Source organism: Macrotis lagotis, chromosome X (assembly GCF_037893015.1).
Source record: "Macrotis lagotis isolate mMagLag1 chromosome X, bilby.v1.9.chrom.fasta, whole genome shotgun sequence".
NCBI classification, from domain to species: Eukaryota; Metazoa; Chordata; class Mammalia; order Peramelemorphia; family Peramelidae; genus Macrotis; species Macrotis lagotis.
Window position 1 is genome coordinate 45,448,697 of NC_133666.1, and position 114,430 is coordinate 45,563,126.

Genomic DNA, 114,430 nt, shown 5'->3' on the forward strand with positions numbered 1-114,430 from the left:
GCTCTATCCACTGAGCCACCTAGCTGCCCCACACATTTCTGCTTACAGCCAAATGAATAATTCAGGCATTTGTGAGAGTTGCTGAGATCCCATGGAAATAAAACTATGTAGAGTAGCTTGAATGATTAAATCAAGAAATCTCAGGACTTTCAAAAGTATCATTAGCTGACAAAAATGGGCATTTCTCTTTTGGCATCTCCTGCTGCCTTTCTCACCTTGTGGTATTTGACTACTTCCTACTCCCCCCATTGGACCAGACCAAGTGAGCACTTCAAGCTCTTTCCAAACAAATCCCAATGGTAACCTAATAAATTAAAAAAGAGTTATCAGTAGATTTGAGCCACTTTTTGAGAATATTTGCTTTGCTTCTTTAAAAAGCCTTTAAATTTCCTTTATAGGACAACAGAAATTGAGATCAGCTTTCACAAAATAGTACTGTATTGCTTGCCAACTTTGATGGCTGCCCCAGTTAGAAATGAGTTCAGAAGCTGGATTAAAAAGTCATGTTGAGGAGGGCGGTGGTGGCCTAGGTCAGGGGAAGCCTTGTAAATTGTGTCATTTATATTGATCTTGCTTCCCCAATTACAGGGTAAACCTGAGTAGGGCAGAGAGATTATATCTTGAAAGTCTTTGGAGATAGTTCATTTGGAAAAGGGCTGAGGATTTAAGCGACCTGCAAACTGAACATAAATCAACAGTGTAATGTGACAGTCACCAAAGAGCCTTAAGATTCTTAGAGGCCTAGAGTTCATGGCTAGAGAGGCATTGGGCCCATAGTACTCGTCCCTAGGCTGACAGCATTGTGTTACATTCTGGACATCATATTAGACAGGAGATTGATAAGTGAGACTATTTTGTGTGTCTGTGTGTGTCTGTGTGTGTGTGTGTGTGTGAGAGAGAGAGAGAGAGAGAGAGAGAGAGAGAGAGAGAGAGAGAGAGAGAGAGAGAGAGAGGATAAGATGATACAGGGCTTTAAAATCATGTCCCATATACCCATCAATAGGGAAATAACTGAACATATGGTATATGAATGTTATGGAATACTATTGTTAAACCATAAATGGTCAAACTCTAGAGAAACATGGAATGAATTACAGGAACTCAGGCTGAGCAAAGGGAGTAGAACCAAGAAAACATTGTCCACATTAAGAAGAACATTGGGAGTTGATCAACCCTGATGGACTCAACTCCTCTCAGCAATTCAGAGAGCTAGGAAACCTCTAGGAGACCAGCTATGGACAATGCTATATCCCCATCCAGAGGAAGAAAAACAAAACAAAATAAAACCCTACAGAATCTGAATGAACACTACTTTCAGTTTTTAAAAATTTAGCTTATGTATTTCTTTCTTACCTCATATTTTTCTTTCTTTTCCCTTAATCCTAATTCCTCATACTGAAAATAACTAATCTCTTAAACACAAATGTGTATGTACAATATTTACCAGACTGTTCGCCACTGAGGGGAGGGGAGTGAGAAGGGAGGGTGGAAAGAGATTAAGTTAAACAATGTGCATATGCATATGGGTGAATGTTGAAAACTTTCATGACATGTAACTGGAAAATAAGATAAAATAAAATATCCATTAAAAATCAAATCAAATCATGAGAACTAATTAAAGTAAGTGAGGAAGAGAAGATGTAGGATAGAAGTGATCATTGTCTTCAAGTAATTTAAGGGTTTTCATGTATAAGAAGAATCCAATTGGTTCTTTCAACAAATAGCAAAGAGTAGATGCTGAATAAAGGTGAATGTCATTAGGTTTGATGGCAAGAAAAATATCTTAACAATTAGAACCAGCAAAAGGTGGAATAGGCTCCCTTGGGAGGTGATGGGTTGGTTACCCCTTACTAGAAGAAACTGCAAGCAGATGCCAGATGACAAGTTGGTAGGGGTCACAGATGTTGTGGGAGGAAATTCTTCTTCAGACAGGGCTTGACTGAACAAGAAAAAATCATTGTTTACATCATGCCTTATAGTTTACAAATTGTTTCTGAGGGTCCCTTCAAACATCCATGTTTTGTGATTCTGTATATTAACAATAATGGCCAACGTTTATATAGCCCCTGCTAGGTGCCAGACAGCATGAAATAAATGGTGTACTTGCAACAACCCTGAGAGGTAGTTGCTACTATTATCCCCATTTTATAGATGAGGAAAGTGAGGCAGATAAAGATTAATTACTTGCTAATAAGTAACCGAGGTTAGATTTGAACTCGGATCTTCCTGATGCTAGTCCCAGGGAATCTAAACATTGTACTACCTAGTTTCTTTTCCCTCCTAGTTCTTTGCATCTGGCTGAACATACAGCAGGTTTTCAGTAAATGTTTGTTGAATGAATGGAAGTATAAGAAATGAAAATCTATATGCCAGATAATAACCAAGGAAGAGCTGACGTCACGATGACGTTAGCATTTTCTGGTTTTCAACTGAAACATCGATCAATGGAAGGCAGATTAGCAACTCATTTTATAGAGAGCATGTCATGGGTATTAGATAGTCATAGTCTAGGCTAATTTGCATTCCTAATAGGGGGATGAAATTTTCCCTAGGATACTAAAATGGATGAGAAATGAAGGAAGCATAATCTTAGGAGAACTATGGTTTCTTGAATAAAGTTTTGATTAAAAATAAATTGGAAATTATATGAGTTGGTTGATATATTTAAGCTATACACATTTAACATCATTACTGTCTATGTGGGTATTATAAATTTTTCAGTCTCTCACTGATTAAAAGCCTTTAATAAACTTTATATGAGTAAAGGAAGATAAGAAATCACTTTATTCAAATTGATGAAGCACAACATTAATGGATTACTCTCCTCACAAACTTTCTAAAATACACGGCAATCATATTTAGACTGCAAAGACCAATTTCCTTTATTTGAGCAACTGTTTATGAAAAATTGCATTAAAAAGGAAAATTATTTTTTAAAAAAACTTGGTCTCTGATGACAACTTACAGCATTTTTTTCAGAACTGCTAATGTGCTATATAATTACAGTATGGTAAGAGTTAGATCTTGAAGGGCTCTTGGAGGTCAGGAAATGAAGACTCAAAGAGGACAAGTATGATTTCTGAACTTATTTAGAAGTTCTGTCATTGTAAAAGAATCATCACAAGGATGAAAGTAAAAGAGCCCACAAGCTACTAGGAGAATAAACCAATTTAGAAAATAAAATTTATTTGCCACATGTCACAGAGGAGAATGATTGAGGAAAGAGTGATGGACAGGAAAAAGAATCTGAAGAAAAGTTGATCTGAAATCCAACTAAGTCAGATTGTTCCAAGATCATTTATGTTGAACCTAGGAGCAGAACCAAGAGATAAAAATGCAATAAAGCCATCACTATTTTTGTAACTAACTCTTTCAAATCACTAGCAGTGTAGCCACCACATTTGGATTTCTAAGATCTCCATATGTGATATGCTTTCTGAAGAAATGAATCCAGGGCAGCTAGGTGGCGCAGTGGATAGAGCACTGGCACTGAAGTCAGGAGTACCTGAGTTCAAAAATGACCTCAGCCACTTAATACTGATCTAGCTGTGTGGCCCTGGGCAAGCCACTTAACCCCACTGCCTTGCAAAAACCTAAAAAAAAGAAATCAATCCAAAGATGAGCAGCTAAGCCAGACCAGGCTCACCCAGAAGTAATCAGTGCTGGTGGTGACATAATTTTAAAATATCTTTATTAAAAAGTATTTTATTAATGTACTTAGTTTTTGTTACCTTAACTTCCAAATATATACTTACTGTGCATGAGACATTCTAGCCATGTGGCTGTGGTAAGCTGCAGAGATTGGCTGGAGAGCAGAGCAAGGATTCCAACATGGCCTTCACTTATATTTCCAGACCCCAGTGGACACAAATATAGCCAAGCCTTCCCCCTGTTGAAGGTGAGAGTTTTTTTTTTTAGGGATTTGAGACTTCAGCTACTCCTGGGGAAACAGAATGAGCCTGTACTCACCAGAAAGTGAGCTCTAATGATTTTTGATTGGTTTATATTTAATGTCTGTTCTGCATCAATGGTTTATATTTCTTAACTTAATGGGAGCATTGGTTTGCTAGGAAGTATGGAATGTAATGCCTTAAATGTAAATCAAGTGTAGCAGTCAACTGATGTCTCTAGGTTGGGGCAAAAATGAGATATAGAAGTGATTTGATATTGAGAATCCTCATGATTTGAAAATAGCCTGTTGTGGCACAGAAATTGTGGCAGTGGTTGTTGTTTCAGTAGCATGTGACTCTTCATGATCCCATTTGGGGGTTTCTTGCCAAAGATTCTTGAAGTGGTGTGCCATTTCCTTCCCCCGCTCATTTTTCAGTTGAGGAAACTGAGGCAAGCAGAGTGAAGTGACTTGGCCAGGGTCCCGAAAGTGGTGTCTGAGGTGGGATTTAAACTCAGGAAAATACACCTTCCTGATTCTAGATTGCACCACCTAGCTGCCCCCATGTTAGAGAAGTACTTGTAGCAAATTTGCTTATGTCCTGGGAGCCTGCCTGGTGTGTTTTAAAGAGATGTTGTTCTAAAGTGTAGGCTCTATTGATGTTGTAGAGGTCTAAGATGAGATGTCTTCACCAGAGGTGCACTACTGATCTCATACATAGGCATTCAGGAAAATACTAGGGCAGGTGGGAGCCTGGCAATATGATTTCCAGATCTAACCTGTACTCCATAATTGAAAGCCTTGGATTCACACCCACCTAAGTGAAGATTTAGGGACTTCTAAGTAATTATTGTATTTGTATTGTATTGTATTGTATTGTATTGTATTGTATTGTATTGTATTGTGTTGTGTTGTGTTGTGTTGTGTTGTGTTGTATTGTGTTGTGTTGTGTTGTGTTTTGTTGTTTTGTTGCATTGCATTGCATTGTATTGTATTGTATTGTATTGTATTGTGTTGTGTTGTGTTTTGTTGTGTTTTGTTGCATTGCATTGCATTGCATTGTATTGTATTGTATTGTATTGTATTGTATTGTATTGTATTGTATTGTATTGTATTGTATTGTATTGTATTAGAATTTCATTCATTTCTAACTCTCATGTAGATGTCCATAGGGCAGGTAAGTGGGACAGTGAATACAGTGCCAGGCCTGGAGTTCAAGTTTAGCCTAGACACTTCCTAGCTACGTGACTCTGGGCAAGTCATTTCACCCAGTTTGCCTCAGTTTCTCCTCTGTAAAATGAGCTGGAGAAGGAAATGGCAAACCACTCTAGTATCTCTGCCAAGAAAATCCCAAATGGGGTCATGAGGAGTCAGATATGACTGAACAGCACTAGGTGTGCACATTTTACTTATAAGCACCAAGCTGACAAGGCATAGGACACTGGACAAATTTAGTACACACAAACAGAGAATTCAGAAGGAGATTCATATAGAAATTCATGGATACTCATAAAAACTTTCCCTTCCACCAGGGCCCTTTTCAGTCCTTACAGATTTGTAATATAATCTTGGCCTTTAATTCTAGGTTCTCACAAATGAGGCATGAATCTGGTTACTTAAAGAATCAGCAAGGGGCAGCTAGGTGGCACAGTGGATAGAGCACTGGCCCTGGAGTCAGGAGGACCTGAGTTCAAATCTGACCTCAGACACTTAATAATAATCTAGCTGTGTGACTTTGGGCAAGCTGCTTAACCACACTGCCTTGCAAAAAACAACAAAAAAATGAAGAATGAATGAGTGAATGAATAAATTAATGAATAAAAAGAATCAACTTCCTTTCCCTAGACCAGGAATTCTTAACCTGGGGTCTGTGAATCCTTTTCCTTAATATTTTGTCAACTATTTCCAGTATGATTTATTTCCTTTGTAACTCTATACATTTTATTCATTTAAAAATTCTGATTTTGATTCTGAGAAGGGTTCCTAGGCTTCATCAGACTGCCTAAAGGGTAGAGGGGGGGGTCTATAATGCAAAAAAAGGTAAGACTTCTGGCTTCTGAACTTCCAGGTTCACTAGAATCATAGATTTAGAGTTGGAAGGGATCTCAGAGGCATTCAAGGTGAGATCTTTTGGGGGGCGGTTGCAAAGCAGTGGGGTTAAGTGACTTGCCAAAAGCCACACAGCTAGGTCATTATTAAGTATCTGAGGGCCCATTTGAACTCAGGTTCTCCTGTCAAGTTTAGGTCTTGACAGAGAAAGTCATTTGCCTAAGGTCACAGTCCATGGTCAGCCCTTTGGCTCAGTGTTTTTTCTGCTGGATACAGTAGAGCCACCCCTCATCATCTCCTGCTCTCTTTTCATGACTTTGTAATTGACTTCATTGTTTCTCAGTCCTGCCTGCAGCTGCTTCAGATTTAAAATTGATCATCTTGTTCCTTAAACAGTCCACCATTGGCCTTTCCTTTGCTTATTTTTGTTTCATTTTAAAAAATGTTTACCTTGCACCTACTGTCCCTAACTACACTATATTATAGCTCAGTCTGTTTGTTTCCCTCCTTCCAGAAAGTTCCTTAGCTCTGCCAATGAGATAGCCAGATTTGCCCTACCTTTAGCTAGATGATTTGATTTTAGCTCTTTTGCCAGTCACCCAACTGGATTGCCCTAGCAGGGGTCCTTTGGGTGACTGTGAAGAGCTCTCAATGAAGGATAATTAACTTTTCTGTACTTCTTCCCTCCCCCAGGATACAAAAAGTACCCTTTTTGCCCTTGCCATTGGTTTTTGTAATTCATCTCAAGACAGACCTTAAGAGATGCTCTCACATTTTGGTGACCTCTCCCATTAGGGGAATGCTTTTTCCTAGCCACTTTAACTTGCCCATTTTGTCCTAAAACTTATTTCTTTCTCTTTTTTACTCTATTTTATTTTAAGACAAATTTTTGAGCAGAATGTAGCAAGCTGTACATGGGAGCCAATATTCCCAGGGTTACTCACAACTTTGTTATATCTTGCCTCAACCTCCCACCCAGCTAGTGTCCAATGAAGCAGTGCACTAGCTGTCCCCAACCTTTATGTGACAACAAAGAAATCTTCCCGATCACACAGAGTGTGCCAAATTTTAACTGAAACATTTTTATGGATTAATTTGTTGAAGGAAACCAGTTTCAGCTTTAAGGCCCTTCTGGCCCTGCTAAATGTTTATCCTGCTATTGAAAATCCAAGACCTCTCAGACGTTTCACTGGACTTTAATATTATAGCAGATACTAAATTTCATTTGTGACTGCATTCCCTTACAGAACTAAGGCTAAGATTATTGAATCTTTATTTTTTTTAAGCTTTAATCTGGTTGAGTCTTTCCAAAACTATCTCCTTTATTTTAGGCAAAGTCAAGTTTCCTGGCCTGCTTGACCGAGGTAGAAATTAAGATCCACTCTCTCTTCCAAAAACTCTTCATCTGAGGGAGTTGGGCACCTTTTGCCCCGTTTGAAAGGGTCTTATATAATGCCCCCCTTTTGGATGTTCTATCTTTTCCTGGCTTTTTCAACCAGAGTCTCTTCTTGTTATCTTTCTACTTGGTTGCTCACTCCCTCATTTCTTTTTCTTATCCTCCTCCTCCTCCTCCTCCTCCTCCTCCTTCTTCTCCTTCTTCTCCTTCACCTCCTCCTCCTCCTCTCCCTCCCCCTCCTCCTCCTCCTTCTTCTCGTTCTCCTTCTTTTTTGCTTTTTGAAAGGCAATTGAGTTAAGAGTGACTTGCCCAAGGCCACACAGCTAGGTTATTATCAAGTGTCTGAGGCTGAATTTGAACTCAGGTCCTCACCACTCCAGGACTCTATCCACTGCACCACATAGCTGCCCCTGCCTATGCTTCGTCTTGCTCTATTCTCTCTTCCTTGCTGGATTCATCTATTACCATGGATTCAGTTGTATTTCTTCACATTTGATTCCAGATCTATATAACTACTCCAAGCCCTGAGTTCAGGAACCATTTCTTCAACTTCCTACTTGGGCAGCTCTACCTGGAAACCCTTCCACCACTCTGTTAAGTGAATGCCCCTTGTCCCTTGGACCTTCCCTTCTTCAATCCTTCCCTTATGTCATCCTCCCAGTTACTTGGGTGTGAATGATCTTTCTGGGTAAGGGGATAGGAAAGGCAAAGAAATGAGAGTTATAATGGTGTTGTGAGGGGGTGGCTAGGTGGTGCAGTGGATAGAGCACCAGCCCTAGAATCAGGAGTTCCTGAGTTCAAATCCAGCCTCAGACACTTCATAATTACCTAGCTGTGTGGCCTTGGGCAAATCACTTAACCCCATTTGCCTTGCAAAAACGTAAAAATAGTGTTGTGATTGCTGGATTGTAGAGCAATAGAGGGAAGTCAAGTCCAGGAGATTAGGAAAGTAAAAAGGAATCAGGTTATATAGACCTTTTGTTTTGGGTTTTTGGCAAGGCAAGTGAAGTGACTTGTACAAGTTATAAAGAATTTTTAATGCAAATCACGAATTTCTTTTTTATCTTGAAGGTAATAAGGAACCATTGGAGCTGAGTGGAAGAGGGAAGGGAAGAAGAGAGTGAGCCTGAATTTGGGGTGGCAGCTGTGTGAGAAGGGAGCTATAGATGTGAAATATTGTGAAAGTACCAATGAAGAGATTTAATGAGAGTAGAGACAGGAGCTAAGGGCTGCTTGGCAGGTTGCTAATCGAGACAGAAGAATATATTTCTTGTGTTGATACATGGTAAAAACTGTGTGCTAAGCAGATATAGGAAGAAAGATAAAAATATAATCCCAGGCTTTAAGGAGTTCACATTCTATTGGGGAAGACAAGGTAAAACAAATTGTGTTTGGCTAATTATGTGATTCTATACATTTTTCTGATTTATTGAATAAAAAGCATTAAGGCAGCCCAAATCTCTTGTACATTCTCCTTCTAAATGAATGCTGAGTCATTTTGAGTCCAACTCCCTAGAAGAATTGCAAGATGATTTGCAAAACACACACTTTGCTAAATTGGGTAAATTACATTGATACATATTGTTTAAGCACCAATATCGCAACTTTTTGAAGTAAGGGTCTCTGGAAGACGCCCAGGCTCACAGGAGGCTTTTAAATAGACCTCTTTTGCAACCTAGATAAGTCTTCAGCCGCAGCACTCAGAGGGAGAGCTCAGTTGGATTTCTTTTTTGGGGAGGTGGGTTTCAAATCTTTAAGGCGATGACACCAGCCAAAAGAAGCAGAGGCCAAATAACAGGACTTGACACCATGGATGACTCCCAAAAGCATAAGAAGAAAAAATCAAAGGTAGGGTGGGAGATTGGACTTGTTTTGTAATTGGGACAACTTGGTTGGGGTGGAGTTTGTTCAACATTTCCATTATTTCCCCCATTTTGCCCAAAGTAGAGCATGAGGGAAATTTCCTTGAGTTTTAATCTGATTTCCCTTTCTTTTGGATCAGCCCCCCCCTTCCCTCCTGTCTGTATGTAGCTTTGGAGGAACAGAGGCGCTAACGTTGTGCAAGCCCCATGGCTAGTCCTCTATTAATTGCTTGAATATTTGATTTTGAATGCTATTGGTGTTAATCAATTGAATGTCCATTAAGAATCATTTTTTAATTATGTAAGTTTGTATAAGTGTATAAACTCCTGGGATAAGAAAATGTCTCAATATTCCTACAGATTAAAGGCCAAACTAATTAGAGAATTTTGAGAATTTGGGTAATTTTTGAGACCATTTCAAAGTATATGGACTAGACTGCTTTTTGAGATCCTCAATTAAATAATTTTGCCGGGACTCCTGGGTAAGCGCAGTAGCCTGTAATTTGTAAATTTTCGCTTTTTGTCTTTCCGCCCCGCAACTCCCGCCACCTGCTCCCTGACCCAGTCGTCACCATGTACCCCTTCCGACCAACACTCCCTTCCCCAACCCCCACTCCCTATGCTGTCCCCCGCCTAACCCCCATTCCCTGCCCTCCCCACCCAACCCCCAGTCCTGGACCTCTTTCCCCCCAATGCTTACACCCTCTCCTACCAACCCCCACTCTCTGTGCTGTCCTCCGCCTAACCTCCATTCACTGCCCTCCCCAACCAACCCCCAGTCTTTGACCTCTTTCCCCCCAATGCTTACACCCTCTCCGACCAACCCCCACTCCCTGTGCTGTGCCCCGCCTAACCCCCATTCCCTGCCCTCCCCACCTAACCCCCAGTCCTGGATCTCTTCCTCCCCAATGCCTACACCCTCTTCGACCAACCACTCCGTGCTGTCCCCTGCCTAACCTCCATTCACTGCCCTCCCCAACCAACCCCCAGTCTTTGACCTCTTCCCCACCAATGCTTATACCCTCTCCGACCAACCCCCACTCCCTGTGCTGTCCCCCGCCTAACCTCCATTCACTGCCCTCCCTACCCAACCCCCAGTCCTGGACCTCTTCCCCCCCAATGCCTACACCCTCTTCCACCAACCCCACCACTCCCTGCTCTCCCCTGCCCAATCCTCACTCCCCACCCAACCCCTACTCCCTGCCCATCCCGCTCCATTGTTTTTAGATTTTTGCTAGGCAATGGGGTTAAGTGGCTTGCCCAAGGCCACACAGCTAGGTAATTATTAAGTGTCTGAGTTCGGATTTGAACTCAGGTACTCCTGACTCCAGGGCCGGTGCTTTATCCACTGCGCCACCTAGCCCCACCCCCCTCCATTTTTTAAGCCATTTTCTGATCCTGTCAAGCTCTCCACCCGTTTTGTGGCTGGGCCGGTGTTGGTATCTAGTGTCCCTCCCTCGAATAGCCGAGGATGTGGAGCCTCAGAGCCGGTTCCAACCTCATCTGAAACAGCCTGTGGCTCCCTCCTTGTATTAGTCATGGGCCTCCTAGCCACAATGTTCATTCCATCCTTTCCAGTCCAAAGGCCATTGACAAAGAAAACCCAAACAAAATCAAATCTGAAGAGTTGGATCATCTCCCCATCTTCTTTTCATGTAATCCCAAGTAGCCTGAGCAATGATCCCATCACTTTGGGGTCTTATGTTTTTTCTAAAATAACTCTTCGGGGTGGGGCGGGGCGTATCACCTGTGTTGGCGAACTGCCATCATCTGTTCCATCATTACTCCACTGGATGGCATAGGTTGTGTCCCAGAGAGATATGGGGCTTCGAAAATCTTGCTAAAATTCAACTTACAGCTGAAAAAGTCACTAAGTTGCCAATTCCAAATATTCATTTGAATTTGGATTGAATTTGTGAATCTTGGAAATGTTTCTTTATGTTAATGTGTTTTAATATTAAAATCAGTTATTCTTATAGTCCCTGAACAGTTCATTGAAATACTCCTTTTCTTTCTTCTTGAAACGGCGTTGAGGAGAGAGACTATCTGGGACAGTCATCTAAGCCAATTTTAGCTATTCTAGTAAAGTTACCTCCAGGGCAAATTAGAACCGTTATTTTCTTTCATGAATCATTTTAGTTTGTCTCCAATAATAATTCTAATGATAATAATAATAATAATAAATAATGGATGAGCACTTAACTGTGTACCATTCACTGGTCCTGTAGCTTTTGAGTGTGCCAACTAGTTGCAGGCTCTAATATTATGCCCACAAATAGTCCTAGAATAATAATAGCACCTACCTCCCAGGGTTTGGGGGAGGATCAAATGAGATAATCTTTGTAAAAATGCTTAGCAGAGTGCTTGGTAAAGAGTAGGTACTTAATAATGGCTCCTTATTTGAATTGGCTTAATTCTGCATGGAAACTTTGACATCTTCAAGTGTTGAGAATTTGGTCTATCTGACTAGATATGACCAAAGAGATCTTTTGTGACTTTTTTAACTACTTTGGTTCTTCAATAGAGGCCAAGATAGGATGCTATGAGAGGCCATGGATACCTAAGGAGAAGGCCCATGGTTTTGCTCAGCAAGTGATCAAAGTAGATCCCACTTAGGCTGAGACCTGGTTTCAAAGTGAATTGTTCTTGTTAGGCTTAGGTCCTGGCAGGACTGAAACAGAGGGATTAAGAGAGGAGACTTCTTTGATTATACACCTCATCTCAATTACATTTTGATTATACATCCCATCACAACTGATGGAGTTAGCCATGTCTGAGTGATTAAATATGAAATAAAGAAATCCAGTTGCTAATTATGAAATGATCTCATCTTCCATTCCCTTAGTCTATTTTTTTCCCCTCTCTATATTTGGTCTTGAATTATGAAGGGAAAAAGTTCCAGAAAATTCAAAGACCAAACAAAAAGACATCAAAAAGAAAAAAAATGAAAAACCCAAATGAGTTCCTTTCAAAGGTGATTTGGAGCCTTCCCCCTTTTTTCAGTATTTTAAAAGATATAGGTTTTTGTGAATGTGAGCATTCTGCCCATTGATATGGCAGGGCTTTGATCTACAGAGTTTGTGTTTCTAAAGACATCCAGGGGCAGCAAAGTGGTGCAGTGGATAGAGCACCAGCCCTGGAGTCAGGAGGACCTGAGCTTAAATCTGGCCTCAGGCACTTAATAATTATCTACCTGTGTGACTTTGGGCAAGTCACCTAACCCCATTGCCTTGCAAAAAAGCAAAAAAAAATTTTGGTGTCCAAATACATCACCCAAATCAACCTCATGAGAGGTAGGCAGTGCAGGTAAATTGACTTGATGAATAGTTGTTCTGGCTCCAAACAATCGCCCCCTAGTTGGCCAACCTCTGGCATGAAACCTCTTGATGCAACTTAGCCCTGCTGATAGGCCATTCCCTAAGCTTGGACATGGTATCCAGCATCACCCCTACAACCTCAAAGAAATAGATGCATGGGACTTGTCTGGAGGATTCCTTTACCAAATTTTAATAATATTACAGGAGCCAGGACTTTTTAAGCTTTCTCATTGTTCGATTTTAATTGTACTGCTCTAATTAAATATTAGTTTGCATAAAACAGTGTTGGGCACTTGGAATATATGATAGGATTGACTCATGACCTCTTTTAGGTTTTTAATGCCTTTTCTACGGGTAGTTTCTGATTTTTTTTTTTTATCTTGGAAGAGATTAGCACATGGAGGGTGGCTAAAGTAAGCTTATTGTTGGGAATCCCTTTTGCTAGTGAGAGAAAAAGTTCTTTAGGGAATTTACCAGCATTTGAGAATTTATTATGGGCAAAAGCTAAGCTGCTTTGAAGTAGGAGATTATCTAACTCTTTCTTACCTGTGAATTGAAAACAACTCCTTTTTTGTTTTTGCAAGGCAATGGTGTTTAGTGACTTGCCCAAGGTCACACAGCTAAGTAAATATTGTGTCTGTGGTCAAATTTGAATTCAGGTCCTCCTGACTCCAAGGCCAGTGCTCTATCAACAAACATTTACTAAAAATATATATTGTACGAATAGGGCACTGACTTTAGAGTCAGGAGGACAGTAGTTTGAATCCACCTGTCACTTAATACTTACTAGCTTGGGCAAGTCACTTAAATCCATTGCCTTGCAAAAAACAAACAAAAAAGAGATTTTTTTCCCAATCCACAAGTAAGAAAGAGCTATTATAATCTCCTACTTCAAGCAAACATCACCTGTGAATTGCTTATAATTGAGTTGGGTCTAGTCACCCCAATGCCTACTGTTGTTCAATAAGTCCTTAAATCAGGGATTAGGGGGGTCCATGAACCTGAGTTTATTTGTTTTTTTTTTAAATTTGATGCCTGTAATTCAGTGTAGTCCAGTTTTCTGTGTTCTTATGTAATTTTATTTTATGTATCAAATCTTTATTCTAAGAAGGCTTCCCCAAACGACCCAAGGGGGTCCATGACAAACTTCTAGACCTGAAATACTAGATTTATGATTTTAAAAACACACAAATATGTTGATGACTTAATTATTGGCTCTGCTACATTCTGCCTATGTGACCTTGGAATAGTTATTTAACCTCTCAGGGTCTTAGTTACTTCATCTGTAAACAAAAGGAGTCGTATTTAAAAAAAAACCTTTCAAGTCCCTTCTAACTCTAAGTTGATTGTCCTATGATTGGAAATTTATGCCATAAATTTGACAGTTTTGTATGGAAAATATTATTATGAGCATATATCAATGAATAAGCATTTATTAGATGCCTACTATGTGCCAGATATGGTCTAAAGCAATGAGGATTCAAAAAAGAGATAAAGACATTCTTTGCCCTCAAGGAGCTTTCAATATATGAACAAATTTATGGGCTAAAAAGTAAAGAGTTAAAAAAGAGAAAGAGCCTGAAATGAAGAGGAGCTGAGGATGGCTTCCCAGAGATAAAATTTTAGCTGGACCTTAAAGGAAACCAGGTAATGCAATGACTCTCTAGTCACAATGGACCTGGAGTCAATGACTAAAGCAATGGGCTTGGAGTCAGGAAGACTCACTTTTGAACCTGAGTTCAAATCTGACTTCAGATGCTTCCTAGCTATGTGACACCACTTAATCCCTATTTGTCACAGTTTACTTATCTGTAAAATGAAGTTAATAACACCTGCCTCCCAGGTTTGTTTTGAGGGTTAAATGAGATCATATTTGTAAATTGTTCAGCCAAATAAATGCCCACCATTACTGTGATTATTATTTATTGTTATCATTATTTGCCAGCATCATTAAAGTGCAGTGCTTGTATTTATGTATTGTCCATTCCGTGACTTGACATGTATTTATTAACCCCCATACGATGAGGTATAGTTTCTGCTACTGCCATATACCATAACTTGCTGTTTTCTTTTCTTATTAGAAACACCATAAAGCAGTAAAAACCATGCCATTGCCTAACAACGGTGAAAGTGAGGAGCAGGCAGGCCCGTCCACATCCCAAACCACCAAATCAGCAGGTAAACTATGCAGGATCTTTGTCTCTCTTGTGTCTCTGTCTCTCTGACCGTCTGTCTATCCGGTGCCTCTACCTCTCTGTCTCTGCCATTCTTGCTCTGTTCCTCTTGTATCTCTACTTCTCTATCATTGTCATTGCTCCTCTGTCTTACTCTGTGTTTCTTGTTGTGTTGTTCTCTCACTCCTTCCCTCCACCCTCCTTCTCTGTGTATTTCTTCCTCCATTTCTCTTCTTTCTTTCTCTGTCTCTGTCTCTCTCCCTTTCCTCCTGCCTCTCCCTCTCCTTCTCTCTGCTGGTTAATTAACTGTAAACACTGCAACCCCAAGGGTAAGGGATATGGGCATGTCGGGCACTCCAGGCAAAGCTGAGAATAATGAGGACACTAGTTTGCAAATAAAAAGGCAGTTTAAAAAAAAAACCAGAAAGCAGCTTCTCCATGGGAAATTTCCTTCCAGATATTTTCACGTAAAGCATAAAAAGAATTGGCTGGCCAGGGTAGAGAAAGTTGGGTTCAGAAATCAGCTCTGTATTGTTGAGACATTCTTGGTGACCAGCCCTTTGAATGGCCAGTGGCAGGCTCCAATTACTATGGGTATTAAAGGTCAGAGAAGCTTTGCAGGCTGCAGATCAGGGCTTTACACCTCTGGGTGCTTCTTGGGAGTTTCTTGGGCTGCATTCCATTCTCCCCATGAATTCCTAGTGAGAAAAGAGATCACCTTTTCCGTGTAAATTTGTTTGTGGTTCTGTTTTTAAATTTTTCGAAAGAATTATTTCCAACTCATCTTTTCAGTTTGACATTTTCCAATTTGTTAGGCCTAAAGTTGGAAGGAAGCATGGCAGGCAGGAAGCTTTGGGCTTCAGCTGGAGAGCTAGCTGCTTTGCTAGGACACTGATTCCAAACAGGTTTTCTCTGCCCATGAATGAGACGTGGCCAAATGGCTTCCACTACTCCACCCACCTTGATGTCCCAGGCTTTCATAGCAGCCAGCCTTGTGTTCTCAGTTAGCTTGCTGAAAAAGGTCAGTCTGGTGGCTCCTATCCCCCCAGTGGGCACCAAGCCCAAAACCTCCTTCCGGGAGTGTTTCTTTACTTATGTTGGCAGCATAGGGATTTTCCAAATCCAGCAGATGGTTTCCCATCATCCCAAGGGTGAGAGCATTGTCAACTAATAGAGATGAGAAGTGGAGGATACCCCAGGAGCCTGGAGGAGGAAGAGAAATGGTGTGCATTTCACTCCTCAACCATTCCCCAATCTGAAGGAATGGGAATGGGGGAACCCCCCACTACCTGGGCTCAGCTGTATTATCCAAGAGATCTTAGCATTAATGAACCCTGAGCTAGACAGGTGCTACCTCACCTGAAATGTTGGGGGCTACATTTCTCCCCTTTTTCTGGATTGGGATTCATGGTAAGTTCTTCACTGTAGGATCAGGAGAACTGGATTCAAAACTTCACTCTACCACTCACTTCTTCTTTTTGAATGTCTCTATCTTTAATATGTGTGTATGTGGAGGGGGGAGGGTGTTGAACTCCATGACTTTGCAAATGTGATACTTTATTTTAGATTAATCCCACATCTTCTTTTACCCATCTAAAAGGCATTTACTTAGATCCATACTCAACATTGTCACTTGTTAGTGTTCTGTAAGTTATTTTTTCTATTCAGTGACATTTATGGAGTTGCCCCTTGGGTAGGTGGTCTTGTGTTTACTATATCTTCACTATGTTATTATTGTATGAATTGTTCTCATTCTGCTCAAGTCACTTCACATCAGTTCCCAGGTTTCTTTGAAACCATTCCTTTCATCATTTCTTACAGTATAATAATACTCTATATCATTCATTTGTAATAATTTTGTTCAGTCATTCCCCAAATGATGGGCATCCCCCTTGGTTTCCAAGTGTTTTGCCACCACAAAAAGAGATATGTAAATATTTGTGTAGATCTGAGTCCTTTTCATCTTTCTTTGATCTTATACTACTTAATAGTAGTCTTGCTGGTAAGTGACTTTGGGGGCATAGTTCCCAATTGTTGTCCAGAATGACTGGCCTGATTGCCTAACTTGACCAACAATGCATTACTGTACCTGTTTTTCTTCAAATACTCTATCATTTTTACTTTCCTTTTTTAAAAATCAGTTTTGCCAGTCTATTAGGTATGGGGTAAAACACCAGAGATGCTTTCATTTATATTTTTCTAATTATTAGTGATTTAGAATGATGTTTTTCATGATAATTAATGGCTTGGATTTCATTCTTTGAAATTTTATCTTTTGACCATGTATCAATTAGGAAATGACTCTTATTTTTGTAACTTTAAATCTGGTCCTTCTATCTTCTTGGATCTTTGTCAGAGACACTTGCTTCCAACTCTCCCTACCCCCTTAATCAACTGCTTCCATTGTCATCTTTGCTGCATTGCTCACTCTCTTTCTTATGGAAGGTCAGTCACTTCAAACAAACTGGTCATTCTTCATCTCCCTTTGCTTACTTTCTAAGGAAGGTAGTGGGAGATCTGTCTGACAATGAGTTTATTTCTCAAGTTAAGAGAAGTTGTGTACCCACACTGCACAACTTGTTAAAAGCCTTGAAAATACATACATTTGTAATGGATTATTATAGATATTGAGTGAGGCTTTCACAACAAAGCACCTAAGATTAGTTGTCCATCCACACACCACATTAGTGGTTTAATGAAGTTTGATGTCATCACGCTGAAAAGCACTTAGAATTCTTTGCAGATTGGTAAGTAAAGGGCACAATTAGTCATATCACTTTACTCTTAGTGACTCCTAGGAAAATAAAAACTGAAGAAACCACTAAAGTATTGCTCTATATGATTTCAGAATCTAGTGGCTTAAAGGAAGTGATGGATGAAGAAGAGAAGGACCGATTAAAGAGGTATGAAAAGCACAATTCTAAAATGACTTTTAGCTATTTCATTCATGAGATTGCCACTTGGATCTTGAGGCCTATTTTAACCAGTCCAAAGAGATCAGACAAATCCAAGTTCATGGATCAACAAGTAAATATTGTTGAGATATATGGGTGCCTCTGTATGTATGTGTGTGTGTGTGTGTGTGTGTGTGTGTGTGTGTGTGTATGTGTGTGTGTGTGTGTCTGTGTGTGTTTCCAGTACAGCCTTCTTTCAAAATTCCTTTAGTGTTGGCTTTGCCCCAGCCCCCTTTTTAATCATACTAGGGTATGGTGATGGCTAGATGGAGCAGGTTGTGATATGATCTTTAAATGGCTGCTAAGACAACATTATGGAACAGAGACTATGGAATGGCTTCCAGGAAATTTGGAATGCCAACTATGGTATGTTAGAGAATGAATGGATAAGATGAATGGCAGTTGCTCAAATGTTGACCTACCCTCACCTTATTCTTGTCCCTTTGTCTCCCGGCCGGGTGCCTTCTCTCTGAATCCCTATTTGCCGACAATTTTGTCTTTTTCTTTCACCAGGGCATCCCGGAACAAGTCAGAAAAGAAAAGGAGAGATCAGTTCAATGTTCTCATTCGAGAACTTTGCAGCATGCTGCAGGACCAAGGCCAGCCCGTCAAGATGGATAAAGCCACTATATTACAGAAGACCATTGATTTCTTACAGAAGCAGAAAGGTACCTTTTGGGGGGCTGGGTGCCAGTCCTGTGGTTTTCCATTTTCAATATGAAAATAGATTCTAGACAGTGTAGTTGTGTTGGTCATTCTCCCAGGAGCATACTCTGGGGGTGGGAAGTAGTCAGGGCTGGGAGGTCTCTAATGGTCTTGTCCAGCTCTTAAAATCTGGTATTCTTCTCAGTCTTAGCAGTTTGTTTGTGACAGGTGCTTAAATGTCATTGTAATCAATGCAAAAGAAGAAAAATAAAGTGGAAATAATTAGAAGCATAACTGGGCAAAATCTCATCTCTGCTGCTGCCACAACCTTCCACTTGTATTTATCTAAGAGGTAGTAATGGAATAATTAAGTTAGACTACAAGCGATTTGGGGATTTTAATCCTTTGTTAAAAGGGCAGCATGGGGAACTATTAATTTAGTGGTACATTTAGAGGTAAGCAGAATTGAACACTGAAAAGGTCACCGAATCTTTTTCCAGTGAGACATTTAACAAGTGTTGTTGGGGGGAATACATTATTCTTGGCTTCTAAAGACAAGGAAATGCAGTGAATTGGAAAGTTTGGTGAAAGAAATTTGAGATAGGTCTGGAGGTCTTGAATTCTAGTCCTGTCTCTGCCACCAACTCTTCCTGAGACCCCTAGTTAAGTTACTTTACTCCTGTGAATTTCAGTTTCCTCTTCTATAAAATGAAAATGTTGAACTAGAAACTAGATGGTTCCTATACGTACTTCTAGCTCTTACCATTTTGTGATATTATGGAATTGATAATGCATGCATGAGAGACGTCCTGGGGAAGAAGTACAAGACTATGAAAACCTACAACTTGTATCTGGTTTTCCCATCTCTCTAGGTAGTTTTTATAGCTAGACAGTGGCTGTGGAGCTTCTGTTTTGATTGGGTATTTTCTGAGCCAAGGGAGTAGGGAAGTGGCCACCTAAGGATTCACTAGCGATAACAATGGAGTTATCCCTCAGGATCAATAAATTGAAAGTAGCAGAATACAGGAGAAGGGGAACCCACAGTCTTTCAAGTTCATCCACAAATCAATATTAGTGGGTCATCTAAAGATAAGAGCTCAGTGCCCTATCTGACCACTTCCATATGCCTACCTACAGGATTTGGGGATGAGGAAGTGGTCAGTATACAAACACGAGTTGGCCTGTGGTTATTTCAGAAAGTGCCCTTTTTAGACCAGAAGTGGCTTTGAGCGCTGACTCTTTTGCTCTAATGGAGTAAGCCCCAAATTTGGTGTCGAAGGACCTGGAATCGAGTCCTGGCTCTGCTACTTGTATTACTTGTGTGACCTTGGGCAAGTCACTTGAATTTTTTGAACTTCAGTTTCTTAACCTGTAAAATGAGGGGGTTGGACCAAATGATCTTTGAGACTCCTTACAGCTTTAAATCTATGATGTTCTCTTTTCCTTAAGTAGAGTTGTAGGCAGGGGCTGTTTTTAATCTGTTCAGAATGTTTAAATGCAGTGCCAGTTTGTTTTCTGTTCAATTTGCTAAGTCTCTATAAGAAGGTTGGGTGTTTTTTCTTGGTTTGTTTTTGATGTTGCTATAAAGAAAACTAGAGCTGGAAACTTTTACATCTGAGATGGTCTTTTTGTGATACAATTGGGGTTTAGTGATTTGCCTGGGATCACATAGCTAGTAAATATTAAGTGTCAGGCTAGATTTGAACTCAGATCCCCCTGACTCTAGGGCTGGTGCTCTATCCACAGTACCACCTAGCTGCCTCTGAGATGGTGTTTTATAAAGGAAGTTCCTAAGGAACGTCTGGCTCCCAGGCTCCTAGGTAACCTAATCTTCTGTAGACTAAGGCCACATAGTAGAGAGAAGGGATCTACAGTTACTTTCTAGGATACCATACTTATTCCTGAACTTCCAGAATCCATGATTTGGTTGGTGTGCAGACCCCTTCCACTGTCTTCTGGAATTGCTGTAGCCAGAAGAGATTGTTAGTTGGTGGATAAACTGTTGGTCAACTCTGGCCAAGCTTGGCCTTTCCTGGCACAGCCTTCAAGAATCCAAGAACCCGACTTCAGAGGCATCAGAGGGGGAGCCTTTGTATTCACCAAGAGTAATAATAGACCAAAATGCTTCTTGCATCAAAGATAGACACAGGGTGGATTGAAATGTCAAAACTTAACCACCAATAAAACCTCAGCATGATTGCCGAGGAGGCTCCACTCCAAAATGAATTGTAACTTTGGAAAAAAGGGAGATAGTCCCAATAGTCATTTCAATCTCTTCTCTTTCCTTGTTTCTTTCTCCTTTTAAGAAAAAGAAAGCCAGGTACAAGCTGCTAGTGCCAGAGGGGCCTGGAAACCATCATTTCTTAGTAATGAGGAATTTACACAGCTGATGTTTGAGGTAAGAAACCTTCTAAAATGTGTGTACATCATACAAGGAAGATATACAATAGACCTTGTCACTAGGATAAAAAGTGGACACTTCGGCCAAGTGGTGAGGAGTTTAGTGATTACTTAGGGGATTCAATCAGTGTTTAGAGCCGGCCTCGATCCCTTAAGCTCTCAAATCCTTCTTGGGCTCAAAGTGGAGTTTTGTATCAGGCCAGCTGTGCAGAGGAGGGTGTCCCAGAGTTTACGCTTACCCATGATCTGCCATCAGATCAGAGACACCAGAGCTAGAAGAGACTTCCAAAGCTAGCCTGTCTAATCCCTTCACTTTACAGACAAGGAACCTGGGCTCTATGGAGATGAGGTGACTTGCCTAAGGTCATACAGCTGGTAAGAATCAAAGGCAGGATCTGAACCCATGTCCTTTGACTCCCGAGCCTCTGTCCTTTCCACTGTGCTTCACTGCCATAAGAATTAGAGCTCTGGGCTGTGGGCCAGTGGGTTGTAAGTGCTGATTCTGTCTGAGGTCATTTCTTTATATGGATCCAAACGAAGAAAATATGGCTGCAACCTGATGTCCACCACTACATGTCTAGTTCAAAATGCATGCAGTTATTAGGTCTGGTATATTAGCCTCATTGTCTACTCTCCCCCGAGAAGCTAGCCTTTCCTCCATCAGTTGGGCTCATTCTAACCCAATTCAGCCAGCATTTCAGAACATGCCACTAGGTGGGTTTTCCATTTGGACTAATTTACAGGTATTTGAGTGGCTGGTGAAAGCCTCATTTTGCTTACAGGCCTTTATTTCTGTGGATCCAGGACTGTGCTAGAGCCTGGTCAAGCTGGCTTGGGAGGGGCAACTGTAAAATCTTCACTGTGAGCCTCTGCAAATGCAAATAGAAAATAATTCTTTCAAAAAATGCAGCAAATGGGGCAGCTAGGTGGTGCAGGAATAGAGCACCAGCCCTGGAGTCAGGAGGACCTGAGTGAGTTCAATTTTGGCCTCAGTCACTTAATAATGCCCTGTGTGACCTTAGACAAGTCACTTAACCCCACTGCATTGCAAAAAAACCCTATAAAAATACAGAAAATACCCCAAACCAGGCGTTGTTGATTGTTGCTGTTTTACCCAGATTTAAGAAAGCAATGGAGAAAATGTTAATGTAGATTAAGCCTAAAAAGCATGTAGTGTATATTTCCCACTTCCCATTCCCCAGAGAGCTGCTTGTTAAACACCCCTGGGTATATCTCCCAACAATTCAAATGGCTTTTTCTATTTTGGTGGTGTTTCTGTTTATTATGGAAGTGAAGCAGCACATGATGATTGTGAGGAGGCTGCAACCCAATGGGTCGGATAAGTTGGCCACTGAGGTCCTTCCAGTTCTGAAACTCTATGATTCTGTGAGTGGTTCTTTTTATAACACCACCAAAGAGTTCTATTGGGAAAACAAAAGAAGGGATGCTATCAGAGAACATCATGCCTGGATGTGGGCTAAGAAATCACAAGGGATACTTGATGATTCACTGGTGCCCCTGAGATGGTGAGAGGTCTAGATGAGGGCTCTCCAGCATGTTGGATGATCCCTTTTTGAGAATTCCTGGGAGAATCCGGGAAAGGAATAAAACAGAATGTAGCAGGTCAAGTTACCACCCCCCCACACACACACACACTCTCCAGTCCCTACCTTTTAGCATCTCTTGGGAAAATTTAATGTTCCTCTCCTCAAAACTGCCTCCAGTTGAAGAGCTGGACGCAGGGTGGAATCTGGGCCTGGGGTTAAGGGGCGGAGGTCTCATGCCTCAGCAGTGACCCATCTGATTCTGTTCTGAGGGAACTTTGGCCTCATGTCACGTTCTCGATTGCACCATCTGCTTGAGGCAGAGCAGAGACAGTAATGAGGGACGGCTGTTGGGATGCAACGCAAGGCTGCCAGCTGCCCCAGCTCCTTGATGATCCTTGTTGACTCCATTCCCAAGCAACATAAGCATTGGCTCTGGGGGTTTCAATTTTTGCCTACATTGCTGGGAAGGGAAAAAATGCATAGATAGGGAAGATGGGAATAGCCCAGTAGGAAGGATGCCAGAGGACTGTGAATGGAGGGAGGGACAGTGACCCTCCCCATGACTGCACATGCTCGGTGAGGACCTTGCTTCAGTTTGTCTATGTGCTCCTTTGTGGAGCTGGACCTGTGATTTCCCCAGTGGAAGGAATTTCCAGCATGGGAACTCCTTCCACTGATGCTAATTAGCAGCTTATTTCATTGCCTTTGGAAGGAAAGAAGGAAGGAACACATATTTATTAAGCATCCACTATGTGTAAGTGATTTACCTATTTTAATTCTTCAACTCCTCACAACAACCCCATGAGGGTAGGGGCTGTTATGAAGCCCATTTTACAAATGAGGAAATTAAGGCAGAGATTAATGCCTTGCCCAAGGTCACACAGCTAGCAAGTGTCAGAGGCTAGATTGGAACTGTTGTCTATCTGAATCAAGGCATCCTGCTCTCTCCACTGCATGAGGTTAGATGCCTCACTGCCTCTCAGGGACTCATTTAAGAGACTCATCGTACATTAGTAGCAGTTGGGAATTTTTGCCCTACAGATTTTTAATAATTCTAAGTAAAAGTATTCTCGTAATCCTTCCAGCAGGTTTTTTTTAAGGGATTAAGGTAAAATTGAAATTAAACAAGGGTAAAGTTGTTCAGTTTGGACTACAGAGTTTATGGTGCAAAGTATGTTATTTGGGAAAAGTTGGAAGCAGTGGCACATGATTTATTACAAATCTCTTGCTTAATGTGAAATTTATTATGTGCTGGGAGACAAGGAATGTAACTTCACTAGCTTCTGGCTACTGTATTATTGGTACTTCAAATGTGTCAGTGAGAAAACCCTGGGTTCAAATCTTGCCCCTGCCTTCCTGGCTGTAGGCTCCAAGGCAGCTTTCTTCACAGCTCTCTAAGCCTTGGAATTTGAGGAATGGGTGTTGCTTTGCTTCCAAAAGAGTGTCCTCAGCAGTAGCTTCCCACCCACACTAGTGACATCATGGAAGCTTAGCTTCAAATTATTCTAATGATGATAACTTTAAGTGCTACCACTGTGACATATGGTGTTCTCAAAGGACTGCTCTACCCTATTAGAATGGCTTCAACCTGGGGGAGGGGGACCCTGAAAATAATCTAGGGGGTTCACATTTGGCCCCACTTCAAGGCTTAGGCTCTGGGAAGAGTAAGAGTTGACTTCTTTTTAGTTCCAGGTATAGTTGGTTTTCTTGCAAACAGTCTAGGTTAAAAAGGCCTGGAGCATAGGGCAGGAAACAAAGAGAGAAAACAGTGTCATCCAAATGAATTTCTAGAAGTCATAAAGACAGCATACCAGAGTCCATTGACACTGAAGTTACTTCCTCTTCTTGTGGGTTCCTGCCTCCTAGGTATCTATATAGTCACTCCACCCATGGTGCTTCCTTGTCATTGAGCTCTCTCTATCCCTCATGTGGAAAAGGACCCCCAATTGCTCATCTAACTTCTGATGAGCACCACCTTCCCCAGGGATCAACCCACTTGCTCCAAACTCGAAGGGCCAAAGACTCAAACTTTGACTTCCTCACTCTGCTCTGTACAGTCCATAGAAATCATAGTACTTGTAAAGGCCCGAGACCCAGGTTCACTTCACCATGTTTTGGCTCTGCTTTTGGTTGCTTCTTGGTTCCCTCCCCTCCTCTAATCTTAGTCTAGTCTTTTCACTTCACTCCATTCTTGCACCCACCTCTCTACAGCTGATCTCACACTCCTGCCAAAGCTTAGAGGTGCCCATTGCTCAGCATGCTGCTGCCACTGTCATGGCCGCTGAATCCCAGAGCTACTGTGGTCACCCCTCAGGAGGGAGCTAGAGTTTTTAGTGGATCAACCTGCCCCTGGCCTAATCCCATGTAAATTCTAGCTCTTTGATTTTAATCAGGTCTGAAGCTTTTCCTGGCTTACATAGATGCATGAAGGCCTGATTCACTCCTGATGGATTCTCTGTGGTTAGGGTTAGAGGAAAAACCCCACAGGTAGTGTCCTTTTCATTCACATCTCCAATCAATCAACAAGCATTTATTTATTATTTGTTTGTTTGTTTATTTAGTTATCTATTTTTTCCTTCCTTCCTTTATTCCTTTGTTTATGCAAGGTGATGGGGTTAAGTGACTTGCCTAAGGTCACGTAGTTAAGTAAGTATAAAGGGTCTAAGGTTGAATTTGAACTCAGGTCTTCCTGACTCATTGGCTGGTGCTCTATCAACTAGCATTTATTAATCACCCACTATATACCACACATTGTTCTAATACAAAGAATGAAAGGAGTTCTATTCATACTGAGTTTCCAGTTATCTTTCTGGTTCCTGTCATCTTTTCACCCCCCTCCCCTTCCTTTGCTCCCAAGTAGAATGGAACCTTGTCTATACCCTGAGTCTTAGAGAGGTCTCATGAAAGTCTAGAAGCCCTGGGCCTACAGTGGTCAAGCCAGCAACTACTGAGCAGCCACAGAACCGAAGTCTCATGTTCATGTCTTTTCTGCAAGAAATAATGCTTAATATGTTGCTGTTGTCCTACTATGTAATTACTTCTATAAATTCATTTGGATAATAGTATTTTCTCTCTTCAATAGGCACTGGATGAGTTTATGATTGCCCTGACCACAGAGGGAATAATCATTTATGTATCTGATAATGTTACTTCTCTGCTTGGCCATTTACCGGTAAGTTCAAATACCCATCTGAGACTTTCTCCATCTCTTCTTTTGGGTTCTTCATGTTTAGCTGGATGAAGCAGATAATCGAGAAGAAAAGGTATACAGTGGAACGTGCCCCTGTTCTGACAAATAATCTCCATTTTTGACGAATTTATTTAAGGAATCTATGTAATTGAACTGGGCCTGGGAAGTAATGAGGCTGGGCATGAGTGGTCTCTGGTGGCACTTTCTTTTTTTTAATATTTTATCTATTTTTCCACAATCATTTTTTCAACATTCATTTTTGATAAGGTTTTGAATTTCTTGTTTTCCTTCCTCCCTCCCTTCCCTGGCCCCCCTCCCCCTAACAGAAAACAATCTAACATAGGTTCTACATATATAACTGCGTTAAACATATCCATATTAATCATGTTGCAAAAGAAGAGTCAAATCAAAAAAAGGAAAAAAAAATAGAGGGAAAAAAGCCATAATACATAAGGCAACTTTTAAAAATTGAAGATAGTAAGCTTTTTTCTGCATTTAAACTCCATAGTCCCTTCCCTAGATATGGATGGTATTTTCCCACACGATTCTTTTAGAATTGTCTTTGATTATTATCGCACTGAAATGAACAAATCCATCATAGTTGATTGTCAGCCATTGTTGCTCTTAGTGTGTCCAATGTTCTGGTTCTGGTGACTTCATGCAGCATCTGATGATAATTTCTAAAGAGCATCCCATAACATGTATGACATAATGGCAGCATTGTTGGATTGGATGGATCACCCCAAGGAAACTCTTTTGAAAATGACTGTTCACTTAGATAAAGCCTGCTTGTTAAAACAACTCCAAAAATAAAGCACCAGTCACATTACTCCAGAGTAGGGATTCTTTGCCCAGGGTTGTTGTATTTGTATTTAAAAATATTTTGCTATCCATTGCAATGTAATTGATATATTTTATAACCCTATATATTTTATTTTGTGTGTTTAAAAGTTTGACCTGGAGAAGGAGAAGGAACTGTAGACTTCCACTGGCTGCCAAAGAGGTCCAAGCCCCAAGAAAGGCTAAGAATCCCTAATCTTATGTGAAGGGACAATTAATTCAATAATAAAAGACCAGATTTGTCTATTGCCAGATCATGGAAGCCATTTCCAGGTGTAATTAGCTACTTGTGTTTTTCTATCGAAGGGCAAATTATCTTCCTTTTTAGAAACTAAGAGAAGCAATTACATGGCTGAACACAAACACTGACCCATGGGCAACAAGAGCTGGAAGGGGGTAGACAGTTCTTCAAGTATCTTTAAAAGGGTACATGATCATTATTCTTGCAGCATCTGGTTGGTTGGAAGACTTCAAAGAGGTTGGAGCCTTTGCTAGACATTGCCGGCCTCTCTCCATTCTAGCAGCTTGGCCACCAGCACCTTTAGCCATAGTAACCCAAGAGAGGAGAGTAAACACAACCTCATAAAAATTGTAAACTATAAATGTACCACATTCATATAGAGAAAAATACATTCTCCCTGCAGTCCAGCTAATTGGGAGGGTGATTTGAGTCCTAACTGACTCAAGTCCTCTTGCTGCCTCTTCTCTACTCTTGCCTCGGGTTTCTTTTTGACATTTGGCAACTGCTAAGTCCAGACTTCAGAGGAATGTTTGGAGTCTCCAATGGCACATCTCAGCACGAGGGGATGGAGTCAAAGACAAATCGGAAGTTGCCTGAACTCTTTAAGGCCTGCAAGAACAGCCCCTTTGGACACCTTCAGTGCTTTCCTGCATTTTTCCTTTTCCTAAGAAATGTTGGAATTTCCTCTTAAGTTTCCTCTTTGAAGAAGTAGTTTCGATTATTTGAATCCGTTCACACCCATCAGATACTAAGAACACACAAAAGAGCTTCTTTTTTTTTATCATATTGAGCAAATATAATGCAAGGTCCTCCTGGATCTACTTCATATGAAACACATGAGCCTAGTTGCCCAGATTCCGTGCCAACCCAATCCCAAAGGAATACTCACAGTCTTTTGTGGATCCAGTTTGGGTACATTGATTGGATTCTGCTAGTGGGGGGGCATTATTGATCACATTTAAAGGGGTTGGCAGTACTACAATTTGACTAAACCTTGAAGATCTGTTTACCCAAATGTCTTCATTGCAATGGCGTTTGTTGCTGACCCTTTGTATAGTTGGGGTCACACAGGCTCAACTTTCAAAAGACTCCCCCTCCCCCCTTCCAAACTTGATTCTGTACTTGGGGTACACTACCACCAGGTGGCAGTGAGACCCTTGCTAATATGGTGCAAACTACTAGGCTTAAACCATAAACAGCCTCAACTGAGAAATTAGCGTCGTTTTGGCATACCCTGTTTGCAAAGTAAAACTCTAGCTCCTTAGTAAAATGACTGAATTTAAACGCTGAAGGCCAAAGTTGTTCAACCATACAAGCTTCTCAAGAAATGAACCCCTAACTATAATTGAGTACCTGTCCCATGAAGCCTTGTTATCAAGTTAGCTCTAATCTTATTCACAGACTTTGACTGGAATATTCTTTTATTATTTCCCTGTTTATAGTCATAGGTATTCCAGTTCTTTCCAAGGTATGCTTAACTCTTTTTTGTTCTCACTAGTAAGAGACTTAATTGAATGTTTACAAAATAACCGAAGGGCAGAATAGAGTTAACCAACAGATATTAAGTACTTGTGGTGATAAGGGCCTGCCATTCATAAAGTAAGATGTTAAAACAAACAAAAAAAAAAAAACCAGTTCCTGTCCACAAGGAGCTTATGTTTGAATGAAAATATAATGTGTAACTAGGTACATACAAGATACAGACAGGGTTGCAGGAATATAGAAGAAAGGTTTCCTTCAGTGGCTGAGGAGGGGCCGGAAAGGCCTACTGCAGAAGGTAACGCTTAAACTAAATCTTAAAAGAAACGTGGAATGGCAAGAGGTGGAGATGAGGAGGGAGAACATTCTTGACATGAGGGATAGCCAAGGCAAAAGCCAAAAGCTGAGAAGTAACATGGCGTGTCTAAGGAGCAGAGGTGAGTCAGAGCAGCTGGTTCTTGCAGTATGTAGAAGAGGAGGAAACTGGTCAGTGTGAAGACCCTTAACTGCCTAACTTTGTATTTGATCTAGAATTAATAGGGAACCATTGGGGTTTTAGGAGCAGCGGGTAAATATGGTCAGACCTATACCTTAATAAAATCACTTGAGCAGCTGAGTGGAGGCTATGTTGGAGCAGGGAGAGATTGGAGGCAGGAAGAACACTTAGAAGGCTATTGCATTGGGTGGTTTTTTGTCCTTTCTCAAAGAAGATCAAAATGACATTCACTATGTTAGACTTGTTAGTTTACCTTGTATACCTTATATAGCTTATTCCCTCTAAGGGGTCACACAACATTGTGTCCGCATGAGGAGAAAAAAAGGCTATGTGGGACATCGCCTTGCTAATGGCAGCCTCTGCCTCAATTTTCAGTCTGTCATAGGCTTTCCCCATCACAAGTTTCCTTACTGCCTACTTTTGTGGAAGAAAGACCCAAGGAAGTAAGGTTATTGATTTTTTTTAAGTTTCTTTTGCAAGGCAGTGGGGTTAAGTGACTTGCCCAAAGCCACACAGCTAGGTAATTAGTAAGTGTCTGAGTTTGGATTTGAACTCAGGTCCTCCTATCTCCAGGGTCCATGCTCTATCCACTGCCACCTAGCTGCCCCCAAGGCTACTGATTTTTAACTGAATATAGCTTAAAGGTATATGCAATAAACTCCCCTTACCTACAGAAACCTGGTGGTCTCACACTCAAAAAGAAATGGGGCCATTAAGAGGTACCCCAGGATTCCTGCAGGGCACATAGTGATTTAGAAAACCACTTACTGCTGTTATCTATGTTTCAGTACATTTTTTGTTTATTTTTGTGAAATATTTCCCTATTGCCTCTTTATCTGGTTGGGGCTGCATTGGTGGCCTGGGTGGGGCAAAGAGCTTTGACTCTATTTTAGCAAAAGAATTCCTTAGCACTACTTTCAATTCAGCTCCAAAGCTTTAAGCAGCCAAAAGGTACAAGGCACATTGTGGGGTTAAGAAAGATTGCTATGACCTAAATTCTGTTCTTGAGACTAAGATCTAATGATAAGAAGAACTAGTATACCTATAATGATGACATAAAGAAAAGTGGGATTAGTGATAAGGACAAAGGACAGATCCCTCATGAGTGATTTGAGGAAATAAGGAATGCATTAGCTCTAGGAGGGGATAAAGACAAGGGGCTGTAAAACAATTTGGGACAAGTTACACTATATCTCTGTAAAATGAGAAGCTTGGATGAGGTGGCCTCTTGAAGCAAAGGGAGACTTTTCAACAGGCAGAGATTGGAGCTCATCCTAGACACAGCATGATCTGATGGAACCAGAACTCCAATAGAATAGTAGATCCTTGAGGGTGGGGCCATTGAGACTTTTCCATTGAAACCTAGCATTTAGTATTGTACCTGTTGATTATTTCATTGATGGATTGTTAATGTGTCTGCCAATTTATTTTCAGAGAAGTGAACTGGGTGCTTTGATTAGACACTAATAAATTAGTCAAATCAAGAAATGATTTCAGAAACAATTGGCATAGTCCCTATCCCCTTGAGTATCGATATCATGAGAACAGTTACTCTAATTTCTCTTTATTGAAAATGTTGCCTCTCATTCTACTTTCAAAAAATAAAATATTCATAGTGGCACACTATCTGATGTAGAATGACCCAGATGGAGAAACTGCCATGTGAGCCAACCAATTTGCAAATTGGAAGGATGGTGTTGCCCCAATAAAGGGAAAAAAACCCCAAATTAAATCATTTTGAAGAACGAAACTAAACAAAACAGAAATATTTTCATTGACATTGGAAATACTAACAAAAAGCTGTAGTATTATTTTTATAACTCAAGATGATTATAATTTTTAAGTGCCAATATTTTTAAACTTGTGTATTGATTCAATTTTTATTGTCTTCACCTCCCAATAAGACTTGGGTGAGTCTCAAGAAAGAAACTACAAATGAACAAGTCCATAGCTGATTAAGGGATCGGCTGTCCAGTTGAGCTGTTCTTGTATAGCTCTGGTATTCCATTGGTTTCCCATTGATGTTGGAAAGACTCCAGTGTATTGGGTGGACCCCTCCATGGGGAAATTTTTCAGGGGTTCATAGACAAAAGACACAGAGGCATGGATGAGTTGCCTCATTGGGGGCATGTCTATGGATCCATTGGGATATTGAACTAACCATAAATAATTAATACTACTTTATTCAAAGGACAAATCCATCTCAATTTTAGACTCACTGTTAAAACAAAATATTTAACTTCAAAGGACACTTTGTACATTACTTTCTTCTATATTAAAAAAAAAAACTTTGCCAAGACTTGCATCGTAGTTAATTTTCCAAAGTGCTGCCTATTCTGTGTTATAATAAAATATGTATATGACCATTTTTTTATATCAGTCAGAGCTGGTGTGCCAGAATATATTATCCCTTCTTCCTGAACAAGAGCACAAAGAAGTCTTCAAGGTACTGTCTCCACAGACAATCCTGCCAGCCCCTGTCACTGCTGATTTTCTAAATGGTAAGTGTTTTGATTTTAAAGGGGAAAGTAGTAGTCAGAGAGGAATAAAAGAAACAATGAGAGCCAATACCCATAATGAGCTCATGGTGCAAAAATTGATTAAAATACTGACATTAGAGTATCAACTTCTAACTCCATTATCTCTGTTTTAAGGGGTTTGGGTCAGAACTGCTCATATGAATTACAATTGGAGGTATATGGGAATATTGTGTAAGTTAATAAGATGTTAGTAGAATGCTCTGTGGTCTTATGAGAGGTGGTGAAAAGACAAATAAGAAATGCAAAATAGAAGGGGGAGTTGGTGGAAGGCTAATTTGCCCCAACAGCACCTTTGAAATAATGCAGAACCAACCAAAAAAGGATTTTGTGGACACAGGGCCTTGCCAGGCAAAAATTTTACTTAAAAGAAAAGCCAGGGGTGGCTAGGTGGCACAGTGGATAGAGCATCAGCCCTGGAGTCAGGAGGACCTGAGTTCAAATGTGGCCTCAGACACTTAATAATTACCTAGCTGTGTGGCTTTGGCCAAGCCACTTAAGCCCATTGCCTTGCAAAAAAAAAAAAAAAACCCTAAAAAAAAGGAAAAAAGTCAACTACTTTTTTGGTCCTGAGTGGGCTGCTGTGGGAACTAAGGAATGACTAAGGGGCCCTCTGGCTGGTCTAGAAACTAGGCAGGGGAGAGGGAGAAAGAAGGGAAAAAAGAAGGGGTGAAGAGGAGCATTAAAGGCTCTCGACTTGTTCTAGATCCTTTATTCCTGTTTGCACTTGGGAGTGTAAGAGTAAGGCTCCTTAGGAAGACCTTTTCTCCCCAGGAGCATTTGCTTGCAGGCCATGGAGACCCGGTGCCAGGCTTATCTTAGGGCATGAAGGTCATTCTTGGGTGGTGGCAAGTAATGTGGCACCAGCTGTTCAATCAATTAATCAATCAACAAGTATTTCCAAGCCTTGTTTCTAGGTGATCCAAGCTCAGATTATCTCAGATACGTCAGCCTTTACAATTAGTATGTGGCTTTTCATCACCTTACCATTGTTATTCATCTCACATAATACATTTTTCATATTAAAAGGTGATATAAAGGACCCTGGTTTAAAATTCCCCATTTGGCCACTTACTGTGTGATATTAGGAAAATTATTTCATCTTGTTGGGGATCCAGGTTCCTCATGTGTAAACTGTGTAAACTGAATGGGTATGAACTAGATGATCTCCAGGCTTCTCCAGCACCAGGACTCAGTGATTCCTTTCTATATTGATTTTCCTGTTCTTACCCCTCCCCACTCAACTCTTCAGTGATTTAAGTCATGAATGGTACATAAATCTCTTGACAATGTTGTCAATTACTGATAATGAAGAAGAATCTTTCCCACTTAGATACAGTGCTTTCCAGTTTACAAAGCCCTTTCCCAGTAGCCCAGTGAAGTTAGTGGGGCAGACATTGTCCCCATTTTATAGATGAGGAAACTGAGAGGATATTCAAAACACCACCAACAACAACCCAAGCGAGCTCAAAGAGTATTTACCTCATTTGAAAACAAGCAGACGTAACTTGTCAAGACTGAAGAAAAATATACTCATTTTATGTGTTTGTCTCCTTTTTCAACAGAAAAACAAATTGAGTTTTCCTGTCATTTAGCAAGAGGACGGGTGAACCCCAATGATCCTGTGATTTATGAACCTGTGAAATTTTTTGTGGATTTTAAATACCTTTCTCATGGTAAGTTCCCTTTTTCTAAAGACAATCCATCCCTTCACTGAGACTTGGCCCTCCTGGCTCCTGTGCAGACACAGTTTTGGTTCCCCTCGGGCCTCTCCCCACCCTACTGCTCTCAGAGACCCTCTCAGATTCATTACGAGCTTCTTAGAGTGTGGTTATTACATGTCTCAGCAGGAAATAGGTCAGACCCCCCCAAGTACCCAGCCAGTACACATACCTGATGTCTCAGGGTCACCCACATTTTTTCTTCCATCCCAGTGTTATAGAGAGGCTCATCCTGTCTTGAAAGGCCTGCATTAGGAAGAAATGAATTGGAGCTAAGAGTACACTGTCTAGGGAATCATCTGAATGGCCCTCATAGAGTCCCACTGGCCCATTGCTAGAGTTCTACCATTCCCCGGGCAGGCCGGGGTGTGCCCTTCCCAACCTTGTTAAGCAGCAGCCGGGCCTTGGTCCACTGCCCTGGTGGCAGTGTTTACGCCACAGTCTGCTTTCCGAGCACTGGGCAAGCCATCAATGACAGTTAGTTTGCCGCCACTGGTGTCTTGTAAAAACAGTAAATACTTTTCTTGGCCACAAAGAGAAAGGAACCTCTGTCTCCTTCTACTGGCAGTATACCAGACGAGCCAGTTTTTGTTTTAGCTCTGATTCTACCTCTGGTTATTACAGAGCTTTTAGTGGCAAATTGTTTTGAAATATGGATTTTTCTCCTCAGCCAGTCTTTTCTTGTCTGAGTTCCTCTCAGGAGTTTTCGGCCCACCCTCTGGAAGATGGATTAACCAGTTCAGACCTCTTGCAAATTACCTGTCAAGTATACTCTGGCTGACTTAGTACTTGGGAAATAACAGTGACTACAAATCATTGGGTTCTGAGTTTAAACTCCAGCCTTCTGGATCAGGATAGAGGACTCTTGTGTTAATCATAGCATTTGTCACCAATAGCCGTTGAGGCCAGCCCACTGGTGCCATTGGGGATCATTTGTGCTTGCTGAGGCATCTCACATGAGCAACAACCATTCATGAGTTATTGGCCCAACCTAATGGTCATGTAACAGCCAAACAATCTTAAATCCAAGCCCAGTCAAATGAACTCTTTTTAGTTGTGTTCTCATCTATCTGCATTTCTATTAATAACTTATTTGCTTTCAGTAGGCATCTGTAGACTTATAGACCCAGACCCAGACCCAGAACCAAAGTGGGACATCCCCATTGAATCCCCTCTCTTCCTCCCCAGCCAGGGACTTTCTGGGTCTTCTCTCCTCTCTGCTAGCCCAATCTGCTCTCAGATTCATCACCCTCATTGAAAAGCAGTGACTGGCAATAGTTTATAAAGTGTGGCCTTTCACTGTGGGATCTGAATTCCAAAAGGGATAAAGACCTGAAGCTGAGGGATATAATTTGTAAAGAAGTTAGACAGTGTATTTAAAAAGGTATATTCGATTGGCCTGGTTTCTTTGACAGTTTTTACTAGAAACATATTAATACTAACAAAAAAGCATACTTCTAGACATACATAAAGCAAAAGGGAGAAATCCTATTGCAGTCTCCTAGCCTTTGATGAGGAAAAACTAAAAGAATCAACTGGAAAGGAAACAGGAAGCCTTTGTTCAGAATTACCCCATAGGCAGCTACAAAATATTGCTACCTTGTACCCATCTATTCTTTTTTCTTTTCCTTGAAAAAATTTTTTTTAACATGTAGCAATTTAGCAATCTGCTTTTGATGATGATATTCTAAACCCCCTCACACTGAATCTTTCCATATTTCCTTGTATTTTCCATATTTATATTTTTACAGCACCATAATCTGTTCTATCAGTGTACCCATCAGTCACTTAATAAACCTTTGATGAGTAGTAATGTACCTTGCTAGATGCTGTTTATAACATTGCAAAAATAGAGCAGGACCTGTTTGCAACATTCCATTCAAAGGGTTTGGAATCTGTAAGTCCATGGACCTCTATTAAGTCCATGGAGAGATGTAAGAAGTCCGGTAACTTCCCGTTGCTGTAATTCACTTTATTTCAGTCATGTCCGATTCCTTTGGACCCCATTTGAGGTTGTTTTTGGCAGAGATACTGTTGTGGGTTGTCATATCCTTCTCCAGCTAATTTTACAGAGGAGGAAACTGAGGCAATCAGCATTAAATGATTTGACCAAGAGCACACAGTGAGGAGACTTTGGAACTCAAGAAGAATCTTCCTGACTCTAGGCCTAGGGCTCTAGCCATTGTATCACTTAGTTGCCTTCCATGAATTTAGATGAGAAAAATATTTTTATAATTGTATTTTAATATAATTAGCTTTATATAATAAAACTATAATATAATCCTATATATTTTATTTTAGCCATTTAAAAATATGATTCTGAGAAGGGATTCCTAGGCTTCCCTAGAACAGCAAAGGTGAAGAAATCCTATTCTACTGATTAAAATTATGCACACTATAAACTATTTGACTATTCTCCAGTTATTAGACAGATCAATTCTAATTTTTTGATCTTAGAAAAAGTAGCATATTTTTATAGCTAGACCCTTCTCCCATTATATTTTGGGGGTTAAAGTGTTAGCAGTGGAATTACTAAGTCAAATGTATGATTAGTTTTGTGACTAATTTCATTTTAATGGCCATTTCCCCATAACCCCACCAGTACTGGACTTCATGAAAAATAATTTTTGGAAAAGGTTTTTCCCCTTCTAGTGAGTGTAAAGTGATATCTTGAGGTAGTCCAATAACGTTTATTAAGCTTCTCTTATAGGCCCGGCACTGATATGATACAAAGAAAGGCAAAACAACAAGCAAACAATCAAAAACATGTACAAAAAAAATCCTTTTTGTTCCTAGCAGTTAATAATAATCTAATGGGAGAGACAACATGCAAAAATCTATGTACAACCCCCCCCACACACACACACAGAGGTTAATTTGAGAGTAATCTAAGAGAAAGGGGACTAAGATTAGGGAGATTGGAAGAGACTTCTTTTAGAAAAAGGCACTTAAAGGAAGCTGGGAAAGCAAGGAAGAACATTCCCAGGTATGGGTGGGCAGCTAGCGAAAATACTCAATTGGGAGATGGAGTATTCGAGGAGCAACATGGAGATCAGAGTCTCTGGGTCATAGAATATGTGAATGGGAGGAAGGTGTAAGAAGACTGGAAAGGTAGGAAGGAACCAACTTGGGAAGGACTTGAAAAAACAAAGCTTTTCTTAAGTTGGTGTTGAGACACTTCTTCCTCTATTTCTGTTCCAGTCATTTTGAAGCTGTCATTCTAAGTCTCATGTATGTCTTGAAATGTCAGCACTCAAACAATTTCTATATTTGTCATTATTGAAAAGGGCATTTCTATTTACATCAATATCTTCTCATTCTCAGTTGAGGTATATCAAAATGTAGATCATTTTCTGGATTTATCTAGTATACTGCAAGCCATGTTTTAGGTTCATTAATTTTGGAGAGGTTGACCATCTTGGGTTTTCTAGGTATATGATCATGTTGAGATCTTTTCCTTTCATTCCTAATTTTTTGTTTCTTTCTTGGGGCCTTATTGCTAAAATATCTAAAACCATGTTAATCAGGTGTGATAATAGCAGACATCCCTATTAACATTTAATTTTATTGGGAATATGTTTAGTATTTCTGCATGAGATCAAAGATCACTTAATTTTTACCTAGATTTGTTCTGGAATTTTCCTCCTGGCCCACTGACAACTGGAGAAACTTCCTCCTTGTTATTTTTCTTCCTCTCTCTCTATTCATGTCTCTTTCACTGGAACCACCATTTTGAAAGTGACCCCAGGCATGCTTCCCTTCACTTACTCACTCTAGCTAGCTCTCTGGAATCCTCAATTTCCTCAACTGCTTCATTGCCATCCTAGAAAACATCCAACCTAGAGTCCTCTTTTCCTCACTGATGACTCCCCCTTTTAGGCAGGACTCAAGTCTTACTTTGACCTCACTAACAACTCTGCTATTTCCAGAATCATTCACCTTATCCTTCACTGCCAAAGGGCACCCGGGGAAACTTCTACCTTGGAATTTTCTCTTTTCATGGTAGCTTCTTCCCTGAGATCTCGATTTGAGAAAGGATCCCAGCCATGTTTCCTCTCCTTTACAACTTTGTGATCTCTGGAATCCACCTTCTAGAACCTAGACTTTCAACTATCCAATCAAAGAAATCTCTGCTCTGGGATTCTTTTCCCATTGGTGATTCTTCCTCTGAGGTCATCATTTTAGAAAGGACCAAAGGCTTAAAAAATATTGAGAAGTTATCAGTACAGGGTGCTAGGTGGCACAGTGGATAGAACACTGGCCCTGGAGTCAGGAGGACCTGAGTTCAAATCCAGCCTCAGGCACTTAATAATTACCTAGCTGTGTGGCCTTGGGCAAGCCACTTAACTCCATTTGCCTTGCAAAAATCTAAAAAAAAAAAGAAGTTTATCAGTACATTAACCCTTCCCATCTTTTGTATTTTGCCAGTGTACAGAATCTGTGGGGAACCTCAGGGTTATCTTTGTTTTTCTCTCATTATTGGTGATTTGGAGAAATAAATCATATAGTTGCTAATGATGCGCCATTCTTCCTTTGAGAACTGTTTGTGTTTTTTAACCACTAAATTACTGGTGAATGGCTTTTGGTATTAAGTATTTCTCTTAGTTGTCTTTATCTCTAAGATGTCAAACACTTATCTGAGAAATATCATGCGAAGATTTTCCCCTTGTTATCCTAGATGCATTACTTTTGTTTGTGCAAAAATTTTTCATTTTCATATAATCAAAATATTTTGTCTTCTGTAATTTTATCTCTCCTTTGGTTTACAATACATCTTCTAGGGCAGGGGCAGCTAGGTGGTGCAGTGTATAGAGCACCTGCCCTGGAGTCAGGATGACCTGAGTTCAAATCCGGCCTCAGATGCTTAATAATTACCTACCTTTGTGACCTTGGGCAAGTCACTTAACCCCATTGTTTTGTAAAAACCTATATATATATATATTTTTTCTACCCATAATTGTGAAAGGTGTGTGAATTATTTCTGTCTTTTAATGGTAGCATTTAACTTTCATGTGGAATATACATACTTCTATTTGAATTCCCAGTGCTTAGGCACAGTACCTACACAGAGTAAGCACTTAATAAATACTTTACTTTTTCTTCTTTCTTCCTTCCTTCCTTTTTCCCTTCTTTTTCTCTCTCTCTCCCTCCCTCTTCTTCCCCCCTTGTTTTCTGTATCCTCCATCCTCCTTCCTCCTATTCCTCCCCTCCTCCTTCTCCTCCTTGTTGTCTTCTTTTTCTTCTTCTCTCATGATTCCTCATCATATTATGGAAAGGTCATCTCTTACTCATTATATGTAGTAGTTGGCATTGGGATACCATATTCTGAATGTCACAGCTATGCCATATTAACTAGGAAACTTATCTCTGTCCTTTTGTGTTAGCACCATACTCTTTCCAGAGTTCTATTCTATGGAGCCTGCTAATCTATAAAGCATGAATAGATTCCTATACAAGTCATGTCATTCCAGAAACTTAGTCCTTCTAGGAGCTGATATAAAAACAACTATAACAATAATAAAGTAATAAGAATACAATCAAATCACAAAATCTTAGACTCAGAAGGGAACATACAGAAGTCACCTTGCCCCTCTTGCTTGGAAAGGAATTGCTTCTACAAGTTTCTCAATAAGTAGTCATCCAGCTTCTATTTAGAGACCTTCAGTTATGGGGAACTCACTATCTTTCGAATTATCCTTGTCTACATTTCGGCAGCTCTATTAAAAATATTTCCATCAGCCCAAACAAATCTGCCTCTTCAACCCACTCTTCTTAATTTTGCTATCCAAAGACAGAGAGGATAATTCTCTTTCATGTTAGAAATCTTTAAATGCAGGTAGACAGATAGTACAGATAGTATAAAAGTCTCCCAGTTTTGCCTCAGTTTCTTCAAGCTATCATCATATGACATGGTGTCACATCCATTTTACCATCCTGGTTACCCCCTATCAAGAGGTACTACAGCTGGGCAATATCCTTCCTGAAATGTGGTGTGTTGGTATAATCTGACAAGGGCAGAGTGCAGGTTGCTGTCTTATCCTGTATTACCTTCTATCTTCATGCCTTTACACAAATCAGTACCACCCCATTGTCTGGAATACCCTCCTTCCTTACTACCACCTCTTAGCCTACTTTAGAAGCCAGGTTCAAGTGCCACTTGAGGCCTTTTGTGATGTTCCTATTTTACAGAAGAGGAAACTGAGGTAAAGTGAATGACTTGTTATTGTATGACTAGCAAGTGATGCAGCTGAGAAAATCCATGTGTTCTGCCTCCCTTTCCAGATAATTTATTTACTTATTTATTTGTTTATTTTTAGGTTTTTTTGCAAGGCTAATGGGGTTAAGTGGCTTGCCCAAAGCCATACAGCTAGGTAATTATTAAGTGTCTGAGACCGGATTTGAACCCGGGTACTCCTGGCTCCAAGGCCGGTGCTTTATCCATTATGCCACCTAGCCGCCCCCAGATATATTTGTAAAATAAAAAAAAACTAACTTTTTGAAAAAACATAATTATTGAGCACATTTTGAACAGCAAAGAGCTAAAATATAGTGTTTTTCCCCTAAAGCTATTTCCAATCTGGTTGCAATGATTAAAAACATCTACCCATGAAAATATAAATATGAGAGCATATAGAAGCTGGTGAATCACATCTCTCAGATGCTAAACAGATTCTGGTGCCAGGATTTCATATATGTCACTTCAGTGTGGATCTGATAAAGTGAGTGTATGCTCTGTGGGCCTGCAATTCCACTTCCATCTCTGCCTCTGTTCTTTGGAAAAATCACAGGCTGGGTCCTTCAAGTTGCTCATTCATAGATAATAGTATAATACCGCCTGTCTCCCTTTCCCACCTCATACGGGTATTTTAAAAAGATGACTCATCTTCCTCTATTCATACTTATTATTAGCAATAGCGGTAATAATGACGATAATAGCAAGTTTAATTTCTATAGGACCTTTCAGTTTACATAGAAATTCCAACCTAGCAAGCTCTAGGAGGTAAAGTTGGATCGGCCCTATGGACAAAACCCAAGCCTGTACTCTTCAGGACAAGAAGAGAAGAATTCTTAGACTTTGGAAGTTTTTCTTCTAATTGGGAGTAATATACTTGCCTTACCCACAATCTCCTATGGGATATCTGGTGTCAGCAGGCTCCTAGCTTGGCCACTACTGAGGAAACATCATTCTCACAGCAACAAATGGTCTTAGTCCTTCTAAAAAAACACCGCAAGCATAATTCAACTTACTACTTTTAGTCTATCTGCACTTCATTTTCCAAACTCAGTTGTCCACTAACACCTATCTAAGGACTCCTCCCATCTCTTTGATTCGCTCCTATTTGGGGGAGGGGGGGTCAGGTCAGGTCTGGAAATACCATTTTCTTGACCAGTTGAGTGTTCAGCACCTTTTGTTGATTCTAGTCGGGGTAGTCCTCACCGCTGACTACTATGATTACAATGACTTTTAGAATTCTTCTGAAACCTTTGCTCATCCTGCTCTTGCTGTTCTTTCTGCCTTAAGTATCCTCTTCTCTTTTCTTCTCTCAACATTTTTACACCAGTCTTCCAAGTCATACTCAGATCTCACCTGGTCTTCAAAGAGCCTTCTCTGGGCTAGTCCATGTCCATTAACCCCTTTTCTAAACTCTCACTCTTCTTATAGCCAAGAAAACCCAGTAAATTGTGTTCAAATTTGTTCATATAGGCTTCGAGGCACAAAAGAAATGAAAAAGACCCTAGTCCTCGAAGCTGTCTCCCAAACTAGATTAGCAAAACATATATAATCATTAAGTAATGAGAGAAAATGACAAGACGATTTCTAAAAATCTGTTCATATAGACACAGAGGGCACTAAAGAAATAAAAAAAATCTAGTCCTAGGAGAATATCTCTCAAACTAGATTGGCAAGACATATATCATCATTAAGTAACAAGAGAAAATTACCAGGCAGTCTGTAACCAGGGTATGGTAGCAAACTATAAATGATAAGTAATGTCAAAAAAGGAACTTGGGTCTGGAAGTCAGAAGGTCTGGGATCAAGCCTCAAGTGATATACTTAAAATATGTAGAGATAAAAGAAAGTTATATTTCTTCTATACATATGTTTATGGAATGTATATGCAAGTATATAATATGCATGTGTGCATTATATGTGAATATATAACATATTTATATACACACATACACCCACACAACTGCCATGGATATTCACTTTTAATGCACTGGTCATTGGACTAAGCAGGAGTTTTTGTTGCTCTAAGGCAAGGGAGAGGAACCTTTTTTTCTGCCAAGCGCCATTTGGATCTTTAATAACATCCTTTGCTGGCTCACTTATAGGGCCAGAGTTGTTAAGTAATGATCCAAGGTCAAACAGGTAGGAGAGACAGTGCTCCTAGCTAGATTGCTCAAACCATGAAGTTGCCTATCACTTATAGGATGAAATACAAACTCCTTAACCCTGCATCCAAGGCAATCCTCAGTTTACTTCCTGCTTGCTTCTCCAGCTTCATCTCAGGTGTTCTCCATTCCAGGCAAGTGGATTCCCTTTCCATCTCATTCTGCTCTCTCCTAATTCTGGATCTGAGTAGGTTGGCCCATAGTCCTGGAACATCTGAGCCCATTCTGCCTTCCAGTCCATTCTTCCTTTCAGGACTATGCTCCTGTGACATCTCGTCCATGAAACCTTCCCTGATTCTTCCCCTCAACTGAAAATGAACTCTCTCTTCTCTTTCTGGCTGTCTTAATCTTTGTCTGTGTCTCTGTCTCTCCCCCAACCCCCATCCCTCCCATTTCTCTCTCTCTCTCTCTCTGTTTCTCTCAGATTCTCTCATGAATTGTTTTCCTAGAGCACTTTGTCTACCCTTCTCATTTTTACCTTTATCAAATTTTCCCTTAGATCCTCTTTGGGAGTAGTAGCTGACATGGCTTCCTTTTCTTTTGGATATATCTAGAGCACTGGAATCATGCCCTTCTTTACCTGCTTAGCATCAGCAGTGAGCATAGTCAGTGCCTGCCCTCACATAGTAGCCACTTTCTTAGTATTTGTGGACTTAAATTTCATATCCCCCCCCCCAAAAAATACCCAGGTCCCTTCAGTATCTCTTTCCAGACCAGGCTGTCTTATCTGGCTCACCAGATTGATTTGCACTATAAAAACCTTTTTTCCAATTGATATTTTATTTTATTTTTCCAATTATAAGATATGAAAGTTTTTCAACATTCATCCATATGCATATGCATATTTTTAAGTTACATAATTTCCTTCCAAGCTCCTTTCCCACTTCCCTCCCCTCAGTTCCAAACTGTCTGGTGAACACTATACATATCCATTTGTGTTTAACATGTTTCCAGATTAGTCATTTTCTGTATGAGGAATTAGGACTAAGGGCAAAGAAAGAAAGCCATGAGATGGGAAAGTAAAACAGAAGAGAAATTTTAAAATTTGAAATTTTAAAATTTCCATAGTTTTGTTTTTTTTGAAAAACCATTTTCTTTTTGCAATCTATGTTGAGCACCCAACAACAAAGTAAATTTCTGAAGTTCATTTCTCTCATTAGTGCTGTAATCAGTCACCTGACTGGAAAGATTTTCACCATTGAAGGTCAACATAAAAATGTAAAAATCAAAGTCTCTAGTGAAAAACACCTCCAGGATCATGAACCCAAGCCTGCCCCAGACTCTTTTTCATTACAAGAAGAAAAAAGGAAGAACAATTAAAGTGGGTCTCTTAGAAGCTGCAAAGATTGTAAAAGCCAGAGGGTATTGCTTGACATGCTGTTTTGGAAATTAAAGTATAATCTCTTATTTTCTTGCTTCTAAAAATCTTAGTTTGACACCTCTAGATATCTTGGAAATTACATGGCTGTAGGCTGCATTTATGTCTGGGGGAATTGTGTGTGTGTGTGTGTGTGTGTGTGTGTGTGTGTGTGTGTGTCTTTTACAGGGACTGAAAAACTTTTGATCCTGGGGCTACTTGCCGTGCCAGCTGGCCATAAACAGGTTAAGAACACTGGTAGTAATGCTTCTCCCAAAGAAGGCTGATAAACCTAACTTGGGTATTGGGGCTGAAAGAGAGCCTGGGGTTCTGAGTTACTGGTGCAGATTAAAGATGAGAAGCCAAGTAACCCTTGGTGTTAGGGCAGGTAGATCTGCTTTAGAATCAGATGAGTGGGCCTCACTTTGAGAAAAGAATATCACTTGTTAAGAGTTCTATATATTTTTGTTTCCTTTAGTGCCTATACCAGCCAGTAGTGACTTTGAGTCTGTGGTTGCCAAGGCGTTCAAGTCTGCCTCGAATGATCCACTTTGTTTGGTAGCAACAGTTCGCCTCAACTCACCCCAGCTTTTAAAGGTAAGCAATCCTCCTTGGCTAGTCTGGCCAAGTGGAGACTGGAAGGCCTTGGGGTGGACCAGCTTCTGCAATCCTTTTATTTTTTCTCTTTTGGGGTCATTCAGGTGGGAGGGAGAGCCATGGAAAGCTTTGAGATTTGTTCCTGAGCTCTGTAAAGTCTTTTTGGGGGCAGAGAAGAATCAGGTGAAACATCTGGAAAGGGAATTTCATGGACCAGCTTCCAGTATAGGAAGAGAGGAGAAAGCACTGCCAACACAGTGCTTCTGGGCTAGGGGATGCATAGGGAAGGTTCCCCCCAATTTAGAAATAAGTAGTAGGGTGGCTGGGTAGTGTAGTGGATAGAACACCAGAACACTGGCCTTGGAGTCAGGAGGACCTGAGTTCAAATCTGACCTCAGACACTTAATAATTACCTAGCTGTGTGACCTTGGGCAAGCCTTGCAAAAACAAACAAAAAATTAAGCAGTAATGCTTTGTCCAGCCAAATAAATCTAGGAAGCATATAGCCTAGTGCTTGCCACATTATAGGCACCATATAAAAACTTAATCCTTTTCCTTAACATAAGTTGAAACCCGCTCAGTAACTTGTCATCTTAGCAAGTCACCTAGAGTATTGACAGACTTAGTGACTTACCCAGGTTCATACAGCCAGGACGTGTCAGAGGCAAGACTTAAACCCCGGTCTTCCCAGCTTCCAGTCTGATTCTATCCATTATACTATATTGCTTCCCATTATTTTAGTAAAAAAAAAAAAAACAAATTAAAAGAACACATTTGTTGTTATAGTCTTTCAAAGCACTATCCCAGATGATCTGTGAGATTAGCTACGGCAGAGATCATTATCATCATGTTATATGTGGGGAAACTGAGGCTCAGAGATATTTAGATTAGATGCCAAAATTGGCTAGAAGGGAGTTTTCCTCATTAACAGCAGAACATGGCAAAAGGCAACAATGCTAAACGAGAAGTCAGATTTGATTTGGGTTCCCAGCTATTCAATTGAATGAATGGCCATGCTTGGGTGAGTAACCTCCACATTTGGAGATTTTTCAAAGTCTGTACAAATATATTAGGATTCCGAACTGGAAGGGACCTTGAAAGTTGTGTAGAACAACTTCAATTTACGGGTGAGGAAAGTCTGTCCTTAAGAGAAGGTGACTTGCCCAGTGCCTTTCCACTGAGTATCCTGACACCAAGAGAGTTGGCTGTTTTTCCTTGTTTTCATGCCATTTATTTTGTCTGAGCCTCAGTTTCCTTCTTTGTAAAATGTCAGGCTTAGACGAGTTAACACAAAGATCATGCAGTGTGGATTTGGATCAGATATTTAAAGCCTTCCCTGAGCCACAGTTCCCTCATATTAGAAGAGTCCAGGAAAAAAGAGCCTTAAAGGTCAGAGCATCTAGTTCCTTCATTTTACAGTTTTAAATCACAAGATTGAAATGACTTGTCCAAGGTCATACAACTAGCAATCGGCAGAACTGGGATGTGAACCCAGCTTTTCTCTCTTCAGGTTCATCCTCCCCCTTTCCTTCCCAAGGACTGTTGTGAGGCCTGGCTATAAAGGGAAGGTGAAATGCTTTTGCAACTCCAAAGTACCATATAGATATAAAATATTATTGTAATTATAATCATTGCTATAGTCTACATATCAAAACATTCCAACTTTTCTATAGGAGATTTGCACCACAGAACAAGCTGGTGATGAATTTACCTCAAGACATAGCTTGGAGTGGAAGTTTCTGTTCTTGGACCATAGGTGAGTAGCTGTATTATTTTTTTTACTTATTTGTTTCTTCTTTGATAGGACTGTATTGTTTGGGAAACAAATAGACTCTTTTCTTTAAAAATAAAAAAGGTCAATTTTGGAAGTAATTCTTTAGAAGTCAAATAAAATGAAAAGCATGCCCTAGCCGCTTCCTAAACAGAGGCATTGGAGGTGGAAGGGATATTAAAGGCTATCTGAACCAACCCTAAGGCCCAAATCAAGGTCCCCTAGGAGGGACAAGATTTGTCCAGTCACTGGTTAAAGATCAGCTTTCCCTTTTTGGGCAAATGAGATTTATCATTTTTCTAACCAAATAAAGAAGGGAGACTTGGATTTTCCTGACGGAAAAAAAAAAGAAATAAAGTAAATACAAGTTTCTGAATTGAGTGAAATTCGAGATAAGGGAATACATATTTCACCCAGCAAGGGTTGCCTTAGTTTTTATTTGATCTTGATAAAGATAAAGTTGAGGCAATATTAAAAAGAAAGCGCAAGTTGAAAGGACAAGTAAACACTCCGAACATTTTGTGGGGACTTTCAAATGATATTTCAATTTTAATAAATCGAGTTTAACAGGAGGAAAATGAACTCAGTGGTCAGAATCCATCCCATTTAAATTCTCCAAAATCAAATGCTATTCATTAGGAGAAAGAAAGGTTTCTTAACTAAATTCTTTGTAAAATTGCTTCTTCTCTTGAGGACTTTTCTCACTATTCCCTTTTGTACACCGGTAGAATAGTTAATACTTTCATGATGAATTGTTAATATTTGTTAAAAGCAAACAACAGGTACTAGGGTTGTTTAATGTGAATCAATCAACCTCAGGAAAAAGTATTATTTCTATTAGCCATGTAAATCTTCCTAACCTATAATTGACATGCTGGTCATAACAGTTAATACTGAGGCCACTAAGATGCTTACCATTTAGTAAATTATTGCAAATATTATGTTATTGTCTTACAATTCCACATCGAATCTCTTTTAGAATCTTCCACCATAACATTTTGGGATAATGGAAAGAGAGTTGAATTTGGAATCTTAGCTGTGTGATCCCGGACAAGTCATTTACTCTCTCTGAGCCTCAGCTTCCTGTAAAATAGGGTTAATGGGGTTAATGCTGTTACATGGAGCAGTGGATAGACGGATGGGTACAGGAAGCTCTGATTTCAATTACAACCTCATATTATTAGGTGTATAACCCTGGACAAGTCATCTGACCCTCCATTGCTTGAATTTATTCAGCTGTAAAATGGGGATAATAGCCTCTGCCTTCCAAGGTTGTTATGGAGAATCACATGAGATATTATTTGTAATGCATTTGACTTTGCACAGGATCCAGCACCAGTGAATGCCTACATAACCACTAGCCTTTGTCATTACCCATTATCATAATTATCACCATTATATTCTTTGCAAGGTTGTGGTGAGGCTCAGGTGAGGTCACATGTAAAGCCACTGTATATATAAAGCCACTTATATATAAGTGTAACAGAACTTTGGTGCTTCAGGCCCAGATCACCCAAGATGGCAGCACCTGCTTTGGGGAGAAGTCATCTCTTAGTAGTAACTTGTTCTCCCCTCTACTCACAAAGTTACCAAGCTTGCTCAGGTCCTACTGCTCACTTGGACTATTGCAGTAGCTTTGAATGGTCATTTTGCCTCCTTGTTCTTTCCTCTCCAGCCCAGATGATCCCAAGTACAACCATGGAAGGCAGATTTACTCAAATCTGGCTCTTTGGGGAGAAAGCTTATGAACTCTATCTCAGTTATGTTTTTAAATGCATAACAAGATATAGTGAATTATGTTTCTCAAAATATATTTTCTGTCCAAGTTCATGGCTCCCCTGGCATTTAACTGTCTAGGGGCTCTGGGTTAAGAGTCTTCTTGCTCCCAACCATCTTTAAGCCAACTACCCAAATCATCTTCCTAAGGCACAGGTTTGGTTGGGTCACTTCCCTGTTCAAAAATCTTCAGGGACTCCCCCTTGCCTATAGGATTAAATGCATATTCCTTCACCTATCAGGGCCCATACCTACCTTGCTAGCCTTATAATGTTTGTCCTTCATTTTTCAAGGAGACCATAATATCAGGGAGATGAAACCATGGCAATGATATAAATTGGATCTTAGTGAAGGGGGCTGTGTTCAGTCATGAGCCTCCCTTTCTCCTCCAGAACCATCTGGGTCCAGTGAGCAGTTGGATCAGAACAGTTGGAAATAGCCCTGAATGTGAGGCAGTCAGAGTTAAGTGACTTGCCTAAGGTCACATAGCTAGTGTCTGAGGCCAAATTTGAGTTCACGGCATCCTGACTTCAGAGCCGGTACTCTAAACACTGCTCCAGGTAGCTGCCCCATGGTGCTAGCCTTAACTTCTTGTAACACTCCCCTGCACAGTCTGTTTTCTTACCAAACGGAACTTGATTGTCATTTTCCTATCTCATCTTGCCCCTCTCCAATCCTTCTGCCTTTGGTTAGCACCCCACCCCTTGTAGCTCCAGCCATCCATGCCCAATTTGTTAGCGCCTCCATGAAGCCTTCCCAGATTTCCCCAGTGTGCTGACTCCTTCCACTAGTTCCTCAGAACTCTCTTACCTGCTCTCTGGATTTCACAGTTGATCACTTCTGCCAGTTACCTGTGTACTTGGCTCATTCCCACCCATCCCACCTTTATTTATGGTTTTTTACTCCTATACTGAGTATGGCTTTTTTTTTTTTGCTTTCTGTTTACATGGACTTCTCTGGCAATTTCTGCATTTTATTCTCCATTTTGAAACTTCACCAATAATGACTTGTTCTGTATTAAATTACATTCCCCTTGTCAGCTTTCATTGGAAAAATTTGGGTAGAATTATCCATTCCTAGCATAAGGAATTGCTTCTAGTAATAGTATTTGAATGATGTTTTGTTTTATGAAAAACATTTGAGACAGCATGTTATGTTGGAGAGAGAGATGGGCTTGGGGGAGTCACTTAATTTCTCTCTGGTCCTTGGTTTCCCTATCTGTAAAACTAGCACACTCTTTCACCATCCTCTCCCATAAGATGGTTGTGAGGAAAGTGCATTGCAAATGATAAAACTGTAGCTTTGTGAGCTAGGAACCTGCTGAAGGAGATGCTATCTCAGTCATATGGCTTTTCTTGAGAGAGTATAACGTTAACAGTAATAACTTCAAGACAGAAAGGCAATGTGATCGTATCATACTCATATTTCAGTCATTCCTCTGATAGACCACATTCATCCAGAGAGGCCCTATAAGGCTCCAAGTGCCTTATTTGAAAGATACAAGGCTCACAAAGTCAGAAGGGACCTGGGAGGTATTGAGTCCAACAGAAATCCCTTGTACCCCTTTCTTTTCAAGGTCCAGCCATTGCTGGAGAACTTATTGCCTCTCTATCCTCAGAGACAATTCCACTTTTGAATTGCTCTAGGTGGTAGAACATTGAAGTTGAAATCTACCTTGCTGTAACTTAGTATTATAGATTCAGGGTTGGAAGGGGGTGCCCTCTAATCCAGCCCCCTACAAACTAAGATCTAAAGGGAAGAAGTGATTTGTGTGAGGTCACACGAGGAGTAAAGGGTAGAGCCAGTATTGGAATACAGGCCCTTTGATACCCAAGCCAAAGCTCTCTTTGTCTGGCCCGTGGCTCTTCTTCGTGTGTCCTCTGGGCACATGAAGAAGTTCATCGATTTTCCTAAGTGTGTGGGCTTGGTTCTGATTATAAAATAACACAGAGATATCAGAAAAGCAAATTTCAAATGAATTTGCTGCTATGCATCATTAGCAGTCCTTTTCGAGGCCTCTTTGCCTTTAGCTTGGTTTGATCTTTGCTATTGACCCACCTTTCCCACAGACCCTGAGGTCAGGACCAAGGAATCTGCTCCCTGGTTGGCCCAGTGAGACTTAGGCTAATCTCTCTTCCATGCTTGCTCTGCAGTCATAGGACTGGCGGCTAGCTAGCTGGCGCTCCAGGCCATTTTCAGTTATACGGCAAACACTTTGATTAGTTGAAAATGCATCCGATCAGTGGGTGTTTCTATGAAATGTAAAATTTGAACAGAAAATATGACTTGTTTAAAATGGCAACAACAGGTGAAAAATGATCTCCAGAGACTAATGTTCAAAGGTTGTGCTAAGACCCCCTGAAAATGAATACTGAAGTGACTGAGATGTAGTAGTAGGAGATAATTAAAAAGGCTAATAAATGTCCTGGTTCCCAGAAATCAGAGCTGGAAGGAAAACCACTCATGGGTAGTGCATCAATTCAATTCAACAAGTTTTCATGAAGAACCTGTTGTATGGGAGGCATCTTCTTAGACCCAGTCTGTGGGCAGTCATTACTATATATGCCAGGTCCTGGGCTAAACTAGAGGCAAAGGGCATACAAAGGAAAGGTCAAACAGATTCTATCTTCAAAGAGCTTTTGTTTGCTTGAGGAGGAATCCAGACAGCAATTTCATTGGAGAAAGGAGAAACCACTAAAGGGAGAGGGGAAAGGGCAGTCAGGAAAGGCTTCCCATTGGAAGTGCCATCTGAGCAGAGCCTAGAAGAAAACCAAGTGCAAAGGCATGGAGGTGGGGAATGAAATACTGTTTTCAGGGGATGGCACACAAAGCTAACTCCATACCAATGAAGGTAAACTTCTTTTGAAGCTAGTTTCACTGGTTAGGAACTTAACACTTTTATCTCATCTTATGGGACAGCTAGATGGCGGTACAGTGGTCAGAGCTCCGGACCTGCAGTCAGGAAGACCTGAGTTGAAATTCAGCCTCAGATACTTACTAGCTGTATGACTCTGAGCAAGTTGCTTTATCACTGTCTGCCTCAGTTTCTTCAACTGTCAAATGGGCATGATAATAAATGCTTCTGACTCCAGAGTTGTTGTAAGGATGAAATAAGGTACTGATGGAAAGCCCTTAGTGTATTGTAAGAATTACACAAATGTTAGCCATTCTTCTTCTTATCTTTCATTTGTCATCCAATAGTAAAGATGCCAAGCCACACCCATGTGATTTCCAAAAGTCAGTACATGCTTTAGCTATCTTTGACCAAATATTTTTTTTTCTTTTTCTGGAATTCCTTTTCATCCTAAATTCTTATATGAGCATTGCCCAACTACTTCTCCCAGCTTTGGAAGAAATGAGTGACCAAGATTTCTTGGTATCACTACTACAGTCAAATCAATTAAGGAGCAGTATTCAGGAGATTTTGCCCTAGTGGAAAGTGCCCTGGCTTTGAACTCAGAGAGCCAAGCTTTGCTACTTACTAGGTGATGTTAGACAAATCCCTTTTCTTCACTGTGCCTCCAGTTCCTTATTTGTAAAGTGAGAAGTACTATCTGGTATCTGCAGTTTGTTCTCTCTGGAGCCACCTTTTTTTGGTGAAAAGTGCTTTGCACCCAGAAACAATGTCCTAGGTCTTGTGCTGATGTGGGTTTTTTTGGCAAAGCAATGGGGTTAAGTGACTTGCCAAAGGACACATGGCTAAGTAATTATTAAATGTCTTTGATTTGATTTGAACTCAGATCCTCCTGACTCCAAGACCTGTGCTCTATACACTGCGCCACCTAGCTGCCCCATGTGTTGATGTTCTTGGCCTCAGTAAAAGTCCCTTGTTCATTTCTGGAATGCCTGCTGTATATCCTCTATAGTCCTTTAAGACTGCAACATGACTGGCTTTTCGGAGTATTAGGGTAGCCAATATCATTTGTTTGATTGGCTCTTTTGATTTTCATTTTTATGAGCAACCTTTCAAATACCCCTAACTTGCCCAGGTGAGCTATTGCCCATGATAAACACTCTGCCTGGAGTCCCATGATTTCTCTCCATCTGAGGTACTCAAAATTGTGAGGTAATGACTCCAAGGAAAAGTGAATGATTATATATGACATTAGAGACATTTTAAAAATCACTTTTGAATCCCCCTTCAGAGCTGGACTTTGAATGAATGAAAAATCATTTATTAAGTGCTTACTGTTATCTGTACAAGTAGGAAGATTGAGACAACTCCTGCCCTCAAGAAGCTCACAATGTAATTGGGAAAGGCAATACCTTAAAAGAAAGTTGGACTGCAGCAGGTACAACAGAAAAGCCCAGGTGTCCTAAAGAGCCTTAGGCTAAAGTGAAACCCAAATATTGGTTGTTTCTTAACATCAGGAAACCACCTACCGCAGCATAGCCCCAACCAAAAAAATCTGGTAATGACATGGGGTTAGAGATTAAAATGTTGATGGTTACAACCCAAACTCAGATCACAACTTTTTCCCCCAGGTATGTTTTGTCACACAAATGTCTTCTTGTTTTCTAATGAATGAGCTTCTCCCAGGTTGACAGAGATTTGCCACAAATACATGCTGGGCTATTGTGTAGTCTGGAAATTCATTCTGCATAATGAATATCTTCAACGTTAGCTTCCTCAGGCAATGGGCCAAACATGCTCAATTAGTGACTCACTTTCCAAAATGAATTTGGTGTTCTCCACATCTTAAGTAGGAGTAAACCATGAAATACTAACCTTATTCAAGGAACCATTTGGAAGAGGCCAGTGGCCATATCAAACTTTGGAGGAAGGTTGAAACTTAAAATATTTATCTTGGATCAGCCAATCAGAGACTGCAGTTTCATAGCAGTCTAGGTTGTACTGACTTATCTTCTTTCTCTTTGACATTAGGGCCCCACCCATCATAGGCTACCTACCCTTTGAGGTGCTGGGAACATCAGGGTATGACTATTACCACGCCGATGACTTGGAGCCTCTTGCCAGGTGTCATGAACAATGTAAGTCTCCATCATCCAATCCTTTAAAAAAATATTAATTTGGGCCCTTAGGTTTGTGTGAGGTTTTTGTGAGGCTCTTAATAGTGCTAAAATGGAAGTACCCAATGTCTTTGTTGAGTCATTATTTGTTAAGAATTACTGTTGAATGTTATTTGTTGATCTATTTTGGGAGTGAGATGGTCCTTTAGGGAGGGGCTAGTGTGTCTTCTGATTTTTTAATATTGATTGATCAATTTATGGTTTTCTGACATACACATGCATGTATACATGCATACACACATGGCACACTAAAACCAGAAATATACACATACACAAACACATGAATATAGACACACACATGCACACATGAATACACAGACATACACATGTATGTGTGCATACACAGGCACAGTAAAACACAGAGATGTGCATACACACAAAACACATATAGGTATGCACATATGTATAACAGACACACACATGCATACACATATACATACACAAGCACACACAGGAACAGTAAACACAGAGACATACATACACACATACACACACATATGCACAGACATAGACACATGCACGCACACATCATTATCTCATAACAAAGAGAAAAGGGATACGAAACAAATGAACCCTGTGACCATATGTGGCGAAATATATAGCCAATCTGTACCCTTTTGTAGTCTGCTTTACCTATACCTTGAGAAAGAAGCTGTGTGAGAAGAGATTCTGAAGTAGAAACAAACTTATCCATTACTCATTTTCTATTTCTTTCCAGCTTCCCCCTCTCAGCCCCAGCTGCATGTTTTCCTTTCCAAAGGTCCCATCCATCTATTCTATATTTATCTCATATATTTTGATGTTTTTTCATTTCTCCACCATTAGAAAGTAAGCTCCTTGTGAGCAGGGGCTGTTTTTTTTCCCTAGTGTTTCCAAGGTTTAATGTAGGCCTGAAACAAAGAAAGACCATGCAAAATACCTGATCACATTCAGTTTGTGGGTCAGTGGACTTCCCGTGCTTTGTTTCCTAGTCAGTGCTTGGGGGGTTGGAGGATTTTTTTGCCTTTTTTTTTCTTGGAGGAGGTGGTGTGATCCCTATTGCTGGATGGATGATGTACCCCACTGCTGGAAATGGGGTCCCCAAAGACTCAGAGTGTCTCCCCCACTTCAGTGGGCGACAGACCATTACAATGGAGCCCAGCTGGAGATGGAGCTTTATCAGCCAGGCGATAAGATTCACTTGCTTGTCAGATAATGAGAAAAGGGACCGCAGAATCAAAATCATTTAAAGTCGACATTTTCTCTTTTGTCAATGTTTACAGGATAATATGTAACATCCTTTGCACTGCTCTTTGTATTGCAGATTCAGTTACCTAAATGTCAGGCAAGGTTCCTGGAAGATAGGTTTTAAAAGCAATCAGAATGTATCTTCACAGATGGAGGCCTGAGGTGGGGGCAGCGGAGGAGGAGGTTGCCTTTCCCACCATTCTTTCTGGTGTCTTGATCAGTTTATCCCACCATTTTAGTAGCCCCAAACTCACACCCTCCTCACTGGGTCATGATAGCAAGACTGGAGATAGGGGTTGCTAGATGGTGCAGTGGAGAGAGCACCGACCCTGGAGTCAGGAGTACCTGAGTTCAAATCCGGCCTCAGACACTTCATAATTACCTAGCTGTGTGGCCTTGGACAAGTCACCTTAACCCTATTGACTTGCAAAAACCTAAAAAAAACTGGAGATGATGGGGCAGGGTATTTGGAGAATGAGGTAGACCCCAGAGAGAAAGGACAATTCTTATCCAAAGCATTCTACTTCCAGCTCTGCCTTGTAGCCATTTTTATATAGAGGTGGTGGGTCCTCTAAGGCAAATTCATCCGCCATATTGCTAGGACTTGCTCCTAGTCATGCCTATGTCAACTATTAGATAGCAAAAGCAAGAAAGCACTGGCTCCACAGCAGCAAGGGACTGGTCATTGTCACACATCCATAACTCAAAATGGCTGAATCAAATGATATATCTTGCATACACTGACTTTCCAAAAATAAAATTTATTGTTGAGGCCAAAAGGAAATTTAGGGAAGTTGGAATTTTCTAGAAGGCCAAAGGAAAGATCTGTTCTGTGAATGATGAGATTGGAACAAACAGGATTTCTTGTACATCTGGTTGTGGAAAATGTAGACTTGAAAGAATTCTGATCAGTCAGAAGCTTGCCAAGTTAAAATGGGCTGGGTTCCTTCAATGTGAAGCTTGACTGGAGCCCTGGAGGTATGGTAGACTTCAGAGCTCAGGAAGAGAAAATTAGCCTTGAATTTCTTCCTGCTTGTGCTATTTACACTATGAGCTTTGCATTTTTCTGTTTGGGTTTATTGGTTTAGGCAAATGAATTTATTTGAGAAGTTGCCACCATGGAGAGGAGAGGCAGCATAGCATTGTGTTGAGGAACCAGCATCAGGACAAGGAAGGCCTGGCCTCACATTTCACCCTCAATGCATCTGTGTGACCCTGGGCAAGTCCCTTTAACCTATTATAGCTTGGGCCTCATTCAAGGTGTAGAGGTACAGAGAAGATGCTGGTCTGGATTAAGAGAGGTTGTCCTCATCTCTCTCTCTCTCTCTCCCACTATGGGACGAGAAGCTTCCCAGAAAATTTGGCTAAAATTTCCTGAAGATGGCTTGCCAAATCAGGGCTATCAGATTGGCCCAGATGACTTTTAGGTTCTTTTGGACTTTCCAATTTAGCGACTCTATCACCCCACCAGCAGGATTTCCTAGTGGAAGGTCTCCTGGGTATTTGGGATTGGGCAAGAATATCTGACACAGCAGATTGGCCTAAAGATCTAGGGTCCTCAGCCTCTATTCAGAGGGCTGCCATTCTGTTGCAATTCATATTGAAAAGGCTGTACCAGGTTCTTGAACTCAGGAACCTGGGAAACCAAGTCAGCAAGAGTGAAAGCTTGGGGTAGCCTTGTCAAAGAAAGATACTTGACAATCACTAGAGCTTTAATGGCTCTAGTAAAGAAAATTGCTTTCCCTTTGTTTCTTATTGGACCTATAGAGGTTTGGGGCATTCTGGGTAAAAGGAAAACTGTGAGATTCACCTTAATACACGAGTTTCCAAAAGGAAGGGCAAATTATCATGTTAAAAATGCATAAAAGCATATTATATGGCTTTGATCAGGACTCTTTAGAAGTGCCCAGCTAGATTTGAACAAATGAAAAGTTCCCAACCTCCTACTTCTCTCAAATGGCTTAGAAAAGTCTTGGTGGCAGTAGGAGGCAGTTGCAAGTGGAGTGTTCCCCATGTTCAGTATTGCAGAAAGGTCAGGGCTTGGCTGGCTAATATTTTGAGGTTGGTTCGGAAGCCTTGGTCTTAGGCCTTTGCTTTCTCAGCTGGGTCTTTGCTATCTGAAAGCATCATGAAATAATGAAAGATGATTATTTAGCATCTCTATTAACATATCCTCTTCCCTCCCCACCCCATTGGAGTAGACTACCTTTGTGGGAAGCTCTAAAAAGAAAAAAATCATGATTTCACAATATGACTGCCAGAAATAACCAGAGCACAGTAATAAAAGGAAATGTCAGCAGACATCACATTCATTTAGTGACTATTTACTGAACACTTTTTTTAAAGAAAGATTTTATTTATTTTGAGTTTTACAATTTTTCACTTATTCTTCCTTCCCTCCCCCCCCCCACAGAAGGCAGTCTGTTAGTCTTTGCATTGTTTCCATGGTATACATTGTTCTAAATTGAATGTGGTGAGAGAGAAATCATATCTTTAAGGAAGAAACATAAATTATAAGAAATAGCAAGATCAGACAATAAGATATCAGGTTTTTTCTAAATTGAAGGCAATAGTCTTTGGTCTTTGTTGAAACTCCACAGTTCTTGATCTGGATATAGATGGTATTTTCCATCACAGACAGCCCTAAATTGTCTCTGATTGTTGCACTGATGGAATGAGCAAGTCCAGTGAGGTTGACCATCATCCCCATCTTGCTGTCAGGAGGTACAATATTCTTCTAGTTCTGTACTGAGCACTTATTTTGAGAGAGAAAAAGTTTTCGATGAGTCCCTCCCTGCCATCAGTACTTACAGTAGGGGGATGAGCCAAGAATAATGCTATTCTAAGACATTAGAAGGACGCAAACTAGATGTTTGAGAGGGATGGTCCTTATCAGTTGGGTGCTCATAGGAGGCTTTCTAGAGGATCCAGAACTTGAGTTGGACTTTGAAGGATGCTGAGTAATCATTCTACAGGTGGTAGAAAGCTAGACATTTCAGGTACGACGAACAACCAAGGGGCAGAGGTGAGGGAACTCAGAGCCTGTTGGAAAGAGAGAAAGAAGTCCAATTTGATGGGAGCACAGAGTATAGAAAAAGTAATAAAATATGATTGGAAATAATGGGTGGCACCAGATTGGGTGGCATCAGATTGTGGAAGTCATTGAATGCCAAGATGAAGAGTTTGCATGTTATTTGATTAGCAGTAGGGAGCTACTGAAGATTTTTGAGTGGGGTAGTGGTATGACCAGATCTATGCATTAAAAGATTAGTTCTTTCTTCATTTTGAACTCCAGATTGGTGAGGATAGAGATGAGAGCAAGGGCAGCCTGTTAGAAAGCTATTTCTCTGATCTAAGCAGGTGACGAAGAGGGACTGGTATAAGGTAAAGAGGAAGGGAGATTAACTGCATTATGTGTACAGATTAGATAGATTGATAGTTTTTGCTTTACATTAATTCAAAGTAATAAATTCTACTTTAAGTGAAGAATTCTAAAAGAAATCTGCATTAAAAAAAACCCAACCCACCTATGAGAACTTCATCTTATTGTGTTCTCCTGCTCCTTGGCTTGACTTCTGGGTCTCTCATCCTCTTCCATTCGACCCCCCCCCAAAAAAAAACACCTTTCCAAGTGAAAACAGAAGAATGGAAGCTGGGAAAGACTGTCATCACTGACTGATCAGGGACTTAGCTTAAGACCTCCTGAGCTGAGAGAGAGACTTTTTTGCCCTGAAAGCATCCTGAGTGTCTACCTTTCATTGGTTTTCCCCTGGTCCTGCCTGTTGCCTACCTTCTCCCATCTGCATCTGTGTCTAGCTTCCATATGTCTACCTCTACACCCTTCTTCATCTTGTTCAGGCTAGCATGTGTGTGTGTTTGGGGGGGGTCTTTCCTATCTCCCTCCCTCCCTTCCTCCCTTCCCCTCTCTGCAAGCAAATTAACATTATATAAAAAATACTTTATGTAGAGATCTGTGGGATGGTCCAACTTATATAAAGGAAGAACTGTGTGTGTGTGTGTGTGTGTGTGTGTGTGTGTGTGTGTGTGTGTGTGCATGTGTTTAATAGAGATAGGAAAAAAGTGATCAAAATTATATGAGATCAATAATTGAAGACTTTGAGGGGTTTAAATGGATTTTGATGGAAAAGGGAAATATTTTGAGGGTAAGAAAATTCAAAGAACATTTCAGATTGGAAGTTCAAGGAAAATACACTTTTGGAAAGCTGGCAATTATAATTTTGTGATCTTTGGAGAGGTGGACTCTCAAAGTCTTAAGTGCCAATCTGTCAGAGGAGGAACAGTGGCATGAAGGCAAACTTTACTTCTGATACCACTGAACCATTAATTTACTGGGTGCCTTTGGGAGAGCAAGTTACCCCTTAGAGTCTCAGTTTGCCTCACTGTAAAATGAATAGTTTGAAATTCATCTATAAACTCCTTCCAAGATTTGCCCTTATATACAATCTTTGCAATGCAATCCTCTATAGAAGTAGGGATGACTTTGCAAACCCTTCCCTAGTGCTTGGTGAATCCAAATGCCAGGAGGAAGACCTACTTTGGACATCCCCAGATGGGGATGGTAGGTGGGACTATCTGGGGCCATTCTACTTCGATTTTTGCCATTGCTCACTATTGTGAGTGGATGGTGAGTATTCTTGCCTATCTTTGCTACAGGTGAGTATCTCAGCTGAAAATTAAACAAGTAAAGGCTTCTTGGATTATATTTCTGCCACCTTCAGTTTATCCCACACATAGATGTTCAAAACACCCTGAGAATTATATTCTATTAACAGAAAAAAGGACAGTGCTCGATTGGCATCTTTTGATATTTACAGTTCCCTGTATATAGCAAATAGAAGTAAATTGTTTGGTTTTTTTCTGTGCCCCGAATAATCTTCCATTAAAGGAATTTAACACTCTTGAGGATTCTGTCAATGAATAGTAAAGTAAAATTTAAACCTCAGCACAAACTATAATGTGGCAAAAGATGGAAGGTTTAAAATCCTCAAACAACTCGAGTCTGAATCCCTCCAGTCATCTCCTTCATGTGCTAACCTGGGGAAAGTCATATCAACTCTCTGGGTCTCAGTTTCTTCCTTTGAAGAATGCCTGGGGTTCCATTAGATCATCTCCAAGGTTCCTTCCTGCTTAAAATCTAAGATGGAAGCTGTATAAAATTCTAGTCTAAGATGAGAAATGTATAAAGAATTTAAGACCAATTAAGATTCAATTCAAATGTATCATCTTGTGATCTCTCTCTCTCTCTCTCTCTCTCTCTCTCTCTCTCTCTCTCTCTCTTTAAATCAAGTGATGCAGTGTGGAAAAGGAACATCCTGTTACTATCGGTTCCTGACTAAAGGCCAGCAGTGGATTTGGTTGCAAACTCAATATTACATCACTTATCACCAGTGGAATTCCAAGCCCGAATTCATTGTTTGCACACACACTGTAGTTAGGTAGGAAATTTTACTTAATGCTTTAAAAAAAATCTCTGTGTTTGTCTATTCACTTTCCCCTTTTGGTTAGAAGGTAAATATTTTACCATCTGTATGGCCTTAACTGTAAAACTAATTCACAGAAGACCTTGGAAAATTGGCATGTCAGACTTGGCTTTCACTTTTCAATGTCCAGGTCATTGGAATGCAAGTCAACCATAGCTGCAGCTGTTAATGCTTCATTGGTGTGAACAACAATGTTGTGTGTAGTCATTCATCACATCCATTGTCTTTTTCCTTCAAATGCTTTTGATATAGGCTATAGGGTTTCTATACCTCAAGAGAGATCTGGAGATTTTCCTTCTTTATTTTTTTTTCTGGTTTTGGTACAGGGAAAAGTACAAAAACAGTGGTTTCCATTTATTGACAGCCTTTAGGTTAAGGATATATCTTGATCTATACATTGGATTGAATGACTGGTCACTTCTGGCAAAGAACTGATCAGTTTCATTTTTTTTTAAATCCAGCTGTTTACATGGGCAGGTAGGTATCTTATGTACAAACTGTAGTAAGATTCCCATGGCTTAGGTTTTATATAAGAGGGTCTATTAGGGATTAATTCCATCTGACATTATGTTTACATGATGCTGAAACATGCAACAGATCTTCAGGTCATAGAAAAAGCATATCATTGAATTGATTGACATTTGAAAACAGAGGATCCAGAAAACCGATTAAATTGACTAGAGGTTTTGATGCCATGTAAATAATTACTTCTAAAATCCAATATACTTTTGAAAGGCCCAAACATATGTCTATCTATATGTATAATCAAACTCTTCATATTCCTGAAATCAGTAATGTATGAATTCAGTCAAATAGAATTATAATTAGAGATCTTGAAAATATTGAATGGAAAATTTCCATTGTTCTTCCCTTTTTGAACAACCAGGTCCCTCCCTTTGTATTTCTTGGCTTCTGTCTCCATCAGGGGACTCACATATGTCACTGCACTGCTAGCTTGCTCATTTATGACCTTATTTTTCATGTATGTCCTATCAGTCTCTGAAGTATAGATTCCCATCCTTGGAAACCACAGGGATTTTTGCTCTCTGCTATTCACCAGAAACTCCTCTGGAATGGAAATGCATTTCTGCAGTGATTTCTTCTCTGTTAGTAAACTTGTGTTTATGCTTGCAACACTCCCCTCCGAACAACTTTAAAACAATAAATATTGCTTGAATGAGCCTGGGACTAGTGGGAAATAAACTGTCTGCCACAAAGATGAAACTAGAGGCTGACTGCAGCTATGGGGATTCTCATTTCGGAGGCAGTGAAAATGAATTGCAAATGCACCAAAGAAGGGAGAGGTTTTAGAATTAAAGTAAAACCAAATAAAATTGGGGCTGGAGTAGTTGGGCTTTTAAAGACTGAGTAATGGAGAGTTCCCCCACATGCCATCTGTTAGCACAATCAGGAAGGCAGGACAGCTGAGCTGTGAGAGGGGCGGACAGCAGCAGCTGCTTTCATTAGCCCTAATGAGGGTACCCGTCTCTGCTCCAATCCAAGGGTGTCTGTTGGTGGTTTAGAAAAGCAGAGATTGGCCTGGTCTGGGAGCTGGTGTTCCTTAAGACAGCCTCTCTACAATAGAGTTGATGATGTTATAAGAAAGAGCCAGATGAGGTCCAATCTTGGTTGAGTAATGAGGCTGTGAGGAGTCTAGTTACCTGGGGGTATCATTCAGTGGCTTAACCACATAGAATGGAAGAGGCCTGGGCAATGATGACTTTTTGCCACATGGCTATGTTCTTGGCATTATATTTTGTGCCCTTCCCTATTCAGACACTGCCTCTGACTCTTGCTCACCAACTGGGTGACTATAGACAACTCACTTCTCTTTCCTTTTCCAGAAACTAGGGAAGATGAAACTTATGTATGTGTATGTACGTAGCTAGATAGATGTAGATCTATCTATATAAAGACAGAGACAAATTGATCTATATCAAGATAGATAGATATAGATATAGATATAGGTATATAGATCTAGTACCTCTCCTGTGGCTGTTGTGAAGCACAAAGGAGGAGGGGAATCGATAAGATAAATGTTATCTCTTAGTGTCCAATTGTTGTGACTATATATGGGAACAAGGTTATGTTCTAAAGCATTACTGAGAAAAGCTTACTTTCTCTCCTTATGTCTAGTTATGACCAGGTTCAGGCTGAAAGAAGAAAAGAACTTGGACTCGAAGAGGCATCAGCACCAAAAATGACCATTTTGCCCTTCAAGGTGTGTAGATAGAAAGCCATAAAGACTTTTCCTGGGTTAAAGTTTCACATCTTTACTTATGGTGGTTCATAATACTGTGGAGGAGAAAAAAAGAAACGCATAGTACTGTGGAGGGTAATTATCTATTCCAGTTCCTGGCTCCGAGCCCCCACCTTTGTGTTTCTTGGTACCGACTAAGGCTGATGACATAGGAAACCAACCCCAAAACATTTAATGATATAACAAAAGATTGAATTGGGTGTTGAGCACCCTTACCACCCATTCTCAAATGGCTGCCACCTCCTGCATGTCTCCTGGAAATGCAAGTGGCATCTTAATGAACCCTTCTTTGTCCTCAACACAACAAGAGAAGGGCATATCAGTTCACTCACAGATAGGCACTACAGAAAATGTTAGGGAGCAGTGGCAACCTAATGTTGGTGGCTCTTAGGCACAAGTAGGGAGCAGTGAGGATATCACTTTTAACGTTCCCTGGTACAGTAAGAGTAGCACCGTCTCATATGGACTGGCCCCTTTCTAGACTGAAACCTATGATTTTTCCCAATTCCCTCAGTTGTTCATGCTTTCCTTCAAAACAACTCTGTTTATTTGGTTCCTATATGGTATTTACTTATCTATGAACATGTTGTTGATCTCTAGTAGGGTGTAAACTCCTTGAAGGCAGGTATGCCTCAGTTATGCAGCTATATCCTCAATGTTTAGGACAGTGTGTATTATGCTGCGGCTGTTTAAAACATACTTGTTGGAGACAGATAGGTGGGGCAGTGGTTAGAGCACTGACCCTGGAGTCAGTCCTCAGGAGGACCTGAGTTCAAATTTGGTCTCAGACATTTGACACTTACTAGTTGTGTGCAAGTCACTTAACCCCTCTTGCCTCACAAAAAAAGTTTGTTGGTTGGGTATAGTGACCTCTCTTGGCACTGCACATATTTGACCTGGCATGGACAAAACACACGTTTTCCCCTTATGTCTCCACACCTAACCTCCCTTACTTGCCATGCTTACCCATTCAGAGTCTTTGAGTAGGTATCATCTTCTGCAGAGTTCACCAAAGAGGTATCATCCAAAGAGAATTTCCTTCAATAAGAAAGGCTTTCTCAGCTCCAAGCATTATGGGAAGAGGGTTCATGCACAGACACTCTCAATTATTTCAGAATAGAACCTTAAGTAGCTTAATACTTCATTAAGCCAGAATATGTCCAAGGATTTCTTTTTAAGACTTTCTCTCTCATAAATTAATTTCTTTTACTTGCTGCTTTGGTCCGTGTGGACTCATCAAATTCCTTGAGCTCAATGTAGTAAAAATCTGTACGAACTAGGTTCTTTATTTCAAATGTAAAGTGCTACAGGATGGAGTTTGTTGGCTAATATTTTTCTTTGGAGAATATACAGAATCTTTACCAGTTTCTTGGGCCCCTCAGGACAGATCTGGTCTTGCTACATGGTGACCGAGGCTCCTAGTAAGGACAACTATTTTTTCCCAATTTATTTCTTTTTATGTTTTTGTCAATTGCATATAAACAAAAACTTTTTTTAACACTTTAAAATATGGAGTTCCAAATTCTCTTCCTCCCTCCCTCCCCTCCTATACTCGAGAAGACAAACAATTTGAGATAGACTATATACGTGGGCACTCATGAAAACCATTTCCATCTTAACTTTTTTGCAAAAGAAAACACAGACCAAGAATAATCAAGAAAGTAAAAAGGACTGCTTTAATCTCCATTCAGACTATCAGTTCTTTCATAAATCCTTGGACAGCTGTTTTTAAGGACAATTCAATAAATATAAACATTTATTAAGTATCTTCTATATGGGGGAGATATATATTCATTACCTTAGGAAGTAGAATATTTGGACAAGACATGACATCTGAACTCAGGGAACTTATACAGAATCTCTTGAGTTCTATACATTTGCCATAGGCCTCTTCCTTCCATGGGCCTTCCCTTTAATCTGGGGCCCTATGGATGCCTCCTTGCCTAAGGCCACATCCATCCAAATACCTTTAGGATGAGAAAACTCAGCCCTAAATTTAGACATTCTGTTCAAATTTCATCCCCCCCCCCCATTCCAGATGACTTTTTTTCAAAGTCAGGGTGAGCTAAAACAGAGGTGTCAAGCAAACATCCACAGCACAGTGAGGCCTGAACTAGATTAAAATGTAATTGGGGAATATCTTACAAAATAAATAAAAATAAGGTAAAGCATAGATAACATTACATTTTAAAACTAAGTCAATATGTGCCTGCCCTGCAGGGATCCTTCTGTAGGGATTAGTGACTCCCTTTCTAGTTGAGTTTGATAAGTTTGAGCTTAAACATCTTTTAAGAGAGATATGTGGAAAAAGCATGTGATTGCCTTCCTGGCTACAATCTCCCATAGATCAGGGCTTCTCCACCTCATTTTGCATCACAGACCCCTTGGACAGCCTGGAAAAGTCTATGTCTCTCTTCTGAGCAACATGTTTTTAGATATATAAACTATAGAGGATTACAAAGGAAGCCAGTTATGTTGACATTGTGTTACCAAAGTATTAAAAAAACCCCAGCTGTTTCACAGACTCCAGGTTAAGAACTCCTGGGCTAGATGAATTTGGAAAAGGCTCATACTATGATTCTGCATCGCATATGCATTTATTCAATTTAGCAAACATTCCTTATGCTACCCACTCTATACAGAACACCATGCTGGTCCAATCTAAAACCACCAAGTGATACGTGCAACTTCCTTACTCTGACCAGACAGCATGATCATATGTGAGAGATCTTAGAAAACAGAGGCCTTTGGTGAACTTTTCCCAGAATCTTCATTTCTTCGTTCTCATTCTCTGAGGTTTGAGGTGCAACTACCAGTTGAAGGAGAGTGCCATCCTTTGCTGGATGCATCTCACTCAGATCCCATTTACATAGAATTTGTTTTGTTCTGCCTTTAGAATTATAACCAATTTATTTATTGTGAGGTTGTCTGTATTACCATTCTTGTTTGAGCTTATATTAGTTTATAATGCCCATGATCTCTGCTCTTTGCCACACTGAAGCATTTTTAGGTGTCACACAAGTGAGAGTGGTTCCATGGTAGGCACTAAATGGACAACATTTTCCAAGACTGGGTAAATATGATATGTGTGAAAGAGCCCAACTTTGGATAGATTGGTCTGTTGAGGTTAGGAGTTGATTTTTTTCCTTTAAAGTACAATGTTATTTATGTTATTTTCTCTTTCTCCTAAACAAACAAAACAGAATAGTGACCAGTTCTCGAGTATCTCCCAATGTGGAAACAACCTGGAATTGAACACAGAGAGAGCATCCGGGTCATCCCATAGCTCCTACAGATCACCATGTACGTATTACAAGGTTGGCACTAAGGGTGTCTCCCAGGAAATCAGAATTTACAAAATAAGAGCCATCACAAGGAAAATGCTCCTGCAAATGGTCTTCCATTTCAACATTAATGCTGTTGTAAATGTCCCTGATCTTGGGATTTGGAGAGTTGTTGCTGGAGAGCTGGACTCATACCGAAAATTGGTTTATCAGTAAAGTATTAACAAGTGTAATATTTTATTAGCTGCCCCTTTCACTTGTATCTGATAAGGATTTATTGTATTTCTGACAATTCTCTGGAGGAAATGTGTGAGTTGTCAAGTTTTCTCAATTGTACATCCTGAGATACTGCAGAGTTGAAGGCTTTGTTTTTAATTGTTGACATCATTACTTTCTTTCTTTCTTTGCTTTTTCTTTGTTTTTCAAGAAATGGTATTTGAGAAGCATTGCTCGGAACCTGTAGGGCTTATTCATCCACTTCACAAAGAGTAGAAATGAGGGAGAAATCATTGTGCCTAATCCTGTGTAATTCCAGTGGGACATGGCAAAGTTATCCTGGGCGGGTGTAATTCCTCAGGCACTGGGATGCCTTTGAACAAATTGGTTCAGTTTTTTTCTTCTGTGGACTCCCAGAATTTGCCTTAAATATAGTTACATAGGAGAAGAGGTGCATGACCTCTTTTAGAAAGAAGGGTGAGAAAAATTGCATGGGATAACTGCGTTTCTAGTGGGTACATGTGTCAGAGGATGGCAGCCAGGTTCAGTTGCTATTATATTCCTGGGGCAGTGAGATATCCCAACCAGGGAACCTTGACTTTGCTGTTCTGGAACCCTAGTGAGTAACCAACAGCAATAGAAGACAGGGATGAAATGCTTCCAGATAGAACCAGGCTGCTATGAAATGGAGCTATATATGTCAATAAGAGAGCTGGGTAGGGGATGAGACGGGAGATAAGTCTGTAAAGTTGGACCTTCCACGTAGGGCCTCTTGGCAGTAGAGAGGAGGAAAGGCTTTGGCCCAGGTTCAGGAGTCAGCCTATGTTTCCAAAGTGCTTTCCTCATCACAGTTTGACTCCTTGAGGTGGTAGGTAGAGTGAATTTATAACCCCATTTTGTGCACACTGAAACTGGAATTTGGAGAAATGAAGATCTGAGTCAGGACTTGAACTCAGGTTTTCTGAGTTCTCTAGTGTCATTGTGGTTGGTTTTCATTACATCATATCATTACAGGGTCTTCTTGAAGATACCATAATAGGATAGTTGAGGAAACAGGTGATTGGGTTGCAGAATTCCAAGATTGAAAAGAATAGGAGCTATACATTTCACAACCCTAACTAATTTAAGAGTAGAAGCTTTCTGGCAGGAGGCAGAGAGATTCAGCCCTTTTGACTCAGTATTGAGAGATCTCTTTAATCATAAAGCTTTCCAAAATGATGGGCCCTCACAAAATCCTGGGATTGAATCTTCTGAATAAGGAAAATATGGGCCCAGTTCCAGGTGGAAGAACTGTCAAGACTGCTGAGGTTTTCAGTGCAAGGACTGACATTTCCTTTTCCGTGTGATTTAAAGTGCCAAGAATATTAGCAGAATAATGTGGATAGTTGTGCTTTAGAAGACTAATGAAAGGGTGCAATAATCAGCCCTTCCATGCTTATAGGACCTTTGAGTTCACAAGCAGATCATCTGAACCTCAAAACTTTTCGAGATGAGCAGAGTCCTCATTTTACAGATGAGGAAACTGAGGCCCAGAAAAGTCAATTGGTTTCCCCAAGGTCCCATAAGAGTACTTTTAATTTAAAATTAGAGGTAATATACAGTATAATTTGACCATCTGGATGTGAATTGTGAGTGATTTTAGTGTACTCTTTTTGAGAATCATATCTTTTTTCCCAAGAGCAGAAGCTCTCAAAACAAACCTTTTGTTCTACCTCATGTCCCAAATCCATGATACAGACACTGTAGAGTTGTAGGAAGAAAGACAGAGTTGGGCTCCCTGAACATGCTTTTATCCAACACTGGGGGACAGAGAGTTCCAGTTCTGAGCAGACAGGTGCAAGGCCCCCTCATGCCTTTGTCGATGGAGTCCAATCTATGGCTGTCTTTTTTAGAACTGAGTTCTTAGCAGATGTTTGCATGCTGTGCAGAGGGAGTTTAGGTTCTTACAGTTGTCAACAGCCCATCTCTCCCACCTTCTCAGGAAAAGAAAATAGGACGGAACTTAGTTATGAGATTGGGAGAAAAAACCTCTCTGGTACCTTTTTTAATCCAGAGCTTCTGATTTTGCTTGTTGTCTGTTGAATCTCTCCCTCTCAGCCAAATTGACACTACAGACCAAAAAAACCAGCAAGACTCCGATGAGATGGGACATGCCCATCGAGCAACCAACTGAGACCTGCGTTAAATCATTCTCCAGGGAGGTAGCCAGCAGCAGCAGCAGCTGCACCCAGGTACCGCCCTTCAGGCTAATGGGGCGGGGGGGGGGGGGGGGGGGGGGAGAAGGGAGCCACTATTCCCTTCCACAGTAGTGGAACAGTCTCTGTATTATGGGAGAACAAACTCCTCCTGTTGGACCTGAAATTCTAGCAAATCACCCCTACTAACAGCCTTTGGGGGCATTGTCAGCACCCCTGCTTAAGTCATTTCCTTGTTCATTCCTTAATTCAACAGACATGTATTCAGGTCCCTTCTCTATGATTAATTGCCTGTGCTAGGTGCTGGGGAGGAGGGATGGGGGGAAGCAGGGGAATATAGAGTCCTTACTTGTATGAAATAACTTGAATACTTAATAAAATGTGCTAAGTATGTAAGCATTTATACACTCCTGGAGATTAGAAGAGGGAGAGAGAGCCCTTCTGATTGGGGTGGAGGCATATGGGGCAGACCAGTGAAGGCTTCATGGGGCCAGTGGCATCAGAGCAGGGTCTAGAAAGCTGGAGAAACTTTCCATTGAATGTTTGGCTATGAACCCTATTTCTGTCCACTTGGTTTCTGAATTGTAATCTCCCACAGAGTAGGAGGTGGAGGAGAAGGACCTTTTAAACCAGAACATTTAAGGATACCTTTTGCTCCAGGGAAGGTATAAGATGGCAAGCTTGCCCAGAGAGCCAGGAAATAAGCTTTATTTAGACCAGTATTTTCCATCAATTTTAGAGATTCATTCTGCCCATCCCCAGGTAGCAAGTGCAAAAGAGAAATGGTGAATTGGAGTAGGCAGAGAAGAAGGTTGGTAGCAAGATGGGGAAGCTTGGCAGGTGTTCCCAGAGCACCTTCATTATTGGAGTTCAAGGATATGGAATGTTCACTATGTTAGATACATACCCAACTAAACAAAAATGCCTTAATACATATCTTGGCAAGGTCTACACAACTGGGCCTCTGCCCGCTCAGCAGTGTAGAAGCAGGTTCTTAAAGGGATTTAATTCAGCAAGTATTAATTAAGTACCTATTCAGCACAAGGTTCCATGCTAGGTGATAGATGGGGAAACAGGCCCAGAGAAGGGCAGCAAAGCAAATAGAGCTGGGTTGTATACATGCCAGGTCTTCCGACTCTGATTCCAATTTTCTTCCATTTGACCCCTCGGCCTCCCTGTATCCTCTCAACTCAGATTCAGAAGTCCATGAGACTTGATTATGTACTGTCTTCTTTTGTTCCCTTGCTGTTTTCGATCTGTATCACTAAGTCTCCCAAAACTAACCTGACTACCGCCACCAACAAAACCATCAACATAACCAACCAGCACCAAGCAACAATGTCAACATGACCACCAACACAAACGACAAAAATACCAACATAACCACCAATGTGAACAATAACGCCAACACCGTCACCAACAAGAGCAATACAAATACCAACACAACCACCAACAGGAACATGACCATCACTGTTATCACTCCAACCACTGTCCAGCAGGACTGTGTTATGGCTCCCTTCTGTGTCCCCAGTATTCAACTGAGCATAATTAGAATGGAGGAGCTCAAGCAGGCCATGGTGATTTTTCCCTGTTGATTTGATATTAGAAAGCTATTTCACCACATAGCAGGTGCCCTCCCATCACTGTGAATTCTCTGAAATGGCCACCCTAGTGGTAAAGGCAAGCAACGTGAGGCTTCTCATTCATTCCTGTTTCTGCTTTATGTCCCTGCCCAGAGCCGACCATTTCCTCAAACCTTCACTGAGCATCTTCCTGTACACCAGGTGGCCTCAAGTAAAATGCCCATGGTATCCTCTGAACCAGAAGCAATGGTACTTTTCTTATATTTTTTCCAGATGAAGACAAGTTATACCATGAGATAGCATGAGACAGAGTGAAATAACATACTAGGAGAAGGAGTTTCTTTCCATTTGTTTTTCTTTTTGCCCCTTAGTCTTTTATTTTTTCAGTTGGAGGGGGGGCATATTTCCCATCTAATGACCACTAGCTGTTTCCAGTCTGTGCAATTCTTGCCCAAATTATTTTTAAACAATCTCCTTCCTTAAATTGATAAGTTGACTGTCTTATCCCAGTTAGGAATTGAGGAAGAGGTTGAAAGTGAGGGGGAACGATCAACAGGATGATATTAAGTAATTTGCCCAAGGAGACACCAAGTAAGCAAAATGAATGATGAGGAGAAGATGGGGGAGGGTGGAGGGGAAAGGGTGAGAGATGGGGGAAGAAAGTACTAGACTACATCATAATACCCAGTGGTGCTGAGCTTGGGCCACAGTGTTAGCATGGTAACAGCCTTATAGATGCTAGGCCTTGAGTCAGAGTGAGAAGATCTATTCTTGGCATCTGGAGATATGAGTTCAAGACCTGGATCTGAGCAAAGACAGCTAATGACCTTAAGTCTCCCAACCTCTGGATCCTAGTCAATAAAAGTCAGATTGTCCTATCTTCCCAGCTGGTGTTTGATGAACATCAAAATCCTTTAGAAATATTTTTTTGGGGGTGGCTAGGTGGCATAGTGGATAAAGCACCGGACCTGGAGTCAGGAGTACCTGGGTTCAAGTCCGGTGTCAGACACTTAATAATTACCTAGCTGTATGGCCTTGGGCAAGCCACTTAACCCCGTTTGCCTTGCAAAAAAACCTTAAAAAAAAAAAGAATTTTTTTTTTTTGCTGCTTCTTCTTCTTCCCTCCCCTCTTGGGGAGAGCTGGTGGGATGGACAGTGTGAAAGAATGCCAAGAATCAAAAGCCCTATTCCAATAGATTTCTGCTGTATTAACAAGCCCATCTCATGGTTTGAGCCATGGCCTCTTCTGCTTCTGAAGGGCGGCTGCTGAGGAGGGGGCAATCTGCAAAAACAGAATTCTTGCCCCTTCACGTGGCAAGCGGAGACTTCCTCTCCTCTCCCAAGTCATCAAAATGCCACTTAAATGATGATTCATCTAAATGCTCAGTAAAGAGGCAATTTTCCAAGATGAACATTAGTTTTTCAGGGTAAAAAGGAGAGGTATTAACTGAAACACTATAATTTATATTACTAATAAGAGATCCGGACTGGATTCTGAATTTGCTTCATTGGTGTTGGTGACCCTATCTGAGAACAAAACTTTGTGAGTTTCTTTCCTGCCACTTTGGATGATGTGTTGAAATAGAAAGAGTTCTGGCCTGGCAAGGCAGGTGGCTTCTGTTTTAGTGCCTTCCTCTCTGGGCCTCAGTTTCCTCCTTTGTAAAATGTGGCTGTTGGATGAAATCTAGATGACATCTGGGGTTCTGCTTAGAGCTACAAGGCCCCTTTAGAAAGTCATATCTAGTCCAGCACACTCATTTTACCACAATTGAGGAAACTGAGATCTGGAGGGATTGAGATTGGCACACTGTCTTAGTTTGGATTCAAACATATGTCCTCTGACTCTCCATTAGGTCTCTTTTACCATACTTCACTGTCTCTCAACACCTAGAAGACCCCCATTTCCCTAGCCTTTTTAGGAAATGAGACTAGGTTATGCATCTGGAAAGAATTGGGCCCAACTTTTTCCAAGCAGTGGTTTCTCTTTGCAGTCTATCTTCCCATCTGCAGAGGAGCTTGGGATGATAGAGCAGTTCAAGAAAGATCTGGAAGGGCGAACTCGGGTCTTACAGGCCAACATCGAAACCCAGAAACAGGAGCTTCATGCCCTCAAGGAGTGTCTTCAATCTGTGGAAGATCCTGACTTCCAAGTGCATCAGTATGGGACCATCAGCTCCTTTTCAGCAAAGACATCTGGCCTGCACCCCCCAGAGCACAGATCGCTTCCACTGCCGCTACCTGTGTGTATAGTCCCATTTTCCTCCAGTAATTTGCTTGTGTTCTGTGCATTCTCATTTCTAGCCTCAGGTCAAAGAACTGGGAAATAAGTCCTTTCTCTGCTTTAGCTCCCACTCAATGTTTTCATTTTGGAGTGACAGCAGGATTGTCTGTAAGCAGGAGAAAAAAAAGGCCGAGCCCTCCACCCTAGCATTCTCTTTGACACGAGGGAGCTCCCAACTGAGTGGTGGAGCTGATTCTGAAAGATTCGCTGACAAATTGGAAGCAGCATATTGAGGCAGCTTCCAAATTTAAACTTGAGGTCCTGAAAGGGAAGCCTTTTGCTGGTGATTTGTTACTAAAGACTCGTCTTTTGTTGCTTTTTCGGTCAGGACTGGCCCAAACCAATCAGGGCAGTGACTCCACATGTGGGAGAGACCTGTTCTGTGCTAGAGGAGATGGAGTTGAGGAAAGATTCACTCCCTGCCCTCATGGAAGCTTCTAGTCTCCTAGAGTGATAAGGCATAAACCCACCTTGAGAGCTTCTATGTAGGCTAAGTGAATGAGAAGTCCAGATCCAGGGCTTTGGAGCAAGTCAATAGGACTGATGGGGGTGTGAGCAAAGAGTCCATATGGGAAGGGTGGGAACATTGAATTAGACTTGAAAGACTGGGTCCCCTAAGGACCCAATGAGTGCCATGATCAAAAGCATGGAGGCAGGAGAGCTTAGGGCCTGCTTGCAGGCAGAGCAGTCTGGTCCCATCACACCGGAGAGCTTGGACTCCTGAACGAAGTCATTTTCAAACTGTTTGACTTGACTTTTAAGGGTCCCCTGGAGGCATAGTTCCCTTCCAATTCAATCAAGGAACTCATTCACCATTCATAAAGGCATCCGCTGGGCATGGCTGGGCATCTTTACAGTTAGTTTAACACCTCATTATCTTCTTTTTACCTTCTTTGATTGCATTCTGGGTTTTCTAATCTGGGAGGGCTCAGAAAGTGACCAAAGACAAAGTCCTTTCTACTAGGAACAGGCCTCAGAGAAATTAAGAGGAAAGAAATCATGGTAGTTTTTTAGAAACCCTTATTTGGAGGGGGGTCAGTCTCCATATGTGGTATCCAATTGACATGCAGTTCAAGGTAATGCAGACTGGCCACCCTGCAGAAAATAGTCCAATATGGAACACAGAGACACTGCAGGATGTTCCATATTGATCAAAATGAGCCCATTCTCCCAACTCTAACAGGGACTTGGGTTCCTCTGGTCTAGATTCTCAACAGTGTATTCTTGTTGCCTCTGGCATCACAGGAAAGGGTTTGAGCCTCTTGAGCTCCTGGAGGAGGTTGGTTGTCTTCTTTGCCACTCAAGTCTGTGTATGGGCCATGGTTGTACATACTAGACCATTAGGCAAGGGAGCATCCAGGAATCCAGGTCAGGGTTCATAAGGTCATTGGGTCCTAGACCGAGAACCAGAAAGGACCTGAGAGCTCATTGAACCCAACTCATTCGTGTTAGAGTGGAGGAGTCAAAGGTACAGGGAAGGGAGGTTTCTTGTCCAGGGGAACACAGGTAGAAAATATTGGAGGTGGTATTGGAACCCAAGGTTTTCGGACTCTCAAGGCCAGACCCATCTCCCCTTTACCATATGCCTCCTTTGCAAATGCAAAGATCAGTAGCTGTGGCAAACAGAAAAGCAGGTCAAGACCACATGGTGTCTAACCAAGATCACTGGAGAGTGTGGGTCTAGATTGTGAGGTCCTACTTACACCTCTATTGTCTTGGCAGTGCCTGAAATTCCCACCATTGGGATCAGTGCCTCCTCACTCAAGTCCTGCCTAAAGATGCACAAAGATGAGTCTGACATGCAGCTTTGAGATGAACAAAGTGGTTTACAAATGATATTATCTCATTTGATTATCACAACAACTCTATGGAGTACTGTCTGTTATTGTCCCCATTTTCTAGATGGGGAAATGGAGGCTGAGAGGTCAGGTGATTTGCCTAGGGTCTGAAGAAAGATGCAAACTCAGGTCTTCCTGAGTTTGGCCATCACTGGTCTACTGTGTCACCCAGCTACCTCAACTTTGGACAAGGAAAGAGACATCTCCTATCACTGCTTTGCCAAATTTGAACCCCATATTGTTCTTATCATCTGACGCCTTTGCTCCTATTCATATGTTACTGAAAGGAATTGGAGGAAGTCAGGAAACCTTGCTGATTGAATTAGTTACATATTTATGATATCTAATCTCTCTCTGGTCCTTGGGCAGCAAGACAATCCTTCAGCTACTCTGAAATTGTTTTTGGTCCACTCGTCTTATTGGTAGTTCTCTGTCTTCCTGCTTCCCATGATGTACCCTCCCATTACCTTATACTCCCTGAAAAAACTGAGCCCCTTTTCTCAGGGAACTTCACTTTCTTCCTTCCTTTTTACTTCTCTTATCTTGGACAATGACCTCCCTCCCTATCTTCTTTCCAGGCCATCTCTAATTGTCCTTCCTGCCAAGGTCATGCTTCCTTTCCACATATCCTTCATCCTTCAAACTCTTCCAGCAGGTTACTCCCACCAGCATCCCAACTTAATGAATAATCTCGAATCTATCCCCATTTACTAGTTTCTCTCTATTGCCAACAAGTACATCCACTTCTCCACTGTGCTCAAAAAACCCCTATTGATCCTTCTATTCCCTCAAGTGCTCTTTTCTCTGATAAACTTCTTGTGCCTTTACTATCCTCTCATCATCCTTCCAGTCACCCAACCTCCAAATTTAGGTTTCAGCCTTGACCCCTCACTTGTATTCCCTTATATATTCAAGGCTTGTCCCTTTCATCTCTCCACCATCTCTTTAATATACCTCCTTGCGCCTTGATTACTGCAATAGCTACTGGTGGGTCTCCTAAAGCTCAGGTCTATACATCACCTGCCACCTGCTTTCCCTGACATTCATTCTCTTTCTTTCTTTCTTTCTTTCTTTCTTTCTTTCTTTCTTTCTTTCTTTCTTTCTTTCTTTCTTTCTTTCTTTCTCTCTCTTCTCTCTTTTCTTTTCTCTCTCTCTCTCTCTCTCTCTCTCTCTCTCTCTCTCTCTCTCTCTCCCCCCCTCTCTCCCCCCCTTTCTCAAAATTCCTAATGCTTTCAAAATTAAATATAAATTCTTCTAGATTGGATTTTAAAGCTCTCCACAGCTTGATTCCTTCCTAATTTTCCAGTCTTCTTGCACCCTACTCCCTTTTCACACAGTGACACAGCTACACTGACCTCCTTTCTCTACCTGGCACATGACCCTCTATTAACTCCACATGACTCTATGTCTTTACCCTGGAATGCTCTGCCACTCCTATTAGAATGTGAGCTTCTTGAGGACAGGGAATTATTTTTACCTTTCATTGTATCTCCATATTTAGTATAGGACAGGTACACACTCAGTGCCTAATAAATGCTTACTGATTACTTGTCTTTACCCTGATGCAAAGCTTTGCTTACCTCTTCCTTGTTTTGGACAAGGAATGATCCAGTAATCCAATAAAGAAGTCGCAGAACTGTGCTGACTGGGTCTCCTCTAAGTATGTTTTCCAATCTCAGCTGGGCTCTCACTGCAGTTAGGCAATCCTTTTATTCCTTCCTAATTGGTTCCTGATCTTACTTTCCACAAAAGCTTTTCTAAATCCTCTCTTTTTTCCCCAGGCCTCCCTGCCTCCTACCCTCTTAGCTAAGGATTTTGTCCCTTCCTTCATGGAGGAAATTGAGCTCCCTTTTGTTTCCTTCACTTTATTTCAAGTTTCTATGACATCAACCCCTATTCTCTCTCCTTTCTTCCATGCTTTGATGGTGATTGGATCTTTTCTTTACCAAGACCACCCCCCCTACACATGGTCTTATTTTACCTACTCCATCTTCTCCAGCAGCCTTTTTAGTCTTTCATCACCTTCCTCTACCCACCAGTCTTCAAGCTCTTTTTGTCTATTTGTTCTTTCCCTTCTTCTTTCAAGATACTCAAGTTTCCCCCATCTTTAAAAATGATCAAATGAGATAATATTTACAAAGCATTTAGTACAGTGAGAAGTTGGGCCTGTATTGGTTAGGGTTCACAGCAAAGTTAATGCTCATTGGAAATACAACCTTGGAATTATGCCCAACTTGCCTCTCTTCCCCAGATGCTGTCACAGCCCCCTGAACCATTGAACATCAAGCCTCCCAAAGTCTCGAAAGTCAAAAAGGTAACCTATCGTCGAAGCAGACCATCCAGGGTTACAACAAAATCCCAGATGGAAAGCCTGGAGTCCAAACCATTCAGTTGTTCAAATGTACCTCCACTTCAGTTGTTTGAGGAGCCTTGCATTCCTCCCATCCAGGTAAGGTAAAGCCCTTTGTGCAGCTTGGGAACTGGCTGAGGTGGGTCGGGGGGAGCCCAGCTTACCAAGAATTCTGTCAACTCTGTTTTCATAGGGATTTGACCTTTGGGGCCTACAATTTTCTCTTTGGTCTAGTAATTGTTCCCAGCTGTCATTTAGGGAGCTCATAGATTACACTTTTACCTGCATATGTCTTTGGCCCTTGGCCAGAAAGACAGACCAACATACCCAGATGTATAAGGGTCATACAATCTCTGAGCTTGGACACCAACAAGCAGAGATAGAATGGTAGGAGGGCCATTTTATTTTAGAGCTGTGATAGCATGTCAGCCGTATTCTTGAGATTTTGTTTTTTTTGTCTTATCAGTAATTAGAAATCTCTTGTCTCTGAAGCAGCCGCAGCCGCAGCCACAGCCGCAGCCACAGCCGCAGCCACAGCCACAGCAGCAGAATATGATAAATGAAAATGAGCTACAAGAAATCTGTCTGCCAGAAGACACAGGAATCTCGATGCCACTCTATAGTGACCCCATGTTGTATTCTGAGACATACTCCATCACTGTTTCAGCTGAACTGCCATTTGATCTCATTCAACAGCCAATTGACTATGACGATATCACTCTTGGGTAAGACATTTATATGCTGGTGGTAGATTTGTTGGATGGGATGCCCAAGAATTCTATGTATCTTTCCTTCTCTTCAGCTCTTCTTGGACATTCTGTCCTCTCTGTTCCTCGTGGTTCTCCTTTCTCTTGACAGTCTCAACATCCAGATTGTACCTGTGGTATTGACCAAGACCCTAGCCTCATGTCTACACTCTTGCTTTTGGCAATATCCTTAGCTTTCATGAATTTCATTTTCATCTCTATACAGATGATCTAGTCCTATATATATAGAACTAGTCTTCTCCATGATCAAATGATGGCATCCACATGACCACCTACCTACCTATTGAACATGTAGAATTGAATGCCAAAGAGAGATTTTGTACTCAACATGTCTAAAATAGAACTCATTCTCTTTCTCTGAAGTGCTCCTCTCTTCTGGACTCTCTATTTCAGTCTAGGGCATACCATTCTTTTATCCCCCGGCTTTGTGACGTCAGCATTAACCTTAGTATCTCACCCCACATAACCAGAAAGCTGCTGAATCTTGCCAATTCTACATCTGAGCCAACCTCTTCTCTCTACTTGAAAAGCTACCATTTTAGATTAGGCCTTCATCAGCTTTTTCTTCAATTATTAGAAGAGCCTCCTAATTGTTCTCCCTACCTCAAGGCTCTTCATCCTTCCTATATTCTGTTGCCAAAGAGATTTTCCTGAAGTTTCAATTTGGCCGTGTATGTCAGTATATTGCCTCTAGAATTAGACTCTGCTTAGCATGTGAAGTCTTCAGAGTTATGCCTCCCATCTCTTTCTAGCCTCATTGCTTATTTCTCTCCCTGTTGTACTTGACAGTTCAGCCAACATGGCCTAGAATGTGCTTCCTGTTTAATTCTACCTCATAGAATCATTCTTTCTCTAAGACTCAGCTCAAGTTTCACCTTCTACATGAAGTCTTTGCTGGTCTCTGCCCACCCTCTTGTGTTTAACTAGTTTGTATTCAGTTTCTTTTTATTTCTTTTGTGTATTATGTATTGCTCATGTCATCTTCCTTATCGGGATGTAAGCTCCATACAAGTAGGAACTAGTTTGTTTGTACCCCCAGACAGGGGCATTGCAACTGGCCCAAAATAGGCACTTAATATATACTTAATGATTAATTGATCGTTCTGAGTCTATTTCCTTACCTCTCTGAAGAGGGCTAGGACGAAATAATTTTTCAAAGTCCTTCCTAGCTCTGAGAACTGCTAGTTCTATGATGCTCAATTGTTTTGATCATTTGTTTTTAATTATTATTATCTCATTCAAAGCAATAGTTTCCTCATCCATTGCTATATATCTCAGTGGGAAATAAAGTGAGGTCAAGAAAAGATAGTGGGATGGCTAGAGCGGGAAGCTGAGTAAAATCCAGACCCTCTCCCATTTTAACCCAGGGAGGGATAGAAAGCTTTCCTTGAAGGAAACTTCATTCATGGAAGTGGTAAGTGACACACAAAATGACTTCCACTTAGCCGAGATTCATGTTGATTTGGATTACATTGGATGTCAACTTTGGCATTCACAGTTAGTTTTTTTCTGGCAACCCATAAAGGATGTTTGCTCTGAACTCTATGGAAACTTAGAAGGGAAAGAGTTACAATTTGGTGGTTATTTGATCATGCTTTTATAAAAAAAACCCATCTTATTTCTTAGATGATTTGACTGCCTATAGGTCATCGATTTCCCCCTTTGTTTTGCTACTTATTAGGGAAATCAAATGGCATGATTTATTTCCAGGCTTTGTCTTGAAAGGCCGTGTGGGATCACCGATAGGTGACATTCACAAGGCTCAGCCAAAGAGGGGCCCTCCAAGGAGGAACTAGGTTCAACTGCCACTCCTCTCTTCTGATTAGCCCACCCGGCTCCCAGAAATGGGCAATTCCTCTTGAACAGCCCCAGCAGGCTTCCCACAAAGCAAGGACAATCTTTGTCATGACCTTGTTCTGGTGGTTGCTTGAAAGTATAAGGCTCATTTTGTTCTTATCTTTTGGAAAAGATTGAAGGTTACCCCCCAGGTAAGAAGCAGGAAGAAATGAAAATGAAAACATCTGATGAATGAATAACTAGACAAGGAGTGATGTCCTTTTAAGATATAGTATTAACCAAGTCAGTGAGGTTTTGAAAACCTAGGCCTTGTCAGAGCTCCAGTTGATCTGCCCCCAATAAGGACAGAGTTGGGCCCTTCTTATAGAAACCACACTGCTCTGTCGGGGTTCATAGAAAACCCCACTGAATGTACATAGTATATGAAACAAAATCTTCAGTTTGTCCAGTCAGATGCCTCTGAAGCCTGCCATTCGTTCCCCAACTCAACTGCACTTCTGGTGACCAGGACAGATGAAGTGATGGTTTCTCCCCACCACTGTTGCTTAGTCAGATTAACAAAATATCTATCTGTGCTTAAACAGACCCAGAAAGGGTAGTGAACAGAGTCCTAGAGAGTGACACAGTGAATGTGGCTGGATTCTCTACCCCTAACCAGGAAGTCTAAGTCCAGTATAGCCTTTGAAGTATTAAAGGTTAGAGATCCAGAAATGGCAACTCCTTTCTCTGGGTTCTGGAGCTCAATCTCAGACGCCTTTTAGGACTTTTCCCTCAGCTTGTTTTAAAATCCAAGAATAATGATACCTTTTTAGTTCACTGAAAAGAACATAACCAGAAACCAAAGTCAAGAGGTCTGAGTTTGGGTCTCAGCGCTTCCCCTAAGTAACTAAATAACTTCTTCTCCTTCCCTTAGAGAGTGGTTAATTAACACTCACATCCATATTGTGCTTTAGAGATTGCTAAATGGATTGTTTTTGTCTTTTGATTCTGGCTCTCCCCATCTCATCCAGACTGGGAGTACAGTGACCTGCCACTCTTGGACTGATCTTACTACTAATTGGGGAGAGATCTTGACCTGCTGTGTCTGCCCTGGGCTGCTTTGTCCCTCCTGGTGCCAGCTAGCCTGTTGGTCCCCTTGTTCCTAGGGGCTCACGCTGATACCACACAGTCCCATTGTAGCTCAGAACTCCTTTACCCCTGCTAATCCCCTAGCTCCACGCAACCTCCCCACTTGAATTACAGACGTGGGCCATGTGAAGTCCTTTCTTCCAAGCAGCAGCAGCAGCGAGAGAGAAAAACATGTATAATACCCCCACTTTACAAATGGAAATTGAGGCTTATATAAGGAAAAACCAACTTGTGTGAATTCATATAGGAAGTACTGGAATCAGAACCTGGTCTGAACCCAAATCTTTTAACTCCAGGTCCACCGATCTTTCCATTGGTTCCCATGATCTTTTCCCCTTCATTAAGAAATAATAAGCCCTTTCCAGGTCCCTTAGAACTAGATATGAGCATACATCATGATCATATCACTTCTGCCCATTCATTTGTGGATACCTTTCTGAGGGCAAAAACTGGTTCACTTTTTGTCTCTGCATCCCCAACACCTCACCTTGTGCTTAATTGAATGCAAGGAATGAATGAATGAATGATTGAATTTCCTAGGAAATCACCTTGAACAAGTTTGGTTAAGGCAATATAAATCTACCTCAGATTCTCCAACCCATGATTTAGAGCCTCACCTAGATGATTTAAACATCCTAGAGCAAGGTTCATGTGCATTTAAGAGAATGGAAAAGGCTTTAGTAAGATAATTCAAAAATTTTCAAAATGCAAGAAAGAAAAGTCTAGGGCATTGTGGTGTGGGAGAAAGAACACTGGATTTGATAAGGGGTTTCTGCTTTACCACTTTACTATAGTCACAAGGGGAGTTACATTACTAGACCTCCCAGGCATCAGTTTCTCTATCTACAAAAAGGAAAGGTTGGTTGGAATGATCTTAAAGTTCCCTTGAAGTTGCCAGGGCCTGATTCTACATTTTCTCCTTACCAACATGTGTGGGGTAGGTAGAGAAGCTTATTAGTATCCCACTTTTACAGAGAAAAGAATGAGAAGCCTCAGGATTGGGAGTGACTACCCCAAAATACACGGGAGCAAATGGGTGAGGTGATATCCTATTCCATATGAATTTCTCCCTCTGCTGGAGAGAAGCTACTCTGCTATTTTTCAGGGGCACATTTGTTCCATCTCTTCCTTTCCCAAGAGCCTAATCGTCACCATGATCCAAAGCTTAGAGATTAGTGATATCTTGTGTCCCAGGATAGCTTGGTCTTCTTGTAGACTCACATGAACATAACTGGCAAGCCTTGATTGAGACAGAGAAATTTGCATGTGCTTCAAGAATGCATTGGCAATAGTCTGAGACGGTGAGCGAATATCTTAGCCTTTATTATTGTTGATGATCTGAGCTTGTTTTTTCATAGCATCTGGTGGCCATGATCTCAGAAGGTTGGAGGATAGTGGCACCAGGTTTGATTTCTGCATTGATATCTGCATATTACTTATATTCCCTAAATGCTCCTACAGGTTTCTCCAAGATGATCAACTTTTGCCTTCTCCTTCAACATTTACTCCCACCATGTTCATTCCAACCACTGACTTAGCCATCTTGGACACACAGCAGCTTCCTGTCAACCCATGGCAACAGCCCCAGGACCCTCAGAGTGATGTCTGCCTTCAGGTAATGTCCTCTGCAGAAGAAGAAGGATGTTCTGCTAGTGTTCTCAACCCACAGTCCTCTGATCCGCAGTGGTGGTTGGGTAGGAGAGCTTAAGGCAAAGAAGGGACCCCCATTGGCTAAGTGGGCATGTCTGGAGGACTCAATGTAGCTGGAAATCTGGTGTCCCTGGAGAAGTAGGCCCTCCTTGTTTAAAGACAGTTACTCTATTAAATCTGAAACTTATTTTTTTTAAAGGCCAATAATTCACAGTTGTCAAGCCCCCCCCCCCCAAATCTAAATATCCATCACTTTACAAAAGGATCCCCCCAGGGCTTATTTAATTAATAGGAGTCCCTGCTAATACATTTCAGATAAGGTGCAGCTCTCTAACCTTTGCAGAAAACACCCTGCACAAGAGGAATCAGGCTTGTGTTGGAAATTGCAACTCCAGAATAGATCTCTGAGATCAGCAAGTCCAATCCTCCCCTATATAGAAATTCCTGCACCCCCAATACATCTCTGAGAACTGGTCCATTGGTCTCTAGTAATGGGAAGCCAACTCATCTCCCTTTTAGACACATATGGCCAGGAAGTTTTCCCTTATGCTGAGCTGGGATTTGCCCTCTCTGCATCTTTTCCCCAGTGCCCTCAGCTCTGTTCTCTGAGGCCAAGCAAACTGAGTGTGAATATCCTATTCCATAAGGTAGCCTTTTCAAGACTTGAAGGCAGTTCTCAAAAGAAAGCTTCTCCGGGTTCAGCATCTCCAGTTCCCCCAACCAATTCTTCAACATGAGCTCCCATCTCCTTCATTTCTCAAGTTTGATAATCTTTGGAAATCAGACCGACTGTGTGGAAAAATGAGCCTCTTTAGCCTCAGTGACAGCTTTCAATAATTCTGGGGAAGATAGAACTGTTTACCAAGATATAGCTTGCTTTGGTTGAGTTACCCATGAGGGGTTGCCAAGAGGAGCTGATGATTTCACTACACCCCCCCCCCCTCCAAAAATATAATATGTGATACCCGGCAAGTCAGCAAGAGTACAACAGGTTCGCATTGAACATTTATGCCCTTATAGCTTGACTAATTGAGTCTCCTCTTAGGAATAGTTTCTTCCTGTCCTTGGACATGCCAACCCTGCCAGGCCTCACTAAACAAGACTGATGGCCAGAGTTGGGAGAGGGGAGAGGTGGTAAAGGGCAGTCTGATTTAATGATATCTTAATTTGAGAATGCTAAAGTATGGCATTTTACTTTCCCACTTTTCCCACTTGCAAAAACTTGATTAGGAAATGGCTGTATGGAAATGTTACCAAGTCAAGGGGTCCCTCAGATGAGTTTTAATGAAGAGAGAAACCAGGGATTCTTTATATAGCATGCCTATCTATTAGTGGAGAGACTGCTGCAAGAGCAGTTTGTTCTCTTAGCATTCTACCTGGAGCAAATCCCACTGTTCTGGACAGCAAACAAGGAAATTTCATTCTGCCTTCCCAGCTGATGTGGTTATAAGCCACCATCATTGCTTGCCAATGCCTACTGTGTGCTTAGCTTTGCCTCGTTGGTGAGGCAAGATGAACACATGGCAAAGAATACAACAGCATCCTGGCTGGAGGACCCTAGGCAAGTCTCTTAATCTTGCTAAGCCTTAGTTTCTTCATCTTTAAAAGGGGGTAACAGAAACTAAAGGATCTCCTTCAAAGGGCAATCCATGAAATAGTGAATTAGCTACTTCAGCTAACACCAGTTCATCTAAGGCTCTGATGGTTTCCAATCACTTTGATAAGAAAAACCCTGTAATTTAGGTGGCATAGGTGTTATTCTCCCCATTTTACAGAGGAACCCCAGAGACTAAAGGAACTTGCCCAGGATCTCACAGGTAGAAAGTGATAGGGTCTGAATGCAACACTGAGTCCTGATTCCAAGTAATGGTAAATGTTCCATGAGTTTGAGAAGGCAGGGGCAAGTAAGTAAAAGGTTGTGGGAGCCAGGGGAAATAGACCTTTAACTAGGCCCCAAAGAATGAGAAGAAGAGCAAGGGGAAAACTATGGGACAGCTGAGTCTGCCTCTGTTCTCCTGATGTCTTGTCTAAAATGGGCCACAAGCATCTTAAGGGCTCCCCATCCAAGATGGTGCTTCTTCAGGTATCAGCCAAGGAGCCAAAGGAAAACTAAAGGCTTCATCCTTTTTTCTTTCCACAGATTCATGCCCCTGAGGCAGCGCAGGGGAATCAGACCCCAGGTCTTTTCCAGACACCCCAACTATTGCCATCATCCTCCATGGGCTATTTTCTGCATCCATCGCAGTCCAACCCTGAGCTGTCTGAGATGTAGGCTCCATGGGGGCAGGGCTATGGCAACAAGAAGAATGCTAGCTTGAGCCCACATTAAAACAAGTCGAGGGGGAGAAGGAGCTAGAGGAGAAGAACCAACCCAGAAGGAGGGGAATTCTGGGATGGGGGTTGGGGGAGATTGGAAGGTGTAGGTTTGAAAGGCTGGCACAGGGTAGGAGGGCCAGGGTTGCCCCTGGCGGATGCAGTGCCAGGACCTGTTTTTTTTTTTTTCCCGGTGTAACATTTCCTTAGTATTTAAAGCTAGAGAGTACATTTCTTTTAAGTAATGCTGTAAAAAAGCATCTGCTCAGTGGTGTATGATCTATAACTTGAAACTGTGAGTAGCTACCATCTATCTCCCTCACCACCCACCCACCCACACACACACACCCCACATGCACACCCTCTCCCCTTTCCCTTCCACGTCAACCTTTAAAAGTGCTTGGTGACCTAGTGGCAAAAGTGATTCCCATAGGTGTGATATATCTTCATTCATCAAAGCTCCCAGAGTCCTGGGCTTGGAATCATTACCATGCCAAGCAGGGATCCCTTTGGGAGTCCACCTGGCATTGAAATGTTCAGCCACCTGTCAGTTCAAAGACCAAGAATTTAGGGCTTTGGATATTCATAACAATTCACTGTGAATTTTAGACCAGCTTCTGAAACATAAACTCTAACAAACCAGCAGGATTGTACTTTAATGTGATGTAGAGAACTCTGTTCCTTCAGGGAGTGGTAAGTTATATCTTGCTTCATATGTTGCTTTATTTCTCATACCTCAATCCCATATCGTTTTTCCAAATCATTGGATAACGCTGCTAATTTAACACCACTCATGCCTGAAATTCTCACTCTCGTCAACAGAACTATTTTATTTGGATTTTGACATGCAGGCCCGTTTCGACATGTTTGTGCCTGGTGGCCAGGCGCTTTCTCATCAGCTTTAGGCCGCCAAGATCAGCTGGCTTCAATGTTAGCAATTTCAGAGTTGTGCTATAGTGGATTTTACCTTTGTATCTAAATGTTCATTGTTTTGAATTGAAGTAGTTGTTCTTTGGTGGATATTTTTATCCAGTGTTCCCACTGTTAGTGTATTTGCAAAAGAAAATGGATTTTTCTTTCTGAAGTGATTGCATAGTGTGCAACCAATTCAAGCAGCCTATGTTATTAGAAGAGTGCTTCTGGTGTTTGTAAATCTGCATAAAGTAGTTTTTTTTGCATTTGATGTCAAATTCCTAAAGCAATTTCATTGCTAGAAGAAGGAATGCTTAACCTCTAGGCTAGAGTATTGCAATGGCCATCAGTGGATAGACTGGGCCATTGGGAAACTGGTATTGGGAATAAAGGCCCAGGGCCAGCATTTGGGCCCTTGAAGCTGGTCTCCTTGATGATGAATGCGATAGGGCTTGGGATAGCTCCCATTTCTACAGCTTTCATCCCATCCATGGGAGGCAGGTAATGGGTCATCTTCGTTTTACCCTCTAAGATTTGTGCGACGTGCCCAGGGTCATGTGACCAGTAAGGACCTAGGCATAGAGTTCTATTCCAGATCTTTCCTCCTCCTCTGAGTCCAGTGTGCTTTTCACAGGAACTAAAAAGACCTGATACCAAAACTATGGATAGTGGTCTATGGTCTTTTGAGCCCTCAAATGATCCTTTTCTTCTTTGATCTTCAGTCCAACTCCAAAGTAAGCAGGTTGGGGATCATTAGTTCCATTTTCCAGAAGAGAAAACTGAGGTGCAAGAAAGACAACTTTTCTAACATGGCTGATTAGCAATAGAGTCAGGGCACTTTGCTGAATCTAGTTCTGAGGTAGCTGAGTAGGATAGGCTGACCCTAGAGTCTAGAAGCCCTGAGTTTAAATTCCATCTCAGTTACTTTATTAGTTGTACAGTCTGATCAGTTTAACCCCTCAGCCTCAGTTTCCTAATCTGGAAAGTGGTGGTAATAATAGGGCCTCCTTGCCAGAGGTGTTGCAGAGATCACTTTGCAAAGCTAAAGTGCTCTCACAATTCTTGCATAGTATCTCAGTGAGCTAGGCCTGCCCCAGGAGGACCAGAGATTCTGATCAGGTCAAGGGGGGAGATGACCTGGAGTGAGAGCATGACCACAGCAGTCCTCCAAGACCTCCAAGCAAGCTTTCAGCAACATCCCCCAGTCTCCCGAAAGCTTTCCTCAACAGTACAGCTCAGAGGAGAAACTTCAGACATGGCCGAGGGAGGCAACATCTATTCACCTGTGGAATGGACAAAATAGGTGCTTCAGGAATTTCCCATCATGCCCAGTTGGCATTGTTTCACTTAGTCCATTTGAAATCTCTAATCTGAAAAAAAAGGTTCAAGAGACCCAAAGTAATTCTCCTTCCTTCCCTTCCTGACTTGAAGAAATTGGTTTGTGCAGTCTGGCTAGCTCCATCTACTGTTTCCTGTGTCACAAAGGAGATAAAACCCAGAGTTTCCTTCAGAAATTCTACATGAGGGAAATCATGGAATAGTCATAGGACTGCCTTCCATAATGGGGAGTCCCTTCCCTCCATCCCTTCCTATTGAATCAAGCTTGTCCCAAGAGGGAAGTAGCAAGAGGGTATGACAGGTAGACAGGAAAGTTCCTTCCAGCCCATCTGGGTCCAAGTCCACTTTGCTCTAAGAGGCTCTGTTGCCATCCTTTGCTCATAGAAGCACTGATCTGGTGATGGGAGAGACTTTAGAGACCAACCAGTACAGTCTCCTCATTTTACAAATGAGGAAACTGAGGCCTGGAGATGGAATGGACTTGCCCAAGGTCACATAGGTAGTAAGTGGCAAAGGAGGGGACTTGAATCTAGGTCTTCTACCCTCCAATCCTGGAATCTTGCCACTATACCACATTATAACATGGGAAAAGAAAAATGATCAGAACAGAGTACTGGTCATGCTTTGTCATTACCATTGGCCATTCCTGGGAATGATACAACCAATGGTGCGTTCCCTCTTAGGGGAGAGGGGAGCAATGAGTGTTTCATAGGAAATAGCATTCAGTAAGGAGCAGGAGGTAGGAGAGGATGCCTGAACCAACATATCTAGTACCCCATGTCCAGATTGCTGGCTGGCAACATGGGTTCAAAGCCCAGCTGCCTCTACCTACCCATGTGACCTTGGGTCACATGGCAACCTCTATGGCTTCCTTTGCAAAATGTGAGACTTAGACCTAATTCCATCCTTAAGCTCCCTATGACTGTATGCAGCTAACCCACAAGGAATAGCAGAAGTTGGGTCTAAATAATGTAAGTTCAAAGGCACTGGAGAAGTTGGGGAAGCTTAACTAGGTGGCATCCCTTTTTTTTGTAAAGTCACATAAAAGATTAGAAATGGAGATTTCCAAAAAAAAATCCTGTTATAGGAAAATAGCCTGTGTCCAAGCAGCCTTCCCTACTGTAGTAGTGGTAGACAGTCATGTAAATTATTGGACTTGTTTGGGAGCAAAGTGTTAGGCTCACAGAATGTGTCCTTGCTTATATTGTGCTTACTTTGATGATATAGTTGTCAAAACATTCCCATGGTAAGCCGTTCCAAGGACTTGTGCCAGATATTTGGAGCTCATTTAAGTAAGGGGTTATTGCAGCTTTGCAGCGTTCTGACAAGAGTAGAGGAACTCAGATCATGTCAAGTATCACCTACATCAGAAAAAAAGGCTTATTTTTGAGGTAGTTGGACCTGGTTTATTTTGTACATCCCCTCTTTAAAGGGCAAGGAAAAGAGCAGAAACATCCTCAGGCGAAACTTCTAAAGCCTGAAAATCTTAAGTCTAGCTCTAAAACCCAATGAATTTTGTAAAATCATCTCATTTCTCTATGTCCACTTTTCTTATGTGGAAAATGGGTACAAAAATTCCTGCCCTGGTTAGTTCACAAAACTAGAAAAAGTGCGTGTCAAAAGACCAGACAGAAATGGGGCCACTGGGTACTCAAGTTGTCTCAGTTTGGGTTAGTTTTTAAAGGATATGATTATAGATAGCATCCATCTCCACCAAAGTTTCTTAGTTACTTCTCTGGACCTGCCCATTTTCACCATTTCCAATTGATCAATGAGGAAACCAAGGCAAAGAGATTACTGTTCAGGAGCTCATGGTCAAATACAGGTGGAACTGAAATTTGAATCGCAAGACTTTGGCATTCTCATTTCTTGATTAGCGATCACAAGTCAGACCATGAAAAAGAGCATAGGAATGTTAATATATTGGGTAGCAAGCCCACATTTCCAGAAGACCACTTTTAGTTGCCGTAACAGATCAAAGGAATGAGGAATGGGTCTTTTCTCTCAGCTACCCATTGCTGTGGTGCCTTACTGATACAGGAGGAAGTAAAACCATTTAAAGACCAAGACTCCCATGGCAGCTAAACCATCTTCAATAGTCCTGTCTCCTATCACTCAGGTCATGGGGTGGGACGAGTCTGGTAAAGTCAAGTGAGAAGGATGCCCTCCCTAGAATAGCCCTCACTTTACAGCTCATGCCAACAATCACTTGGTTGGCTGGTGTGATCTTCTTCAATACCTAAGTGCTAGCAGGAGGAGGAGGAGTGGTGGTAGTGGTGGTAGAACATGTGCCTCTGGCTGGGTTCCAATGTCTACTCAGAGTCCAATTTGCTCTAAGGCAAGCATCCAGTTTGTGGGCCCTGCAGAATCTGTTCCGTGTCAACCTTGTCCTATTCAGGTGAATTTGGCATGGTCATGAAGGCAGTGAAGAGCTCCCACCAATAGTCACAGGTGGACTCATGAGAGCTGCCTACAATTAGTTGTGATGGATAACAGAGGCTATAGCGTGAATTTAAGGAAAACTCTTTCTCTAATTTCTCCAAAGCTGATCTCTTTGTCCCCTGCCCACTTTCTATGGGTGCCACACTCTACTAGCCCAAAGGCAAGTGCTATGGTTTCCCAACACTTTACTTCTGAAATCAGAGCCACAAGACTGTGGGCAGGAGGGGAGAGACTTTGCCAGAGAATTGCTAGTTATTTGCCTCAGAAAGGACACCTGTGACCAACTGATGGCGCTGACCCAATCAGAGACCCTGAAATTCAGTCTGATGCCTTTTAAGACAGAAACAGTAAGGGAAGCATGTGAAGAATGGTTCAGGTAATGTGGTCATTTGTGGATTTGTTGCACAGCTCATCAACAGGTCTATGTCTGTGTATGTGTGTGTGCACACATAGCTGGAAAATATGGTGCCATGGCAAACAGTAAATAGACATGAACTGTGCACTCAGAGAACCTGGGTTCAAATCCCACTTCTGACACTCCCTGGGTGACCTTGGACTAAGTTGCTTTGTCTCTCTAGACCTGTTTCCTCCTCTCAAAATTAAAAGGGTTGCACTACATGGCCTTCTCTCTAGTTATGCCAGTATACCCATCCTGTACCAGGCTCACTCCTGTTCAATATTCACTTTTTTGGTTTAGTATTTTCGTCTTATTACATGTAAAAACAATCTATAACATATGTTTTTAAAACTTTTGAGTTCCAAATTCCTTCCCTTCCTCCCTCTCCACCCCTACCCCCTATTGAGAAGGCTACCAATTCAATATAGATTATAATGTGAAGTCATGTAAAACATATTTACCTATTCACCATGTGACAAAAGAAAATGTAGACCCCCTTCCAAAAAAAGATACTTCAAGAAAAATAAAGTTTAAACAAAGTATGCTTCAATCTGTATTCAGACATCATCAGTTCGTTGGAGATGGCTAGCATTTTTCATCATAATAAGTTGTCTTGGATCATTGTGTTGCTGAGAAAAACTAAGTCATTCACAGCTAATCATCTTACAAAATTGCTGTTGCTTAGTGCACAGGACGTTTCAGTTTGCATCAGCTCATGTAAGCCTTTCCAGGATTTTCTGAGAGCATCCCATTCATCATTTCCTATAGCACAGTGATATCCATACAATCACACGGCGCTGTTCCCCAACTGATAGGCATCCCTTCAATTTTCAATTCTTTGCCACCAGAAAAGAGCTGCTAGAAATATTTTTGTATATATAGGTCCTTTTTGTTTTTTATCTTGTAATGACATTGCGAGGTCAAAGGATATACATGGTTATATACACGACACACTAAACCTTTGGGTTTACTTCCAAAGTTCTGCACAGAATGGTTGAATCAGTTCACAACTTCACCAACAGTGCATTAATGTCTCACCCCTCCAGCACCTGTCATTTTCTTTTTCTGTCCTATTAATCAATCTAATAGGTTTGAGGTAGTAATGTTCACTTTGCTTACAGAGAAAGAACAAAGTATTGGGGGCAGCAGAGAAGGGAGAGGAGAGGGGCTACTATGGCAAAAGCAGGAGCTAAAGCCTATGTTTGTCTATGTTAGATATACTTAGATTTATGATGTGATTTATAAACATATATAGGAAATTTGAGGTGATTGATTTTGCAGATAATTTCAGATAAAATGATTGTAAACCATAGTTTCATTAGGGAAATCTTAAAATGAGCACCATAAGCTGGAACTAGCTTGGGTCTAATATTTATTGTTTCTTGTTTCTCCATTCTTCATGGATCATATTTGGTGCCAAACAGAGTTAAGGAAACTGAACTGTGTCCTCAACAACCAGAACTTAGCATACTCAAGAAGGGAACTCAGAGTACTCAAAAGGTCAGCTCACATACAGCACCTTCTTCCTCTCCCTTGTCCTTCCCTAGAAAAGTGAGATCATACAAAACTGGAACAAAGAGAGAAAACATGAGACTAAGATCCCAGAAATCACTAGGCCCTTCAATCCCAGAAACCACTCTTTTCAGGCTCCTTGGCCTTCTATGGGTTGAATTCCCTTCAGTCAAATTGCCTTTATTTCTGTTTAAGGCTGATTGGGAAAAATTCATAAAATCAAATACTGGGATTGAAATATCAGCTGGCAGGGCAGCTAGGTGGCACAGTGGATAAAGCACCGGCCCTGGAGTCAGGAGTACCTGGGTTCAAATCCTGTCTCAGACACTTAATGATTACCTAGCTGTGTGGCCTTGGGCAAGCCACTTAACCCCATCTGCCTTGCAAAAACCTAAAAAAAGGGAAAGATGTCTCTTGTCACCCAGTAGAGATGGCAGTCTTGTTTCTTTTTTGCCTTAGTCAACTGACCTGCCTTCTTTACTGGTGGATGGATAAACAGTCTTCATGGCTTGATCAATTAGTGGTAGCCTCTAGAAGCATAAACAATGAAAAGAGAAGATGGGATGAGTGCCAGTCCAGTAACATGGACAAGGCAAGCATTTTTGTTTCTCTCTCCCCATCACTCAGCTTCTAGTGACCATCAAATGATTATTGAATGAATAGATGAATAGGATAACATTGGGGAGCTTCTCTTTCCCATAACTCGCCTCCTTATCCTCTGCTTTGTACTTTGATGGACATATTGTCTATTTGAAATGGCCCATTGGTGGTATAGCAGGCCAAGTGGTTTTGAGGGCCCAAACCAATGTTGGTCAGCTGAAGCTGCAGTGAGCCAGGAAATCCAATGACTCATGAGAGCAGCTGCTTGCATGCAACGTGTATTAAAAACCATTATCTTGCTTGTGGAAATAGCCCAGTGGTTTAGACACCAATGATGTCTAAATGATTTTATTCAGATTCATCTCTGACATCCAGTCATACATAGGTAAATTCTATGGTGGGTATTGAGGGCATGCCCTGGAATTGTGTAGAAGTTATTTCTTTGGAAAAATAGGAATGAACTCTACCATGGGCAACTTGGGGATGGAAGGGTATAGCAGTGTCAAACTTCTTACCCCTTCTCCTTTGGGACTTCACCAATACTTTGGGGTTTTATTGGTTTAGCATAATTCTAGACCTTTGAAACCCAAATCAACTAAACATTTGGAGAATCTTTATCCAGAAAACTCAAAGTCAGTTGACCCAAGCTGTTGATCCATCTAGATATGAAAACCAATGTGTGCATATTGAAACATTCCATATAAAATCTTGGCATTCCAGATGAATCTTAATTTGATTTTCTATAATATTGAATAGATACCTTTATAATTGTTCTTTAAAGTATTTTGTAATGGGGAGGGGAGGGGGAAGGAAGTGGCCCATGGAGACAGTCAGCTAAGACTTTTTTCTGCACTTTTCTATGTACGTGTGGTCTTTTCTATCACCAGCTGTGATTTCTTGTACTGACGTGCTTTAATGAGATGTGTAGAGTATTTTGGAAGATGATAATAAAGAAAAATCCTCAAAATACTTTCTGGTTTGGAGTTTTTCTAATATTGCTCAAATGAGCAGGGATGAAAAGGTGGAGACAGGTGCTCTTAGGGCAATAGATAATGTATAAGGGCTAATGTATATAATTGTAAGCTATGGCATAATACATAGCCTGGCATCATGGACAGAGAGATGACTGGCACCAAGAAGATCTGGATTCAGGTTCTGGTTCTGAAGCATACTGACTTTTGGCATTTGACCTCTCAGTACCCCAAGCAATGGTCCAAGACTATGGGTTGCTGATGGTGTTGGCTTGCATAGGCTGAGAGTTTCCTCATTGGGGTGTTCCCTACACCTAGAAAATCCCAGATCCTGTTCCTCTCTGTAGTGTTACTTAAGAAATTCATTAGAACATCATGTATTTAGACTGATTGCTCTAAAAAATCAGAGAATTCTTTGAACTAGAAGGCATCTCAGAGAGTAGAAAATCCATACACTTCATAGTCCATAAAAGGAAACTGAGTCCTGAGAAGGTGAGAAATGTCAGAAATCTCAGAGCTTTGGTCAGGTGTGGCTTAAGAGGAAGCCAGAGGCAGTGTGGGGCAGGGGTTAAGAGATTCAGGATTTAAATCCTGATTCTGTTGGCTTTGGAGTCAAACCCAGCCTTCGGATCCTGGCTCTTCTCACTACCTGTGTGACCTTTGGCAAGTCACTTCCTTGGGACTCAGTTTAGTCCTTGTAAAAATAATAGCTAGTATTTTTTATAGTATTTAAAGATTTACAAACTTCTTTGTGAATATTATCCTTTTATCCTTACAACAATCCTGGGAGGTAGGTGCCATTATTAAAATCGTTTTATAGAGGACAAAACTGAAGCAGACAGAAGTTAAGTGATTTGTCCAGTCATACAGTATCTGAGGTTGGATTTGAACTCAGATCTTTCTGCCCCCAGCAGCTACTTGGCTTCAGGTTTAAAGTCAGGAAGACTCATCTTCCTGAGTTCAAATCTGGCCTCGGACATTTACTCACTGTGTGATCCAAAGCAAGTCACTTAATTCTGTTTGCCTCAGTTTCTTCATTTGTAAAATGAGCTGGAGAAGGAAATGGAAAACCACTCCAGGATCTTTGCCAATAAAACCCCAAATGGGGTCACAGAGAGTCAAACACAACTGAAAAACAACTGAACAACAGCCAAAACTTCCTGACTCCAGATTCAGTGTTCGAACCACTACACCACCTAGCAGCCTAGGTAGCTTCTCTAAAATGAATGGGTTAGGGGGAGGCTAGGTGGCGTAGCGGATAAAGCATCGGCCCTGGAGTCAGGAGTACCTGGGTTCAAATCCGGCCTCAGACACTTAATAATTACCTAGCTGTGTGGCCTTGGGCAAGCCACTTAACTCCCATTGCCTTCCAAAAAAAAAAACCTAAAAAAAAATGAATGAATGGTTTAGGTGAGATGATCCCTGGGCTGCTTCCAGTTCTAAGTCCTATGACCCCATGATTATTTTTAGTCATCAAACTGAAGGTAGGAGAAAGGGGAGGACCTGAGAGCCTCAGAAACATGGACAAGGCCTTCCCTACCACAAAACCATTGCTGTCTTAGGTGAATGGGTAAGCTGTTTGCAATCCTCTAGGACAGAACAGGTTAAATCATATATGGAAAACTTGCTAAACCTATAGAGTGTGCAAGTGCCACAAAAGTGTGAGCTGTTCTTTTTATGAGAAGCCCAGACCCAGATTCAGGAGATGAGGGGACCAAAGAGCAATTGGGTTAATTTCCCAATTGTCCTAAGGAGCAGTTCAGTCAAGGACATAGTGGCATGACAGGGATCACCAAACTCCCAAGAGAATCTCCCAGCTTCTTATGATGACCCCACAGTTGTGCTTCCCATACACAGGGGCAGGATAAACCCTTGGGTTCCCAACAAACAGATCCACCATGATGTCCTGAGAGTGGGAAATTCTCTACTCAAGAGCTTTGGCTGAGTTGCTCCCTTGAGCTCTTTCAGCTCTGGTGGTCCAGGATCAATACATGACTTTACACAAATCAATTAGCCAAAGTGCAATGGCGGGGAGTATCAGTAAACAGTCAGAAGTTGGAGCCTTAAAGAGAATGATAAGTTTACTCGCAGGCATCCATCTGGGCCTCTGTGACCCCCCAAGTTGTCAGTGTAGAAGGGACACCAGCTCGGGAATCAGTCACAGTCACAAGCTCCCTACCCAACCTTCAGCCAATCCTGTCTGCTTTCTCAGACTGGATTCTGCCTCTCAGAGAGCAGGCCCTGGTGGCTCCCTAAGGTACCTGACTCCTCCAGGGGTTTCACCTATGACTTACTGTCTCTGACTCATAGGCCAGAGCAGTCTTGAAGTTCAAGGCTTCAGTCTGTTCTGGGCTGGGCCCCATAAGAAGCTAATCCCAAGACCATTTGATATCAGGTACATGATGCTCTGGCCTCTCCTCCTCTAGGGTTCACCCACTCCAGCCAGTCTTCTCTATCTCTCTCAAGGTCACTGCTGTCTACCAGTGTAGGTCAGCTGGGTGACTCAGGGGCTAAAATGCAGGAAGACCTGAGTGAAAATCCAGTCTCCAACACTTAACTAGATATGTGACCCTTGGCAACTCACTGAACCACTGTCTGCCTCAGTTTCCTCATCTTTAAAATGGAGATAATAATAACAACTCAGAAATGTGTGAGGATCAACTGAGAATAATGTTTGTAAAGTGCTTACCATGTGACCTGGCACATAGGAGATGGTTAATAAATCCTCCCTCCTTCCCTCCTTCCTTCCTTCTATCCAACCCTCATTCCTTCCTTCCTTCCTCCCTCCCTTCTTTTCTTCCTTCCTTCCTTCCTTCCTTCCTTCCTTCCTTCCTTCCTTCCTTCCTTCCTTCCTTCCTTCCTTCCTTCATTCCTCCCTTCCTTCCCTCCTTCCCTGCTTCCTTCCTTCCTTCCTTCCTTCCTTCCTTCCTACCGTCCTCCCTTCCTTCCCTCCTTCCCTGCTTCCTTCCTTCCTTCCTTCCTTCCTTCCTTCCTTCCTTCCTTCCTTCTTCCCTCCCTCCCTTCCTTCCTTCTATCCAACCCTCCTCCCTCCCTTCCTTCTTTCTATCCAACCCTCCTCCTTCCCTCCCTCCCTTCCTTCCTTCTATCCAACCCTCCTCCTTCCCTTCCTCCCATCCTTCCTTCCTTCCTTCCCTCCCTCCCTCCCTTCCTTCCTCCCTCCCTCCCTTCCTTCCTTCTATCCAACCCTCCTCCCTCCCTTCTTCCATCCTTCCTCCCTCCCTTCCTTCCCTCCCTCCTTCCTTCCCTCCTCCCTCCCTTCCTTCCTTCCTCCCTCCCTTCCTTCCTTCCTTCTATCCAACCCTCCCTTCCTTCCATCCTTCCTCCCTCCCTTCCTTCCTTCCTTCCTCCCTCCCTTCCTTCCTTCCTCCCTCCCTTCCTTCCTTCCTTCCTCCCTCCCTCCCTCCCTTCCTTCCTCCCTTCCTTCCTACCTTCCTTCCTTCCTTCCTTCTTTCCTCCCTCCCTCCCTTCCTTCGTTCTATCCAACTCTCCTCCCTCCCTCCTTCCTCCCTCCCTTCCTTCTTTCCTCCCTCCCTCCCTCTCTCCCTCCCTCCCTCCCTTCCTTCTATCCAACCCTCCTCCCTCCCTCCCTCCCTCCCTCCCTTCCTTCCTTCCGTCCTTGCTTCCTTCCTCCCTCCCTTCCTTCTATCCAACCCTCCTCCTTCCCTTCCTTCCTTCACCTTCCTTCCTTCCTTCCTTCCTTCCTTCCTTCCTTCCTTCCTTCCTTCCTTCCTTCCTCCCTCCCTCCCTCCCTCCCTCCTTTCCTTCTATCCAACCCTCCTCCCTTCCTCCCTCCCTTCCTTCCTTCTATCCAACCCTCCTCCCTCCCTTCCTTCCTTCTATCCAACCCTCCTCCTTCCCTTCCTTCCTTCTTTCCTTCCTTCCTTCCTCCCTTCCTTCCTTCCTCCCTCGCTCCCTTCCTTCCTCTCTCCCTCCCTTCCTTCCTTCTATCCAACCCTCCTCCCTCCCTCCCTTCCTTCTATCCAACCCTCCTCCCTCCCTTCCTTCCATTTTCCTTCCCTCCCTTCCTTCTATCCAACCTTCCTCCTTCCCTTCCTTCCTTCCTTCTTTCCTTCCTTCCTCCCTCCCTCCCTTCCTTCTGTCCAACCCTCCTCCCTCCCTTCGTTCCATCCTCCCTCCCTCCCTTCCTTCCTTCCTCCCTCCCTTCCTTCCTTCCTTCCTCCCTCCCTCCCTCCCTTCCTTCTTTCCTCCCTCCCTCCCTCTCTCCCTCCCTCCCTCCCTTCCTTCCTTCCTCCCTCCCTCCCTTCCTTCTATCCAACCCTCCTCCCTCCCTCCCTCCCTCCCTCCCTCCCTTCCTTCCTTCCTTCCTTCCGTCCTTGCTTCCTTCCTCCCTCCCTTCCTTCTATCCAACCCTCCTCCTTCCCTTCCTTCCTTCACCTTCCTTCCTTCCTTCCTTCCTTCCTTCCTTCCTTCCTTCCTTCCTTCTTTCCTCCATCCCTCCCTTCCTTCCTTCTATCCAACTCTCCTCCCTCCCTCCCTCCTCCCTCCCTCCCTCCCTTCCTTCTTTCCTCCCTCCCTCCCTCTCTCCCTCCCTCCCTCCCTTCCTTCCTTCTATCCAACTCTCCTCCCTCCCTCCCTCCCTTCCCTTCTTTCCTCCCTCCCTCCCTCTCTCCCTCCCTCCCTCCCTCCCATCCTTCCTTCCTTCCTTCCTTCCTTCCTCCCTCCCTCCCTCCCTCCCTCCCTCCTTTCCTTCTATCCAACCCTCCTCCCTCCCTCCCTTCCTTCCTTCTATCCAACCCTCCTCCCTCCCTTCCTTCCTTCTATCCAACCCTCCTCCTTCCCTTCCTTCCTTCCTTCCTCCCTTCCTTCCTTCCTCCCTCGCTCCCTTCCTTCCTCTCTCCCTCCCTTCCTTCCTTCTATCCAACCCTCCTCCCTCCCTCCCTTCCTTCCATCCTTCCTCCCTCCCTTCCTTCTATCCAACCTTCCTCCTTCCCTTCCTTCCTTCCTTCTTTCCTTCCTCCCTCCCTTCCTTCCTTCTGTCCAACCCTCCTCCCTCCCTTCGTTCCATCCTCCCTCCCTCCCTTCCTTCCTTCCTCCCTCCCTTCCTTCCTTCCTTCCTCCCTCCCTCCCTCCCTTCCTTCTTTCCTCCCTCCCTCCCTCTCTCCCTCCCTCCCTCCCTTCCTTCCTTCCTCCCTCCCTCCCTTCCTTCTATCCAACCCTCCTCCCTCCCTCCCTCCCTCCCTCCCTCCCTTCCTTCCTTCCTTCCTTCCGTCCTTGCTTCCTTCCTCCCTCCCTTCCTTCTATCCAACCCTCCTCCTTCCCTTCCTTCCTTCACCTTCCTTCCTTCCTTCCTTCCTTCCTTCCTTCCTTCCTTCCTTCCTTCCTTCTTTCCTCCCTCCCTCCCTTCCTTCCTTCTATCCAACTCTCCTCCCTCCCTCCCTCCTCCCTCCCTCCCTCTCTTCCTTCTTTCCTCCCTCCCTCCCTCTCTCCCTCCCTCCCTCCCTTCCTTCCTTCCTTCCTTCTTTCCTTCCCTCCTCCCTCCCTCTCTCCCTCCCTTCCTTCCTTCCTTCCTTCCTTCCTTCCTTCCTTCCTTCCTTCCTTCCTTCCTTCCTTCCTTCTTTCCTCCCTCCCTCCCTTCCTTCCTTCTATCCAACTCTCCTCCCTCCCTCCCTCCCTTCCTTCTTTCCTCCCTCCCTCCCTCTCTCCCTCCCTCCCTCCCTCCCATCCTTCCTTCCTTCCTTCCTTCCTCCCTCCCTCCCTCCCTCCCTCCCTCCTTTCCTTCTATCCAACCCTCCTCCCTCCCTCCCTTCCTTCCTTCTATCCAACCCTCCTCCCTCCCTTCCTTCCTTCTATCCAACCCTCCTCCTTCCCTTCCTTCCTTCCTTCCTCCCTTCCTTCCTTCCTCCCTCGCTCCCTTCCTTCCTCTCTCCCTCCCTTCCTTCCTTCTATCCAACCCTCCTCCCTCCCTCCCTTCCTTCCATCCTTCCTCCCTCCCTTCCTTCTATCCAACCTTCCTCCTTCCCTTCCTTCCTTCCTTCCTTCCTTCCTTCTTTCCTTCCTTCCTCCCTCCCTTCCTTCCTTCTGTCCAACCCTCCTCCCTCCCCTTCGTTCCATCCTCCCTCCCTCCCTTCCTTCCTTCCTCCCTCCCTCCCTTCCTTCCTTCCTTCCTTCCTTCCTTCCTTCCTTCCTTCCTTCCTTCCTCCCTCCCTCCCTCTCTTCCTTCTTTCCTCCCTCCCTCCCTCTCTCCCTCCTTCCCTCCCTTCCTTCCTTCCTCCCTCCCTCCCTTCCTTCTATCCAACCCTCCTCCCTCCCTCCCTCCCTCCCTTCCTTCCTTCCTTCCTTCCTTGCTTCCTTCCTCCCTCCCTTCCTTCTATCCAACTCTCCTCCCTCCCTTCCTTCCTTCTATCCAACCCTCCTCCTTCCCTTCCTTCCTTCACCTTCCTCCCTCCCTCCCTCCCTTCCTTCCTTCCTTCCTCCCTCCCTCCCTTCCTTCCTTCTATCCAACCCTCCTCCCTCCCTCCCTTCCTTTCTTCTATCCAACCCTCCTCCCTCCCTTCCTTCCTTCTATCCAATCCTCCTCCTTCCCTTGCTTCCTTCCTTCCTTCTTTCCTTCTTTCCTCCTTCCCTTCCTTCCCTCCCTCCCTCCTTCCCTCCTCCCTCCCTTCCTTCTATCCAACCCTCCTCCCTCCCTTCCTTCCTTCTATCCAACCCTCCTCATTCCCTTCCTTCCTTCCTTCTTTCCTTCCTTCCTTCCTCCCTTCCTTCCTTCCTCCCTCGCTCCCTTCCTCCCTCCCTTCCTTCCTTCTATCCAACTCTCCTCCCTCCCTCCCTCCATTCCTTCCTTCCTCCCTCCCTCCTTCCTTCCTTCCTTCCTTCCTTCCTTCCTCCCTCCCTCCCTCCCTCCCTCCCTCCCTTCCTTCCTTCTATCCAACTCTCCTCCCTCCCTCCCTCCTCCCTCCCTTCCTTCCTTCCTCCCTCCCTTCCTTCCTTTCTTCCTCCCTCCCCTCACTTCCTTCCTTCCTTCCTCCCTCCCTTCCTTCCTTCCTTCTTTCCTTCCTTCCTTCCTCCCTTCCTTCCTCCCTCGCTCCCTTCCTTCCTCTCTCCCTCCCTTCCTTCCTTCTATCCAACCCTCCTCCCTCCCTTCCTTCCTTCTATCCAATCCTCCTCCTTCCCTTGCTTCCTTCCTTCCTTCTTTCCTTCTTTCCTCCTTCCCTTCCTTCCCTCCCTCCCTCCTTCCCTCCTCCCTCCCTCCCTTCCTTCCTTCTATCCAACCCTCCTCCCTCCCTCCCTCCCTTCCTTCCTTCTATCCAGCCCTCCTCCCTCCCTCCCTTCCTTCCTTCCTTCTATCCAACCCTCCTCCCTCCATTCCTTCCATCCTCCCTCCCTCCCTCCTCCCTCCCTCCCTCCCTTCCTTCCTTCCTCCCTCCCTCCCTCCTTCCTTCCTTCCTTCCTTCCTCCCTCCCTCCCTCCCTTCCTTCCTTCTATCCAACCCTCCTCCCTCCCTTCCTTCCTTCCTTCCTCCCTTCCTTCCTTCCTTCCTTTCTTCCTCCCTCCCTCGCTTCCTTCCTTCCTTCCTCCCTTCCTTCCTTCCTTCCTTTCTTCCTCCCTCCCTCGCTTCCTTCCTTCCTTCCTCCCTTCCTTCCTTCCTTCCTTCCTTCCTTCCTTCCCTTCTTCCCTCTTTCCTTCTTTCTTCTCTCCTTCCTTCCTTCTTCCTTCCATCCCTCCTCTGTAGTTTACAACCTTAAAGAATTGCCCAGGTTAATGAAAATTTCAGTGACTTATCCAAAGTCATCCAAGTAGTATGTATCAGAGATGAATCTTGATGCTCATCCATCTGCTAATACCACACTCACTACCTCTAAGCTCACACTGACTTGGTGCTTTCCATTTTGTAGAATCACAACTCTAGGGCTGGAAGGGACATCTTATCAGTTAGTCTAACCTCAACATTTTATGTAAGAGACCAAACCTGCTACCCTTAGAGGGGAAATGACTTTCTCAAGGTGGCATAGTGCAGACAGGGCTGGGTTTCACCCTGAGACCTCAGATTCCAAATCTGGGACAGTTTCTGTTGTTTTGCACAAAGTTCTTCCTTCCAAATAACCTTGAGATGTATAGATAAGGGTAAGTCATTGTACCTCCATTCTACAGATGAGGAACCTGAGGAGATTGTTAGCAAATGGGGGACAAGTTTTGTGATTCAAAGTCCAGTGCTTTTTCTCCTTGTCCTAAGCTCCATCAATAATGGCCATTTATGCTCTTGGTGATATGATACAATAAGCCAGTCAACTAATTTCTCAAAAATCAATGGAGTTGGGGGGCAGCTAGGTGGCACAGTGGATAGAGCATAGGCCCTGAAGTCAGGAGGACTTGAGTTCAAAAGTGGCCTCAGACACTTAATTACCTAGCTGTGTGACCTTGGGCAAGTCATTTAACCCCATTGACTTGCAAAAAACTATATACAGATACATATACATATATATATATATATATATATATATATATATGAAATATAAAAATAAATGGAGTGGCAAACCAGAGATTTGATTTTTAGCCACAGTTTAACTAAATGTGGCAGAAAACAAAGTGCTCAGATGATAGCACACAGATGGGTTGCTAGCACACATTTTAATGTTTGCATCAACATTCAACACCTTTATTTTAAGCAACTTTTTAAATGATTTCTAACAGAAAACTTTCATCTATAGAAATTGCACTTAGTATATCAAATGGAAAGGTCATGGGAATTCAGTCATATCCCTTCTTTAATACTCCTAGATAAAATCATGACCGATCCTAAGAGCTCTGTGGCTACATACCCCATCTACGCTACATTAGGAAAAAAGACTGGAAACTTCTCTTATCAGTCTTGCATTCTTTCTGTAGGGGTTTTTAATATCTATAAATGTTCATAAAAAGGGATCAGATGTCCAAGTAACACTAGGCTTGACCTTTAGAAAATCATGGCCAGGCTTTCTGATCTTGCTACTTCTATGACCTTGAGCAAGTCACCTAACCTCTCTGTGCCACAGTTTCCTCAACTATAAAATAGTGGAATTGAACTAGTTAGCTTCTGAACTGCCTTCCAGATCTAGAGCAATGGGACCTCTGATAAGCTAGGATGAAGTGGGGCAGGAAGAGTGAGAATACTGTGGGTAGGGTTAAAAGTTGCCAAAAGCCAGAAGGGTTACTGAACATGCCATCAAGGTTAGGTCTTTTGTGTGACACTAACTGGCATGAGAAACTGTTATTTCTCACAGACCCCCCCCCCCCCCGAAAGGTTCTTGGGACCTCCAGACATTCCCAGACCACACTTTGAGAACTGGTTGCTCTAATCCAGATCAGTCAATCATTGATCTTTGGAAAGTAGACACCACCCTCCTCCTCTTCCTTCTTCTTGCTGCCCCAAGGGCAGCTAGGTGGTACAGTGGATAGAGCACTGGCCTTGGAGTCAGGAGGATGAAAGTTCGAATCCAGCCTCAGACACTTACCATTAGCTGTGTGACCTTGGACAAATCACTTCACCCTGATTGTCTCATATCCAGAGCCACCTCCAGTTGTCCTGATTTCTATCTGAAATCTGGACCAAGATGCCTTTGGAAAAGAAAGAGAGGTTCGTGACTTAGCTCAGCACCCCCCGACTCAGATACAATCCATGTGCTTATTATGGCATCACCTTCCTAATGTCTTGGTCTTCTTCAAGAATAAAGGACAAACATCACCCTTGGGGCAAGGATAGGGAGAAAAAGAAAGGACTCTTCAGAGTTCTTGGCTAGCTGAATTCCTTGGTCCATGTAACCTTCCCACCTTCTAAGCTATTCTTTTGCTAAAGAAAAGCCTTCCTTTTCCCTTCTCCTCCCCCCATATCAAGACCTATAGGCCACCCCAAAGCCAAGTGTTCCCAATCTGAAAAGCAGAAATTCCAGGAACACAGGATCCATCCACTACTCCCATTAGGTCTGTGCCCAACCCAGTGCAACTGTATGTAGTACTGGAGATTTAAGAAGAGTACTGAGGCTGAAAAAGTGACCCTTTGTCTCAAGGATGGATTTGCCAGGAAACAGACCATTGGCTTCCCCTCCATAACTGACCCATTACAATATGGGGGACCCATTCCTACATGGAGGTCCTTTCCTACATGGGGGCCATTACTTCTACTTTCACTTGAATCTCCCTCTAAATCCTTGGGTAGCCCAGGTTGGAAAGTCCATTAAAGGTACCTTGTCGCATTCCATTCCAGCAACATTTGCAATCTCACTTTGAAACAACCTTTATCATACTCTCCATTCATTCAGAGGGCACAGGTAAGAGAGATCTCTAGAGTGCTTTGTTATTGTTGTATCCAACTCTCCATGATCCCATGTGGCTTTTTCTTGGCATTTTCTTCTCTAGATGATTTTATAGGTGAAGAAGCTGAGGCAAACAGGGTGGAAATAACTTGCCCAGAATCACAGCTAGGAAGTGTGTGACATCTAATTTGAACTCAGGTCTTCAGGATTCCAGGCCTGGCACTTTCTTCTCTGCAGCATCACCTATAAGGCCTTAGGGTGCAGAAAATGGATTGGCATAGGTGGTTTGTTTTAGGACTCACAACTATCCAGGAGTATGAGTTTAATTTTCCCCATTTTGTAAATGAGGAAGTTAATCTCTCTCTGGACCTCAGTATCCTCATCTCTATGGAAAAATCGGTGAACTAGTTGATCTTTGAAGTCCCTTCTAACTCTAAATCTATGATCTTATACCTTGTCCAGGATCACACACCTACCATGCCAACCCATTTTTAGTGGGGCAGACAGGTGGCAATGACCTAGTGAACTGGGGGATTGATGGGGTTAGTGGGCTAGTCCTGTTTAGATTTGATGGGAGTTGAGAACTACAAGGCTTCCCAACTCTCTGACCGCTATTAAGAAGAAACCCCAGGAAATGGCCACCCCTTTTTGGGATACCCTCTCATTTTTCTCAGAAATCTGACTTTTAGGACACAATCACCTATTGGACCAAGGGAAATGATGGGAATTAGTAAATGTTCTCCTTAAGGATGGATGGGAGTTGAGGCCTACAACTCTGATACCTGCTAATAAGAAATTCTACCAAATGACTTCCTCTCTCTGGGACCCCCTGACCTGTGTCCCCCACCATTTTGACTAGAGTTCCTACTGAGAGTTTGTCCTGGAGTCCCAAGGATCTAATCTAAAATGGTAATGGATCAGTTTGAGGGAAAGTTCGAATCCAGCCTCAGACACTTACCATTAGCTGTGTGACCTTGGACAAATCACTTCACCCTGATTGTCTCATATCCAGAGCCACCTCCAGTTGTCCTGATTTCTATCTGAAATCTGGACCAAGATGCCTTTGGAAAAGAAAGAGAGGTTCGTGACTTTCCCCTTTAAATTTGCTGAGTTGTGTCCAGGGTAAGAGAAGACAGCTTGCCTGGAGATTCTGGAATTCCTTGTTGTGCCCTATCTAATGTGCCAGGAAATAGGAGAGCACTAGAATATAACTTTCCAGTGGACTAAGGGGAAATGGGATCAGGAGGTTTTCCCTTCTTTGACTTTCATGTTAAATCTTTCCTCAGAGAAGAAGAGGTACTAAGCTGCCTGAGATGTGGGGGACTCACTGTTGGGCCCCCTTTTCTCTTGGCAGGAAATTGGACATTCTGGCAAGAACTACCTAATCAGTCATGGAGAATGATGGGATCAGGGAAATATCCCCATTTCAGAGGCAATGGCAATTAGAGCCATTCTATTAATACCTCTCTGAATTCTAACAATGGAGTACTGCTTCTCAGATTCCCTGCTCGGTGTCCACCATACTCCCGAAACCCGATTTACCCAGAGTTCATGAAGGTATGAGTGCTGGGATCCCAGAGACCTAATGTGGGTCAAAATCAGACCAGGGTTAGAGGGATATTGCTTCTTCAAGTTTGATGAGAGGAACCAGCTGTCTTGGGGCCCCTGGAATCCCCTATTATAGACTTCTGATTCTGGTGGAAAATCTTGCAAATAGAACGTAACTTCTTGGTGTTTATCCCCTTACAGGTTTGATGGGAGTCCAGCTCCTAGACCTTCTGGACTCCAAAGGATCAAGGTGAAGGAAATCTTAGGACTCTGATATTCTTGACTGCCCCCACACATTTTGTCAGGAATTCTGGCCTATAGGATACAACTACCTATTGGGCCAAGGGAAATGATGAGATCAAGGCAAAAGATCCCTTCAGGACTGATGAGAATTAGAACCAGCTGGCTTCCAAACCCTCTGATATCTAGTAACAAGAAACTCTGCCCAACAGTTTCTCCACTATGGCATGCCTGTCCTGTTTTGGGAGTGAAGTGCTTAAGGAAGGTGGGTCCCCAGGTATATATCAGAAGGAATAGCCTGAGTGGAATTGGGGATACTCCTTTCCCTACAGTTTGCTGAGAAATGTCCTGCAAGCTTGGTCTATAATTTTCTTCGACTTTTTTGGCTCTTCCTGATTTATGTATCAGCACAATATTGGTGTTATAAAATGAACTTGGCAGAACCTCTTCTTCTCTTATTTTTAAAAATAGTTCATATAGAATTAGAGTTAATTGTTTCTTAAATGTTTAGTAGAATTCACTTGTAAATCCATCTGGCCCTGAAGATTTTTTTTCTTAGGAAGTTTATTGGTGGTTTTTTCCAACTTCTTTTGCTGAAAAGGGATTATTTAGTATTTTATTTTATTGTCTGTTAATCTGGGTAGCTTTTAGTTTTCTAAATATTTATCCATTTCACTTATATTGTCAGATTTGTTGACAAACTGATGGGCTAAATAGCTCTGAATTATTATTTTAATTTCTTCTTCATTGGTGATGAGTTTGCCCTTTTCATTTTTGATACTGGTTTTCTTTTTGATGTTGGTTTTCATGTTTTTTAATCAGATTAGCCAAGAATTTATCTATTTTATTGATTTTTTTCAATAAAACCAACTCTTAATTTTATTCAAAATTTTCTCACTTTCAATTTTATTCATTTCTCCTTTAGTTTTCAGAATTTATAATTTGGTATTTAGAGATTTTTAATTTGTTTTTTCCTAGCTTTTTTAGTTGCATGCCCAATTCACTGATATCCTCTTTCTCTATTTTATTCATGTAATCATTTAGAGATATTAAATATTCTCTAATAACTGCTTTGGCTGCATCCACATGTTTTGGTATGCTATCTCATCATTGTCGTTGTTTTGGATGAAATTGTTGATTATTTCTATTATTTTGTTGCTTGATCCACTCCTTTAAAATTAGGTTATTTAATTTGGAATTAATTTTTATTTTATCTGTCCATGTTCAGTTTGACATGTAATTTTTATCATATCATAATTTGTAAAGGATGCATTTAATATTTCTGCCTTTCTGTATTTGATAGTGTGTTTTTTAATGCCCTAGTATATTGGCATATTCATTTCTATCCTCATTCAGTTTTCTCCAGAGTTCTATCATATCTAACTCCTCTAACATTCTTTTCACCTCTTTAACGTCTTTCTTGTTTATTTTGTGGTTAGATTTATCTAATTCTGAGAGAATTGACATTTGCTGAGTTGTGTCCAGGGAAACAGAGGCCAGCTATCCTGGGGACTCTGGGATCCCTTACTGTGTCCCATCTATTTTGCTGGGAAATCTGGCCTTTAGGACACATCCCTCTATTGAGTCAAGGAAAATGATGGAAACTTGGGGATGTTCCTTTTAAAGTTTGAAGGACTTCCCAACTCTGTGACACTGGTCATAACAAATTCCACTAAATGGCTTCCCACTTCTGGCACCCTCTTCTATGAATCTACCACAACCCTTCCCTTTGTTAACAGGGAGTTCCTACATTCAGGTTAACCAGTGGTGACAAGGACCTAGTGGGAATGGTAGACTGAAGGGAAGATGGGAGCCATAGACTCTTTTTAAAAAATTATTTCATTTTTTTGTCTTTCCTTTTCTTTTTTTCCTATTTTTTCCCAATGACATGCAAAGGTAGCTTTCAACATTCATCCATTTGCAAGTTTATGAGTTCCACATTTTTCTACTGCAGGTTTGAGTTCCACATTTTTCTCCTCCCTTCCCCCCCCCCCCATGACATTGAACAATCTGGTATAAGTTGTAGATGTATAGACGTGTTTAACATATTTCCATATTAGACATGTTGTGAAAGAGGAATCAGAACTAAGGAGGGAGGACCATGAAAAAGAAAGAAAAAAACATAAAAGAAGTTTCTAAAAGTGAACATAGAATACTTTGCTTTGTATTCAGACTCTAGTTTTTTTTTTTTTTTTCCCCTCTGGGTGTGTATTGCACTGGCTGTAACAGGTCCCTTAGGGTTGTCTTTGATCATTGAATTGCTGAAAGAAGCTGTGTCCATCATAGTTGATCCATCTCACAATGTTGCCATTATGGTGCACAGTGTTCTCCTCACTTCATTCAGCATCGGTTCATGCAAGTATTTCCAGGTTTTTCTAAAGTCTTGTTGCCCCTGATTCCTTATAGAGTAATAGTATGCTAGAACATTCATATATCATAACTTGGTCAGCATGGGCATGATGGGCATCCCCTCTACAAAAAAGCTACTATAGATATTTTTGTACATGTGGGTCTTTCCCTCTTTTTTATGATCTATTTGGGATATAGACCTAGTAGTGGTATTGTTGGATCAAAGGGTATGCACAGTTTTATAATCTTTTGGGTATAGTTCCTAATTGTTTTCCAGAATGGTTGGATCAGTTCACAAGACCACCAACAGTGCACAGTGCATTAATGTCTCTGTTTCCCCACATTCTCTTCAACATTGATCATTTTCTTTTTATAGTCATAGTGACCAATCTGATAGGTGTGAGATGGTACCTCAGAGTTGTTTTAATTTATATTTCTCTAATCTAACAATTTAGAGCATTTTTTCATGTGACTATAGATATCATTAATTTCTTCATCTGAAAACTGTCTATTCATATCCTTTGACCATTTATCAATTGGAGATTGACTTGTATACTTATAAATTTGACTCAGTTCTCTATATATTTTAGAGATGAGTCCTTTATCAGAAGCACTAATTGTGAAAATTATTTCCCATATTTCTGCATTCCTTCTAATCTTGGATGTATTGGGATTGTTTGTCCAAAAACTTTTTAATTTAATGTTGTCCAAATTATTCATTTTATAGTTTACAGTGTTTTCTTTCTCTTGTTTGTTCATAAATGTCTCCCCTCTCCATAAATCAGACAGATAAAGATAAACTATTTCTTGTTCTCTTAATCGGGCCATGATATCACCCTTTCTGTCTAAATCCTGTACCTATTTTAACTTTATTTTGCTATAGGGTGAGAGATGTGGAAACCATAGACTCTTTAGGTGAAGTGGAAAGTATTCCAAAAACAGTAATCAGCTGTCCTGTCCCAGGCCTATGAAAACCCCTATTATAGTGGTTTGGGGGGAGGTAATTGGTCAAGTAGAATTCAGGAACCTAGTGAGCCAAGGAAACTGATGGGGCAAAGGGGAATATCTCTATTGAGGAATGATATAAGGTGGGGCCCTCTGCCTTCTAGCCTCTCTGACTAGGGGAAAAGATGGAGTGAAATAGCCTCACATCTCTGGGACCCCTAGATATCTCCAACCCTACAATATCCCTAATCCCACTTTGACCAGAGTTCATGGAGACAAGTATGCTGGAATCCTGGAGACATAATGTGGATCAGATTCAGACCGTGGTTGGAGGGACTTTGATCCTTCAAGTTTGGTGAGAGGGGTCCCAGGAAGAGCTGCCGACTCTCATGAGACCTCTTGGATATGTTGTTATGTCCTTCTGATTCTGGCAGGAAATCTAGTAGGTAGGACATAACTACTTGATGTCTGTTGGGAATGATGGTTGCAGGGGTATGTTCCCATTTAGGTTGGATGGTAGTTGGGCCCCTTGGCATTCTGGTCTCAGAAGGAAGAGTGTGCTGATGACCTCAGGACTCTGGGATTCCTGGCAGGCCCCCACCCATTTTGTCATGAAATTTGGCCAGTAGGATACAGCTACGTATTGGGTCAAGGGAAATGAAGGGTTCCGGGGACAGACCCTTTGGGCCTGATGGCAATTGGAGCCTGTTGGCTTCCAAAGCCTCTGACAGTTACAGGAAACTGCCCAATGGTTTCTCCCTCCAACTGTTCTCTTTTGGGGGGTCCTTAAGGCAGACAGGCAAGAGGTCCCCAGAATAAAGTAGAGACAGAGTCCCAGCAGAATTGTGGGTATTATTTCCCTTCAGGGTGGCTGGGAAATATTTTTGGAATAAGACCCAGCTGACTTGAGTCCACTGAGACTCCTTGATGTGCCCCATCCATTTTGGTGGGATATCCAACAGACAAGAAGTACCTGTTGTTCAATAGGAATGATGGGATCAGGGGAATATCCCCTTCAAGCTTGATAAGAGGCTTCCCACTCTCTGACAGCTTCCCCCAACCCCGTGACTCCTGCTGTGTGTCCCCCACCTTGGTGGTCATCTTTATGGTGGAACATCCCTAAGGAAGGCTGACCAGAGGTCTCAGGGTATGTAGTAGGAATCATAGGCTGACCCAGGTGGGGGAACTATTTAACTATAGATTAGCAAAGAGGGGCCAAGTGGTTTCAGTCCTCTGAGAAACTCTGCTGTCCCACACATTATAGAAGGAAATTCAGCATGGGGACCACAACTATGAATTGATTCAAGGGCAAAGATTGCGAGCAGGAGAATATCCCACACCATGTTTGATGAGAGTTAATTCTCCCCCTGGCTTCTCAGTGCTCTGAGTAGGAACAAGGTCCCAGTGGTCTTAGGCCTTTGAGACTCCCCTACTATGCCTACCTGTTTTTAGTGGGGAAAGCAGGTGGCAACGACCTAGTAAGAGTAGTGGGAAGAATTTCAAAAAACTAATTTTAAAAGATTCTAGTGCAGAGCCTCCACTGAAGTTTCCATGGCACCAGGAGAAGGCAATGTGCCATAGCAAACATCCTACATTTAGTTCAAATCCTGCCTGTTCCATTTAATAGCTGCGTCAACTTAGACAAGTTCCATAACCTCTCTGGGCTTCAGTTTCGTCATTTATAAAATGGGGGGAAGGTATACTAAATGACCTTTAAGGTTCCTCCCAGCTTTAGACCTGTGAGCTTATGAAATTTCATGGAAAGTAAAACAAGAGAACCACCACTGTATGTTTGTGGTCAACAGAATGGCTATAGCATTTTGACCCTCACTGGCACCTATGCCTCCTTTCCTTCATTTAGTAGATAAACACAGATTCTGATTATCAAGTATTATTTTTGCTCTGTCTCATATGTCAGAGTTGGAAGGGCCCCGCCAAGAGGACCTTGAGGCCCAGAGAGAAGGGACTTACCTGGCATCTCTTAGCTTCTGAGTATGCTTACTCCCAGTTCTTTCCCCTACTCCCTTCCATTGAGAAAAGCCCAGAACTTAAATCCATGGAATCTGAGTTCAAACCCCAGCTCTTTTCCTTGCTACCTATAGGACCCTGGACAGGTCCCTGCATTTCTATGGGCCTCTGTAAAATGAATTAAATGACTTCGGAGTTTTCTTCCAGTTCCAGATGTAAGATTTTAGGATCCTAATGTTAAGGAAGCATGTCTCTATGTTCTTAACTAGAATCTTCATTAACAAAACATGTAATATATAACCGGTGGGTAATATTAAACATTCATTTTTGAAAGCATCTCCTTCTGGGTAATATGCCAAGGCTCTAAGTCAGGAAGACCTGAATTCAAACCTGGGCTTACTATCTATGTGACACTGGGCAAGTCATCTCACCCTTTTTTGCCTCAGTTACCTCATCTGTAAAATGACAAAGAAATTAATGGCAAATCACGCAGTACTTCTGCCAAGAAAACCCCAAATGGGGTCATTTCTTTAAAACAACTGAGTGCTCTCCCTTTTATCCTCTTTTCTTTATTTGTATAGTGGCCAGAGTGCTGAATTTGAGGTCAGAAGACTTGGGTTCTAATCTTGCCTTGGCCTCTCCCTTCACTTGTCTGTGCCTCAGTTTTCTTATCTGTAAAAGAGGCATATAGTAATACCTGAGTTCAAATGCAATAATGTTTGTAAAGCAGTTTACAAACCTAAAAGCACTATATAACTTAGCTATTATTATCCCCATGTGTGGAGTTTTCAGGCGGATCCCCATTTGTATCCTCTTAAAGGTTTGATTGCAACTGAGCCCAAGTCATTTTGTTCCCAGGGTCAGATTTCTAGTTGGCCAAATTCTTGAACTTGAACTCTGGGACTGGGTCAAGCATGAACCCCCTGAGCTTTTACACCTTCCATTATAAGGTGGGACCGATAATACTTTTTTCTAGGATGTGAGGTCCATGAACATTAATGGCCCCCCATTGACCTGAAGAGGGTTCCCTGGTAGAGGGTGACAGAACACTATTCTATAGTCTGGACCATTTGGCATTCTTTTCAGTAGCTTAGAAAAAGACATAGTTAGGACAGATGGCAGAGATCTAAAAAAGGTAGTCATTAAACATTTTAATTAAATTGAATAGATGATCAAATAAAGAATCAAAATAATCCATATCTCTCTTTATAATTATATTTCAGTATAATTGGTTTTCTTTTTAAATATTATAAATTTTATCTCATACATTGAAAACATTTTCCTGAGAAGGGACCCTTAGGCTTCACCAGCCTGTTAAAAGGATCAAGAAACAACGAAAGGTAAGAACCCCTTAACTAGAACCTACTTCCCAGAGCCATAGATCTTAAAGGGCTATGGAGGATGTTCCAAAAGTTTAGTGCAGCTTTAAGCTTAAACTTAGACCCTGAGATCAGGGAATGCCTCACTTTTCTCTTTGTAGCCCTGTCCCTTTAAGCATAAACTTAAAACAGCACTAAGATTTTTGGGGAGAGCCTCTATAAATGAGTTATTATGATGAAAATGCTTTGAATGCTATGGGCAGAATTAGTGTCCAGCCAAGAAACTCACAGGACTCTCTGAAGCTGCATCCTAATTTCCAGTCTTCTGTGTCCTGAAGCCTTGGTTCCCACTGACCAGATGATTATTTTAATCAAGAATAAGTGTAATGAATGGTATTCCATAAAAAATCATTGTCCCTGGAAATGCCTGCTAGTAGGAACTCCAGTTTCCTTATATGATGATATCAGCTCTGTACTCACTGACCTCCAACAGAACACACCATGGCTTGTATGAGACCCATGACGTCATTCTCTTTAATCAGAGGACGTGACCTGGAAACAGGCCATATGCCTTTAAAGCTAAAGATGTTGCTTTTCACGCAATAGCTCCTGAGCCCATTTTCCAGGAGACCAGTAGCTATCACTTGTAATTGCCATTGCTGAGATCTTTACGAAACAAGTTTTGATAAAAATGTTGGAATGTTGTTTTCAGAACATTTCTTCCCCCAATGCCCTTGTTCCAAGATGGAGAGATGTGTGCTTAGATATAATCACTGAAATGGAGTCACAGCTGGTTGAACATCCATACCCAAGAAGTGTTCATCAATGGTTCCCCCTCCATTGGCCTGAAGAGAGTTCCCTGGTAGAGGGCTACAGAATGCTATCCTACAGCCTGGACCATTTGGCATTCTCTCTAGTAGCTTAGAAAAAGACATAGTTAGGACAGATGGCAGAGATCTAAAAGACGTAGTCATTAAATATTTTTAATTAAATTGAATAGATGGTCAAATAAAGAATCAAAATAATGCACAAGCTAAAACACTGGGTTGAAAGCAACAAGATGAAGTTCAGTTGGAAACATGTCAAGTGCTCCGTGCAGTCTGGGCAAATAAGATGACTTGGGGGCAGATTAGGGCCCGTGACGATTGAGATGGTCATTGGAAAAGGACCATGTATAGATAAAGTTAGGTACATACATCTCAGGGATGTACTATAGCTTCTGTTCTCAGGACTTGCTGCTTCTCCTAAACTTGCCAGGCTAGGAGAGGCTCAGCCTCTAAGAGTTATATAAACAATTCATCAGATCAATCTAAGATGGGTGACTGTGGACTTGGAAACCATCACCCCCAACCTGTAGAAGAATAAAAAAGCAAAATGACTGAGGAGGTTGCCAGTGCTGAAGACTATGGTAACTAGCCACTACAAAACAGATGGGCACATTGGGTTTTGAAAAATAAGAGCAAAACTTGGCAAGCAAACATTCATCTATCTGACCTCTAAGTTTGTTATTGTGGAGGACTTCTGGTCTTTATACAACCATTTCTAGCTTTTTAGTTACTTAATGCCTGACTGTGAATGATCCCTTTTTAAAAAAGGGATAGAGTCAATGTGGGAATATCCCCCCCTCAAAAAAGACACAAAAAACAAGGGTGCTGATGAATTACATAAAACAAACAGAAGAGATGAAGTGACCTCCAAGACTTTTGCCAAGAGATGCTGCTGTGACGCCTTGGGCAGTCATTTGAAGACTACAGTGATGGGGCGGCTAGGTGGCGCAGTGAGTAGAGCACCAACCCTGGAGTCAGGAGTACCTGAGTTCAAATCCGGCCTCAGACACTTAATAATTACCTAGCTGTGTGGCCTTGGGTAAGCCACTTAACTCCATTGCCTTGCAAAAATAAATAAATAAATGAATGAATGAATGAATGAATAAACAAACAAACAAATAAATAAATGAAATAAGACTACAGTGATGACAGTGGAGCTGCTGGAAATGTAAATGTTAAAAGCACTAAGGTAGTAATATGAACTGCTGAAAACAGGATGATCTCAGAAAACAAAGATGTCACACATATAGGGGAGTTATACAAAGAAAGGTTAGGAATTTCTCCAAAACTAGTTACTAGTTATCAGGTCCATTAGACTCAGCTATGAAGTGTAGCTCTGCCACTAAAAATAGATTTGTTGTTTAAAAAAATACTTTTTTGAATATTCTTTCATAGGACATTGTGTCAAGCAATCAAGATTTGGGAACAGAGTGGACTGCATTTAAATCTAATTTCCATCTAAATGTTGCTAAGATATATGAGAAGTCTCATTTGCCTTTGTCTTGTACTTCTATGTTCAATTTTTTTCTATTTTGACTAGAGTAACCATTATCCCAATCAAAGAATTATACTGTACATCATCCTCTGAATCCATAAATGTGTTTCTGGCTGACCCTGTAATAGCTTGGTAGAAGCATTGCTATTACAAATCCATTATCTATCCACAATATTCAAAAAAGAACTTACTTTATAGAGAATCACTTCTAAGGTACATTGCATTGTAACATGTTTTGCTGATTTGGAAATATATATTGCCTACTATTTTCTAGCAATTTTCTTTGTTTCTTTTTTATAGAATTAGTTTTTGCTGTAATCTGTGCTGATGGATGCTGGATTTATTTTATTTGTTTCCCTATTTGATAACATTAGTGATTCTGATTTCATTTGTTTGTTTTATGTACATTGGTGAGGGATCTTGGAATATGACATAAAGGTAGAATAATCATTAAAAAAGAAAATAATTCATCATTTCACAGCCTATTTTAAGAGTCAATGTAGAATTACTGTCTGAATAAACTGTATTTTTAATAAATCAAATGTGATCATTTCATAAGTGTACCAAATTCACATTGGCATATGTTATCTCATTTGGTTTAACAAAGGGTTTTTGAATCTACACAGGGAAAAATAGCATGTGTATTTCTATTTTCCCTAATTTACCTTCAGATATTTCAATAGATCATATAGCTTCACCCTAATGATCCCAGACTTTGCCATCTGTACTCTCCTATGTATTATCTCTCCCTACTAAAGTGTGAGCTTCTTGAGATCAGAGACTGTCTCACTTTTCTATTTTTATCCCATAGTGCTTATCAAATACTAAGCATTTAATAATTGCTCATTCATTCATTCATTCATTCATTCTTCCAGCCAAATAGCCATCCCTGACCTTCCCAACTTGGGTTTTCCCTTTCCCAGTTAAGGTTGTGATGTCTTTTTATCTTATGCAGCTCCCATCCTGGCTTTTCCGTCCCTCAACCAGAAAATCTCCTCAATGTCCTGTTGGTCTGCCTCTAGTTCTTTCACTGTCTCATGAGTGGCATCAGTTCTAGTCCATAGGCTTTCCATCTGTTGTCAGGCTTCTTAATTGGTTTAGGTGGTTGCTATTCAATCATTTCATTTTTAATTGTAAAAAAGTTTTTTTCTTTTTTATTTTAAGCTTCAATTTTTTTTTTAGATTTCAAGATTTCCTAAAAATTTCTTGCATCTTTTCTAAAAATCAGGAAAAATGAGTTTTGTTTGGGAGACAAGAGGAGCTGTAGAGAGAGTTACTGCCACTGAGTCCAGTGGGAAGGAAGCAGTTTGGCCTTGGTAGGGACAAAACACATGTGATCTGGATGATGTTGCTTAAACTAGTCTTGTGAAGAAGCCATCCCAGAGCCAATGCTGCAGAGTATGACCACATCTATCAGACTTTTTTCCATAGCCCTTTGGGCTACTTGTCATTTTGATTATTTCAAGACTTTGTTGTTCCATGATTGTTGGCCATGGAGCATTGCCAGGAGAATATTGGTGTTAAAGAGATCGATTTGCAGCTGGAAGAAGCTTAGTATTACTGAAAGCAGGGAAGTTTCCCAAATGAAATCCAGATGGGTCTTTTTCTGCTACTCAATTTTGGGACTAATCTGTTTTTAGGTTAGAGTTTTGTAGCCAAAGTAAAGAGCATGACTTAGAAAGTCATGGATTTAAAAAAAAGGTGGACCCATTGGCACTGGTTTGTTTGGACTTGGCAAGTTTCTGGTGAGTCATTGTTGCTTGAGACCAATCCCAGCCTAGTGAAGATAATAGCAGAAGACAGTGGGCAATGATCTGGGCCTTGCTACCTTCCTACCCTGACCATCCATAACCCCATGAAGAAGTTTTCAGGAAATTAAAAGACAGTATCAGTAGACAGCATGACTAGAAGTATCTATCCTCTGATGTGTTGATGGATTTGGAAAAGTTCCTATTTGGTGACAATTCTGGACCCAAAGAAGGAAGGGTTGTTTGAAGCAAAAACTCAGTAGAAAGCCTAGTGTGGACTGAATCTTATCTAGAATGCACCTCAACAACTCCTGACTATTGGCAGTTTGATGGGGCCGTGGAAAGAACCCCGAACCTGAAATAAGGGAAGACCTGAGTTCAAATCCAACTTCAGACATTTCTGAAGTCTGTGACCCAGGACAAGTCATGTTTACTTCAGTTTAGACAACTATAAAAGAGGGTGATAATAAAAGCATCTACCTCTCCAGGATTGTTGTGAGGAGCAAATAAGATATTTGTAAAGCACCTAGTACATTGTCTGAAAGATAGTAGCTCCTTAATAAATCCCTCCCTCTGTCCCTCCCTCCCTTCCTCCCTCCCTCCCTCCCTTCCTTCCTTCCTTCCTTCCTTCCCTCCTTCCCTCCCCCACAGGAATAAGAATGGAAAAACCCAGATGTCAACCTCTATAATACTTCTCCAAGATACATACACATTATAGAGAGAGATCAACAAAGAGAGGAGTAACTAAATTATTGAACTTTGTCCAGCAGGGTGGTATTGTCTGAGCAATGTGTTTTTTTCACCCACTTTGTTCCATTGCATATATTAAGACCAGTCTTTTCCAGTCACTGAGATGAAGTTTTTCTCTGGTTCTGGGACTCCATCTGATTAAGACAGTGTTGTCTGTAAATAGCCCAAGAAGAACTCCATTGGGAGGAAATCCTTCTGTTTGATCTCTGGGCTGCAGATCTTCCATGCCTATTGGTGATCATGTTTGGATAGTGCTTCTGACCTTTTATTGTATCTTTCCACTGCCCCTTGGGCAGTCAGATTTGTGAAGTCCATGGACCACTTTCCAAAATAATGCTTTTAACTGCATAACATAAAAAAGAGAAGGTTAGGTTCATTTTGGGTATGGCCTCCTTCCTCTCTCTCACTTCAATGTCCCACCAGGTCAACCCTCAGCTATGGTAGAAGCAGAGAGACCTAAACAAAGGATAGAAAGGATAGAAAAAAGAAGAGCTCTGGTTTAGGACTAGCTCCCCAAATACCTCTTTGCCCCCCCCCCAAGTGTGGCCCATATTCTAGACCAATAGCATCAAGCTCAAACAAATGGGGTCATTAAATCATACACAAAGATCTCCATGAGCCACATATTCATTTAACTTTTACATGTATTTTATCTACATTTCATTGGATTTTTATTTATCTTGTTAAATATTTTCTAATTTTATTTTAAATCTGAATTAGGCTACACCTAGAAGTGTTGGGGGCT

At 41.8% G+C, this 114,430-nt stretch overlaps 1 protein-coding gene across 1 annotated transcript; it reads left to right on the forward strand.

Moving 5' to 3' along the window:
* Positions 1-9,112: 9,112 nt before the first annotated feature.
* PASD1 (PAS domain containing repressor 1) lies at positions 9,113-82,108 on the forward strand. Its single transcript, XM_074203487.1, has 21 exons — positions 9,113-9,182; positions 14,595-14,691; positions 17,536-17,590; positions 18,155-18,309; positions 20,593-20,684; positions 25,316-25,405; positions 30,860-30,980; positions 32,582-32,692; positions 42,970-43,088; positions 44,762-44,844; positions 51,521-51,627; positions 58,202-58,349; positions 60,531-60,615; positions 63,858-63,957; positions 66,252-66,385; positions 68,086-68,181; positions 69,924-70,172; positions 74,303-74,500; positions 74,894-75,126; positions 79,555-79,708; positions 81,884-82,108. The coding sequence occupies exons 1-21, from the start codon at positions 9,144-9,146 to the stop codon at positions 82,013-82,015; spliced, it is 2,598 nt and encodes an 865-aa protein (XP_074059588.1). The 5' UTR covers positions 9,113-9,143; the 3' UTR covers positions 82,016-82,108.
* Positions 82,109-114,430: the final 32,322 nt, after the last annotated feature.

Excerpts from the sequence above, each read along its gene's own strand:
- PASD1 (XM_074203487.1), top strand. The coding sequence starts at position 9,144 with ATGGATGACTCCCAAAAGCATAAGAAGAAAAAATCAAAG. Across the intron at positions 43,089-44,761 it reads ACTCACCCCAGCTTTTAAAG|GAGATTTGCACCACAGAACA; the intron begins GTAAGCAATCCT and ends ACTTTTCTATAG. Across the intron at positions 79,709-81,883 it reads AGAGTGATGTCTGCCTTCAG|ATTCATGCCCCTGAGGCAGC; the intron begins GTAATGTCCTCT and ends TTCTTTCCACAG.